This window comes from Oncorhynchus kisutch, linkage group LG9 (genome assembly GCF_002021735.2).
Source record: "Oncorhynchus kisutch isolate 150728-3 linkage group LG9, Okis_V2, whole genome shotgun sequence".
NCBI lineage: Eukaryota > Metazoa > Chordata > Actinopteri > Salmoniformes > Salmonidae > Oncorhynchus > Oncorhynchus kisutch.
The window spans coordinates 5,480,340-5,595,726 of NC_034182.2; the positions used below are offsets into that span (position 1 = coordinate 5,480,340).

The following is a 115,387-nucleotide window of genomic DNA, read 5'->3' on the forward strand; positions in this document are numbered from 1 at the left end:
CTGGTTTGTTTTCTACTGTGGCCTGAGCAATTAACTAATCAGGTACACCTGTAGTGTGACCTGCCATTCAAAACGTAGCTACTCAAAATTAGGGACAAATGAAATACTTAAACAATTAACTGCTTACAGTTGGGACTGATAATAAGCGCTGAGTAGGCTATGGAAGGATTTGAATGTTGATGAATACAAAACATACAAATACGCTTGCTCTGAAGAAATAACTTTCATACACATTCAAAAGAGTCCAATGCCTCTAGTGAAGAAGCCTCTCCTTCACAGATAGCCTACTTCAAACATGGCATCTTTCCATCTCACAGAGCTTCAGATGGACTGTATCACAATAATTAAGTAAAATAGAAATGATTATTATTAATTAACCCTTTATAACCATTTAGAAGGCCATATAAAATATATATATTTTATAGCCTACAAACATTTAAATATAATTGATCTACTATCAGCTCAAAATATGGCACTAAAGGGTATTGAACATGAATTGTTGAAATAACATTATGGTTCACTTTAAATCAACTTCCAATAGTAGAAAAAAAGGCCATATCTAGAACCAAAATAGTTCTTCAGCTGTCCCTATAGGAAACTATGAAGAACCCCGTTTGGTTCCAGGTAGAACCTTTCGGGGTTCCCAATAGACGCCAAGTAACCAGTAAATGTCTGGTGAACAAGATAAGGACACAAGTGCTGAAATCCCTACCCTTCCCATTAGTGACAATAGAAAGACAATGAGTGAAGCCTGAAGCCGAGGTTATATTAAGACACCAGTCTCAATGTCAACAGTGAAGAGGCAACTCTGGGATGTTGGCCTTCTAGGCAGGGTCCCTCTGTCCAGTGTCTGTTCTTTTACCCATCTTAACCTTTACTTTTTATTTGCCAGTCTGAGATATGGCTTTTTCTTTGCAACTCTGCCTAGAAGGCCAGCATCTCGGAGTGACCTCTTCACTGTTGACGTTGAGACTGGTGTTTTGCGGGTACTATTTAATGAAGCTGCCAGTTGAGGACTTGTGAGGTGTCGGTTTCTCACACTAGGCACTCTAATGTACTTGTCCTCTTGCTCAGTTGTGCACCGGAGCCTCCCACTCCTCTTTCTATTCTGGTTAGAGACAGTTTGTGCTGTTCTGTGAAGGGAGTAGTATGCAGCATTGTACGAGATCTTCAGTTTCTTGGCAAATTCTCACATGGTATAGCCTTAATTTCTCAGAACAAGAATAAACTGACGAGTTTCAGAGAAAGTCCTTTGTTTCTGGCCATTTTGAGCCTGTAATCGAACCCACAAATGCTGATGCTCCAGATACTCAACTAGTCTAAAGAAGGCTAGTTTTATTGCTTCTTTAATCAGAACAACAGTTTTCAGCTGTGCTAATATAATGGTTTTCCAAAGATCAATTAGCCTTTTAAAATGATAAACTTGGATTAGTTAACACAACGTGCCATTGGAACACAGGAGTGATTGTTGCTGATAATGGGCCTCTGTACGCCTATATAGATATTCCATTAAAAATCAGCCTTTTCCAGCTACAATAGTCATTTACCACATTAACTATGTCTGCACTGTATTTCTGATCAATTTGATGTTATTTTAATGGACAAAAAATGTGCTTTTCTTTCAAAAACAAGGACATTTCTATGTGACCCCAAACTTTTGAACGATAGTGTACGTTAAGTAGGTCAGGTGTTCCGATGTGTGTCTGGGTGTGGTTTGGTGGATTTCGTTCACTCGGGAATGTGTGTTGATTGATGATGTACATGCAGGTGTTTAAGTGTGTTTATTTGTTTTAGTGACTGGTTCAATGTGTGGGCAGGCATGGTTGAGCGGTTGTGGTTCACTCAGGAATGTGTGTGATGAATAAAGATGTGCAGGTGCGGTTGTTTATAATGCTTGTACAGTGTTCTGTACATCAGACTGTGTTTTTCCCCATGATCTTCTCCCTTCTTTGTGGTGTGTTTGGAGTTAAGGCATGTTGTGTGTGTGACTAAGACGATGTGCGTCTCCTTTTTTCCCACACCTAAATGGGCGGAGAAAAACATCAACACATTGGACAATGCCACTACCAGTATCGAATAACAATCTGTAGGAGATTCCAGTGAGAGGATGAATAAACAATGACTTTGCAGAAAAGAGTGGCTGAATCATCATGACTATGCAGAAAACAGCAAAAGAGGATTATTTCAAATGATTTATTTCTACTGGTATTATGAATACAAGTTTAAACTGGAACTATTTTTAATTTTTTTTTATTAAAGTGGTCGGTGGTGTAGCATGTGGATTTATAAGATTTTCACAAAAGATTTGATATTTCTGATTCACAGTTTGTCTCATCAGTCATCAGGGCAAAACGATATAGGCTATGGTATGAGACAGCCATTAAGAAAAAAGTACTTTGAAAATACTAAAAGATTATAGTCTACAAGATTTCAAAGCAATTCAAGATATATTGACTAGGCCTACATTGACCATGCAAGACACATTTATACAAACACACATTGGCATAATAACCAGATGTAACAAAGAGGTTGAGGGGTTTAGAGATTTCTTATGTTGTTAAAGGCTGATTTTTTTTTAGATAGACACAGGGTTCCAGCTATGGAGTATGAGATAACGTTTAAAATGTCTTCACTGAAAATACTGTCATAAGTTTAATATTTTTGAAAACTGGGAGGCTGAAACTGTAATGTGTTAAGAAGAGAGAAGTAGGAAATAAAAGAGGAGAAAATATTCTCCATCCAGTAAGGTGGTGATGGACCAGGCCTGGGTCTCACAGCTGAAGGGACAGTACTGGCCATTGGTCAGTTCAAGTAGACCCTTCCAAGACAATCTTGTAGGTGATAATATAAAATATTGATTACGTGACAATTACAATCAACCATATCAATTGAGTGAAACAATGGAAAAATGTAATGTACTTCTGACAAAAAAACAAACATTATTCCATTTAAACAATTGAGAACGTTATAGTATGTGCAGTCACTTACATTCTTTGGCTTGTGTCTTACCTCTCCAAGCAGATGTTAAGCCTCCTCTTCACTAGGTTAACAGTCTCGTCATAGATCTCCCATCTTACAGTGTGTTCTCTACCAGAATCTGCAGCGAAGTCTGTATATTGATTATCACTAAGTAGACATGTTATTGGTTTATCATGGTTGTGAACACACTGTAGGCTTAACATGACATTACGGTTGGTGCACCAGGCCAGAACTTACAGAATTTACAGGCCAGAACTTAGATTACCTTTCTCAAAACGGTATAATTTGTCATCTATTAAGAAAGTAGTCTCACCATTCTTTACATAGGCCTGATATCACAACAAATTAGTTTTTTTGATTGCTTGTTTCCGGAATAAGGGTTCACAGTTAACACTGCCCACTAAACTGAAAGTGTGTTTGCCAAAGCAACATATTTCTCTTGAAAAATGTATGTGTGGGGAGAGGGGGAAAAAAAAGTAGACACCCCCCATGTGAAACGGAAGTTACCCATAACATGGTTACCATGTTTTCATTATTTAAAATATTACTGTTCCAGACATGTTTCATGGGATGTTACAAGACCATTCATGTGTCCAGCTTTCTAAGGGTTTGGAGGACAATATGTTTCATTGGAACATTGGAAGAACATTCCTGTGTCAAAGAACATTTAAAACACAGGACATTCTCTCATGGTCCCCTGGAGCTTTTTGTCTAGTTCCTGGGACATCCCTGAAGACTGATGTTCACCTGATGGTCTCAAAGAACTGTTCTCCCAATTAAAACGTGTTTCATTACACACCATCCCCTGTTACTGTTGCTGAGCCCATCACCTGGTAGGTGAACCACTGATCCATTAAAGTGGCAATCCGTAGTTGCTACATACATTTTTGGACGTATACATTTATGATATGTACCCATTGATTCTTGAAGAATATAACTTATAAATGCCTCATTAACTTATTAGTTCAACTGTTGTACCCATGAGAACCCCCAAAATAAGCTTGTTTTATTTCAATGTTTGTAAACAAAGAAAATGTAAACAAACACTCTCTACCCTCAAAACACGGTCAAAACTATGATTTTGATATCATGGATGATCAGTCCTTGCTTCCATATCACTGTCTATGAATTTGGGAGAAGTTACATTCTCCAGCCCCATAACGCCGCTTTTTACTGGATCAGGGATGGGGCAATCACTTTGTTATTGTTTCTACTGCTGATTGCCACTTTAACAACTCTTTGCATGTTGCCATTGTTCAATACACCCACAAACAGTGCTTTCAACATACATATGACACACTTCGACGTACATGATTATGTTGTGCAAGTTCATATATACAGTCATTATTATTAAACATGTCCTCACCTGGGATTTGAACTCACAACCTCTTGGTTTACGGCATTATCATATTCCCGCTACGCCACCATGTATTTGCCAGTGATTGATTTCACATGCATTGCTACACTTTGAAGTAAATCTCAGCTCTGTTAAAAGTACACTCAAGAAAAACATATTGTATTTATCATAGTGATTCAGGAGCAACATTAAAATACAGTAATATGCCCCACAAACAGACAACTATACAGAAAATCCCCAAATTGCTGAAATAAGTCAATCAAATCAATGATGAGAGAATAGTTAGATTAACTGATAACTGACACCGGCATAGTGGCGTAGCAAGAACGTATTCCTGATACATCACATCCCACCTGAGCATGCAGAGGGTGGTAATGAGGGTGGTAGACGATGAGGATTTTGTATCAACCAAGCATAAGAGATGCCTAGATCTGGATAGACAGGAAGTTAGACTAGAGATTGGGAAGGATGTCTCAGTGGAGTTCTATGTAGACCAAATGGGGTCTCTGACTCATTAGCAGTCTCTAGGACTATGAGCCATTATGGAAGATATCTGTGCAAGTCCCTGTGTAGTTCATGGAAACAGGTTATAGCTCACAATGAGAGAGAGGGCAACATAAATCCACATACTCAGTATGGAAGAAGATGGAGTGTAGTGAAAGTAAGGGTTTCAGTTGATAACCTAGTGCCATTCCGGGAAGAAGATGTAAGGGCAGATGATAGCTCTATAGTCAGCCAGAATACAAGCAGAGCCCCTGACAAAGCAGATACTGACCGGGGAGTTGTCCAGAGCCAAGGGGCGGTGAGGATAGTACAGACGAAAGATCTTAAGGAAGAGATTGAGGTGGAAACTGGTTAACCTGTGGTTAGAATGGATTCAGTAAAGCCAGATCAGTAGCGAAAGAAGAATGTTAGGCCTGCGCCTCAGCCTCAGCATAACCATTCCCTTTCCATTTGATGGAATTGTTCACCTAGGGGAATGGCCTGTATGGTAAAGCTGTTCAAGAGGGCAGGGAGCTGAACAATGACAGTTGCATTGATCTGTGATATCTGTGTCCCCAGGTGCCGATTACATCCTGAAATTGCTGAAATAAGTCAATCACAGTTACAGGAGGATATTATTATTGTATGGCTCGCTACATCACACACGGATGGGACGTAGGGGAAGTAAGAACATAGAACAGAAGAGAAGAGTCGTTACTCTTACCCAGAGCCAGGTAGAAGAGAGAGGAGTAGTGCTCCGTCAGGATCTTTTGACAATAGAGTTTACATTGATAGTATTGGAGTTCCAAGGGGGTTACCTGATGAGTTCTGGATTGGAATCAAGCATCTTCTGGTGATAACAGTTGCAACTAGGTTGATGGGATGACAGGATAGAATAGTCTTGGAAATGTCACTGGCTAAAAGGGTGGGGGGTGTATGAGGTTCTGAGCAGAATGTTGTAATTTCATCCCCGATGACACGGCTCCGGATGGATCAGTGACCAAGGCCCTGGCTGGTTTATCCACCCTAGCTCACGAGCTGGCAGAACTCTGGGGTGGATACTTCTCTGACTATTTGGATTGACAGTGTGTTTGGGAAATTGAAAAATGTCATAATCATTGTGTTGTGGGCAACTTTCACCTGTATGAGTGTTTTGGTTCTGTGTGAATGTTGTTTGATCCCTGGTGTGAAAGGTTCTCATTTCCAGGACTCTGGAGAAATCAATGACACAACAGATGGTGAGATACAGACCGATTCCAAGCTCTGACCAGTGGAATGATGAATACATACCTCAGACCTAGTAGATGAATGAATCTGTATACTTCACATAGAGAAGCCTGTTTGATGAGACCATTTTGATGTTTGGAGATTCTAGGTTGTATCTTGTTTTGATGCTAGACTGTTTCTTTGATGAAGACGGAAATGAAAATCCTGATAAGAAGAGTTATGATTCTGATGTTGGCCTACAGCAGCCAGTGTAAATGCATGTATTGGTTTCTATTAGGTTGGATTTGGATAACAATAAATATTTGTAATAAAAATAGATGTGCTTTTTAATATTCTAATACAAATAGAGGTGTGATTGGATGTATAAGATTTAGTCATAGGGTGTTAGAATTTCTAAAATTCTTTATACAATAAATGTGTTTCTTTTAACCTTTGTATTCTGAGTATGACACCCTTGTGGTTGTCAAAAGGGTGAGTTTGAAAAGCATATATCAGTTGTTGATTTTTTTCTGTTTCTGTAAAAAAAAAAAAAAGAATAATAAACTTTATTATTTTCATGAAATGCTATTAACATATTACTATGTTGGGACCGCTGAAATAAAAGGATAATGAGTGACACCCTAGGGGGTGTCAAAAGGGGGACTCAAATTTAACAGTTTTATTCCGTTTTTAAATGAGCTGTTGTTCTCTTTTGAAATTAGGGTTTTAAGTTCCTAGGTGGCTGGTAGCCAATCTAGTACATAGTGGGATCGAATGGGGGACATGAAGGTACAGTGGGGCAAATAAAGTATTTAGTCAGCCACCAATTGTGTAAGTTCTCCCACTTAAAAAGATGAGGCCTGTAATTTTCATCATAGGTACACTTCAACTATGACAGACAACATTTTTTTTTTTATCCAGAAAATCATATTGTAGAATTTTTTATGAATTTATTTGCAAATTAGTGGAAAATAAGTATTTGGTCACCTACAAACAAGCAAGATTTCTGGCTCTCACAGACCTGTAACTTCTTCTTTAAGAGGCTCCTCTGTCCTCCACTCGTTACCTGTATTAATGGCACCTGTTTGAACTTGTTATCAGTATAAAAGACACCTGGCTCGCTACATCACACACGGATGGGACGTAGGGGAAGTAAGAACATAGAACAGAAGAGAAGAGTCGTTACTCTTACCCAGAGCCAGGTAGAAGAGAGAGGAGTAGTGCTCCGTCAGGATCTTTTGACAATAGAGTTTACATTGATAGTATTGGAGTTCCAAGGGGGTTACCTGATGAGTTCTGGATTGGAATCAAGCATCTTCTGGTGATAACAGTTGCAACTAGGTTGATGGGATGACAGGATAGAATAGTCTTGGAAATGTCACTGGCTAAAAGGGTGGGGGGTGTATGAGGTTCCGTATTTGCAAATTAGTGGAAAATAAGTATTTGGTCACCTACAAACAAGCAAGATTTCTGGCTCTCACAGACCTGTAACTTCTTCTTTAAGAGGCTCCTCTGTCCTCCACTCGTTACCTGTATTAATGGCACCTGTTTGAACTTGTTATCAGTATAAAAGACACCTGTCCACAACCTCAAACAGTCACACTCCAAACTCCCCTATGGCCAAGACCAAAGAGCTGTCAAAGGACACCAGAAACAAAATTGTAGACCTGCACCAGGCTGGGAAGACTGAATCTGCAATAGGTAAGCAGCTTGGTTTGAAGAAATCAACTGTGGGAGCAATTACTTGGAAATGGAAGACATACAAGACCACTGATAATCTCTCTCGATCTGGGGCTCCACGCAAGATCTCACCCCGTGGGGTCAAAGTGATCACAAGAACGGTGAGCAGAAATCCCAGAACCACACGGGGGGACCTAGTGAACGACCTGCAGAGAGCTGGGGCCAAAGTAACAAAGCCTACCATCAGTAACACACTACGCCGCCAGGGACTCAAATCCTGCAGTGCCAGACGTTTCCCCCTGCTTAAGCCAGTACATGTCCAGGCCCGTCTGAAGTTTGCTAGAGAGCATTTGGATGATCCAGAAGAAGATTGGGAGATCTTCAGATGGTCAGATGAAACCAAAATATAACTTTTTGGTAAAAACTCAACTCGTCGTTTTTGGAGGACAAAGCATGCTGAGTTGCATCCAAAGAACACCATACCTACTGTGAAGCATGGGGGTGGAAACATCATGCTTTGGGGCTGTGTTTCTGCAAAGTGACCAGGACGACTGATCCGTGTAAAGGAAAGAATGAATGGGGCCATGTATCGTGAGATTTTGAGTGAAAACCTCCTTCCATCAGCAAGGGCATTGAAGATTAAATTTGGCTGGGTCTTTCAGCATGACAATGATTCCAAACACACCGCCCGGGCAACGAAGGAGTGGCTTCGTAAGAAGCATTTCAAGGTCCTGGAGTGGCCTAGCCAGTCTCCAGATCTCAACCCCATAGAAAATCTTTGGAGGGAGTTGAAAGACCATGTTCCCCAGCAACAGCCCCAAAACATCACTGCTCTAGAGGAGATCTGCATGGAGGAATGGGCCAAAATACCAGCAAGTGTGTGGAAACCTTGTGAAGACTTACAGAAAACATTTGACCTCTGTTATATACCCTTTGTTGTTATTGACCAAATACTTATTTTCCACCATAATTTGCAAATAAATGCATTAAAAATCCTACAATATGATTTTCCTCATTTTGTCTGTCATAGTTGAAGTGTACCTATGATGAAAATTACAGGCCTCATCTTTTTAAGTGGGAGAACTTGCACAATTGGTGACTGACTAAATACTTTTTTTGCCCCACTGTATATTAAACTTTGTAGCTTTTATATGATTCATTGCTGAATTTTTATTCACACCCATAGGAGTGTGAAAAGGGGGATTGTGAGGTTTGGTTTTAAAAAGACAGTGTTTAAAGGCCCTACTCTAGGACTATAATTGAAGCATTATGTGTGGCTAATACATTGATAGACATTGTGCAGCATAGTGTGATTTGTAACTAATCTAGGGTGTCAACAGTTTCAGGGCCATGGGCCTTTAACGTGATGGAAAAATACAGAATAACACAAAAACAGGAGCTGTGCAATGGATGTAGCAACCAGGGTGTGGGGCCACCAGAGCTAATCTACTCAGTAGCAGTTCCGGACATCTGGAGCGCTGTGGGGCTGGGACCAGTCTGGGCGCCAACGATAGGCCAGTGAGTCTAAAACCACACCGAGTCTCTACTCTGACAGGCCAGCTCGGAAGCAGGAACTACTTCTGTCAGAGTATTAAAGAAGATACTGTTAGGGTGTTGGCCAGTTCTCTGTACTGCCCTGCGTGGTGTTACAGCGTACCCGTAATATACGAAAATTGCATTTGCCATTTATTGCTTAGCTAATATAACTACATAGTATACAATCAGTGACTCAGAAACTCATAACTTGTTCTGATAACAGATTCGAATTGACGCAACCCTAACAGTTCCTTCTGGCAAACTCCAAGTCGGCTGTCACGTGCCTTTTACTGAGGAGTGGCTTCCGTCTGGCCACTCTACCATAAAGACCAGATTTGTGGAGTGCTGCAGAGATGGTTGTCCTTCTGGAAGGTTCTCCCATCTCCACAGAGGAACTCTAGAGCTCTGTCAGAGAGACCATTGGGTTCTTGGTCACCTCCCTGACCATGGCCCTTCTCCCCGGACTGCTCAGTTTGGCCGGGTGGCCAGCTCTAGGAAGAGTCTTGGTGGTTACAAACTTCTTCCATTTAAGAATTATGGAGGCCACTGTGTTCTTGGGGACCTTCAATGCTGCAGACATTGTTTGTACCCTTCTCCAGATCTGTGCCTCAACACAATCCTGTCTCGGAGCTCTACGGATTCCTTCGACCTCATGGCTTGATTTCTGTTCTCGCATGCACAGACATGTCAACAGTGGGATACTATATAGACAGGTGTGTGCCTTTCCAAATCATATACAATCAAATGAATGTACCACAGGTGGACTCCAAACAAGTTGTAGAAACATCTCAAAGGTGATCTATGAAAACAGTGGGGTCTGGAAAGGGTCTGAATAATTATGTAAATAAGGTATTTATGATTCTATTTTGAATACATTTGTTAACATTTCTAAAAACCTGTTTTCACTTTGTCATAAAGGGGTATTGTGTGTAGTAGATTACTGAGGAGTAGTGTTTTAATCCATTTTAGAATAAGGCTGTAACGTAACAAAATGTGGGGGAAAAAATCAAGGGGTCTGAATACTTTCTGAAGGCACTGTGTGTGTTTGTTTATTCATTTTTACTCTGTTTTCTCCCAATTTTGTGGTATCTAATTGGTAGTTACAGTCTTGTCCCATTGTTTCAACTCCCGTAAGGACTCAGAAGAGGCTAAGGTCTAGAGCCACACTGCTTCTTGACACAATGCCCACTTAACCCGGAAGCCAGCCGCACCAATGTGTCAGAGGATACACAGGGCACCTGGCAACCATGTAAGCATGCACTGCACCTGGCCTGCCACAGGAGTCGCTAGTGCGCAATGGGACAAGGACTTCCCTGCAGGCCAAACCCTCCCCTAACCCGGACGACACTAGGCCAATTGCCACCCCATGGGTCTCTCAGTCGCGGGCGGCTGCGACAGAGCCTGGACTCAAACCCAGAATCTCTAGTAGCACAGCTAGCACTGTGATGCAAGGCAATGTATGTGGATGCGTTCGTTCTTCTATCCTTGTGGGGACCTAAAATCTCCCTAAGTCCCCACAAGGATAGTAAACCAAGGAAAATCCTTTCCTATGTCCCCATGAGGACAAAGGCTATTTTGAGTTTTGTCGTTAGGTTTAAGATTAGGGTTAGAATTAGGGTTAGTGTACTGCGTTAGTTGTTAGGTTTAGGGTTTGGGCTAGGGTTAAGGAAAATAGGATTTTGAATGTAAATACATTAGGTCTTCACGAGGATAGAAGAACAAAACGTGTGTGTGTGTAAGCATTTTAAGAAAGTTGAAGCTCATTTACAGCATTTCTACACAATTTTAGAACTCTCAAATGCTATTTGGAGAACAGAAAAAAGCAAGCAGAAATTAGCCCAACCATTATCACATTGGTTGCTGTAGCTTCATTCACCTCAGTCGATCTAAAAGCACATAGCCTATTAGCTATACAATCAGGGGTTGGAACCGGTTCAGGGAACAGAACACTGTAAAATAACAAACATTTTTAAGAAACATAAATGAAAATGAAAGTAGTCCATACTGTTCCGGAACAGAACCATTATTTTTAAAACATGGGAACCGGTTAATCATGTTCTTTTAGGTTCCTAGTCCCACAAAAAATGCAGCAAAGTGCATCTGCAAAGCCCTCACTCTGTCACTCAGAAATGTATTCCAGTATCTGCCTGCAAACTGAAAATCTTTGCCAAGTGTGTGCGTGTTTAGGCTACCTGCCCCTCCCCCCTCTGACGCATAGGCTACTGTACTGACGTTACCATAGGCTACTGTACTGACGTTACCATAGGCTACTGTACTGACGTTACCATAGGCTACTGTACTGACGTTACCATAGGCTACTGTACTGACGTTACCATAGGCTACTGTACTGACGTTACCATAGGCTACTATACTAGCGTTACCATAGGCTACTGTACTAGCGGTACCATAGGCTACTGTACTAGCGGTACCATAGGCTACTGTACTAGCGTTACCATAGGCTACTGTACTGACGTTACAAGCGTGGTTCAGAAGATAGGAGAGATTTTTAATTAGCTAGAGAAGAATGGATTCACTTTTTTCAATGCTAGTTAAGAATAATATAGGCCTAGTCATCACCTTTCAACTTGGATATGCTAACTCCAAAATCGTAAGATGTGTTTTTGAATTCTGGTGCCGCTTTTTCACACAAGTTTTTTTTTAGCTAGCAGCTAGCTCAAAGGACATTCAAAGTTCCTCCATAGAAGCCGCTCCTCCTAGTTATAATACTGTGGACCCAATTAAGATAATGCATGTCATAAGATGCCCAGCGCTTCAAGCCTCCTCCTCAACCCTCTCTCTCCACCCGTAAAATTTCAGTCGCATCTTGAGTCATAGGCTACACTCGTCTGTCCATCACATATGTAAATAACTTGCATGCCTGCTTTATCATCACTGATGGGTGAAGTAATTTAATGAGCTAAATGTAAATAATAATAATAATAATAATAAAAGGTTAAAAAAGGAACAGAAAGGAAAGATAAACCAATTTTTGTAAAAAATGTTCTTTATTTAACTAGGCCAGTGTGTTCAACTAGGGGTTGCTGGTAGGAACAGTGGTACGGAATGAAAAAATAATGGTTCTGTTCAGGAATAAATGATTAGCCGCTACATATTAACTCAGTACTGGGATTAAAAACTCTAATTTAATACACACAGATGGATCTGTTCGCAACAATTATTTTATTAACAAAAGGAACACCCATACGTTTGCTTTACATAACTTTTTGTTGTTGTTACTGTTTAGGAGCTAATTTCCTGAAATTCTACACATTTTGCCATGGGTTGGGGAGACATTTTTTGCAGTTTTAAAAGCTATTTTCCAGCAATTCTACATATGTTGACATGACTTATGCCATGTTAATATGATACCTGAATCAGAGTGACTAAGAAACTCAATGGGGGCCCCCCCGGAGGTCTGGGCCCCTGGGCACGTGCCCAGTGTTCCCGGACGGTAATTCGGCCATGATGACTACAAATTTAGATAACTGGCTAGACTAACTAGACCAATTTAACAAAACGTTTAACTGACATGGGCTAATTGAGTGCCTGTCAATGAGTAACATATAAGAAGAGGCAAATTGCTGATGCACAACCAAGTTTCAAAACTGCACCTTGTGTATTCTACCATTCTAACTCTCAACAGTAAACTACAGTCTGTAAGTTGTACTTCAAATTAGATAAAAATGTATCGGTCGAGTAAACAAATTTGCAGATGTTATCACAGGTGCAGCAAAATGCTTATATAATGCAAACATAATACCAAAAGTTTATAAAGAAATAAAAAAATATATAAGAAATATCAGAACGAGTAATATTAGTCGCCGGAATTTATATACAGTACCAGTCAAAAGTTTGGACACCTACAGATTCATGGGTTTTTCTTTATTTGTACTATTTTCTACATTGTAGAATAATAGCGAAAACATTAAAACTATGAAATAACACATTTGGAATCATGTAGTAACCAAAAAAAGTGTTAAATCAAAATATATTTTTTGATTGTTGATTCCTCAAGTAGCCACCCTTTGTTCAAAGCTGTCATGAAGGCAATCTTGACATTATCTCAACCAGCTTCACCTGGAATGCTTTTCCAACAGTCTTGAAGGAGTTCCCACACGCTGAGCACTTGTTGGCTGCTTTTCCTTCACTCTGCGGTCTAACTCATCCCAAACCATCTCAATTGGGTTTGAGGTTGGGTGATTGCGGAGGCCAAGTCATCTGATGCAGCACTCCACTTTCCTTCTTGGTCAAATAGCCCTTACACAGCCTGGAGATGTGTTGAGTAATTGTCCTGTTGAAAAACAAATGATAGTCCCAATAAGCATAAACCAGGTGGGATGGTGTATCGCTGCAGAATGCTGTGGTAGCCATGCTGGTTAAGTATGCATTAAATGCTAAATAAATCACTGACAGTATCACCAGCAAAGCACCCCTAAACCATCACACCTCCTCTGCCATTCTTTCTGGGTGGGAACTACACATGTGAGATCATCCGTTCACCTACTCCCCACAAAAGGACAGATTTCCACCTGACTAATGTCTATTTCTCATGTTTATTGGCTTCTTATTGGTGTCCTTTAGTAGTGGTTTCTTTGCAGCAATTCAACCATGAAGGCCTGATTCACGAGGTCTCCTCTGAAAAGTTGATGTTGAGATGTCTGTTACTTGAAAAAAATTTGGGGCTGCAATTTCAGAGGCTGGTAATTCTAATGAACTTATCCTCTGCAGCAGAGGTAACTCCTGTGGCGGTCATCATAGAGAGCTTGATGGTTTTTGTAACTGCACTTCAAGAAACTTTCAAAGTTCTTGAAATGTTCTGGATTGACTGACCATGTCTTAAAGTAATGATGGACTGTCGTTTCTCTTTGCTTATTTGAGCTGTTCTTTCCATAAAATGGACTAGGTCTTTTACCAAATAGGGCTATCTTCTGTATATCACCCCTACCTTGTCACAACACAACTGATTGGCTCAAATGCATTAAGGAAAGAAATTCCACAAATGGATTCCAGGTGACTACCTGGTGTTGGAGAGAATGCAGTGTGCAAAGTTGTCAAGGTAAAGGGTGGATACATTGAAGAATCTCAAATATAAAATATACTTTTTGATTTGTTTAACACTTTTTTGGTTACGACATGATTCCATACGTTATTTCATAGTTTTGATGTCTTCACTATTATTCTACAATGTAGTAAAAATAAACTCTTGAATGAGTAGGTGTCCAAATTTTTGACTGGTACTATATGTGTGTGTGTGTATATACATATATAATGTTTGGTATACTCAGTGTATGTATGGTGTGTAATGTGCATAGACAGTATATGAATAGAAACTGAGTGTACAGCAGTAGTTATATAGGATGAGCCATGACTTGTCACCCACAGGCCATGTGTATCATTTGTCTTAGAGTAGGCATGATGATTTACGACCCATTTAGATCATATTACATGGATGCACGGGCCACTCCTTCTTCAACACTTGATACATAGGGTACCTGGGACAATCTCAATAGGACAGTGTATTATTATTGAATTTTGAATTATTATTATTATTATTTTTTTTTACCCCTTTTCTCCCCAATTTCGTGGTATCCAATTGTTTAGTAGCTACTACCTTGTCTCATCGCCACAACTCCCGCTCGGGAGAGACGAAGGTTGAAAGTCATGCGTCCTCCGATACACAACCCAACCAAGCCACACTGCTTCTTAACACAGCGCGCATCCAACCCTGAAGCCAGCCGCACCAATGTGTCGGAGGAAACACCGTGCACCTGGCAACCTTGGTTAGCTCGCACTGCGCCCGGCCCACCGCAGGAGTTGCTGGTGCGCGATGAGACAAGGATTTCAAACCCCTAACCCGGACGACGCTAGGCCAATTGTGCGTCGCCCCACGGACCTCCCGGTCGCGGCCAGTAACGACAGAGCCTGGGCGCGAACCCGGGGTCTCTGGTGGCACAGCTGGCGCTGCAGTACAGCGCCCTTAACCACTGCGCCACCCGGGAGGCCAGGACAGTGTATTCTTACCTGAACAATATCACACTACCAGGGTGAGCTGTTCAAATTTAGTCTGCTTAACAAATTCACTGCGGCCCTTACCAGTGACATCAGCATGCTTCACAATCTTGCCATCATGTTGCTGGACAGTTCCAGTAGAAATAATGGTACTGGCAGTGCCTTTAAAAGGAATATAACTCATGTACAGTGGGGCAAAAAAGTATTTAGTCAGCCACCAATTGTGCATGTTCTCCCACTTAAAAAGATGAGGCCTGTAATTTTCATCATAGGTACACTTCCACTATGACAGTGAAAAAGAAAAAGAAAGAAAAAAAAAAATCCAGAAAATTACATTGTAGGATTTTTAATTAATTAATTTGCAAATTATGGTGGAAAATAATTATTTGGTCACCTACAAACAAGCAAGATTTCTGGCTCTCACAGACCTGTAACTTCTTCTTTAAGAGGCTCCTCTGTCCTCCACTCGTTACCTGTACTAATGGCACCTGTTTGAACTTGTTATCAGTATAAAAGACACCTGTCCACAACCTCAAACAGTCACACTCCAAACTCCCCTATGGCCAAGACCAAAGAGCTGTCAAAGGACACCAGAAACAAAATTGTAGACCTGCACCAGGCTGGGAAGACTGAATCTGCAATAGGTAAGCAGCTTGGTTTGAAGAAATCAACTGTGGGAGCAATTATTAGGAAATGGAAGACATACAAGACTACTGATAATCTTCCTCGATCTGGGGCTCCACGCAAGATCTCACCCCGTGGGGTCAAAATGATCACAAGAACGGTGAGCAAAAATCCCAGAACCACACAGGGGGACCTAGTGAATGACCTGCAGAGAGCTGGGACCAAAGTAACAATGCCTACCATCAGTAACACACTACGCCACCAGGGACTCAAATCCTGCAGTGCCAGACGTGTCCCCCTGCTTAAGCCAGTACATGTCCAGGCCCGTCTGAAGTTTGCTAGAGAGCATTTGGATGTTCCAGAAGAAGATTGGGAGAATGTCATATGGTCAGATGAAACCAAAATATAACTTTTTGGTAAAAACTCAACTCGTCGTGTTTGGAGGACAAAGAATGCTGAGTTGCATCCAAAGAACACCATACCTACTGTGAAGCATGGGGATGGAAACATCATGCTTTGGGGCTGTTTTTCTGCAAAGGGACCAGGACGACTGATCCGTGTAAAGGAAAGAATGAATGGGGCCATGTATCGTGAGATTGAGTGAAAACCTCCTTCCATCAGCAAGGGCATTGAAGATGAAACGTGGCTGGGTCTTTCAGCATGACAATGATCCCAAACACACCGCCCGGGCAATGAAGGAGTGGCTTCGTAAGAAGCATTTCAAGGTCCTGGAGTGGCCTAGCCAGTCTCCAGATCTCAACCCCATAGAAAATCTTTGGAGGGAGTTGAAAGTCCGTGTTGCCCAGCAACAGCCCCAAAACATCACTGCTCTAGAGGAGATCTACATGGAGGAATGGGCCAAAATACCAGCAACAGTGTGTGAAAACCTTGTTAAGACTTACAGAAAACATTTGACCTCTGTCATTGCCAACAAAGGGTATATAACAAAGTATTGAGATAAACTTTTGTTATTGACCAAATACTTATTTTCCACCATAATTTGCAAATAAATTCATAAAAAATCCTACAATGTGATTTTCAGGATTTTTTTCCCTCATTTTGTCTGTCATAGTTGAAGTGTACCTATGATGAACATTACAGGCCTATCTCATCTTTTTAAGTGGGAGAACTTGCACAATTGGTGGCTGACTAAATACTTTTTTGCCCCACTGTACATGTGTATAGACTGAAGTGACCCAAGCACAAAACATCAGGTCTAAGAACAGCCCTTAATTATCACACAATAAAACCTGGGTTCTCATGCCTTATAAACTAAAATTGCCCATTGTGTACAATCACATGCCAGGCATATAGAGACATGCCTGTAACCCTAGCTGGGAGGTAAAGTTGTAATTCTATGGTGCTGTTCTCATGTTACCTGGATGTGTTCTCTGATCTCTACAGTGTGCTTCGGCAGACTGTTGATGCCGTTCCTGTCTTTCTGGTTTAACACAGCGATCCGATCCTCTCCACAGTCCTGGCCTCCAGAACCACCACCTCTTTTTTAAAGATTTTGTACAAAAAATACAATTGTTATACTTGAGTAAAAGTAAAAGCTATACATCAAATTCCTCACATTATGCAAACACCACTTTTTTGTTGCTTTTTAAATGTACAAACAGGGGCACACTCCAACATTCACAAATACAGTGATTCTGCCAGATCAGAGGCAGTAGGGGTTACAAGGAGTTATATTGATAGGTTTGTGAATTGGACCATATCATTGTCATGGGTAACGTCGAGGAACATGGCATGGGCGATAGAGGGCACTAGACGTTCTTCAGCCCAGCCTCAGACGAGCCCATAGGCTCTCCACCAAACGTATGGACCAGCCTACCCTCCTCGTGACTGTCTCCTGCCCTCATGGCCTCTGAGGAACAGACAGACAAAGAGAGAGATTGTTATTGTAGCAACTAGATAAAACAGGCAAATGGTTATAGCCAATATGGTCATTAATAAGAAAACTCACTCGAGCTGAATTAATCTGTCAATTTATTCATAGTTCACTTCTAATATTACCACGAACAGTCCCTTTTAGTCAAGAGACAATCAATTGCAGATGTATTTAATTTCATGTGTATCAATATACCATGAACAAAGGCAATACCCAACTGTTGAAGCAAAACAGAAACAGTTAACACTTATTTTTCCATTTCTACCAGATTATGTAGCCTGGTCCCAGATCTGTATGTACTCTGGTCCACTCCAATGCTCAACTCATTTCCTAATTGTCAATGAGTTGGCTTGATTTCACAAATAGACTGGCAGTCAGGCTATAGATTACGTGCCATTTGTGCATTTCCCAGGCTCTTACCTCTGATGAGGGAGGTAATGGCCAGTCTAGTGACAAAGACATTGTCCAGCTCTTCGCTGCCTGTGAACAGCTCAGCCACCATATACAGGTCTGGCTTCACCTTGCGAGTTCTCTCCAGCATGTACTACATACAGCCACACCACACACACCAGGGCACACAATGCAACATAGGCAATTTTGGGGAGGGAGAAAGAGTGAGGTTGGAGATAGAGAAGAGGGCGAGAGATGGGAAGGGGAAAGTGAAGGGGTAGAGGCTTTGGCAGATCAGCTCTCCCTTCAGCAGCACAGCTTCAGGCTGTCTCCCCAGCAGATCAGCTCTCCCCTCAGCAGCACAGCTTCAGGCCGTCTCCCCAGCAGATCAGCTCTCCCCTCAGCAGCACAGCTTCAGGCTGTCTCCCCAGCAGATCAGCTCTCCCCTCAGCAGCACAGCTTCAGGCCGTCTCCCCAGCAGATCAGCTCTCCCCTCAGCAGCACAGCTTCAGGCTGTCTCCCCAGCAGATCAGCTCTCCCCTCAACAGAACAGCTTCAGGCTGTCTCCCCAGCAGATCAGCTCTCCCCTCAACAGAACAGCTTCAGGCTGTCTCCCCAGCAGATCAGCTCTCCCCTAAGCAGCACAGCTTCAGGCTGTCTCCCCAGCAGATCAGCTCTCCCCTAAGCAGCACAGCTTCAGGCTGTCTCCCCAGCAGATCAGCTCTCCCCAGCAGATCAGCTCTCCCCTAAGCAGCACAGCTTCAGGCTGTCTCCCCAGCAGATCAGCTCTCCCCAGCAGATCAGCTCTCCCCTCGGGTACAAGGTAGAGCCAGACAGGGATGAAACAGAAGAGTTAGAAATATCAATGATATCTAAAACAAACAAAAAAAGTGTCACATTTCTCAGGGAAAGGTCCATCTTTACCACCCCCTTTTGGTATAGACTGGATATGACAATTACAGGCCGAAACTAGACCAGTTACAACAGCAGTAGCAGCTGGCCTGGAACCTAATACTACTGAACTATCAGCTGACCTGTAACCTAATACTACTGAACTATCAGCTGACCTGGCTCTGCAAAGTTTGTCAGGCGGGTCATCTGACATCACCCAGCCGTTGTGGGGCAGGAAGTGTCTGTCTGGCTCATCAACTGCATTTCCTGGTCAAATGCCAAGTTGTCCTCTGGTGAAATATCTCCACACCACTGGATGTTTCCCGGTGATAGGTCCCAATTTAGGCTGGTGGTTCGCAAAGTGTTTATAAATTGCATTTCCCATGATGCAGTTCTAGAGCTCAACATTAAGTTCCTGAACCAGTTACAACACTCCAGGGCAGATGAGGGCGCATTACTGTAACAAGCACAGGAGTGACAAACATTTGTAGCTCCAACACTAGTGACAACACCCAGCTCAAGATTATTGGGATCATTTTATTCAAGGAATTCCCACTCCTCTAAAATGGGTCTAAAGCACCCTTCTCGGACATAAAGATCGAAATGGTCTTATAGAAGGTAGCATACAATAGAAGAACGGTGATTCAACATAGCAATCACTCTGTATGAGCGGGTCTATTGCAATAATGGAGTATCCTAAAACAGACATGATTTGTGGCCACAGATGGTTTGTTTACATTTCTACTGTTGAGGCTAGAGGGAGTCGACTTAGGCTTACAGCTCCATCTAGCAGTCGCGTCGGGGACAACAGTTGACAACTATAGCATTAGCTTAACCTTAACCCTTTTCCTAACCTGCTATGTTAATTCACCTAAACTGCTGTGTTAATATCCTAATCTGCTGTGGTGACAAATCACACCCCTAACCTCACAATCGTGTGAGTCGCAAACATTCAATGAAATACTTCACTCAGTATAGTCACTCTCACCAAGTCCAACTTTCAATCGTTGACATCCCAAGATTATATTCCCAATAGCCCTGGGGACGAGGTTAGATGGTTCCTCACCCTGAAAGTAATCTATGGGCCAGGAGAAACTAATCCATGGTTGACATGGGTCTAAATCACATCCCTATTATTACAGGTGAAACAAACTGACCTGAGGTGGTGGTGGATGTAGGCCTAGAGGAGCATGGTTGTTGGGCTCTCCCCGGCTGAGCTGGGTGTTTCCATTCAATGTGGGTTAAAATAAACGGAACATTTTATTGGGAAACATTGAATAAGTGGGCCTTGTTATTTCTAAAAACATGCACACTCGTTTGTCCTAAATAAAATACAGGTAGTTGACAGACAACATGGACATCTTTGAAGGTCCTCCACAGCTTTAGCCAGTTGTTGGAATTGGGGACTTCCATAACACAGCAGAGACGACCCAAGAAACCATTCTCGTAACATGTTTCTGCTGTGCAATGGAGGTATCACTGCAGAAAGAGGCCAAGACAGAAACTATTCAGAGAAGTGACAGGTTAGCATCCTTGAAGGGCTATAGTCACCTTCAAGTGTACAATTTAATGAATGACAAGAATAAAATAGCCAACACAAGGGCTTTACAATGTACAAGTTTATTTTTAATGAACTCTTCAGTGGTTGGTAGTCACAGCACAGCTCGCATGTATGAAGCCACACGCCTATTTTACAAGATGGGACATTTAAAAAAGGAAAAACGGCAATGTAAACCAAAAGAGGAGATGGCCAACAGTCCAACTACAGCAACCTTTTCTTTACTACAGTATCCTTAAAAAGGCCACTGAAATGCATCAAATGTGTTTGATGCATGGACTTTATTTGATGGTGGCTGACATCAAATACTCCTCACATGGCATTGACAGTGCATGTAGACATTGTAAAAAGGACTGGGTTAGCAATACCTAAGATCTTTTAGTGACAACACCTTGGCTAATACTACAGCTTAAAAAACTAACTGAAAAGAAAATGAACAGCACTCATCCAAAGATACTGAATACAATGTGTGAAATGTAGTGAAGCAATTATATTATTCGTATCTCACAATTACCGTGAACACTTAAAACTGGAAAGAAAAAGCACTGAACACTGCCAGCCATTCCCTTTAAGAGAGAGAGGCCCTATTGTAATCCAATGTCTTTAGACTATAAATGAAGAAAATAGTTAAAAACACACTTTTTTTGTCCTCTGGAGTTTGTATATTTTTAATAGTAACAGACGGGAACCATAAATGCATGCCATGTGCTGGTCTCAAACGATACATACAGGTATATACAGCATCACTCAGTACCTGCTAAAACGAAGTGAGAAATACAGAGTATAAACCAACGACTACACTACAACCTTAAAGAAAAGAGAGGGGGGGGGGGGGGGGGGTCGGTGAAAGGGGTGAGCGATGGAAAGATGGAGTGAAAATCCTACTAGTGATGGACTCATCATTAAAGCATTTTTATTAGAAATAAATGCATATTGCACATACAGTGAAAGCTTAAATTCCACCAAGTCCACCTGTTCTGTAAAGCGATAATTCCATTTACCTCTGAGGGAGACACACAAAGGTACAGAAATGGAAAGGGGGTGAGTGGCGTGGATAGAGGTGTGTGTGCTTTTGTGGTGTGTGTCGGGGTGGGGTTGCGTGTACTAAGATGGGGTACGACTGGGAAGTCTTCTGCTGTAGGCAGAGCCTCCAAAAACGGGGAGGACTTCTCTTGGGGGGGGGGGGGGGGGGGTCAGAAAGAACAGGACAACTACACATCGCACAACCCTTGTATGTAGGTCGAGGAACAAACAGGAAATGAAAACAAAAAGATCAAATAAAGGTTTGTGGCACGAATAAAATCAGGTGTGAAATAACTGTTCTTCTGTGACAGCTGAGAGATCGATACAAGTGTTTTATGTACAACTAAGGCTTATTGGTTAAATAGTTGAGGATCCCCGCCCACAAACGCTTTTACATGCCGTTCACAACCCTATCCTCTGCTAATGTAAACTCAGTGGTTCTATCTGGAGAGCAGCCACAGGTTGAAGTGGAGAATAACCTAATGGAGAGAGGGAGGACATGGAGGACGCTGTGGTGGTGGGAGAGGAGCGAGGCATAGAAGAGCTGAGAAGGAGTCTTGTTGCGGATGTCTCTTGCAATTAATACCTAAAAGTTGCAATTCCATTAGTCACTGCCATGGAGGAGTGGGCGGGCGCAGGAGGGCGGGAGGGGTTTGTTCTACTTGGAAAGCTTGCTAATGACTCGAATAAGAGCTCCGTTCTCATCCTTTAGTCTCTGGTTGTCTGATTTCAAGTCTGGTAGCGTCTGGAAGAGAACAAAAAAAGAGCGGGGGAAACAGGCTTAGAGACATGTCACCATAGAGACACGTTGAGGTTCAGTCAGCCCAGTTCCAGAAACTGTTAATTGCAGTGTGTGTCATCAGCATCTTTGACAAGCCAGTCTCAACCACTTTTTTCCCCATTGTCTTTATATTCTTTGCTGAGAATGGAGCAAGCACACCCCAGTCCAAAGTTTCTGCTAAATAGCCATGCAGAAACAGGAGAGGCGGCTCCACTGGCAGCCAGGAATACAACACATTCGTCAAATACACAGCATAAATCCTGGCAGCACAAAAGTGCACCTTTGTTTGAAGCACACAGGACAAAAAAAAAATGCATGAGCGACAACTCAAACTGTTGCAGCATCAAATAATGCCTCTGCAATCATTCAGTTTTTAATGTCTTTCTGAGGTAGACTTATCAAGTGTAAAGCTAACGCCATCTCGCAGTCAGTACCCACCCAATACCCATTTCTGCCCTGAACCAAATTTCCAAACTAACTGCTATATGAAAAATGGCATTACTACATCTCTGCCTTAATACAATGCCAGTAGTTATGTTATTCACCAACATAACTACACCACTGCCTGTCATCTTGGTCACAGTTTGAGTTTAGTCGGAAATAGAAACTTTGACTAGTCATCAGTGTGGTGCCAAAGTGTTGTGGATTAAGTGGGTAATATTACGAGAGAACTACAAAATACTACCCAGTTTGTTTGACAAATTAAAATATAACTAATCACAATGAGTCACAGATTTTCATTCCCAAATATAATTCCCTCAATATCAATTAAATCCATACTGGGCTAAGCAGATTCATGAAGCCATGCAGTCCAGCATTGCAACCATGGCGTATTGCCCAGTCCCTCTTGAAACACTTCAGCATTCACATAGGAAACAACTGAACATCCAGGGAGATCAATAGCAAAACGTAAAACTGTTCACCGCAAAACTATAAAGGCATTATATTACAGATGACAATCAACCAACCGGAGCTTCTTATGGCATGTAATGGAAATTGAAATCATGAGCAAGAGCCAAATTAATATGTCTAGGTCACTGGGAAATTAAATAAGACCAAGTGGAAACCTGCAGTATTGGGGTGACCCAGTCTCAAAGCTGGGTTGACGTCATCTATAAAGACTCAATTGAAATGGGGGTGGGACTGGAGAAAGACACTGAGGGGAAAGGAAATGTGTCCGTCCTCCATAAAAAAATATGTCCGCCATTTGACGCTAAAAGGAAGCCATGTCATGCAAAGCCAGAAACCAGCCGAACGAAACAGCGGGACTCCCTGATAAAGACTTCAAGACTGCACACTGGGGGGAAAATAACAAAATGGGGCACTCTCCTTTACAGTATATCAAATTATCTAGTAAAATCAATTGAATAAAGACCTAATCATGTAGTCCAATATTTATACTTCAGGTGCTGCACTAACAATAAAGTAGTACATTTGCTTATATGAAAATTAACACCCGATTTGATACCTTACCTGACTGAAAATATCATTTAACTATACTGAGAACAATAGGTACTGCAAATGGAAAGTGCCCAGTCAAAACACACTCCCCAATATGAAAACCAGAGAGGACAGGGGAGGTAGGGGGGAGGAGATAACCTTGTAGTTGGGCGGCTGGGGACCTGCCTGTCTATGGGTGAGGTCGGAGCACGAATGGAGTATGAGAAGGGAGGGTGAGGGGGTGAGGAGGAGCGGTTGGGCAGGGCTACAGGTCCACGGAGGGGGGCAGCTGGCTGCAGGCTGACTGGGAGAGCTTGACCACCACGCGGGCCAGGGCCCTGTTCTCTGCCTGCAGCCGCTCCTTGACCTGACGCAGGGCCTGAACCTGCTTTACCTCTGGGAGGTTCTGCAGGAAAACCACAACACAGGGAGAGAGGGGTAGAGCGAGAGAGAAGGTAGAGCGAGAGAGGAGGGAGAGCGAGAGAGTTAAACAAGCAGAGGGCAGAGCAAAGGGGGAGATGGGAGAGTACCAGAAGGGAGAGAAAGAATGGAAGACAAGGGGGGCCAATACAAATTATAGAAAGGATAAGAAGAGGGGCAAAGAAGACAAAACAGAAAAAGGAGATTGTTAGGAAAATGGGACAGAGTTTGGAACTGGAGGAATGACAAGTGCTTTCCAAGCAGGCTGGCATGTAGGAGAGACGACAATCTACAGTAGCAGAGTAGACTAGAGAGAGAGGAAGACCGATATAGTCGCTGGGCTGCCTATGTCCTAGAAATAGTCACTACATTATGGCAGTGCTGGGAAGAAGGAAAACACTTGTTTATTTTGTTGCCCTGTTTCTGAGAACATCCAATCTCCTTAGTTAGAAGAGTTACGTCAACATAGAGCATCCCAAAAAGTGGCAATACTGAACACGCGCACACACAGAATTCAGACCACAGAATTCACACCACAGAATTCACACCACAGATAGGATACACTGGGGGCTCAAATCAAACACTGGGGAGTGTACAGTGACAAAAGCACTATGCTGACTGTCAGTTAGGATTGTTACATTATACATCTACAATGCTATAATTCACAGCACCAGAGAGTTTATCAAATGGGACATTGAATTGCCTCCGGCCCTCCTCACATTGGTCCACACTAGTGGTCCAGCTAAAGTATACAGTATGTTTAACATTGGAATATTGACTGCTGTTCCTGATCTTAAAGGGGCAATATGCAATTATGTCACTCAAAACCTTCTGGTGCCCTACACAAAAAAAAGGACCTTACACCCAACAACATACATCGAGGGCCCAGTCACATAAGACAGTACCTTGAGTTCCTCCTCCATCTCAGAGATCTTCCTTTCTAGAGCTCTTCTTTCCTGCAGGGAGGGGGACAAACAGACGTTAACCCCGGGTTTACAGAAGAGGGAGACGAGCATAGAAAACACCACAAAAGACAACCACCGCATACAGGCTCCCACAAACTGCTTCAGTTATGTTACCTCACACCTCGGCTCCGCAGCTCGGCTGTTACAGCCTCGAGTGACTCTGGCTCTGATAGCAGTGTTCATTTCATCAACAATATTTTTCCTGACTAAAACTATGACGATAACGAGACGAGATTCCATGGGGGGGATAACTAGCACCAATTACTTTCATTTTTGTCAACGAAAATGTGACACTAATGGACATTTAATTTGGCATGACATGCGGACCACGGCGCTAAAGCCGCAACTTTCGACAGTCAAGTGTCACCTGGCTTCGCATCAGTTCAAAAGATTGACGAGTGACTGAAGTGACGGCCTGGAGCTGTGTGGGAGAGCTGGGCAGATCAACGCAAATCAGCTGCAGACCACGGAACATGAAGGATGCCAATTCTGCCAATGAGAGGACTGCATGAAATATTCTGAAGCATACATGTTTAGGATTGGACATGTTTGTAGAATTGACATCTTTCAGTTGCACGGTCTGATTGAGCTGATCCACCCAACTCTCCTCCCACAGCTACCCAGGCCACTTCAATCACAAGTCAATCTTTTGAACCGATGCGAAGCCAGGTGCCAGGACACTTTACTGTTCTAGTTGAGCTTAGTTACAAGTCATGTTTACTCACTTTCATGTTGGCTATTTTTGCTTTGATCACATCAGAACCTCCATTTTCCCCTTTGCGTTATTATTCATCTGTGTTGCCGCTCACGCACAGCGATGCACGAATGCAAGTGGTTCCTTTTTTCCTATGGGACAAACGAATGCTATTTGTTGAATATTAGGAGTATGGTAATACTTCTGACATTTATGGAAAGCTTAAATTCTCCCCTTTTCAAGAAACCACTTACTTACCCCCCTTTACGGTTATGATGGGGAGAAAATCAGTCGTAAATTTAACCTGTAGCAAAGGCTTTATAGCCTATATGGTTAATTGTGCCTGGCATTAGTTACAATCTGCCACAATTAATGTCAGAGGTAGCCGACATTCATTATTTGATAGAAGAAAATGCACCGACTTGTGGCTAAAATGTGACTAAGCCTAAAAAAGGTATTTTATGACTAAAACAAAGCCGAAATCTAAATTGACACTGTCTGATAGTAAAACCTAGCTGCAGTTATATCCAATAAAGTGACTGTGGAGATGAGGTGTGAACATCAGATAACAGATGCAGGTTGAGGAGCTTCATGAAGAGAGAGAGAGGCGAGAGGAAAGTGGGTGAGGTGCACTCGCATGATTGTGAAGCATCAAAAAGACCTAACATGTCTAGGTGCTGCATGTCCCATCTTCTCCTGATGTGGTCTAAACATGACACGTTCATGAAATGACTCATGGGTAATGTCAGCCATACTGGTGGGGCCAATATAGCTGAAATAAAAGCAGTTGGCTTCGCTTACAAAGGCAGACCCAAGCTGTGAAGGTTGAGGAATGCAGACTTTAGGGAACGCCAGGGGAACGAGATCAAGGGACGGTCATCTAAAATCCGGTGACAACATGGACTTGAATAAGCAAACTAAAGCAATAGATTAGGGTATGAGTAAATCATTCATGGAAGATGTTGAGATCAGGATAAACTTTTTTTCTTGGCCACCATGCGAACTGCATGTGCCTGTTGTCGTTAAGGTGATGTTTCTATTGGGTCAATTTCACACCATATGTATTGAATTCAAAATAAAATAAATCATGAACATGAAAAATAGTTGAGAATGTAAACATGTTTGAGGACGGGTGAAATAGATTTTGAAATCAAAAACCAAACAAATAATATATAATTGTAAACAAAAATACATTAAAAGCAAAACCCCAAAACTTGTAAGCAAATCATTTTAAAGCGAGAGCAAAACTTAATGACAAAGTCATTTAAAAATATATTTTCAAACGAATACAAAAAGTTTTTGGTTAAACTTTCCCAGCAACCAATCGTATTGAATAGATTTTGCCTACGGTCTTGCCTGCATGTCCTACCCTTTGGTTACGCTACTCGTATCTTTGCTTTCAATGTCTGTTTCTTTGCTTTCACAGCCAGTCTTTTCGAATGCAAGTTAGGCATTATTTTTCCGTGAAAGGCAGGGTTTAGGGAGGCGTAGAGAAGTCTCCATTGGTCCACTAGATTTGTAGATATTAGAAGCATGTCTAATACATTTAATGGCAAACCATCTGTCAGACAAAGTTCAGCACAGGCGTTGGCAAATTGTTCTCCATACACCTGCGCCGAACGTTGTGCAACAGGTAATTCATATGTTTACCTAAGTAGTTAGATAAAATATGTTTTGCTCTCGCTCTAATTGTATTTATTTTTTTACAAGTTTCGGGGTTTTGCTTTTGATGTATTATTTGTGTTTACAATTCTACAGCCGTGGCCAAAAGTTGAAAATGACACAAATATTAATTTTCACAAAGTCTGCTGCCTCAGTTTGTATGATAGAAATTTGCATATACTCCAGAATGTCAGATGAATTATTTAGAGTGATCAGATGAATTGCAATTAATTGCAAAGTCCCTTTTTGCCATGCAAATGAACCCCCCAAAAACATTTCCACTGCATTTCAGCCCTGCCACAAAAGGACCAGCTGACATCATGTAAGTGATTCTCGTTAACACAGGTGTGAGTGTTGACGAGGACAAGGCTGGAGATCACTCCGTCATGCTGATTGAGGTCGAATAACAGACAGGAAGCTTCAAAAGGAGGGTGGTGCTAGGAATCAGTTCTTCCTCTGTCAATCATGATTACCTTTTTGCTTTGCACAAAAAGGGCTTCACAGGCAAGGATATTGCTGCCAGTAAGATTGCACCTAAACTATTTATCGGATAATCAAGAACTTCAAGGAGAGCGGTTCAATTGTTGTGAAGGCTTCAGGGCGCCCAAGAAAGTCCAGCGAGCACCAGGACCATACCCAAAGTTGATTCACCTGCAGGATCGGGGCACCACCAGTACAGAGCTTGCTCAGGAATGGCAGCAGGCAGGTGTGAGTGCGTCTGCACGCACAGTGAGGCAAAGACTTTGAGGATGTCCTGGTGTCAAGAATGGCAGCAAAGAAGCCATGAAAAACATCAGGGACAGACTGATATTCTGCAAAAGGTACAGGGATTGGACTGCTGAGGACTGGGGTAAAGTCATTTTCTCTGATGAATCCCCTTTACGATTGTTTGGGGCATCTGGAAAAAAAGCTTGTCCGGAGAAGACAAGGTGAGCGCTACCATCAGTCCTGTGTTATGCCAACAGTAAAGCATCCTGAGACCATTCATGGGTGGGGTTGCTTATCGGCCAAGGGAGTGGGCTCACTCACAATTTTGCCTAACACAGCCATGAATAAAGAATGGTACCAACACATCCTCCGAGAGCAACTTCTCCCAACCATTCAGGAACAGTTTGGTGACGAACAATGCCTTTTCCAGCATGATGGAGCATGCTAGCCATAAGGCAAAAGTGATAACTAAGTGGCTCGGGGAACAAAACATCGATATTTTGGGTCCATGGCCAGGAAACTCCCCAGACCTTAATCCCATTGAGAACTTGTGGTGAATCCTCAAGGGTGGACAAACAAAACCCCACAAATTCTGACAAACTCCAAGCATTGATTATGCAAGAATGGGCTGCCATCAGTCAGGATGTGGCCCAGAAGTTAATTGACAACATGCCAGGGCGGATTGCAGAGGTCTTGAAAAAGGGTCAACACTGCAAATATTGACTCTTTGCATCAACTTCATGTAATTGTCAATAAAAGCCTTTGACACATATAAAATGCTTGTAATTATACTTCAGTATTCCATAGTAACTGACAAATATCTGAAGACAATGAAGCAGCAAACTGAGTAAATTAATGTGTCATTCTCAAAACTTTGACACGACTGTATATATTTTGCCTTCAAATGTTTAGATTTTTGATTTCAAAATCCATTATTTCACCCATCCTCCAAAATATGTTTACATTCTCAACTTTATTTTCCATGTTCATGTTTTATTTTTATTTGATTTCAATACATATGGCGTGAAATTGACCCCATACATTTGTGTCAGTCGTTAAGGTGAGTGAACACTTTCCAAAAAGAATGGCAAAAAGCACATGCGTAAGATAACACATTTCCATTGAAACAATCCATCATGTATACTCGCTATCACACACACTCGTCAAAAAGAACCACCATGAAGAAAACGTGACCACACACTGGCTAAAAATGTTCAAAAACACGTGAGAGAAGGTAGGTAGCTCGTGCTTGGGTGGGGTTGCACGCCCCCCAGCCAAATATACGGGCATGGTGAGCCAGCCAGCAGGAGAGGCAGTAGACTGGAGAAAGTAGTCAGGTTTATAAGACCATACCACCCAGCTGAAATTGGGGCCTGCTTGTAACCTTCAGACATAAACCAGTTGGCATTGATTACCACGCTGTTAACCACTACCAATTCAGTTCAAACCAATAATCATTTTTATTTGTAAGTGCCTTTCATTCATACAACTCATTTTTGTAAGTTAATCATTTTACCAAACAAATGAATGAAGTTAAACACATAAAACACTTAATAAATCAGTACCCTTTTCTCCATCTCAAGCTGCGACCGGTCAGCAAAGCGCTCCTGCCTCTGTAATACAAGCAACGTTGATAACCCACAGTTAGCGTGGAAGTCCTATTTATTCACAATGAGTGATCCTAATGGTACATGCTAATTTCCCAACTGTACAGCGCAGCCTGGCCACAGTGCCTCACCTGTGTGGCCTTCTCCAGCTGTAGCTTCAAGTCATTCAGCTGCAGGTCTGTGTCACGTAACTGGGACTTCAGCTTCTCATTCTCAGCTAGGATCTGCTCATAAAGCTGAGAGAGGGAAAAACAGTCTGAAAATTAAAATGTGACTATTTCTATGGTGTTGTCATTGAGTCTGGTGTGATTTTAACTAAGGTAGAAGGTGAGTGTCTGGGAGCTCCAGTACCTTCTTGTAGTCAGTGCTATCGTCTCGGTCCAGCCTGCTTGAGAATGACCTGCGACCCTCGCCACGGCTACCCAGGTGGTCATAGCGGTCAGAAGAGGAAGTGCTGCTCTCATTCCTGAACAGAATAAAAACATGGACACTTAGCTCTACAGCATCTTATTGACCATGTCTAATATTTACATAGCCATATACCAGTTTGTCAACGATTTATTTGGTCCAAAGTTGCACAAGCCCTCCAAGTGAAGGGTAAATAGACAGGAATGATGCATTCCCAAATGGCACCCTATTCTCTACATAGGGCTCTGGTCAAAATTAGTACACTACAGGTGCCCTATGGGCCCTGGTCAAAAGTTGTGCACTATATAGGGAATAGTGTGCCATTTGGATAGACCTGAAGAATATACTGAATTTGGCACGTACCTGGACAGTCGGTCGCTCTGTGAAAAGAAAAACAGCAGTGATTTAATGTCTTTACCCGATGTTAATACAAGCAAATCCACATGACCGATTCAAAGCAGTTTTCCTGTTGTCTAGACGAGCGCAGTATGTGGAATGTAGATGATCAATTAGAGTGCATTTGAGGGTTTTGTTGTTCTGCTGGGGAATGTTTGGAGCATCACAATGAAAACAGGATCTTTAAGGTGCATTCTATTCTCCGAGCACGTCTTTTTGTAAATACTAAATTAGATATACTGCTAGGTTATTCATTTCCTTGGCTTCAAAAGGTCTGCCTCATTGATTTGCAAAGAGTTGACAAAGCTAGATGTTGGATGAATTAGTGTCAAGCCCCTCTCCCTTCTCATAGTACCTGACCCCTCTGCACTGCAACAGCCCCCCCCACACACATATTCCTGAATGGCTGCCAAGCCTGCCAGTGCCTTAAGGGCCTGCCCCTGATCCCAGCCTCTTCTAGCTCCCGCAGTGTTTCTCAGAGCAGGCGGGATGTGGGTCAGAGGGCCAAGCCTACAACAGTGTTCAAATTGCTGTTGGTTTCCTGAAGCTGAAGGAGCCCGATCTCCAGGGAAAACCCTTGTGTGTCAGGATATCTTTAAGACCTTAGCTACAGAGATTAAAATGGTGAGGGGGAAGAAAGCTATAATTCAACCTGTTGTACATGTCAGTTGTCAGAAAAATATACTGCTTAACAGTATAGTAGTAACCTACTTCCCTCAGGTTGTGATACATTTTGAAGATCTTGACCAATTCAAATCTCCCTCAAGTCAAGAAAAAAAAAGTGCTTCTCTTCACACTGCAAGTAATTGATAAATGCAGGGACATTCTTCAATAACTCTAGTTGTCCTTGACTTTCACCACAAGGCCAGCTATGTTTACCACCTAAAATCAAGTGGGCAGAACTGGAGGGGTGAAACTAATTACATATCACAATATTATATTGATACTTTGACTGCAAGTATCGATTTGTACTGAATGCACGTCTAATTTGCACATCTCCATCTGGCTTTCGGGGGGGGGGGGGGGGGGCACCTGTTTCCCCCCAATTGTAAAGATTTCATTTATTTTTTAATTGCAGTGTTTTAAAAATCCTATATCGTTGCTTTAAATCAATGTACGGGCGAGCACGCTCACTCTCCATCAATTCCATTCCAATTGCATCCAAACTAGACAATCCCGTTCAAGATTGAAGAGAGCTTATGCATAATAAGCTTCTAATTAATTGCCTCCGTCTCTTGTACAGTATGCACACACCTGTACTCCGCTTGCTGGCCTCTAAAAAGGCACCTTAGCTCTTGGAGTCCCATGCAGGAAAAGCTAGACTAGAATACCTTGCTGGACATTTTTTTTGCATTTCTTACACCAATAGACTATTTGAAGAGAGCAAACTAGAGTTGTGTGTTCGAATGTTAAACGCAACAGCCAATAGAACGCACAGGTAGTTTGAAAGAGCGATTGCGTGACGGCGCTAGACTATAGTCGTCATTTATTCAGACCCATTAACCATTCAATCCTCATGGAGAAGTGAACACCTACATCTCATTCTAGTCTTACATTATTCAAGTATGTCATTAGAATGATGGACAACACAACTTATTTAATTTAACTGTTGAAAGCGAGGAAGGAATGGAGCAACACTAGAGAGAGAAAGGTTGGCTAATAACAGGAAATATCTTAAAATGTAAATCAAATTTGCTAGCCTTTACTTGTAACTTTGCAGGCTGCATGTGCTGCACCTGCTTTATCATGGTTAGAACAAGGGGTGTAATTCCAGTCCACACAATGCAGTTCACACTCAAGACTACTGCCACTTGTTTCATTTACTTATCCATAGATGTAGCTATGCGCTTTATGTTTTTCTGCCGTGCATAATGTGCAGTAGCTTATATATCATATAGCCTATGTATTGGATAACATCCCAATCATTTGGCCTTCGACGCATTGCCATTTATGTAGGGCTCATAATATGTATTCAATCAGGCGCAGGTTGCATCAGGCTTGAATTTTCAAACAAAGCTCTAATCAAATCCAGACATAGGCCTATTTATATGCTTTCTAAATGCTTTTGAATAACACTTCCGGTTTTGATGGGAAGTACCGGGTTACACAGGAGAAAAGGGATTTATTCTCAGGATGGAACATTTGTAAAATACCAGGAAACTATTCAACCCTAATTGCCAGGTAACGTTAGTTGACCGTACCTGCACCAAAACTCCTGTATTGTTCAGCCTATAGCTTGTTCTCCATCTTCTTAAATAGTGAGCCAATGTGTTATTTTCAGCCCTTTTATTTCCATGACCGATCAAAAGTCACTTTCACATGCGCTCTCGTCTCTCTGTAGCAGACATGTAGTGATCAATAGTTTAAACGTCAAATCGCAATACACATCGTGTATCGGCCCCTAAGTATCCTAACATTGTATCGTGAGGTCCCTGGCAATTCCAAGCCCAGGGAGAAACCCAAATCAACTCTGGCAGGAGGGAGCAGCTCTTCCTGAATGCTTTCCTATTCATGCAGAGATAATAGACCATTTCCTATTTGGTGTTCTGTTAAGGCCCCGCCCCAACGTGCAGCCTTCAACAACAAAGAGATATGCTGGCTTTCTGGCTGGTTGCTCCGTCCACCAGCCCTCCTCCTCCCACTGTGTGCGTCTGATCTGCAGCCAAGCGCCTGGCCACATCACTGTCCGCTCCGCAGCACTGCATAGGACACACCCCTTCCAAAACAGGAAGACTTAGCCAGGGAGACTCCATCTTATTCAACCTTTATTTGACAGGGAAGTCATAAGACTAGGGTCTCTTACAGAGGAGCTCTGCATAAATACAAACAGATACAATGTACAACATAACAAAAAGAGATATTAAAACAGATATATCAAGAGGTCACTGATCATTGACCAAGGAGGACGAGGAGATCTCATTTCAGAGAGCTCTGGAAGTTGTTCCACATGAAGGTCGCAAAAAAATTTAATTTACCCAACTGTGGAGACCGAAGCGGCCTCCAGTAGTATTCAAGCCTGAGACTGGGTTTGGACATTTGTAAGTCTAAATTGAATTGATGATACAATAGAGATAGGAAGTTTCTTCATGAGTCCTTTGTAGATAAACAAAATGCCACTCTTTTTACATACAAACAGGCCTGACCCATTTTTTGTTAGTCATACCGACCTTCTCATCTCCCTCCCAAAAGGTACAACAGGAACTCCGTTGGGGGTTCTTTAGCTATGATTACAGGGTGGATGTCGTGTCCACTAAAATTAAGTCATCGCGGATTGCAGAATGCTGGACATTTTTCAATGCATGTGAAAAAAATAAACTTAAATTGTCAATATCTAGTTAAAAAAAAGTAACTAGCCCAGAACGTTTGAATTCCTTCCATTTTCTCCTCCTATCGCAGAATAGTTTTCATAATAGTGAAAACTGCCTGTACGTTCAACATGAACAAGACCATTTCCTTTGTGTGGTGGCTTGTTTTGGAACTTACTGAACTATGGCGGAGAGCGCTTTGCGTTTGAGGTCACCTTAGCGACAGGACAATCACAGGAAAGGAGGAACCATGATATCCAAAGTAAGCAGAAGAGGGAGTCTTTACAGTACCAAAGCTAGCCATAATAGGCCAAATAAAGGAAAAGCAGAGGCACTTGCTTGGCCGTGACTATAGACAAAAGAGTGAAAGAGCAAAAAAAGTTGATTGGGGTGGTTGAACTTCATCAAAAAAATGGCCACTCACTTAAAGTGTTTAATCAAAACAGTCTATCCTTTAGTTTGGGTCTCAGGCTGGACCACAGAGTTGCGGTAAAGAGGTCAATGGAACTCAATCAAAACAATGTAAATGCCATGGAAACGAGTGGAATATCCTCAATGCCCCCCAGCAAAAACAGCCTATAGGCTATTGTTTATTACGGATATTTCACAATATGTTGAGGTATAAATCTGAGCATAACGCTTGTATGGATGTCAAACCCAATACATGTCATAGTCACCAATCAATGGGGTTCGTGATATACACCCACTGACACTTTAATGTGGACATGCCTTTCAGTTAAAAACGACTGCCTTCCATAACAATCTCTGTATGCTAGCTATGATATCTCATACAAACTTGAGTTAGCATTTAGCACTTCTTCAAAACATGAAAAGGGGACAACTTTAAAACGTTATGCAGTGAAAACAGCCCAAAATATCCAAATCAGACTTTAGTAACCACCTTGAGCCCGTTTCAAATTAATAATACAAAAATGACAGATTTGACATACATCCACTTAGTTCGATCAGATTTGTTGAATTTGCGCAAATGAGGGCGTCACAGCATCCTGCGTTCTAATGACCTCATTACTGCATCTATTGTGGGTTTATTTCTACACGGTTGTCTGGACTAAGGTTACCTGAGGTTCACCCTTGATGCTGCCTTCCTCGGAGTCCGCCGACTGGTCTGGGTCATTGTCATCACTCTGGAATGCAAGGAGGGACAGGAGGTCAGGAGCAGCACCGGGACAGTTATTCTCAGAATAAACCCAAAGTCTGGCTGAAAAACCCCAATCAGCTACATCCAGATGTTTCATGGAGGTGCACTTCAGTGTAGTACCTCGAGAGTAGTTGTACTGCTAAATCTATAAAATGGTTTTTCACCTCAAACTGACATGTATCCTTATTACCTTAAAAAGGTGGGTCAAGTGGGCTCTGTTCATTACACTTGAGGCATGTCCACATAAAAAAAAAGTGTCCGTGTGTGTGTGTGTCACAAACCCCATCTTGGGTCCAGAAAGACACCCCGGTGGAGCGTCTCTTCTCACGGGGCCGCCGGCGATCACGTATGGAGCGGGGCTGGGACTTATCCTCTCCCTCCTTCTCCTCCTCCTGCTGCTTCTTGTCGGATTCTGTCAATTACAGAGAGACCGAGTGAGCAATATGCACTGGACCTAGTACATTTGGGGTCAATTCCAATTCTTCAGGTTTACATTGTCAAATCAAAATGTAATTTTGGAAATGCATTTGACTTTAATGAGGAGCCTAACTGGTGACAAACTATTAGTCACCCAATAAATGAGCATGTCCTTCATCAAGTGTTCATTAGTCAGTGTGTGCCGACATCAAAGTTTCATTCCATCAAAGCGTAGTTCGGTAAAACTTAAGTTATATCTTTGGTTTGCACCTCCCAAGTGGCGCAGCAGTCTAAGGCACAGAATCGCAGTGCTGAGGCGCTACTACAGCCTCGGGTTCGATCCCAGGCTGTGTCACTGCCGGACGTGACCGGGAGACCCATGGGGCGAGGCAGCCGTCTGGGATTTCCTTGTCTCATCGTGTTCTAGCGACTACTTGCTGACTGCAAGCTGACTCGGTCATCAGTTGGACGGTGTTTCCTCCGACACATTGGTGCGGCTGGCTTCCGGGTTAAGCGAGCAGAGAGTCAAGAAGCAGTGTGGCTTGGCAGGGTCATGTTTCATTTAAGGCAACCCAGTCCTTTTCCTGCCTGGGTGGAATTCAGGTTAACCAGTCTGTGCTCACATGGCTATTAGATACAGTGCCTTCAGAAAGTATTCATACCCCTTGACTTGTTCTACATTTTGTTGTGTTACAGCCTGAATTCAAAATTGATTAAATTGATCATTTGTTTACCCATCTACACAAAATATCCCATAATGACAAAGTGAAAAGATGTTTTTAGATTTATTGAAAATGTAATACAGAAATCTAATTTACATAAGCATTCCCGAGTCAATTCTTTGCAGAAACACCTTGGCAGCGATGCCTGGATCAGCTTTGCATCTCTGGATTTTCTCCCATTCTTCCTTGCAGATTTTCTTAAGCTCTTAAATTAGATGGTGAGTGGCAGTGAACAGCAATCTTCAAGTCTTTCCACAGATTAAGTACTTATACATTCTTGTTCTGAAGCCATTTCAGCATTGTTTTGGCTGTATGCTTGGGGTCATTCTGCTGTTGGAATGTAAATCTTCACCCTCAGTCTAAGATCCTTTGCGCTCTCAAGCAGGTTCTCATCAAGAAATTGCCTGCATGTCTCCATTCATTGGTCCCTCTATCCTTACCAGTCTCCCAAGTCCCTGCTGCTGAAAAGCATTCCCATAGCATGCTGCTGCCACCACGCTTCACGGTTGTGATGGTATTATACGGGTGATGAGCTGTGCCTGGTTATCTCCAGACATAGCCCTTTGTATTCAGGCCAAAGGCTTACATTTTTGTCTCAGACCACAATCTATTGCCTTACGCTTTTAAGTTTTTCACGTGCCTTTTTGTAAACTCCGGGCATGCTGTCATATGCCTTTTTCTCAGGAGTGGCCTCAGGCTCTTCTGGGCTTTGTGGGAGAGTGGCCAGACTATTGTCCTTCTGGCAGGTTCTCCCATCTCAGCCAAGGAACTATGTCGTTCTGTCAGTGGTCAATGGCTTCTTGGTCACCTCCCCAACCTAGGTCCTTCTTGATCTGTTGCTTAGTTTGGTCGGCTGGCCAGCTCTAGGCAGAGTTCCATGTTTTTATTTTTTTTAATTGCCCAATGGAGACCACTGTGCGCTCGGAAACTTAAACTCTAGAAATTGTTTTAAACCCTTCCCCAGATACATGCCTCATCACAATTATCTTGGAGCACTACCGACAGTTCCTTGGACTTCATGGTATAGTTTCTGCTCTGACATTTATTTGACTTAACCTTTATTTAACTAAGCAAGTCAGTTATGAACACATTCTTATTTACAATGACAGCCCACATGCACTGTGGGACCTTATAGAGAGGTGTTTCTTAAAAATAAAAAAAATCCAAACAATTGAATTTGCCACAGGTGGACTCCAATCAATCTGTAGTGACATCAAGGATGATCAAAGGAAATTACATGCAACTGAGCACTATTTGGAGTGTCATAGCAAAGGGATGTGAATACTTATATACACACACACTGAACAGAAAATATAAAAGGAACATGTAAAGTGTTGGCCCCATGTTTCATGAGCGGAAATAAGATCCCAGAAATGTCCATACCCACAAAAAGCTTACTTCTCTAAAATGTTGGTGCACAGATTTGTTACCATCCCTGTTAGTGAGCATTCATTTGCAAAGATAATCCATCTACCTGACAGGTGTGTCATATCAAGAAGCTGATTAAACAGCATGAACATTACACAGGTGCACCTTGTGCTGGGGACAATAAAAACACTAAATTGTGTTGTCACACAACACCAGAGATTTCTAAAGTTGGAGTTTGCAATTGGCATGCTGACTGCAGGAATAACCACCAGAGCGGTTGCCAGAGAAATACATTTTTATTTCTCTACAATATGCCACCTCCAACGTCATGTTAGAGAATTTGGCAGTACCCCCAACTGGTCTCACAAGCGCAGACAACGTAACCACACCAGCCCACCCAGAACTTCCAGCTTCTTCAACTGCGAGATCATCTGAGACCAGCCTCCCAGATAGAAATACTCAGGTTTCATCAGCTGTCTATAATAAAGCCCTTTTGTGGGGAAAAACTCATTCTGATTGGCTGGGCCTGGCTTCCAAGTGGGTGGGCCTATGCCCTCCCAGGCCCACACGTGTGCACCGCTGCCCAGTCATGTGAAATCCATAGATTAGGGCCTAATGAATTTATTTCAATTGACTGATTTCCTTATATGAACTGTAACTCAGTAAAATCATTGTAATTGTTGCATGTTGTGTTCATATTTTTGTTCAGTATAAATGAGATCTGTATTTCATCTTCAATAAATTGCAAAAATCTCTAATCTGTTTTGAATTCAGGCTGTAACAACAAAATGTAGAATAAAGTCAAGAATTAATACTTTCTGAAGACACTGTATATCTAATTATGTTGCATACTCCAGCCATACCTCAATATATTCTACATCAGTAGAACTCAAGCTTCTTTTTTTCAACGGATAAGTCTGATAAATATCTCAGTGTAATATTTGTGTGCATGTGCATCTATCTACTCAGTCACAATCAATACACTGCTGATAGTGTCCAGAAAGCTTAGTTTGGTATGAGAGTACATAGATTTATCATACTGATACACCAAATGGCAGCAATATGTGAGGTTTAATACAATCCATAGCATTTAGAGATCTGCACCCGTAGCTATGCTCTAATGGCTGACCTTTCTCAGTGTCCCTGGAGGAGCGGCTGTAGGAAGAGGTGATGCCCGTCAGGCTGTTGGGCCTGTTGAGGGAGCTGGAGGAGGAAGTGATGCTGGTCAGGCTGTTGGGCCTGTTGAGGGAGCTGGAGGTGGTGGAGGACAGGGTGGAGGCCGTGCTCAGGGTGGAGGTGGTCGAGGTGGTGGAGGGACGGTAGCGCTGGTAAGTCTGGAGAAAGGAGAAAGAACAGGAAGTCCAGAATGGTTATAGTCTTCTGATCAAATAACAAGGGCTTGAGGAAAACTGCCAAAAAATGTACCAAATTTATTTAGAAACCTCAAAAGTGATTGTCAGTTTACACATCAACAGTAAACTCATGTTGCATTTCCAGATGGATAATAGAGCATCGTAAATAACTCTTGGGGAACCCATGACATACCTCTTCGAAGCTGCGGTACCTCGACCGGTAGTCGTCCTCCTTGGTCTCACCAGTCTCCTTCTCCTCTTGCTTCTCCTTGTCTTGTTTCTCCTTCTCTTCCTTCTCCTCCTCCCGGGTCCGTGTGGGGCGGCTCCTGCCAATGGTCTTCTCTGCCTCTTGGAGGTCAGTCAGAGTCACACCCTGAGAGGAAACGGAGAGAATTTAGTGAATCTCTGCCGAAAGGGGTTACAGGAGCAAATGTTTGTTATTTGGCCATTTTGATTTCCTCATGGAGAGAAAAACTACAAAATGGCAGTAATCTGCATTTTGGAAGATGAAACTGTACAACTAATTCCAGGCATTCTCTTACTGCACTGTGAACATTGTGGTTATGGAAAGTAGACAATTTACTTGGGCATTTTAAGCTGAACCATATTTAGTTATTTCAGAAAGTATTCGTGACAGCGTGGAAAAGGACCAGCCCAGTTTCCTACAGCTTGTAAACAATCTCATTAAAACTCGCCACGCTTAGGAATGTGTGCCACTTTACACAATGTTTATGTTTCCGCAATAAAAACAAACTGGCAAAAACTTTTTTTTTTTTTAAACCATCAGTTCAGCTATATTAGCCCAAGCCACATTATGGCAGAATACTTGATAACATGTAAATTACTTTTTCTTATTACAAAAGTCCAATAAGAAGTGACTCGGTTGACACTGCATTTATCGAAGTATTTGGTTGGCCATTTAGGGCCAGTTCAGAAGCAGAGTTAGGACAGATGTCTTCACTAACTTGGGTAGACCGTCTGGACTGTCTAGCCTGTCTGGAGCGGGCTTTCCTCTGGGACTCCGACTCTTCATCCCTAACAGGCGTGAGGTACGATCTGCAACACAAACAAGGACAGGCGTGAGGTACAATCTGCAACACAAACAAGCTAAAGCCACACGTATGGATGATGGACGTTGTAGTTATGAGATTGACAACTGTTAAGGTAAATAGCCTAATCTAAAATGGCAAATCTAACAGTGTTTTCTCTGCTCACTTCCATATTTGTATTGTACTATCAGCTGTGGAGATATTTATTCTCCTTTCACCTTTAATTTAGCGTCAGTCACAAAATATTGCAAATACTGAGGGAACAACAAGACAGGTAATTGTAATGCTTTCTTTGAAGAGGGAATGTGTTCCTTCACCGCATTCAAAAATATGAACACAATCACTCGTGAGCCTTGTCTAGGCCTTGAGAAACGCCATATTCCTTATAAGGAGAACTTTCTGAAGCAGTCAGGGTTCTAGAACCCTCCCAGAACAGGTGGCTTCTTTCAGCAGCAGTGACTTCACAGGAAGACGTGCTCTTAACCCCATTCATTTTAACAGACTCCCACTCCTCCTCCAGTGTGTACACATTGTAGGAGATCACACCCAATTCTCAAGTAGAGGCAATGCAATCTCAAACGGCACAGGATCCTGCAAGCTTCAAGATATTCCGCTTTCTGAGACGGCAGTTATTACATTGTTTCTAGTTGCATAAACAAGTGAAGAAACATGAGCTGTGTGTAAAATAATACACGGTGTGTATCAGTGACATCCTTGTTTTTCCCCCGTGGGTGCACGTGTGGGCTTCCATTTCAGTGGGTGTGTGTGCAGGGGGTGCGCGTACGTGCGCGTGTCGGACCTGCGTCTCTCCCTGCCGTCAGAGCCAATGATCGTGCCAGTAGTGGACGTGGTGGTAGAACCAGTGTTAATCGTAGGGATGACTGCTGCAGACTCCTTCTCCCGCTCCTTTTCCCTCTCCGCACTCTCCTCTGCCCAGTACCTGATCCACACAATTGTACACAGGACTTCAAAATATGACTAACATTTTTTACATTCATGTGTGTAGGGTCCTCCCAGGATTTTAACACCTGTAACTGCCATTCCCAGCAATCTAGATAAAAATGGCCTTATATGATCAAATAAAAAGTACTTATTTTACATAGTGGTGCAGTGCTCCGCTTACATTATTTGGGGGAGATCCCTGTGTGTCACATGCATGTGTTACGTGTGTGCGTACCTGCTGGTGAGGCTGGAGGATCCGGTGCGGGTGGAGGAGCCCAGGCTGGAGAGCAGGCTGCGGTCACGGTGGCCGGTGGGCGAGGTAACAGACGAGGTGGTGGTGGTGGTGCTAGTGGAGGAAGAGGTGGTCGAACCCAGGTCCTCGTGCCTCCTGCCAAAGGAACCACTGTGGATATCAGTGGAACAACAGTCAGAGAAGGAACGAGAGAACAGGAAAGAGGGAAGGAGAGTGAAAGAGGCTGGAGAGGACCCATTACCCATGCCAGGAATGACACGTTACAATCCAATACAGTTAACACTGTGGCCTTTGAAGATGAATTCCTCTCCCATTAGCCGTTACCCAGTATTCCAAAATGGGGTTGATTCTCTTTAGTTAATAGGAGGGTCAAGAGAACACCACTCACAAAACACATGGAACTACACAACACTTATGCAGTCGAGACCAACAGACAGGTGACAGACGAGGTGGATAGAGGTTCTTGTTCAGTGGGGGCTGGTGGTATACCTGCGGTAAATGCTGTAAGACTGGTAGTGGGAGGTGGGCGACTGCCAGGGTTTAGTGTTACAGGTGATAGGGTCCAAGCTGGAGGCAGACGAGGACTTGGCTGGCACGTCCCGCGTGCTGCCGCTCCGCCCTAGCGTTAGCGTGTGGGACGTGCTGGCAGTGTGTGGGGGTGGGGGGAGCGAAGATAGGCATGTTAGCAAGGGGGCACACCACACACATTTATAGAACACACACACACACACACACAACATATAAAAACTAAGCTCTGATACACTTGGTCCATGTCTTGGTTTCTTGAGCCATAGTGATTATGTTGTTTTGGAACCTTGCAGGCTGTAAGAGCGTGACAATGGCAGATTGTAATGTAGAACCTGGTGTGTAGTATAGAGAAACTAAAGGCACAGAAACCTGACAGGACTAGTACAGTCATGCAGGAGACTGTGGCGTTTGTGACAGAGGCATTGGACTGACTTGCACAGCTTTTCTCAGTAGATGTTTGCATGTACATGCACTGCTTTCAAATGGGACATTAGCATTGAGAAAAACTACTAAGAGTGAACTAAACGTTATTAGTAAGTCCAGAACTGGTACTGAATGAATGGATGCGCTGATCTGGTGTAGTGAGTCAGTCACGTTGAGGACCCTGAGGGGTAGCATATAGTGAAGCGTGGCAAACCTGCGCTGATAGCTGGGTGTTGTTCGATTGGTGGAAGCGCTTCCTTCACTGTTCTTCAGCTCATCGTCCCAGCGTCTCCTGGTGTAGGAGCCGCTACGTACCAGACTAGCAGCAGAGTCCCTGGGATTGGAACCACACACACTACAATAGCACCCAGGGATCCACAATATACAGGCAAGGACCAGCAGCCATGTGCTACAACAAGTAAACACTGGATAAATCCTAAAATGTGTCTAAAATGTAAAATCAGTAATGACTAACAAAGTATCAATGACCGATATATGTAACATATTTGAGATATTGTCATGATGCTGGTCAAATGTGAACCGTGAGAATATTATTTTCCAGTAACTAATTCCTACACGTCATAGAAATATGTATGAGCCCACTTTCTAAATCTGTAGATTTTTCATTGTAAACTGAAGTACTCAGAGGCAGCAGAGCAGCTACATAAAGACAACATGCAGTGCTGCTTTGGGCCTGTAACACACAACAGTGAACAGCAGGTGGTGCTCCTGTCTATGCACTTTTCCCTTCGGAGGGACCACGCTGGCACTTCACCTGTTCTCCTTCTCGTCAATGTCTGATGTACTGGCCAGTCTCCTGGGGATGGTGGGGGCAACGTAGGCAAGTCTGGTTCCTTTGTCTTTTTCCTGCACATGAAACATCAGGAGCTCAAGCAAATGGCTCAAAACACAAACTACATCTACTAACATTCTTCACACATTGTCCCCTGGCCAACAAACCAGCCTCTGACGGTGGATTTCAACTTCACGCAAATCTGGAACGGTGATATGTCCATCAACTTCATCTTAATATACACACACTTCAATGTGTTCAAAGCAGCTGGACATATAACATGAGTTGAAACAGATGTCATCAAATATCAGCACTATTGACTAGGCTAGACAGGGACACATTGTTATAGTAGGGGCACTGAGTGGGTCCTATAGGGACATACAGTAAGTATATGATATCGGGTCAGCACTAATGACAAGCTCAGATAGGGACACATTATGACGGCACTGATGCCTGGGTGAGACAGCGTGGTGTTAAGTTAGCTACTGACCTTCTCTTTGTCCTTGTTGTCCAGGGAGGAGGAGAGGCGGGGGCTGGAGGCCGAGCGCATCACCCCGGCCGTGTCCTTCTCCTTCTGGGCCTCCTTAGTGGCCGTGATCTCCGCCAGCGCCCCGTAGCTGCCAGTCTTCCTCAGACCCAGGCGCCACGACGCCGGGGACTCGTCCGATTTCTTAGTCTTGTCATCCTCCTGTTTATCTTTAGGGGAGACCTCTTTAGGAGAGACCTTACCGGCAGGGGACACCTGCTGGGCCACCTGGGGGAGAGAGAGGAGAGGTGTTAGTGGTTAGCCGTTAGCAAAGACACGGTAATAAGGGGGGTTTAAACAGAGCGCAGACGAAGGCAGCAGTCCGGGGTTTAGTTTTCTGGGGTGAAGAAGACAGAGCAGTCCACAGAGGTTAATCAAAAGGTCAAAAAGCAAAGGAGTTTGTGTGGAATGAATCTGCAGAGGCTACGGTCTGATCTATGGCAGCACTTGATAACGTGTCATGGATTGACAACAAATTTAAGGGGGATGTTTGAGTAGGGGCGCATGGGGGGGGGGGTCTGGAGACATGCTCGAGACAACAAGTGACTTGCACCCCTAGAAATAATTTAACCACATCTAGGTCGACTGCTCCCTTGAAAAAGAGACCTTGGTCTCAATGGGACTCCCTGCTAAAATAAAGGTAAAATAAATAAACGCTGGTACTAGACTTGACTGAGGGACAGAGTACCGACTCCTTAATCTTAGCAGCAGTGGCAGGCCTAGAATCAGACACTAAAGAGACTAAACACTGTTCACTGAAACTCCAGTTAGTGATTAAGTCCTCACACAAGCCTTGGGAACATGGTTACACTGCACACATAATGGCTACAGAAACATCAAATAGACCACACTAGTTGGAGCACATGAGCCACAGACACAGAGAAAGCATTATAGGACAGTGTGTTTGAAGACCCATGCAGAAAATAATTGTTTTGGCGGGGGGGGGGGGGGGGGGGTCACTATGTTAGCAAGAGTGTTGACTGGATGGGCTATTGAAGTCAGGTGATTAGGCAAGTTGTCATTTGGTGCGGCGGTAACAAGGGCAGGGTAACTAATAACTCTGGAACACACCAATGCCTCACCATGGGTTTTTTGGGCACAAGAGAAATGCCAGTTTTGCGCAAGCCTTGACGCCACAATGCAGGACAGCTTGGCTCCGCCACAGGCATGAGGGCAGTAATATAATCAGACTAAAGCCAATCAAGACAAGAGCCATGATGAGAGAGGGGCGGACAGAGAGAAAGAGACAAATGGAGTGGGAGAGAAACAGAGTAGAGAGAGAGAGAAGCAGCAAAGATAGACAGTTCCTAGCACAGAGAGACAGAGATATATTTTAAGGCCTGACCACACCAAACAATGTCTGACAAGGGGGTCAATCGTTTCTATTGGTTGAGTGAGTGACAGCTCTCGCAGGACACAAGAGGCATTTTGAAAAGAAGACAATGCTAGTCTCAAAGCGGACATTGTTAATTGTTTTGGTCACTCTCGTTAGACAGAAGACATTGTGTTGTGTGTGCGCTAGGCATTAAAGCAGGAGGGGAATAAGAGCATTTCTACAACAGAGATAACAGGAAATATGGATAACTGGGATAGTGCTGGGTATATTTCATAGTGTGGACTTCAGCTTGAATGCAGAGTCCTCCACAAAGAAAATGCAATCAGATGGGAAGATATATCCAACGGGAGAAATTTCCTTGGGCACATAACATCAACTTGAAGGGAAAACGTGACCATTTCAAAAAATATTGGACTTCAACAAAATGTAAAAACAGAAGTAGTATAGACCAGGTACTTTGTAGCAGGTATTTTTCTAGTTTAATGATACTGTGCCAGTGGTGTTGACATTTAAAGTAAGAGTAGTTTGTAGTATCATTAGGATAATGTTGCGCAAGTCCATTGCCTCAGTTCTTATGAGGGAATAAAGCACAAGTGCCCTCTAAAGAATAACAGGCCAGCACTGAGAGACAGTATATGGACGGAGGTCACTGAGTACATTGTCAGCTCCAATGCCACATCTGCACTGCAGAGGGCAGCAGACAAAGGGAAACTGGGGTCATTTTTGAAAGAAAATCCCATCCTCATGGTGTCTTGTAATAATCAACACTGCTAAAATATTTGACTGATGACCTTACCTGTGTCTTCCCAGGGGTCAACAGTGTGCCATTAACAATGTCGAGCAAAGCTACCCACCCCCATGTACAACCATTGCTATGCCCTCAGACAACCCATCAAACAAGCAAAGCGTTAATACAGGATTCAGATTGAATCGTACTACACCGGCTCTGACGCTCGTCGGATGTGGCAGGGCTTGAAAACTATTACGGACTACAAAGGGAAAGGTTTGAAGGTTGGTCATGGCTCACATCAACAGCATCCTCCCAGACACCCTAGACCCACTCCAATTTGCATACCGCCCCAACAGATGACGTAATCTCAATCACACTCCACACCACCCTTCCTCACCTGGACAAAAGAAACACCTATGTGAGAATGCTGTTCATCGACTACAGCTCAGCATTCAACACCATAGTGCCCACGAAGCTCATCACTAAGCTAAGGACCCTGGGACTAAACACCTCCCTCTGCAACTGGATCCTGGACTTCCTGACGGGCCACCCCCAGGTGATAGGAGTAGGCAACAACACATCTGCTACACTGATCCTTAACAATGGGGCCCCACAGGGGTACTTAGTACCCTCCTGTATTCCCTGTTCACCCACGACTCCATGGCAAAACACAACTCCAACACTTTCATTAAGTTTCCTGACGATACAAGTGGTAGGCCTGATCACCGACAACGATGAGACAGCCTATAGGGAGGTCAGAGAACTGACAGTGTGGTGCCAGAACTACAACCTCTCCGTCAATGTGTGCAAGACAAAGCAGCTGATCATGGACCACAGGAAAATAAGGGCCAAACAGGCCCCCATTAACATTGCCTTAACATGCTATAGTGTAGCGGGTCGAGAGTTTCAAGTTCCTTGGTGTCCACATCACCAACAAACTATCATGGTCCAAACATACCAAGACAGTCATAAAGAGGGCATGACAAAACCTTTTCCCCTCAGGAGACTGAAAAGATTTGGCATGGGTCCTCAGATCCATGCCAGTTCAAAAGTTCAGCGGCACCATGGAGCATCCTGCCTGGTATGGAAACTGCTCAGCATCTGACCATAAGGCGTAACAGAGGGTCGTAAAAACAGCCCTGTACATCACTGGGGCCAAGCTTCCTGCCATTCAGGACCTATATAATAAGCGGTGCCAGAAACTCCAGTCACCCAAGTTATAAACTGTTCTGCTACCGCACGGCAAGCGGTACCGGAAGGCAAAGTCTAGGACCAAAAGGCTCCTCAACAGCTTCTACCCCCAAGCCATTAGAATGCTGAACAATTCATAGAAATTGTAAAGTCTACACGTGTCACGGTAAAGTCTACACGTGTCACGGTAAAGTCTACACGTGTCACGGTAAAGTCTACACGTGTCACGGTAAAGTCTACACGTGTCACGGTAAAGTCTACACGTGTCACGGTAAAGTCTACACGTGTCACGGTAAAGTCTACACGTGTCACGGTAAAGTCTACACGTGTCACGGTAAAGTCTACACGTGTCACGGTAAAGTCTACACGTGTCACGGTAAAGTCTACACGTGTCACGGTAAAGTCTACACGTGTCACGGTAAAGTCTACACGTGTCACGGTAAAGTCTACACGTGTCACGGTAAAGTCTACACGTGTCACGGTAAAGTCTACACGTGTCACGGTAAAGTCTACACGTGTCACGGTAAAGTCTACACGTGTCACGGTAAAGTCTACACGTGTCACGGTAAAGTCTACACGTGTCGTGGTAAAGTCTACACGTGTCGTGGTAAAGTCTACACGTGTCGCGGTAAAGTCTACACGTGTCGCGGTAAAGTCTACACGTGTCGTGGTAAAGTCTACACGTGTCGTGGTAAAGTCTACACGTGTCGTATTCGGCGCATATGGCAAATAAAGTTTGATTTGAAGACCAGAGCTCCTGTTCTTCAACTAATCGTAACTCACGCCCCCTGGGCCTCTGACATTTGTTTCGGTTCACAGTATACCGCAGGAGGCTACAACACCTACCCAAGTGTTGTACTCTTCATGTGACCGGCAACAAATCCCAGGTAACCCCCTTTATGTAAACCCTGTGTAACTTGAGCCAAGCGTGAGTTTGTGTTAAAGCTTTAACTAAACAAACATCAAATTATATTGATCTGTATACCGGTGAGGCATTGCGCTGGCTCTTTTCAGGGCCTCGCGTAAACTGAGCTCAGGTGTAGCTATGTATCCCGGTTTACAGGTTACATCTTAACGCATCAGCAGTTAAACCTTCCTTTTAGGTTCTATAATTAACAAACTTCTGGGACACGGAACCACTTGGTCAGTCATGTGACTCCAGAAAGAGTTCTTCAGTAGAGGGAGCTGTAAAGGCGTGATAAACTCTCTGCAGAAGAGGCTGACGATGACTAGTGGAGGACTTCAGTGGACCTATCCACCAGGCCGTACCTTCTTGACAGGCGAGGTGAGAGTCACCTGGTTAGTGGGGCTGGTTGGGGAGGTGGACACCGTAACGCTGGTCGGCGTTGGCACCACAGCAGTGCCGTTACTGTTGCTCACAGGGACAGGCGTCTTGCTCTTGTCTGGAGGGGAGGAAGAGAGGGGCTAGTATGAGTTACTGATGCATAAAAACTGGTTTATACTTCATCTAACCACATGCCTGTAGACCATTAAAATGCATCAAGCGTTTCTTGGCAAAAATATTATAATAAAAACGATACTCAGGAAGACTGTCGTCTGCAGAACGTCATTGCAACTGTTGTTTGTAAGATATGGTCTGATTAGCTGTCTTTTAGACATAGCTTTTTAGTACTAAAATCATTTTTAAATGGATGGGTTTGTTGGTGTTAAAATAGAGCAGGTATGCTTTTTTGACCATATTTTGTTGATGTAATGCAGACTGTCATTTTTGTGTTTATACTTTTTCATAAAGATGCACGACCATAGGTGATGTCACAGACAAGTGTTTATGATGTCATTGCAACAAGTATGTACAGACACGGTTCCAAAGAGTACATCTACGACACACTATAACATTTACAAATCAGTTCAAGTAATGTAGACAGTCTAAGGTCTTCTTCAGAAATCAGGTCAAGGTTTAGAAACACCCTGCCTGACATTGTACCATTACAGTAGGTTGAACGTACCGGCTTCAGTCTCAGACTCCGAGTCTTCCTCCTCTTCCTCCTCGCTGGAGCAGCTGGACTCCTGGTCCTTCTTGCCCTCCTCTTCCTCGTCCACCTTCTCCGGTTCCAGGGTATCGATGCGCGGGGCGGGCTTCTCGGGCTCCAAGAGGAGGGTCTCTTTGCTGGAACACACAATGTTTGGTACTTTCAGTCTGCATGGATTCCTTATTATTAAACTACAAAAGATATGTGCACCATTTCAGAGCAACACCCATAACCTCCATATTATCAGGGTGCCTCAATTACTTAGAGATACTTTCAATGTACTGAATAATTAAGTTCATGTTTTAACTATATATACACACCGGTACAGAGTCAATGTGCAGTGGGCACCGGTTAGTCGAGGTAATATGTACAAGTAGGTAGAATTATTAACGTGACTATGCATAGATAACAGAGTGAAGCATCAGAGAGGCGGTGGGCGACCTACCCTGCTGTTAATTCATAAAAGACAATCCATTACATGACTAATTCACTGAGTGACTACCTAATGTCCACCCCATTTCCCCCCCAACCAGGACATTTACCTCTTAATGGATTTTAGATTTTGATTGTTGTCCCCAGTGGTCGTCGTCTCTATCAAGGGAGACTTCTTAACATCCTTCTTTTCACTATTGAGCTGCAACGGGAGAAAAACATGAAATGATTGAAGGCAGTAAGCACCCTAACGCTATAAATGTAAAATATATATATTTTTTTAAATTTTAGACAAAGTCTGATTTGATCAAGGGCCTCTGCTACGCTTACACCTGCAAGGCATATACCAGTGACTCAGTTTCACTTTTGAAAGCTTTAATAGCAGGTTATGCAGTTCATCCAGGCTCAAATGAAAGCACTTATGTGAGCATTAGCCACACTGGCTTACCAGATTCTGCTTCTTCTGTAACTCCTCTAAGTAGCCAAGGACATCTTCATCTGCAACATCAAAAGCAGTCTGACCCTGAGGAGGAAGCACACAATTCTCAGAACTAGTGTTATGAGAAGAGCACATATGTGCAGTACAGAACATGCTCCATATTCAACTGAACCTTAGAGGGTATGGATAGAGGATGGAGACTCCGTAGAAGTACTACCCACCACTTTATTGATAAGGTCCATGTCACACAGGTTCTCCACCAGTATCTTGCAGGCCTCCTCTTTGCCCCAATGTGAAGCAGCGTGGAGCGGGGTCCAGCCGTCAAAGTCTTTAATATTTACATCATACCCTGCTTGGATTAAAAGCCTGGGGGGGGGACAAAAATAGTGTTTATGAGATTTAGCTAATCTTGTTCTTTTGGATTTGGTGCTGCAACCTAATCTTATCAGTCGTTGCCAGTGTCCAGGCTTTTGTTACTGTGCCAGCATTATGGCTGCATTTCGTATTAGTTCGGCAAAAACAGAACACAAAGACACAAATAAAACAAAAAGTATTCCGTCAACTATTTGCATAAGTGCAAATACATTCGTGCAAAAGGTTTAAGAACCCTATTTCAGTCAATAAACGTCTTGCAGGACAGGAAAAATGTTGACCTCTGAGTATCTGGTCCTCAACATGGTAGATGTTAGTGTTAGCCAACTATGGCAGTGGAGTGTGTGGGAGACTTCGTTGGCTGCATTCCCAGGAGCAGATGGACAGGGTGCTGCAGTCCCTCCCTTAGGCAGTCTGTCTGTACTGACAGTCCAGAGATTGGCTCTTGATAACCACTGACACAGTAATGAAGTAAACTCCCACAAGGGACATGGCTATAAGCAGAATCCACTTAACAAATATTTAACGACAACATGTAAGTGGAAATCTCTTTTAAATCAGCATAAATAAAAAGGTGTTAAGTCTATAATATAAAAGGAATCCAACGATGGGCTATAGCTTGTTAGAGGTAAAGGCGAGGTAAGGAGTCTGGACTTACTTTAAAACCTCAGCGTATCCCTTGGCGGCGGCCACGTGGAGTGCAGTCCCCCCGGACTTGGCGTGTCGGACGTCGTTGATAGTTCCGCTGTTGAGCCACTGCCGGGCGTCCCTCAGCATGATCCGCTCCTCTTCCTTCCTGGCCGCCTCGATGTCCACGCCTGGTGAGGGCGAAGTGTAACGGTGACCACTGTTAGTCTGGCCTCAGTGGATTAACTGCTACTTAAGAGGCATGTCCCTATAAACACTGGAGATTATCTAGGCTACAAAAGAGCAGTAGAAGGCAGAAACTGTTAGGAAATAAATGCTGCCCGTCTGCCATTCAACCCCAGGGAACTAACATCACAATATTACAGAAGCGATTCAAAGACAAAAATGGAACCCTGAAATTAGCTGAAAATGTCCACATCACATACTCATGCTTGCCACACATGGCCTTAAGTGAATGAGTTGAAGGCTCACTCAAATGGGGAACTACAGTCCAGAGTTTCATTTGAAACTAACAATGGATGAAAAGTCAATGAGTCTGATACCCTTTACACAGCAGAAATCTGACCTGGAATATTACAACACAACAGGCTAAATGTGCTATGAGCTATGGACATTTGACATACAAAGTATGGCGAGGTGTCAAAATCCAAGCAGTGTAGGCATGTAGTTTTAAGCAAATAATCCACTTGTGGTTGAGCAAAGTGAGTGGGAGCAAAGCTAGCACTCTTTTCCATAGACTAGAGGCCTCTGACCTCTGACAAATTGCTTATTTCAATATTTTGTCCATGTTATCACTGCTCTGGGACTGATAGCAAACACAGTAAGTTTTCCATGTGGGTCAGTAAGTCTAAGGTATGGGCCGGCATTATACAGGATACAGGCTGTTGCAGGAACAGGCGTGTACCGTCTTGCCGACACTCGACTGGAACCTGAGACGGCTGAAATTTGGAGCAACTGGTGAAGGCGTGTCTGACTACTCAGCTGTGAGTTGATATGCTCATTGTTTATGTAGTTGAACACTAAGTGCTCTGGGGTGGAAGCCAACAACACTTCAGCTGATCCTATAGGTTTTGGGCTTCTCGTATGATGTACAATCATCCCTCAGCTCCTGGAAAAACGGCTGGACTTTCTTTTTCTATCCATTCACGAAATTACTTTTTCGTAAGTAAAGCAGCATTAAAAAAATTAAAAAATTGACTAAGATCGAACATAAGGTCCAGGAATAGTTGATTTTATTCAAAAACAGATTGACATTAGTTAAATCAGCGCTGGTTCAGTGCCTTGTTAACACTACCTGTCATTGTTGATGAGATTACAGAGTTGAAGTGTGACTAATTAAAAAGGACAAAAGAAGATTCCAACTGTCTGACAGTGTGTTAGGCTGGATGGACCGGGAGCAGTTTACTCCAGCCAGAGGTTCTGGCCTGGCGCCAGCGGAGGAGAACAAGGGACGTAGATCTGTCAGCTAGGGGACCTTGGCAAATATTCCTGCACAAATTCACTGACAGAACGCCGCTTGTCTGCATGCTGCGTTTCAATCGTGGGAAGAAATTAAGACTCGGAAAATGGTCTGAAACCGACTCCTGGCTGCCCAAGAACCAATCCTGCTGCACAGTCCATCTAGTTTGGTTTTACTTTCATATTGTGCATTAAGAGTTAATGGTTATGACAAAAATACTTCTAGCTAAACTATAAGCCTTTGCATTGAGTTTCCCCATCCCTTTCATCAACGACACCTTGGGTCACTAGGACATCTGGCTGCATGGAATAAACAAGCTCCATTTGAAAGGGGGGTGGGCGTGGCTCCACGAGTCAAATCCCTGACTCACTGCACAAATGAATGGTCCAATAAAACAGATTTTTCCAATACAGAATTGAATCAATGGGTTCAGGCTGGTCTTGGGGGCAGACGGCACCATGGCTGCAGTGTTCTGCAATGCTTTGCCCTTTAGTCCAGTCCATGTGATGCCATTACAGTGTAATACACAATGCCCTGCTGTCATAATGGATCTCAATTAGTCCTTTATTCTGCTGGGCTGCCGCGCATGCAGCCTGTGGAACGGGTGGACTGTGGTACAAAAGGTGAGATGTCCACAACCTCAGATGCATGTTTTACAAATGCACCAGCAAGGCAGGGGAACTCTATTAGTCAAGGCATTATCAAAATTACTATCCCTGCAGTAATTGTCCTGTATAAATATTTATTGCATCTGTTACAATAGGGCCCATCGCTTACTAGAGAGCAGGGAATTTAAGGAGTAGCCTGTACTGGTTCTATAAAAAGGCAGGGAGACTAATAGATCCTAAGTAGGACCACAAAACAGCAGCCTGGTGGAGGAACTGGACACATTCAAAGCTGCTTTTTCAAGAGAAAATTGCACCTTCTACCGGGACGCTGAGAAAAGAGAGAAAAGCCAGTAGACCAGAAAACTGACTGGATGAGGACTGAATCACTCTCCCCCCCCCCCCCCTCTCAAAGCTAGGCCTACATATGGTCTGGTAAAGCAAAAACGGAAAATATCCCAAAGAATCTGACCTGGCGCAAACATGAGAATCCTCTGAGGAAATTCGCCTGGACCTCTGAGGATGAGATAACACAGGACTAAATTCAGTGGAGGGAAAACCTGCTGACTAGCCAAAACTAAATTACCCCAAGACATTGATCAGAGAGAGCCCTTATGGGCAGTTATAGAGGTAGTGGGTGGGGGCCTAGTCACCTAATGTCTGGGAGGCAGAGGGGATCTGAAGGTGGAGCCAGCTGTGCGGGAATGGTGGTGGCTCCTTAACGAGTTTAACCCCATGATTAAAAAGGTCTCTCTTTAGAGAGGAGACCATGAGACGGGAAGAGAAAAACCACATTAAGCATAGAGGGAGCTGCACAACACTGTTACATAACTGTACCTTACTGAACACGGAGAACGGAGAGCTGCTCTAGCCATTGTGGTAAGGTCAAGATCAATGCGCATGAATTCATTCCCTACGTGGGGTTACATCTAACAGCCTGAGCATTCCACTCATGCTGCAACTCCGCTGCAAACTAATTGCCAGTGTAACTGCCCATCGACCCCAAAAAATGTGGCATCACTGATCAGATACAGCCAGGAGGGAGAAACACTTTGCATATTAAAAAGGCCCGGTAGTCTGATGTCTGTCATATGACTGATGGTAAATGCTGTAGAGGTCGACCGATTATGATTTTTCAACGCCGATGCCGATTGGAGGACCAAAAAAAAGCCAATAAAGATTAAAATCGACCGATTTGTATTTATTTGTAATAATGACTATTACAACAATACTGAATGAACACTTATTTTAACTTAATATAATACATCAATAAAAATCAATTTAGCCTCAAATAAATTAACATGTTCAATTTGTTTTAAATAATGCAAAAACAAAGTGTTGGAGAAGAAAGTAAAAGTGCAATATGTGCCATGTAAGAAAGCTAACGTTTAAGTTCCTTGCTCAGAACATATGAAAGCTGGTGGTTCCATTTAACATGAGACTTCAATATTCCAAGGTAAGAAGTTTTAGGTTGTAGTTATTATAGGAAGTATAGGACTTTCTCTCTATACCATTTATATTTCATTAACTTTTGACTATTGGATGTTCTTATAGGCACTTTAGTATTGCCAGTGTAACAGTACAGCTTCCATCCCTCTCCTCACTCCTACCTGGGCTCAAATCAGGAACACATTGACAGCCACCCTCATAGCAGCATTACCCATGCAGAGCAAGGGGAACAAGCACACCAAGTCTCAGAGCGAATGACGTTTGAAACGCTATTAGCGCGCACCCAGCTAACTAGCTAGCCATTTCACATCGGTTACACCAGCCTAATCTCGGGAGATGATGGGCTTGAAGTCAAAAAGCTGCTGGCAAACGCACAAAAGTGCTGTTTGAATGAATGCTTACGAGCATGCTGGTGCCAACCACCACTCAGTCAGGCTGCTCAAATCATAGTCTTAGTTATAACATGATAACACACAGAAATACAAGCTTTAGGTCATTAATATGGTTGAATCCGGAAACTCTCGAAAACAAGACATTTATTCTTTCAGTGAAATACGGAACCGTTCCATATTTTGTCTAACGGGTGGCATCCATAAGTTTCAATATTGCTGTTACATTGCACAACCTTCAATGTTATGTCATAATTACGTAACATTCGGGCAAATTAGGCGGCCCAAACTGTTGCATATACACTGACTCTGCGTGCAATGAACGCAAGAGAAATGACAATTTCGCCTGGTTAATATTGGCTGCTAACCTGGGTTTCTTTTAGCTAAATATGCAGGTTTAAAAATATATACTTCTGTGTATTGATTTTAAGAAAGGCATTGATGTTTATGGTTAGGTACACATTGGCACAACAATACGCACCGCATCGATTATATGCAACGCAGGACACGCTAGATAACTTCACATGGTTGATATTACTAGTTTATCTTATAAAAAAATCAATCATAATCACTCCTTTAATGCTAGCTAGCAACTTACCTTGGCTGCATTCGCATAACATGCAGGCTCCTCGTGGAGTGCAAAGAGAGGCAGGTGGTTTGAGCGTTGGACTAGTTAACTGTAAGGTTGCAAGATTGAATCCCTGAGCTGACATTGTAAAAATCTGTCCTTCTGCCCCTGAACAAGGCAGTTAACCCACCGTTCCTAGGCAGTCATTGAAAATAAGAATGCGTTCTTAACTGACTTGCCTAGTTAAATGAAGGTGTATACATACACTTTAAAAAAATATATATATATATATAAATAAATAAATAGGCTTCCAAAAACCAGATTTCCGATTGTTATAACTTGAAATCGGCCCTAATTAATCGGCCATTCCGATTAATCGGTCAACCTCCAAAATGCAGTGGTGTGCAACATTGTGATGCTGCAGGCAGGAGTTTGTGTGTCTGTCTTGGGAACTGGCCTACTGACGCCCCGCTTCAAAGCCGCAGACTGCGTATCCATCAAGCCCGGAAAACGAAAGCTGCAGTCGGCCGTGAGATGTGCGGGGCTCCTGTGGGATAAGCCGCCGCCTCCGTTATATAATACTCTTAAGTAGCGTAGCATGCTAACAAACAGCAGGAGAGGTCATAACTGCTGAATGAATTCTGCACATTCAGCCCTTAGGACTGGAGTGTTAAAAGGATAGGGCTATGACCACCTCAGCCAAGCCCTGCTCCAGGTCCCTCCACCTCATACCCAGACTTGGATCATGTTACTGGGTCTAGTCTGGTTCTACTTAAGGCTGGGCTGTATAGCATATTTTACTACATGCCATTATTGCAGAATGAACCAGTTTGGGTTTGTACTTTACCTACTAGGCTATTTGAATGTGATATGCTGTGTGTAACGTCCATTTTTATAGTTTATACGCTACTTGAGTCATCCCCCTCATCTCTCTCCATGCCACTTTCCACACAGACCTAGCCCAGCCCACTGTCACTCAAGGAGCACTTTGTTGTTGCTTGACCATGAGACACATAGCCAGAGTGAATTTACGAACGCGCCCTATCAACTCCGATGTGCCAAAGTTCAGAATAACTGATTAACTTACGAACGCTCAATAACCGTTGAATATGTCTGGCATCAGTAAACAACGGAAAAAAACGTAATTAAATTGTTCGTCACCAACACTCTGGGTAACATGAAAACAGCTTAACCAGCTCTACTAGGACAAGTAAAAAGGTTGACTGAGGTGTTCTCATTCATGTCTGGAATTAACTAGCAAGCTAACTAACTTTAGCCAGTTAGCTTAGGCACTTGACTGCCATTGTGATGTCAGAACGCTCAGATCAACCCTACTCCTCAGCCAGAGCATCCAGTGTGTGCTCGAAACGCTCTGAATTTACGAACGCCCAGAGCGCGCTGAGCACTCTGGCACTCAAGTTCATTTACGAACACACCCTTAAAGTTAAGTCTGCATGGTCAATGCAGCACATGCAACAATGTTGACGAAAACAATGTTTCTACTTTGCCTTTTAATATAAATGCACAAGCGTTCAATAATTTGTTTGTGTTTCTTACATCTGCAAACAGCTAGTTTGTCTTTTCACATTTCAGCTAAAATCATGTTTACCGCTAATGCTAATCACTAGTTAGCTAGCTTGCTAATAAAATGTACTGGGTCAGAGCAAACATAGCTAGTTAATACAGCCTGGTGTAGGCCTAAATCACCCTGTTTGTGCAACAGTATGTTCTAAATCAGAGGCATAGGCGAAGCATGAATAATGGCGACATGAAGAAACATTTAATGTAGCCAAAGATTATAGGGTACCCTAGGAAATGCTGACCATCACTTTGGTTCCTACCCTGTCAACTCTACTCATTGTCATGTCAAACACACTTCAAAATGCCCACTATTATTTATATTTTAACTATAGAATTAGAATAATTATTCTATTTCCATGATTCCAACAGTTTACCGAAGTGTGATGTAAATCGCAAGTCAAATCGCAGTTGCAACATTTGTTTACAAAAATAAGGCCTAGTTTTTTGCCCATATCGTGCAGCCCTTGTGGCAGTGGGGAAATGCTCAAATGAGAGCAGAAATTGGTGAAAGTGTAGGATTTCTTTTTTAGGTTGAAGAACAGTATAAAACAGAATGGAGAAAGACCCATTGAAATCACTTAGAATGTATGTGTTGCCACTGTAGGGTCACACACTACCCATAAAGCAAAAGTAGAACTTTAATTCAAAAACGACATCAGCGTAAAAAAAAATGACAGTGATGTGATATTTTGGCATATCGCCCTGCCCTAGTTCTACTCGTCTACACCTCAGGGGAGGAGCAACCTAAGCAGACAAGGGTGCAAATAACAGAGGGGGTGTCTGACAAGCTAAGCTGCTACCTAACTTCTGATTATGGCTGGTGGCTAGCATGGCTAACAAAGTAAACAGTGCAAAGGTGTCCAGCCACACTTAGTGGATTTGAAGAGAGCTGCATTTGGAATGGCTACTAGGTGCAGGAGAGCGACACAATCTGCCGATAACGTAGCGGCATCATGAGCAGAGGAATGGTTCATCCCCGGGGCCATTAGCATGTCTGAACAAGGCCTCCCACCGGAGGGGACGGGTAAACGTCATCATATCAAGAACACACGGTCAAAAATAGAAAAACCCTTCCATCCAGTTTAGAATCATCACAAAGAGAAACCCAGAGTTTAAGTGGATCGCATTCATCTCCATTATGTAACTTCTCCGAGGCAAAGCGTTGCAGCTGCTGGGACTGGGTGTCACTTTATTTCATAAATACTTTGACACAGTACACACATGTTATACCTGGACATCGTGTACGTAAACATGGTATTGGGTGAAGTAGTGAAGGGGGAGTTAGACCAGTGAGCTTGTTGGCCGTGGAGGCTGCAGTGCTATTGAACCAAGCTGAGTGCACGCCACTGGAGGCCTGCCAAGACCTGCCTGATATGAACGAAGGCCACAGCGGCCTAGATGCATGTGCCACGATCCATTTCACACACACCAACTCTCCTCCCTTAACTGTCTATTTGGTGAGGCAGTGCATAACTGCCTAGTCTATAGCAAACACAATGATGCTAGCAAAGTAGCAGCAACTCGGGTCATTAAAAAGTAATCTATTTTGAAAACATAATGAAAAACATTCCCATTGTCGTTTTAGGAACTTCCCTTCCAATTACAGATGTGAAAAGCCCCATTAATGATATGCTTGGTGGACAATGTTTGACTGGCAATGGTTCAAATGAAAGCAGAAGTGAAAGTTGTTGACTAGCAGGTCAGTGTGGGGCAGACAGTGAGTCAGTGCTGCGGTCCGTCAGTACCTTGTCGGTTGATCTCATTCTTCAGGAGCTCCTCCATGGCCTCCTCCTCAGCGATGTCCAGTGGTGTCTCCCCCTCACTGTTCACCACCCCCACACTGGCTCCCTGGCCAATCAGATACCTGCACAAACACACACACTTACTTAGGACAGGTAAGTAGTAGTCCAAATAGTATTAGTAACATTCAGTAGTAGTAAATTAAACTCTTCACTGACTCAATATGTATGGATCAAGTTTCTTATTTAACCCAGGTGAATACAGGTTCAATCAAAATGCCTAGGAAATCATATCCATCTCATTCTATGTATTCCAATGTATTAGGCCTATATAAAGCTACTGCTTTAGGCCTATGAAAAGTTTGAAAACTAAAATGGCACAAATTCTAGCAAGACACATTTATGAGGATTGGAAAATAGATGCATTTACCAATTACCATAACGGTGGATAATGTGTTCCCTTCACCTGCAGGGAAACAGTCGAGTGAATATATTATGAAAACCTATACGTCATAACCGGGGATTCAGTTAGGAAAATGTGGTGCCGGACATTTGACCGGCAGAGTTTAAATTTAGCGGACGGTGCTCAAAATGACAGAAATCCCAAGTAGATTATGGTAATTAATATTAACAGAACATACAAGACGAGGACCAACAATGTGTGGTCTTTCTTACCGAATTCTGATTCACACTTCAAATAATAATCCACATTTACTTTCTCAGCCAACAAGACGAGTGACGAACAGCAAAATCACAAACCTTTGACAATCTACTATCCCCCATAGTAGAAAAAAAAGATTCTACTGGTCAGCTTGTCGAGAAAGAAATAGCTTATTTCAAACAGACTGGGATGATAGATCACACCTTCATACAACCAAAAGGTCTAGGCTACATTTTTTTTTATTACGTTAAAAAGCAAAGCGAGATGCATCAGAACGTTTCGCTTAAAAATGTTGATAAACTTATTTCCTCACATTATAAAGCACAGCAACACCCACAACGCATTGGGCTATAAGCAAATGTTCGTTCCGTAATACAATTATCGTGAAAACACCATTGTCAAAAGCGCACCGCACATGCTAGCGGTTTAAAGCTAATAGGGCTATCTGACAAAAAAAAAAAAAAAAGGCTGTCCGAAATGTTAAGTGTACTTTTCCCCTAGTGTTTTAATAAAATCAACTATATGCACTGATCTTGTCTGATGTGTTAAGCTTGATTAAATAATTAAGACAAATGACTAGAGGGAGTCGGACCAGTCGAGTTGTTTGTGCCGAGCCTGGCTCGTCCTCCCTGCTGCAACGACCACCACAGAACATCAGTGTGTATCGTGCTGCAACCATATACATTTTCAGTAGCACATCTTAGTCTGATGGACTGTGCAATCCAAGGCTTCCACAATGGATCAGTCAACTCAGACAGGTGCAAATCAGATGTGTCTTGTACACCATTATTTATTTATTATTATCAACTGCTCGACTAAAATCTGTCGACCAACAGCCTATCGACCAGTCAACTAAATGGGGTCAGCCCTAAATGTGACAAATGAAAATATCAGTTAAACATTTAGAAAGAGGGGAGAGTTAATATGCAACAACTAGCATAGGTTGCTAATATGACTAGGACTGTTCCTTTGGCCACTAGAATAATTGCCTCCACAGATATGGTCTGCGTTTGGCTAGGCTACTTTGAAGTAAAATGGTCATGTTTCAAACAATTAAGTATGTTCTTAACATGCATACTGCCTCCAGATCATTGCAAAGTGGTGTGACACGCTGTTGCCTATGCATTTGCTGTTTGAGATGCTGTAGCAGCAGATCTTGCACTGTCTGACAGATTTTCCATCAGTCTTTAGGCTTCATGTCCATCAATGAAGGCTAAAAAGCATTATTTCGCAATATTATTCATCGGCTTATTCATTTATTTACTTGCATTTTAAAATTGTCCGAAAGCCAGCTATTACCGACCAATGGAAACCCTGGTCACAACCCACTGGTAGCAGAAATCCCAGACCTTGGGGAAGGCTAGGCACATATCCCCTCCACTGACCTAACCACCTGCGTTTAATGCTGTACTCCTCCACCCAATGGTCTTCATGCTGCATCCCTCCGCTGACCTAACCACCTAAGGGAGGAAGGTGTAAATCTAGATACTGGAGAGTTTGCTGCACTGAAAGTAAAGGGGCTGAATAATTTTGCACGCCCAATTTTTCAGTTTTTGATTTGTTAAAAAAGTTTGAAATATCCAATAAATGTCGTTCCACTTCATGATTGTGTCCCACTTGTTGTTGATTCTTCACAAAAAAAATACAGTTTTATATCTTTATGTTTGAAGCCTGAAATGTGGCAAAAGGTCGCAAAGTTCAAGGGGGCCGAATACTTTCGCAAGGCACTGTATCTTGATATCAAGTTACACCCATTGGTGCTTGGCCGTTTTTCTCGTTCGGGATAACAGTGGTTCACATTGACGGGGCTGAAGTGGAGCATAATTATGACATAACATTGAAGGTTGTACAATGTAACAAGAATATTTAGACTTAGGGATGCCACCCGTTAGATAAAATACCGAACAGTTCCGTATTTCACTGAAATAAACGTTTTGTTTTCGAAATTATAGTTTCCGGATTCGACCATATTAAATGACCAAAGGCTCGTATTTGTGTGTTATGTTATAATTAAGTCTATTATTTGATAGAGCAGTCTGACTGAGCGGTGGTAGGTAGCAGCAGGCTGGTAAGCATTTATTCAAACAGCACTTGTGCATTTTGCCAGCAGCTCTTCGAAAGCACAGCGCTGTTTATGACTTCAAGCATATCAGCCTAATGGCTGGTGTAACCGATGTGAAATGGCTAGCTAGTTAGCGGGGTGCGCACTAATAGCGTTTCAAACATCACTCGCTCTGAGACTAGGTGTGGTTGTTCCCCTTGCTCTGCATGGGTAACGCTGCTTCGAGGGTGGCTGTTGTCAATGTGTTCCTGGTTCGAGCCCAGGTAGGGGCGAGAAGGACAGAAACTATACTGTTACACTGGCAATACTAAAGTGCCTATAAGAACATCCAATAGTCAAAGGTTAATGAAATACAAATGGTAGAGAGAGAGAAATAGCCCTATAAATACTATATTAACTACAACCTAAAACCCCTTACCTTGGAATATTGAAGTCTCATGTGAAAAGGAACTTTCATATGTTCTCATGTTCTGAGCAAGGACCTCAAACGTTAGCACATATTGCACTTTTACTTCTCCAACACTTTGTTTTTGCATTATTTAAACCAAATTTAACATGTTTATTTGAGGCCAAATGTATTTTTATTGATGTATTATATTAAGTTAAGTGTTCATTCAGTATCGTTGTAATTGTCATTATTACAAATAAATAAGGCTTTTTTTGGTCCTCCAATAAAATCGCTATTAGCGTTGAAAAATCAGTCAGTCGACCTCTAATCCACATCACCAACGAACTATCATTGTCCAAACACATCAAAACAGTCGTGAAGAGGGCACGACAAGACAATCAGGAGACTGAAAAGTTTTTGGCATGGGTCCGCAGATCATCCTAATAGGTTGCATCACTGCCTGGTATGGCAACCTCTCGGCATCTGAACGTAAGGCGCTACAGAGGGTAGTGCGTACGGCCCAGTACATCACTGGGGCCACGCTTCCTGCCAGCCAGGACATGTACACTAGGCGGTGTCAGAGGAAGGCCCCAAAAATATTGTCAAAGACTCCAGTCACCCAAGTCATAGACTGTTCTCTCTGCTACCACACGGCAAGTGGTACCGGAGCACCAAGTCTAGGTCCAAAAGGCTTCTGAAAAGCGTCTACCCTACCGCCAAGGCATAAGACTGCTGAACAATTAATCAAATGGCCACCTGGACCATTTACATTACATTGAACAGTTCAAATGAGCAAAATGAAACGACAGTCCATTACTTTAACCTCTACGGGATCAGCAGAGGGACAATAAGTTACTCCCCACTGTATGAAAATTATTTAACTGAACATTTGACAGCTTTAACTTATTTTTAATAACTAATTTGTCATAGGGGTGAGAGGGAAGTGTAAAGGACATCTACAAGGCAGCTCTTGGAACAACCAATTACAACAACCAATTGCAGCTGATGAAACACCATAAAAGGCTAAATATCAGTCAATTAATAACCTTGGTAGCATAGGATACTTTTACTCTAACTTGGGCAGCAGGACTGCACAGGGTGTGATAACGCTCATGCCAGGCTCCTGTAATATAATACAGAGAAGTAAAACAGGTCACAGCACAATGAGTGCAAGTGAGCTCCTTCAGCTCTCAGCCTGTTTAAAATGTCTACTGATAATGTCTACTGATAATATCTCCCTCCTTGCTGGCCCGGTTTCTGTCCCTTTTAAAAATCCTTCTTACCTCAAAAAGACAATGAAAGGAAAGACTGGAAGCAACTGGAGTAATGACCGATGCCGGTGGTTACCCCCCGATTTCTCTATATTGATTACATCACAAGGAACTTGTGCGAGGTTGTTGGGGCCATCTGATAGGCGGTTGCCCCCATCAACATGTAATCATGCACCTTGGAGAAACAGACCATTGAAAAAACTGTGACCCCTGAAATGTAGGCAGGTCTGAATGAATTGATTAGCATTACATTTCAGTCTAAGATAATTGAACAGAAAGCATTAATTGATGACCAAAATGATCTATACAGGATGGGGTAATGGAGGTTCCCCAAACGTAAAGGCATTCGCACATTTACGTGTTCAACCAGCCATAAGCCTCAGGGAATAGCCTTGTAACATTTGGCGATGCAAAATAAATACTAAATAAAAAATAACCATTGATTCTTGATGTGCCTGTGAGTCATTGCCTCCATTCTAAAAAAAAAAACTGGTTTGCTCAAGGTGAATTACCTGGCTAGCCATACACGTCACTGTGGCCAAACTGACGTTTCTTATCCACAGTGAATGTATACTATCATGTATGTAGCAATCAGAGCAGCAGTCATCAGGCAATGTGAAAGGGCTGGTACATAATAGAGTTATCCCAATGCAGTAATGTGTGTGGAGGGGTAAGAGACCAGCCATTGCCCTAGAGGTCCATAACAGCCTCCAGCTGGACCCTCGCCACGTCAGCCATGACATCTCTCTGGCCCAGCAGCTGTACTTACTCTGCTATGTCCATGTATCCACAGGAGGCTGCGGCGTGGAGGGGGATCCAGCCCTCATTGTCGGGCTGGTTGATGGCAGCCCCATGTTCCACCAGGAACGTCACCATGTCCACGTTGTCATCTATGCATGCCTGAAGGAGGGCAGGAGAGAGAAATAGTAAGTGCGTTAGAAAAGTCTAACATTTATCACTAAGATACTTCAGCGCAACGACCCCCGAAAGGAGAAAGCTTGTGATTTTTCAGAGACATGCAGGTAGGCTTATGTTCGTGTGTGATACCTTCCTCGGAGTGTCAGGAACCAGCTAGCAGCACCTGTGTGTGTGTACACCCGGTTGACCCCGCTGACAGGTAGTGGTGTCAGTAGGAGCTGGCTCACGTCCCGTTTTAAAAAGAGGAGCCTCATTTCTCCAGAAAATAATTGGGGAATGTTGGCAGGGGGTAACATGGCCAAAATGCCAGGACATAGCCGAGGTGTTTGGAATACCTCAGTGCGTACTATTGCTGTTGGAATGGGGGAAATTGGGTGTTCTCTGGCAGCTCATATGCAAGTTTGTTGAATTTTCACTCCCTCTGTTGGGCTGTCCCATTCATCGGCTGTACCTATGGATTTATGTGCCGCTCTAGACAGCATGACCGATACGTCACTCCAGTCAAATGTGGTTAGACAGAAAAGACCATTGAGTTACCCAAAACACACTCGCCATTATACCCTGGACTCCATAGTGTTTAGTCCCCAAGAATAGGCTAATCCGTTGCATTCTAGGAACAAGAAACCGGTAAGTCAGAAATTCAAAAGGAGCTTTCTTTTCCTTCACATACACATACACATGCCAGGACTTGAGCGAGGCAAAAAGCACAAACCTGAGAAGGGAAAACATTAGACCTAAGCAACGACACTACAAAATGGCTGTAAAGACTAATCTGCTAATTTTAGGTTGCATCCAAAGACAAACCATAACAGCACAATAAATGACATGTGGGAGTGAGCCAGCAAGTGTGCATATACTAGCTGGGGCGTTCCCTGCCTAGAGGCAAAAGGGATGACAAGGGCCAACTATCTGTAGTAGAGACACAGAAAGGAGAGTGAGAGCGCTGTAGGGAGTTCAGACTGTTCAGAGGAATAGGGGCTGCTGGGCTAACTCCAGAGCGACCTCAGTGACGACCTAGGGGTTAAAATGTCACTCGCTTCAAACCCGGCCAGATAACAAGGCGACTGTCAAAGAAACAAAGCCAGGCTGGGCAAAACATTGTACACAGAAATGACAGGATTAAAACTGGACAAAATTAGTTAAACAACCTTTCACTTCTGATGGCAACAGTTTCAGATCTCAGTAAGTGGATATCACCCGAAAGGCCCCCCCTACTCGCATTTCGACTGAATGAGTACTACTGCTAAACGGTACTCTGGGATCCCTTTTCGGACCCAGGACTTGGAGTTGAAATCCCTGCTTTGCATTCCATAACCTTGATCCCTTGATAACTTTCCGACCTTAAAGCTTCCCCCTTCCTAAAAGCTGCCTGTAATGTTTCGCACTCTCTCCTCAGGTGTGACGGCAAAAGCATTGAGGGGAAGAAAATATAAATATTTCTTTTTTTAACACACCGGACTCACGTTTGCGTCACACAGCTATCTGGCTGGAATCCTTGTCCAAATATGGTCGGTTTACAGCATTGTACATGGCCAGATCTGGAGAAGAGTCTGCGTGGGGGGTGTGTATCACTATCTTCATGGGTACCGGAAATCATCAAGTCTCCCTCATGGGGACATTTCCCACGTGGCCGTAGGATAGAAGCTGTTCAGGCAGCTGCTTAGAAGAGTGTGTACAGGTGCGTTTCCACCTTTCACTCACTGGCTGGGCGCACCACTGAGCGCAATCCACGCAGCTGCTCACAACCACACTCTGGCTGAGTGACAAGATGACGTTATGTCCGTCTGTCAAGAGTTCAGTCACCCCTCTGTCAAATTCCCTTAGAATCACACACATTGTAGTCATTCTTGATAAGAGAGAGTATCTGCTAAATGCTGAAACCAAAATAATGTAGCTAAATGTAGATGGTATACAAACAGCTAGACCGGTGTTCTGCACCGTCTGAAGACTCATACCTGCAGGTGACTGATAGGCATTTAAGGTAGTAACGATTCAGTTGATTTGTGTACAACTCTTCACCATTTCCCCCTCTGTCGTGTCTCTCTGACTGCTCCCATACCCCTTAAGGAGAACTCACTGCCGGTTCCTGCTGCACCCCTACAGGAGGTCCAGCCCACCGGCTGCAGGAGCCCAACAATGTAATCCCTTAATGGCTGTAATTGTTTGTAGCCGACAGGTGCCAGAGTTACTGCCAACATCGCAGGAATGAGTAGCATGGCAGCCAGGGGGACAGGACGAGGGGGACAGCCAGGGGGACAGGACGAAGGGGACAGGACGAGGAGGACAGAAAATAAAAAAAGATGGTGAGTGTCATCCTTTGGCAGAGCTGTGGGGAAACTGGCAGAACGGTCTGCACCACTGTCACTGCTCAGAGACAGAGTGGGGCAGCCAGGCATCGCTCAGTGGCCTGCGAGAGACACCCACTGACGCAGGACGGACACTACCACTGTTTAAAGTGTGTGTGTGGGGGGGGGGCATTCCTTGACCAATAGAGGAGCTGCTGAGAAATGCAACGGGAGCAATAGCGGGAATGGGTTGAACCAGCTTTTTACTGACGGGGGATTTCAGCAGCGTTTCGGTGGTTAAAGCCGAACAAGACAGACAAAGCCATCTCTATTTGATGGCTAAACACACTATGGGGAGAGAGAGGGAGCTAATCTGACTATTAATGTAGGTAATAACAGGAGACATTGTGAGTAAAGCCCACCTCACACCCAGCTGACCGACAGGCCTGTTCTGCACACAAAGACAATACTAGCCTTTTCAGCAGTGATGTCAAGATTGACATTTGTCAATAAAACTCGTGAACGCACCGGTTTTGTCAAATTGTTTTACATTGTGAGGCTAACTATAAGGGATGGATCACCCCTAGCCCTGAAACCAGGGCTGCCTCCCTCCCCACGCCGTCACCGCAGATGAGAACTCCAAAGTCAGGGCAAGGCCTGGCAAGCAGTACGCGCAGGGAAAAATGGCATCCCATCTCAGCAAACTGCACCTTGGCACGTCCCCCCTCCGGCCCAGGTGAAAATCCTCCCACACACGAGAGAGAGAGAGAGAAAGGGTGGGGGAGAGAGAAAGGGTGGGGGAGAGAGAAAGGGTGGGGGAGAGAGAAAGGGTGGGACACACACAAACCCCCCCCCCCTCCCTCCATAGCAGGTGCTTTAGCCAACAGGCAAGATGGCCTTTCTGGGAATGCCCTTCTCTAATGGAGAAAGAGATGGGTTCTGGGAAGTAAACACTGACAGAGCATTAGTATATAAATCAATGACTCACAGTAGGACAGGATTCCCCACTTCATTGGTCAATAGAGTTAAAGATGCACTATGGAGAAATCACTCTGCCATTTCCTGGTTGCTAACATTCTACTAGTTCCCCTAATTTCAGTTTGTGACAAAACAAGCTAGTGTAGAGAATCATTGTACCATCTAAACCGCTGTGAAATAGATTTTCCATAACCCCCATATTGTATTTCCAGCTGTTTGAAGCATAGAAATAGCACAAAGAACAGATCTACTGCTTCTTAGACTTACATTCAAATGAGAATGGCAGATCTATAACCTACATTTCTGTGAATTTGGTCAGTTTGCCCAAAGGTTACATACATATTGCAGGTTTAAATGTACGTGCCTCTCCCTCTGAAAACAGCCTGTTTATCCATTAAAATGGTTCAACCATGGAGAATAGTAAAGTAGTCGTCATCTCATGACGTCCAGCACTGGGTCAGGTAATGATGCACTTTCTGCGTTACTGAACAACTAGCAAGTGATCCTGGCGGTTTATGTTTAAATAAGTAAATCAAGATGTAATCCTTAACAGTTGCAATATTTTTGGCATTTCTATAGGATATACAGCTCTAACCTTCTTATGAATCTCTACATTTGAATAAAAAGTTAAAGGCAGCTACTGGAATAGTTTATAATAGTGGATCAACTCTTACCAGGTCTGCTTGTGATTAGAGAAACTCTGTGGGAATTTACCTCAGTGCAGGCTAGTTAAACCTCAATCTCAGTGCTGCTAAGTGACAGAACACTTCGTGTTTAAAGTTCCCGCCAGTGAAAATAAGATGCTAACACTACAACACTGGACTGTTGTAACCGATGCTCTTTTCAAACACTGAAAAGTACTCCTAAATCAAACCTGCGCATGTTTATTGGGTGTGTGTGTGTGTGTGTGTGTACATGCAATTACCCATTCCCTTCAGTGGAGCATCAGCCGGCATGTGCCAGGAAGTGACTGTGGCTATGAGTGCACACTTCACAAAAGAGCACCGAGGGTGGGAGGTAGAGTCTTTCTCCTGTAGTCTGAGAGCAGAGCCTAAGCACCCCAGTGAAACCTTGCCCATAGAAAACACTGGGTTCACACTGTAAACCACAATGTTAGCACAGCCAAATGCCTCCACATCATGGTCCTGCTAGCTAGCAGTCCATGTGCTGACAGCAGGAAATCAAATCAGCGGGCATCTGTCCTAGCCTTGTCAATCGTGGTTTAAATGGAGAAAAGTTGGAAGTGAAGAGGGAATCAACAGGTAGAATGTGTAAGATACACATGACAGAACCAACCTCGTCTGCTGGAAGAGACGCTTGGAAGTAGCCTCCATGCTGACTGTGTTCACAAGCTCAGGCTACAATGAGCGACTGGCCCCCAGCAGTAGAGACTTTCTCCAACCGCAAGGCAATGAAGCAGTGCCCTTTGCGCCTCACACATTCTCTTCAATTTAGGGCACCCATATGGGGCTGATTACAGGGCACTATCTATAGATTAACTTAAATCAACCCACCACGAGCAGCAGGGATAAATATGGAAACATTATGAGCAGAAAGAATAGGGTCCACATGCACCAGCCTAATGCAAAAAAAGAGAGGATTTAAAGGGCCCTGGCTAGCGGGCGGAGACTGGCAAAGCCCTTCTCAGAGAACAACAAATGCGCCAATGACGTCCTCCCCGCCCCAAGAGAGCCTGGGCCATTGCCATAGCAACCAAGCCCAAAAGAGGACGAGAGTGCAGTCTTGTCGGGCATTTGTAAGAAACATAAATAAAGAGAGAAAATAGTTCATTTAAAGCACACTGGGGTTGCTCAGAGAGCCCCCAAGGCAGCGCACGGAGCAGACCTCGCAAGTACAAGATCAAAAGCTAATCTTGAGAACAGGAGGAGAGAAGCGTTCCTTCTCTTTTTGGACGTTCCAAGTTTTTGGTCACCCCACCGCTGTTCTCATGACTGGTTATGGTCAAAGGATAGAAACACCATTCTCTGTTGCTTAGACCTCTCAGCAAGGTACCAGTGCTCACCTCCAGAAACAGAGTATATTAATGGACAGGTTGAAAGCATAGGTCACCATTAACCATAATAGGTTAGCGTTAAATGGATACAACAAACAGAATGGTGACAGCCTACATTAAGAGAACTCAAACTTCAGGGTGGTTATCCTTGTAGCCATTTCTGTGGAAGAACCCACAACCCCCCCCCCCCCCCTCCTCAAAAAAATACAACTTCTTGCTAATGGCGTGTGTCATCCATATAGCCAGACGTTGCATTAGTCAGAAGACTTTGCTGTATGAACACAATCCATTTTAGATACACTTTTACAGTCAAAAAAGCCACCTGATTCAAATGTGAATAGCCATTATGCGTCAACCAAGAGTATTTACCCAAAAAGATCATGCATGTACACAAAGTATCCAAGCCCGTGTATACAGGTTCTCCAATCTATTATACAATGGAGTCACACAATATAAAAACCTGTCATACAACATAATGAACCTGACAGCTTCCAAACCCCATCTCCCACCCATAGTGCAGTGCAGAAAAAGGACAGAGGGCTTTTTCCATACTTTAAAAGGCACTGTACTTCCTACTGATACAGTTGGGGGTCATTGTGCAGAGCGCTCCATGCTAACTTTAGCAGCACTCCACATCAAGGAGAAGACACTTGAGGACCCCCCGCCCCCCATTTCCTCTGGCAGGGCCCTCCGATGGGCAACTAAAAGAAATGGCCTACTCCAAACCTACTCTGGAACAAGAAATCCACACGACCAGTAGGTCTAGACTACATTTTTTTTTTACAAAAATTAAATGTTGAAGCAACGAGTCTGATGCAACAGATCTGAACGTTTAGATTCAAAATGTTGATGAACTTATTTCTTTACATTATAGGCATAGCAATGTACACAATTCGGTAGGCTGTGCAAATGTTCATTCCATATTGCAATTAGTTGGAAAACACTTGTGAAAAGGGCACTGCACATGCGAGCGGATTCATGTGACAGATGAAAGTATCCGTTAGGTTAATTTGAAGCAAGTTGCCTCATATGTATTAAAACATTCAGTTTTAAAACAATTTACTATGGGTTTTCATAATGCATATGGCCACCAGCTCACTGCAAAGTGGTGTGTGACGTTCTGATGAAGCGATCAAAAGAACTGGGAAATATGAAACCTGACTTCCGACTTCAGTGCATTCAAGACAACGGGGTGGGGGGGGGGGGGGGGGGCCTCTTTCTAGCACTCAGACTTTCCCATCTGAAGATCACTGACATGATTTGACCATGATTTGACCTAAGTTCAAGTTGTCTTGAAAGCCCAAAATATGCTGCTGGTCTGACAGATTTTCCACTCAAAGGCTCTGTATGCTGAACGCATGTGATAATTCCACTAAATAATGCTAAATTAACCTACAGACCGATAAGCATGACCAGTCAAAAGATATTTACATAGACTGGTATTTCCATCAATGAATAGGCTAAAAGTGATTCGTTTGCAGTGGGACTACTTCGCAGACAATTGGCCGGCAAAATTGTATTTAACGTCGTCTTTCAGTTATTTTCAATCAAATCGGACAATGGCCGGCTATTCCCAGCTAACGGAAACCCTGGTCTCAAACCCACCAAGCAGACGGGCCTCCAGCAGGTCATTCCAACTGCTAGTAGCCATGGCTAGGACCCTGGGTAATTCCCAACAACATGACTTGTACCAGTGTGGCTCAGTTGGTAGAGCATTGCACTTGCAACACTAGTGCTGTGGGTTCACCAGTACAAAATTTATGCACTCACAACTTCAAGTCACTATGGACAAGAGCATCTGCTAAATGACTATAAAGCAAATGTAACATTACCAGGATCATATCTGGGCCCTAGCTGTAGGTTATATAGTGGGCTCCTGATCAGGAAACATCCAGGGCCCTAGGTAATGGTGTTCAAATATGGCACAGCCAGTGCTGGTTTTAGAAACTTTTGTTTTAGCACAGGAACCAGCTCAGAACAGATGACAATCATAAACAAAAACACTGTGTGCCATGAGTGGAGAACAGTGTGGTCACTGAGCAGCTGTTTAAACCCATAATGACTGAGCGAGGCCTGAGTCACTCTCCAGTGGGATCAAAGCACCAGCACAGCCACCAAGTACTTGGAGCTCTTTGAAAACATGAATTCATCAAATCTAAATGACAGCATTATTGGTCACAATATCAACACCATAAAAAAAGTATTACGGTTGTATTTTTTTCTGTAACAACTAGCACCATTCTATCATTTTGTCAACCATCTGCTCATGTGTTTCAGATAAGCATCACTGGCCTTTAGAGAAAACAAAACTGGTAATCGAGAGCCGAGAGAGAGGAACATTTGAGTAGCTGTCAGAAAAAGCAAAACATCCATGGGCCTGGCTTTAAAATATCACATGTACAACGCAAATATGCCTGCTGGCTTTTTGAGTCAGCAAATTAAAGGATTAACAGGAGATAAGGCATCCACAGTGGAGCTTGTTTTCTTTTTGGAAAATACCCATTTATTCCCTTATAAAGCAATAGTATGGAGACAAAGGTTCTCCTGGAGACCAACACGGGCCCCTTTCTCTCCCTCGCAACTTTGCTTCCTTTCCGCAGCCACCTAGCATAGCTGCAGCCAAGCCACAGTCTAGCATAGCAGTGGAGAACTTCCCAGATAAGTAATACTCCGGGGCTCAGGGCTTCAAGGAGTGACGCTCTGGCCACACCTACTGGGCTATGTCACCGGCTCAGAGGCACGCAGCCACTTCCACAAAAGGAATTTGTTCTTACCGCCTGTGTGTGTAAATGAAAAAGAGGGCACAAGTGAGCGAATGTGAGGGGTTTAAAAGCACAAAGCTACTGCAGAGGCCAGGGGAAGGGTTGGGGGGGGGGAGAGCACTGCGGGGCGGCCAGCTGGGTTCCTCCACTAGATGAGCCCTGTTGGGAGCCGTAACCTGGCTACACAGAACTCTGCCTCCACTGCTGCTGAGAACGACCATATATGGCTCTGGGATTCCCATGGAAAAAGGCCAGGATTGAAGCAGAGGGGGAAAAAGTCCAGGGAGATTGTAACTATACATTTCAGCTTACGCTCTGCAGCCAAAACAATAGCCCTGCTTGAGAGGCAAGTTTGTTTCCATGAGCTGTTACTGTCAGTGGTCCAAGGAGAGAGGGGGCATGAGGGGACAACGAGGTCAGACGGCCACAGTAACACGAGTGTGTGTGTAGCACAATCTCCCTTAATACCGTGCATTATGCGGGTTAACCTACAGCCATGAGCAGAAAATTCTGATGAGGACTGTTGTTCATGTCATTCTCCAGGCAAGCACTGCCTGAACTCCAGAGGTTAAAGGGACAGTGTGTATGCTTGTGTCTGCCCGCCAGGCATTCAAACAATCCATAGCCATTACGGTTGAAAAATATGGATTACCTCCATAGCCTTTGGAATAAAGGCTCCAGCCGTTGTCCCCTGCACAGTGCCACCGTCAACACCGCCACACATGATCTGAACTCAATGTCTCACATAAGAATGTGCACATTATATTGTCTTTCTTAGGCCTAGCTCACACATTATCTCTTTCGTTCCTGATATTACCAAAAGGCTACTCTTGGGAAGAAACAAGTCAAGACACAAATAAGCATCAGAGTGTGATTTCCTTAAAGAGCTAAGCCACACAGTACTCGATGAGGAAACGGTTTACACAATTAGGAGGGTTGTCTTGGCTTGCCAATGTAAGAGGGGCATATAGTGCAGACTGGGCTTTCAAGTAGGAGAGGAGCTGGGTGTGTTCTGTGATGGTGGGGCGAATGCTGGGAAATGGGGGGTGGGGGGGTTAGTAGATGAAGTAGGAGTTAGTAGATGAAGCCGTGCTCACTTGTGGAGCCTTGACGAGGAAATGAGAAAAATAAACAAATACTTCCTGTTCCTCTGCCTGAAAAGTCTCTCCAACACCCCCATCCCCCACTACATCCTATTCCCCTCATTTAGGAAGAGGATAAACATTCCTGTCAGTCCTCCTGCCCTCAAAACAGACAACGACAGCAGGGCACACCTTTAATTAGCCAATGAAAATCCACATGAGGAGTCCTGAGCAGAGACAAAAGCTCTGGTGGAGACTAGGGCGTTGGGATTTCCGAAGGAACACCTAATCTCCTTGAGCCTCAGAAAAAGGCTCACATGAATCTCAAGTGTGGTCCGAGGACACTAAATTGAACCAAAATTACTGGTACACCAAGAGTTATAGTTATTTTGTAAATGTATGCTAAACGGCTCATTGCTCGTGAAAGAAAGAGTTCACTTATTTGGGTTGAAAAGGTTATACTTCTTGATTGACGTTGCTGTGCTACCAACTGTAGCCTCCTTTCTCCAGACAGGCACATGTACAGTAGGGCAGTGTGCTTAATTCTGGTTCATTTAATTATTAATTTGGAAGGCTGACATCTGGAATAGGAGCTCAATTAGACTTAACGACCAGACAATATTCACAATCTACAAAATGTCAATCAAGTCTACAATTTTAGGAAATGAACAGTGAAAAATATGCAAATGGTGAAAGACGCAAAATGTCCACAGATTTTTTTTTTAAAGGCACAAGGGTGAAAATAAAAGTACATTTACCTTCTAGTATATTCCTGCTCTGAATAGTTTCCTACTCTGGTCTGTTCAGCTGTGTTAATGGCACCACTAAATTACTGTACCTGGAGATCCTAAATAAATCAGTGGTTTTGAATGATGTCCAATGCCTGCAGCCATCAAAACTCACAAGCCAAACACAGACACCCAGCTCGATTCACTGACACGGCTTCTACTCTGCAGTCAAATACACAACACACACACACCACAGACTATAATTAAAAGGCCCCTGTCTGCACAACAGCACGCAGCAGTTTCACTGACAAAGTCACAAGGCTGGTGGTGGCTCAGTACAAAACTAGATCCCTCACAAGCTGACGGGAAGAGGCAGACTGGTTAGCCTGTACGAAGGTTGCTAAAGACTTGTGTACTGACTGTTGTGTACTGGGTTGACTATAAGAAAGGCAAGTAGCCCACTTTGAAACCACATAGGGGTGTGATACCCATCATGTCTAGTAGGCGGTTGGTCCTTCACTCATACTCTAGGGTGGTCTAGGCCTACATCTTATGGTCCTTCACCTAGGCTGAAATTCGGGGCTTTACCTCAGGGATCGCGTTCGAGTTCAGATGTCTGCATTTTCCAAATACAGACCAACCTGATTTAAAACAATTTCACTTGCGTTTTGTTGCTTACGATAAATATTTCTAATGTTTATCATAGAAAGAACGTAGCCAGTTACAATTCCTAACGATTTTCTTGAAGTTAATCTTGCATTTTTCCAGAGAAAGTATCTACAAAGAGTGCTGTCTGCTGATTGATGAGAATTCATAAACAGGCATTTGAGTGGAGAAGTGCAACTGAAGCACTAAATTAGTCTGATGCCAAGCTGAAATTACAATAAGCATTTTAGATATGTGTTTACCAAATGCAGCAAATGCATTTCATATACGTTCTTTTTTGCATGAAAACGCAGAATTCTGTTTTAAATGCGACACCTGTACCTGTCAGTAGTTTCTGGTACACCAATTTCACTGGCTGGAAAGATGAGGCCATTGAAAGAATAACTTCTCCCTCCTAGGACAACAACAAAACAGACTGGGCTTAATTGTCCTCCTTGCTGCACAAGACAGAGGAACTCAGTCCTCAGCTTCCAGGTGTTTTCGGTTCAAACACCTTATAAACCCACACTCAGTGAGGCATATGACTGCTGGAATGCAAAGAACCCTGGGATGGTTTGAAGACCAAACTAGAGCAGAGGAGACTATCACAGGGTGAATAAAAACAGACAAGCTGCTGAAGTCATCCCACTACAATTTTGCAGCAGCTCAATACTATGCTAAAGCCCAAGTGTGACCGGAGATGTGGGGCAGCGGGGGAGGAGAGAAAGAGAGCTCTTGCCAGCTTCTCATCCCAGTTTACCTTACACAGATGTCGTCAACGGGTCTATGTGCCGGGACTATTTCTCAGAGACCAGAGGAGCCCTGACGACATAGTGAGAGATCTATAGCTTCTCGCTCGCGTAAGAAATAGTTTGCATGTATAGGAATGCACAGTGACATCAAATGTACTTGAGGGAGAGGGTAGTACACAGGTGTGGATGAATGGCAGCTTGTAGTTTCAAAAATGAAATTGATAGCAGAGTCACCAGTTGTATTCTCGTTTTGATCATGGCCGATATCCGCGGAGCACCTAGCCTATCGGTTGCTAGTGTGTGACAGGTCAAGTCCATCTCCACAGGCTTCTTGGCTGTCATGTCTGTCTGAGCACATACGTGGCAAAAGAAGGTTGAGTTTACACCGCTGCTGAGGAATTCTATCTACAACCCCAGGTGAACCAGTTTCAACCTGCGGTGACGCTTGTCTTAAATACTTCAGACAGTTCCAACCACTAGAGCACTTTCATAATTAAAGCATCAAGAAATTGGGTATCAATACATCAAGAAAATGTGAGTGTTCATGCGTTTCTTTTTTACATGTTTTAGTTGAGGTAACATTGGAAAAACTACCCACGAAAATCTGGAGTTGAACAGGCATGGAAGTTGTCTGCTTTCCAATGTAAGGAAGCCATGCCGACGTGTCATGATCAGAAGACTACCTGACGTGTTGTGAAGCAGTCGAGAGCAACGACACAAGGACTTCCTGCACTTGATTATAGGTTGCGGAAACACTTCAATGAAAACTTAAGACGGAGCCCGCCTGACAGAGCAAGACCTACCAATTATAAACAGGTAGAATGTGCAAGTTCTGTGAGCTTTTCCAATATTACAGTTGTTACAGGCTAGAGGCCAGTGACGGTTATGATGATGATGATTCAGAGGCAACGTTGAATCAACATTGGGTTGGGTGACCTGCAACGCTTGAATTATAATAATGCACTTGTGTCCATAAAAACTGACAAGCAATCGACTGCTACGGTTATGAATACATCCAACTGTATTAGCCAATAACCTTTCTACAAGACAGACTGAACGTATAGACAGTAACACAAGTCAGATTGCCTTAATAATTACATACTATAAATAGCGGAGGAACTTTCTAATGATTCTATGTGCATTATTAAAACGCATGAATCGCTGCCTTTGGGCAGGTAAATTAGAAAGGCAAAACTTAAAGATACAAAGGGGGTGGTTGAAATATTTCTCTTATAGATTTCTATAATGCCTTTCTACCAGAGGTACTTCAAGAGCTTTACATAGTAACGGCTAAACTCCCCTCAACCACCAATGAAATGTGAATCTTAAAAAGCCCCCCCAAAAATGACCAAATATTTCATGTCTGTTGACAGGGCCCAACACCAGAGGCAGCCGTTTCAGACCATTCCGCGGAATGGTTTCAAAGGAAGTGGGGCATTTCACTTTAAGAGTCCCCTCCTCCAAAAACCAAACAGTGCCATGTTCACGCTGCCCCTCCATACCCAGTCCACTGCCAAACAGGCCCCCTCCAACTTTGGTTAAGGGCTAGGAATAGACACCCTCGATGAGCAACCCGGCTCAGAGTGACATTGTTTGAGTGACATCTACAGGAAAAGGTATCAAGTAGAGAATGATGTCTAAAACAATGCAAATGCAGTTTCTTTATCTTCTGGGCCTTGGTATGGGGAAAAGAACTGACTGAAAGTATTCCGTTTTGTGTTCCTTTGATTATCTTACGAGGTGAGCAACGACAAATGTCCCTAGTAATGAGAGGAACATGGTGCTCTCGTCATCAAAAGTCACAACTCGTTTCAACCCAAATCAACTTAATCTAGCCCTAATTGGGCAGCGCTTTCAGGTCCTGACACACACCAACACTCACTACAGATCAGGTGATCCGTGGTAACCCAAAACGCTCTCCCCTTCCCTCCAGGGTAAGTGAGTTTACAGCCTTAAGAATATATTATTATTTTTTAAAGACAGAGTGCCGCATGACTGGTGAAAGAAATGTTCCAGAACATAATATTTCAGCTATAGGATCTGGGTGAAGACTACACTTTACAAGGCCAGACCTTCAGAATATATCAGGTCAACAAGTACATTTTCCAAATTGAATCAAGAGATTGAATTCAAGCAACAACAAAAATCTCAACACCTCTGCCACAGCTGAGAATCTCAAAGGTTGGGGCTGGAACAATTATGTAATGTGTTAATGTAACTGGTGCTGCTTTGGATGGAACTGCAGTGAGGGCCCCATGCACTGCTGTCTGCATAGGTTCCATTTCAAGATTCATGCAATCCATGTGATTCTAAACTGCTGCTGGCTACTCTGCTCAGTCAGTGGTTATGTAACTCTGTATGTACACAAATCGGCAGACAAGCCACTTGACATGAGATGTTGCCATGGTTACATTGTTAGAGTTCACACACTGATAGTGAGGGCGTGGAACTAAACTGTTGCTAAGGTTAAAAAAAAATGTTTTTTTTAAAGGTTTACAAAAAGCTAACCATTTGCATTTTATCGAGCCTAACCCAATGATGTCATAAAACCTTCACCACAACTTACAAAAAGCTACTTTGATGAGCCAGTGAAAATTTTATTTCTATACAATACCTGTACCAGCTAGACTATATATACTAAGTACATTAACAATGATGGACAACATGGATGACTCAAGAAAGGCCAGATATGGGTGAATACGCCTGTTGTTTCACAGTGCAGGCCCTGCCTTGATTGGGCACAGTAGGTGGCAGTCAGCTGGGTCCTGGCATTGCCTGGGGAGAGGCTGGCAGGCCAGAAAGAGGGTAAGACTGTGTGTGAAGGGGGGGGGGGGGGGGGGGGGGGGGTGACAGCTGAGGAATGCTTGCTCTGCTTTCCCTTTGCCATGGTTTCCACCGACTGTCATGTGAGGAATGCACGGGCCAGGAGGACAGGGACGGAATGCTACCTATCCAGCACATATCTACAAACATCTCTCTCCAGTCCTGCCCCCTCATTCACAACTCCCTGTACCTCTTCACCCCTCACCTCCGGGGTGCTGTGAACTGTGTGGAAAGCGTTACAATTCTGGTTTTTACAGTAGCACCATTATAAGTCTTTCCCTCCCACATTTACTCAGTGGTCCTAGAGGGCTGCAGGGTGTGCGGGCTTGTGCCCCAGCAGTAAAGATGTCAGCATGCTTCAGTTCGGCTGGTGCCTCGTCAAACTCTTGTGCTTGCATACTACTCCCTTAAAGACCTTCGCTTGATATTTTTTTATTTATGCAATATTACCATTTGTCCAGGAAGACACCATAGCCAAAGTCAGAATTAATCTAAGATAACTCAAGAAATCTGTCATAAAATGGCTGTTTTTGCCAAGGTGATCTTAGTTGCTCAGTTTTACATCTAAGATGTTTGATTCAATATTTCTCAACGGGGGGAAAAAAAGGGCATTAAAAAAAACAAGTCTCCCATTCAATGACAGACTTTATTGAAGAACTATTATTGACCAATCACCAATGAAGTGGTGTAGACTTCGGCTTCAACTTGCCTCCAGAAAAAAATGCAAGTGTGCCCAACCAGCCCAAACTGTTGGGATAATATATGCACAAACTCTTTCGAACTGGAAGCCTTAACACTCCCGATTCAGATTAACAACGAATCAAATCAGTCAAATAGGCCTAGTCTTTTGTGAAAGGCTGGGACAAATGTCCTCCAGGTCCATAGTTAAGAACAGTGGTGGTCAGTCACAACAAAGGTGAACATCAGAGGCCATTGTTCAGTGACTCGTAGGTGATTTCTGTTTCACATAGACAAACCCTTTCAAGTCAGACGGTCCACATGAACTCCAATGCATGCCAAGCCTCCAGTACAAAGCTAAGCAGTCCAGTGTGGCAATGACTCACCCAAACTTAGAATAATCTCCTCAAACCAAGCTATACTGAGAAGAACTGGTGCAGGGGGTATTTATAACCTGGCACTCAGAAGTGGCAGGAGGGCAGTGCAGTCACTGCACCCAAGGAGGAGTGAGTGACCCTCTGTGTAAAAACAGAGCATTGTTACAACCAAAGCTAGAGGTCACTGCCTTGCCACCAGGAAGGGAATGGTTCAGGGCATGTCATCAGCACCCGACATCCCCCATAAACAATTGTTGCAGATAAAATAACAGATCTACAGCTGCAACTGAAAGGAGACTTGCCTACACTGCCTGGCTGGTCAGTGGTCACTCAGGTACCTGCGTGGTAGCAGCATTAGTCATGTTAAAGCCACCGTAGTCTCACTACCACAAGCCAATTATTACAGTAGTGATGAACCGTGGCACCATGTTTGACTCTATAAATAAAAAGGCTAGTCAAACCGCAGGCAGATGACTACTAATCCTTACTAGACTGTTTGGTTTAGTTCCATTCAAGACCAGGACTAGGGTGCATTACCACTACTGGCCTCCTGCTAATAGGAGGAGAGTCCATCCCACTTTGGGAGAGTCATTAACCATTCATTCTGACAACTTTGATTCTCTAAGCCAACTGGCCCTACTCCTTGAAGGCAGAGATTCCCAACATGGATAATGGTTAGCAAAGCCATCAGGGACAATTAACGTGGCAACCCAGACTGAGCCACATTAGATGGGGGTTAGCAAAAAGTCACTATTCAAATAGTATCAAGATATTTTTAACAGCAAATATGTTTATACCCTTTTTTTTTTTTACTCTGCGTTGTTGGGAAAGTTGTAGTCAGTGCATGTGTCCAATAACATTTGATTTGTCAGATATACGGAAATCTGAAGCGCATGTCTTTTTTTGTAGTTACGTTTTTAACTTGAGCACTGCTGCATGAGGGAGCTGTGGAGGTGCCGGTGAGATTGTAATGAGCAGACTAAGGCAGATAGTGACGCTACTTGTCTACAGCCGAGACTACCGAGCTTGTAGAAGCCACAATGTTATTTATCATCACATAACAGTGCCAATCTTGACTGGAGTATAACTAACTACTATAACCAACTATAGCTAGCTGGGCTAATTGAGGCCACATTCTGCACTCACTATCCATTGAGCCACGTTGATTGGGCAATGCTACCAGTGGCTTTTAATGGGGAGAACGTCATAAAAACTACAATGAAAGGTTTGTTTTTATTAAATGTATAATTTGAAATGTCATGGTATATTCTTGCATGTAACATGGATATTTTAAATTTAGAAAATGCTTTCAGTGTTAAAATAGGCCTATACATTTTTGGATGCTGAACGTCAGATACTAACGTCCGTTCAGATATTCAAATAACCGTGCACATCCCTAAACAAAATCTGTTGGTTTGAGCAAACCAACATCAGCCAGACCTTCCTGAAATCCTAGGATTAGCAAGCTAAACGCCAATCCCTATATCGCCTTCAACTCTTTTCCAAGATCCTGAAGCCAGGGATCACATGCTGGAACACAAACAAAGCTGCTCCAAGTCTCTCCAGACATGGTTAGGTCTCAAGCACTGCGTCGCAAATGCTTTCCTCACCTCTGCTTGTCCCTGGAGTGGACTCCGGTCCCAAAAAAAGACTATATTTTCACCCAGTGAGCCTGCGCAGTGCAGGAGGCTGACTAATTCCAGTTGAAAGGAAGACAAACTCAGTCACCCTAAAGAAAGGCTGATTAAGACAGTCTCCAACTAGTAGTGCATATCTAATGTCAGATAAAGATACCTAATTTGTGTGAATCCCCCCTCCCCCCCCAAAAAAATCAACTAGTGATACAGCAGCATCTATTCTAGAGACAAGGCACCACTTCTACACCCTGAGATCGGCCTTCGGGGATATAGCCTTGCCCGGCAATAACAGTTTATAAAAGGTGCACACATCACACTACTTAAGAGAAAAGGCAGGTGATGCATCACTTAGCAAAACAGGACATCTGGGTGATGAGATTATTGTAGATGTAAGGTGCAAGGCAGTTTGAGCATGCAAGACTTCAATAAACAATGTTTCATTCCAGCATAACTAAAATGCATTTGGTGAGACAGGCAGGCCTACACCTTCCCAATTTTGCATTTACACCTGTGTGAAAAACTTTGATGAACAGTTAACATGTTATTTTCTGGCTACAATGACAAAACAATAGCATGACTTAAAATGCTTATGTGCAATATCCATTTGAAGAACAAAAAACTTAACTGAATTAGATGTTTTGGTTGTCAGTATTCAAGGTAACAGGCTGGTGCTCCACCTGCCATAACATAAGCTAAAGTGTTGACTAATAACATTAACAGCCCAAAAACCTAGGATTGGCTTCTTTTACACAGCTGAAAGCGACAGGTATTGACATGTAAACCTCACACCTCCCAGAGAGAATGTGTCAGCTGTTATCCGACTGCAGAACAGTCTACTGTGCAGCAAAACACGTCAGTAATGCAACATCGCAATCCGAACACATCGGCAAGATATAGGCTAGCTAGTCAAATCCAAAGTGGAACAACCTTTATAAAAATTAGCATAGGATTCTAATTCTGAGCATTTACTTAGTGTTATGCTAAGAATGTTAGTATACTTTTCAAATGGCCTAGCTATCATAACTACTTTGAAACACCACAAGTTGATGTTTACCAATCCATGCAGATAGCTTATAATACAATTGCAAATTGCAATTACAAAATGTGGGTATGAATTGTAACGTTATCTGCTACAATAGTATAATCGATTATAGGAGTGATGTTAGCTACAGAATGTCAAAAGACGTAGCTCCTGAGGCTAAGGTTTGCTAGTAACACGTTAGTGTATGATCTTTAGCAAGCCTAAGAGTTACATATGCTGTTAACCACAGATAATATTTCTTGAACATATAAGTATCATGACTGTAGCTAGTTACAGTAGTCTTTCTGCCCTTCAGCCTAGAGACTGCGGCATAGCTACTGTAGCTAAACATATAGTCAAATATTGTTGCATGTTATAGCTTCGACGTGATCCAAGCTGACATCTGATTCCTTTAATTTGAATGGTGCTTTACTGCCGATCGACTGCAGTCAAGCTATGCTTGGTAACGAGCAGTGCCACTGGACAGCTAAACGTTCTTTCCACCATTTGCACTGGTTAGCTAACGTTAGCTAACGTTAGCTAACCAACTTGTAGCAAGCTAGCTAGCCATCAGCTAACAAACAAGTACATTTTCTGTACTTCCTATTAACTTCAATATAAAGCACAATTGGCAGCAGTTAACTTCGCCAACGACTAACAATTGAGTATTTGTTAAACAAACCAACAATAGAGTTAAGCTATATTTCATAGCTTACACAGGTTAGCATGAGCAGGGAGACATATCAGTTCCAAGAATGGTTTGCCTAGCTAGCTACAGTGTAACTGGCTGACGTTAACTAGCTATGCTAACAGCACCACCCAAGTGGCTGGTTAGATGTTAGCAAGCCAGTCAACGGCATTCTTCCCGACTATTGGATGTTTGAATCAGTTGCTGATAAACAAAGACCAAATAGCTAACTATCCATAAGTTCAACATTACCTAACCTACGAATACATTTAACATACCTAGCTAGCTCAAACGGGATAGCTACCAATCAGGTATTTTGAGTTTAACCACCCCTTCGCTTCTGATCCAATTCAATCAACAGCCCAACAAATGAAATGGCCCTGTCTCGTCTAAAAAAAGACGGGCGTGCTAGGTAAACAGACTGAGCTACAGCAGGAATTACTCCATTACTGTGGCAGGAGGTAACGTTAGCTACGATCTTTGGCAAGACATATGGTTGTCGTGCTCTTGTATGGGAAGTTTCTCGGCTTATAGCTGTAAAAGACAAACCTGGTGGAGGGCAGTCAGACCGTCTACATTGGCGTAGTTGATGTCAGCACCCCGGTCAATCATTCGGAGCACCTCCTCGGTATCGCCGCTTGAGCAGGCAGCCAAAAACACGGCGCCATCGTCGAACTTCACCTTCGTCTTCTTCTTTTTCAGAATAGGAGGCTCGATGTCTGTCTCCGACCCTAACCACCGTTTCAACTGTTCGTTCCTTTTTTGCTTGGCGTCCGCCATCTTCATCCCCTCCCGTCTCGGGCTTCTTATCTTTCTCGGAGAGAGGATATACTTTATAGTGCCACTATCCCACAGCGCACTGGGCGTGGGAAGGGGGGCCGAGAGAGCGTCTGGATTGTTTTCCATAAGCTCGCGAGACAAAGCAACGTCACCTCAGGATCTGCAGTGTAACGTCATCATCAGCAGATGAAAGGAAAATTAGGTTTTACATTCCTTGACAGAGTTAGAGCGTTATCATTTATTATGATAAATAAGAACACTGAGACCAGCATAATGTCGATGTTATTAATTGTGAGTTCTATCAGGACTGCTTCCAGCTTTTTTTCAAGGGTTTTTATGATGACTGGTCAAACCAAGTCGAAACAGTTGAGAAAATATGTATTTTATTTCTTAGACCGGAGATAGGCAATTGATAAACATAGCTCTTTCATTCTTTTTTTCAACTGTTAATTAATAACATTCAAAGAACATCATCCCTGTCCATATGAAATTACCAGAGGAAGACAATAAAAATTAAAGGACATTGGCAATAGAAATAGCAAGGGGGTTTATGTTTTATCAACAGTGGTAAAATGGTGTAAAAGGACACAATCCCCAAAAGCAGAACTTGAAATCGATGTTGCAGAACCAATATCAGCCGACAGGCAGGCCACATACTGTACAACACAGGCCAGTTAAATGCATGTCTCATCGAAATGATTTTCGGTGCCTTTTATTCATCAAGGATGAGGTGCTATTACATTGTTTTTATATTTAGAGTTATTCGTGAGGCCCTAAAAAACTCAAAATCACATCACCAGTGATTAAAGTGCCAGATCAAATTACATCCCAAATCATTTTCAACTGGGCCTTTAAATGTAATGTGACCATGGTCACTTAATCAGACTTTCAATTTTCAAAATCTTGTTTCCAAAACTACCACTAGTTGAACAAATATGTCTCTATTTTCTACTTAAATGTCTCTGTGGTAGTTTCACTGTAGTAGCAGGATATTAGTATGTTTACTTAGTGTGTGCCCATCTGTGTCAGCTGTGCCACTCCTTCAGAGGAGTTATTATGGAGAGGGAGACTATTGTCCATGAAACATTAGCTGGCCAGTCCATGGAGATAATTACATTAGATATGAGAGAGACAAGTATAATTATTTTTCCATGAGTACTTTGAAGCACTTTGGGTCAATAGGAAAATGTTTAGTGACCAGTGTGCAACAACAACTTATCTAAAGGAAACTAATGACTTCCTCCTTGGCCTCAAATTGGATTGGAAACCCAAGGGTGTAAGCCATGGTATGGACTGCTTTGTCTCTCAGTAGTGTTTGTGTGTGTGTTTTGTCGGGGGGGAAATACCTTTACAAGAGAAATCCACTTAATTTTTTGTGTCTGATGGTTATATCAGGTATAAACCAGTGGAGGCTGCTGAGGGGTTAATGGAATGACATGTGATGTATTTAATACCATTCCACTGATTGCACACTAGCCATTACCACGAGCATGTCCTCACCAATTAAGGTGTCATGAAACTCCTGTGGTATAAACAGATGGTGATTCTCACCATTGCCACAAAATTGCTGAAGCAAAGTATGTTTAGGGCCCTCGAAGCACCTTGCAGAGCAAATGTGGCTCTGATAAGACAAACATAACTGTCTCAAGTGGCTGTGGATAAGCTTTGTGGCAGGACTCAAACACAAATATTCAATCTGCATTTTTTTGCCCGTTCTTTTGCCCCTCCAACATGTCATCTATAAGGACATGCGTGGCTAATTACTGTAGACATAACAGGAGGCTGTTGAAGGAGACAGCTCATAACAATGGCTGGAATGGAGTGAATGGAATGGTATCAAACACATGGAAACTATGTGTGGAAACCATGTGTTTGATACCATTCCATGTATTCCTTTCCAGCCATTACTATGAGCCCATCCTCCCCATTTAAGATGCCACCAGCCACCTGTGGTAGACATAGTCTGTGTATTTGTGTCCCATTTGTGTTCCTTTTCATAACAGAGACACAATGCACACCAAATAGCAATATAAAGCACCTTTACCACAAACCAGTACCTGCAATGATTTGATGGGAGCACTTGAAGTGAAAGGAATGTCTAGTGGACTCAGCCTCTGGGGTGGTCTAGACTTAGCCCTGACTGAATGCAAGGTGGACCGGCGAAGAGTGGTTTTTATTTTGGCACCACCGAGCGTTATTATTGGCAGACGCCCATGTGTACGCCGCAGGGGTGTGGTTTTGCTTCCTTGTATGCTGGTTGTGGAGTTGTTTCTAGAGGCCAGTTCCTAGGCAGTCGTCATGGAGCATGCCACAACACTATTTAAATGGAAGTGCCGTTTACTGTCATGTTCATAATGATAGTGTTTATGGGTTTGAGTACAATAATTGTTGGCCTAATTGTCCTGCTAATTCTGGTGGGAACGGCTCCTGGATCTCAAAATAGTTTATTTCCTACATGAAATCTAGAACATCCCTGTGTATAAAACAAGTGGGGATAATAGTGATACAGATACATGTATCTGAAGTTAGTTGCCCATTATAAGCTGCTTTAGTCCATCTTCTGTAACGCTGCTTGACACAATGCTTCATTTGTGAATGGAACCCTCTAGTATCTGTCAGCAGTACCAGAAATGTTGTTGTGCGATTAACCGCCTGACTTTGGACAATCTGAGAAAATCTGACAACCTGAGCCAAAAAGCCATCCAAGCAAAGAAATGATCCAAAACATTTACACAGCTCCACCCACATGAGTTAAAACTCAAGACAGACCGACCACTGTGAGGACAGAGGGGGTGACAAGAGAGAGAGAGAGATCTCCTCTGCAGATCCAATTGGCTGCCAGTTCTTTTCCCAACCCTGGTCCCTCCATCAGACACAGTGGACGTCCAGCGAGGACCAGTGCTGGAAAAAGTACACAATTGTCATACCTGAGTAAAAGTATAGATACCTTAATAGAAAGTTACTCAAGTAAAAGTTAAAGTCACACAGTAAAATACTACTTGAGTAAAAGTATAAAAGTTTTTGGTTTTAAATATACTTAAGTATCAAAAGTAAATGTAATTACTAAAATATACTAGTATCAAAAATAGAAGTTAAAGTATAAATGATTTCAAATTCCTTATAATTTATTAAGCCGACGGCACCATTTTCTTGTTTTTAAAATGTACAGATAGCCAGGGGGACACTCCAACACTCAGACATTATTGACAGAAGATACATTTGTGTTTAGTGAGTTTGCCAGACCATAGGCAGTAGGGATGACCACGTCTTCTCTTGATAAGTTGGTGATTTTCCCGATTTTCCTGTCCTGCTAAGCATTCAAAATGTAATGAGTACTTTGGTTTGTCTGTGAAAATGTATGGAGTAAAAAATAGAAAAATGTCTTTAGGAATGTAGTGAAATAAAAGTAAAAGTTGTCAAAAATATAAATAGTGAAGTAAAGTACAGATACCCTCCCAAAACTACTTAAGTAGTACTTTAAAGTATTTTTACTTAAGTACACAGTCGAGGACAGACTTTTTTATTTTATTTTTGTTTGTTTTTTAAATTGAATATTAAAACATACAATCTACTTGCAGTGAAGCCGCTCAACAATTACATTGCATTCAATCATCTAACAGACTCCATCCAGAGCGACCCACAGAAGCAACCACCAGGCCACCAGCCTGCCAAGACCCCCACCCCCCTCGCCACAGTTCCCCGAGAGCTGCCCCTCAACCAGCCGAGACCCCCCCCCCCTCCGTTGAAAAAAAGAACAATAATTCCATGCCTGTTTGAAAAAGAGATACTTTGAAAAAGGTTTAATTTTCAATTAATTGAAAATGAGACATGGCAATCTGCACAAAGGCAAAAAGGCAACTTTTTAACAATGGAAAAGCTTTTCTTTTTTTTCTTCTTTTTTCTCTTTGAGGGTGGATCAGCTTAATATTGCGGACAGAATGTTGCTTCCAATGTAATTGTCGGCATCATTTCCAATCCCCCATATTTTTGGGGTAAATATATATATCTATCTATACACGCATGCATATATACACACATATATACACATACATACCTACATAGACATACATACTTTTTAAAAGAATATACCTTTATTATTATTCCCGCAAACCCTTCCACCGATCCCCCAATTGGAGTAAACTAATAAACACTTCTGCTTCTACCTTCAATCCATACATCTTATACACACTCTACACATACTCTACAGATACAGTCTACTTTACAATAGTTCTCTCTTGTTTGTTCTTAGTCCTTCCTCTATTTCTGATGTCCATCCAGTTTGATTTCTATTTGTAACTATGCTATTTCACAAAAGCTCCGAACCTATATACATTCTACAGATCCCGTATGCCCTACATTGTTTATCTTGTTACTAGTCCCCACCCTTCAGCTCCACTCAACCCCTCCCATCTGTCTCTCAACATCATCCATTTCGGATTTCTACTTGCCATATATTTTTCAACTGTGCTGTGATGCTACACAAAATAATTGAACCTTCCTATTCTTATAGCTTCTACAGATTGTAAATTAAAAATTAACATTTTTGTTAAAATGATTATTATATTTTTGATTGATTGAGTATGGCTTTTCAAATCAGCCAGTATTGCTATCTGTAGTGTTATTTCTAGGCAAATGCTGCAATTCTTCAGCCATTCCTGGACCTGTGACCAAAAATGAGCTACATATGGACAGTACCAAAATAAATTATCTAATGACTCTGCCTCCTCATAGCAGAATCTGCAGAGCTGGGAAGATTGTATCCCCCATATATATAACATTCTATTAGTTGCAAGAATTTTGTATAGTAATTTATATTGAAAAATTCGAAGTTTTGAATCCGGCGTTGTTTTGCGTATCAATTCATAAACCATGTGCCATGGAATGGGTACATCGAAAATCTCTTCCCAACTATTTTGCAATTTATATGGCACAGCTGTCAGTTTTTTGGTCCTTAAATGAAATTGGTATATGTTTTTATTTATCACAATTTTCTTTAACAATTTATGTTCTTTAATACAGGGCTGAAATACAAGTTCCTTACTTTTTTCCCCTTCTACTTGCCTCTTCCATTTTTGTGGTAATGCTGCAATTAATTGGTTGTAATTTTGGGTAGAGCAGACATTTCCATATGTCTGTGTTAGCTGCATGTGTGACATAACTCCCCCAGTCCTATTTATGATATCATTCACTAAATGTATACTTTTTAAAAAACATTTATTCGATAAATACAGTTTTTTTAATCAATTAGTATATTTGAATTTAACCACAATATATGTTGTACTATTTGTTCCGTCCTTTCAGGTGGATTAAACTGAAATTGCAACCAACTTTCTAAGGCTTGTTTAAAAAATAAAGATATTTTGCAGATTATTTACTTTTCAAACAACCGAAAGTGAGCAGGTGTAATCTGAATAAAGGGGAAAAGGCCCTTCCTGAATATAGGATGACACATTCGTACCAATTGACTAGAGAACCAGTTTGGATTTAAGTATAACTGTTGTACGACTGATGCCTTTAGTGAGAGGTCGAATGCTTTAATATTTAATCATTTCTGCCCACCGAATTCATATTCATTATATAAATAGGCCCTTTTAATTTTATCTGGTTTGCCGTTCCAAATAAAATGGAACATTTTTTGTTCATATCATTTAAAAAGCAGGTCACAAGGTGTAGGCAAAACCATAAGCAAATAGGTAAACTGTGATGTGACTAAAGAGTTAATCAGGGTGATTTTTCCACAAATAGACAGGTATTTTCCTTTCCATGGTAGCAAGATCTTATCTATTTTTGCTAACTTTCTAGAAAAATGTATTGGAGTGAGATCATTTCTTTCCTTTGGGATTTGTATACCGAGTATGTCTACATCTCCGTCAGACCATTTAATTGGTAAACTACATGGTAATGTAAAATGTGCATTTTTTAGTGATCCATACGTAATATGGTACATTTATCATAATTTGGTATTAATCCAGAGAGGATAGCAAAAGTATCTAGATCCTCTAAGAGGCCGTGGAGAGACTCCAATTGTGGTTTTAAAAGAAAACATGAATCATCAGCGTACAATGACACCTTCGTTTTTAGGCCACGGATTTCTGATCCCTTAATATTATTGTTTGATCTAATCTTAGCAGCTAACATTTCGATGGCAATAATAAATATATATGCCGATAGTGGACAACCTTGTTTTACTCCTCTAGATAGTTTAAAACTTTCTGAGATGTAGCCATTATTTACTATTTTACACCTAGGGTTACTATACATAACCTTGACCCATTTTATAAAAGATTCCCCAAAATTGAAATATTCTAGGCATTTATATATAAACTCCAGTTGTACTTTATCAAAAGACTTAATATCTGACAATACTTTTAAAATTCTATGTGCCAAGCATTTTGCTAGGATTTTTGCATCACAGCACTGAAGTGTAAGAGGTCTCCAATTTTTTAAACGGACTGGATCTTTATATATACCACTTAGGTCCTGTTTCCGTAATAATGATATCAGACCTTCTTGTTGAGTGTCTGATAATCTACCATTTATATAGGAGTGGTTAAAACATGCTAATAATGGTCCTTTGAGTATACCAAAAAAAGTTTTGTATACTTCCACTGGTATGCCATCCAGCCCTGGAGTTTTCCCAGATATTAATTTGACATTTTTTAACAATGGATAAGCTTTTCTTAGTAATCTACTGGAGAACCATTTAGGGCTCAAGTAAAACTTTTGTATAAGTGAAGCTTTTAGAGAGAGGTTACTGCTTTTATATTTAATAATCTCAACCCACCCAGTTCATTTCATTATATAGATAGGCACGCTTTATCTTGTCTGGTTTAGCATTCCAGAGAAATCAAAATATTTCTTGCTCATATGATTAAAAAAATGAATCATCAGGAGAAAGCAGCGTCATAAGTAAGTGAGTAAATTGAGATATGACTAAGGAGTTAATCAGTGCAATTTATTTACAAGTATTTACATCTCCATGGTTGCAGGATCTTGTCTATTTTTACTAGTTTTCTAGCGAAATTCATTGTGGAAAGACAATTTATATATTTTGTGATGTGAATATCAAGTATGTCTTGTCTACTTCACTGTCAGTCCATTTTATAGGTAAACTGCAGGGTAATGTAAAAGTTTTATTTTTTAAAGATCCAATATGTAATTTTGTACACATAATTAGGTTTGAGTCCAGAAAAGTTATCTAGATCTTCAATGAGACAATGCAGGGATCTAGCTAGCGGACTTGATATAAAACGTAAGTTATCGGCATACATGGATACCTTTGTTTTTAAGCCTTGGATTTCAAATCCTCTAACATTGTTATTTAATCGGATTTTAAAACGAATAGATATGGTGCCAGTGGACAACCTTGTTTTACTCCTCTTGACAATTCAAAACTCTCTCAGAGGCAGCTGCTATTGAAGTGTAAGATGCCTCCAGTTTTTTAGATAGATTCGATATTTATATTTGCCATCTGTGTCTTTTATAATAATAATGAGGACAGACTTACCAGTAATTGATTTCTGCAGACTCGGCACATGAATCAGCTTCCTGGCAGGACCGACGCTGAGGCGTGGAGGATCTCTAGGCCAGGAGAAACGGTGGGAGGCCAAGATACACAGTGAAGGATCAGGCCCAGTTCGTCTTGATTTACTGGCCACCCCTCGAACCAAAGTCTACGGTGCAAACCGCCATCAGGAGATCCTGGAAGGAGGTCTTTTGTGTTTAGTCACAAGGGAGGTGGAGCATGCCAAACGTCTGTGGTGTCAGGATGATGGCTAAAATAGTTTTATGTGCTGATATCAGGAGAGCTAGTAGTGGAAAGTGATGCGTAAGCTGCTGCTGGGCAGGGCAAGGAACAGACCTCCCAGTGATGTGATAGACAGTGTGAGTGAGCTCAAGGTACGTGTGTTGGACGGCGTTGATATCTGTAGTGTTTGTATTGGAACACTGACAATCTGTCAGCGTCTGCGTATTGTTCTTCTCAATGTGTTCGTGGTGGTGCTCAACTCAATGAAATCATCCTACCGAATAAACACACACAAGAAAATGTGTCAAATGTGTGTTAAAATCACCTTCAAAAGTTCCTGCTTCTGCTTTCAAACATAGATTGTCAAGCCAATAGTGGAGAAATTGTATATTAACCTTAAAGCAGGGCCCCTCTCCTACCTAAACACCTTACCGTCATCAGTTTATGCTTACTATACATAACATACAGCACCATACTGTATGTGAGACTGAACAGCTACACCTTTCCCACGGGTTAGATTATAAAGAACCAACCATTCATTATGTAAGGATGATGTCACGTCAAACACAGTAAATCCATTTGCTTGTTTTAAAATTTGCAGGGATCATTGGTAGGTTGAGGGGAATATAGAAGACAAAGTCTGCGATGCAGGCAGAGCCAAGCATGGCAGTGAATTGTCTCTCTCCACGAGGCAGGTACCACCAAGAAACCATCTGTGGATGAAATGCAGTGCCAAGCTCTGTCTATCTTACAGCCAAGGCCTTCTGAGACATCAGGGTGCTAATTTGTTACAGGCTTCTGATTGGACGCCTCAGCAGAGAAACAGTAGATCAAACGGCCCCCAAGGTGAATTAAAATCCACTCGCCACCGCCCCTCCTTCTGGCCTATACTTCCCAACCTGCCAGGTCCTGTCTGTAGTCAGTCGCCACAACCACCAAAACCCCTCTGCTTGTCTAACAGTGGTCATTTGCTCCCTGGGGCAACCAAGTGATCCATCATCCAACCACATCAGTTATATGACTGTGTGCGCTCTGTTTGGCTTTTCCCATGTGGACTAACCTGCCTCTTGAAGGTATAGTAAATGTTTAGGTGTCTGTTCCTTACACATTAAACAGTTGTGTTTACCACAATACTCACGTGGGCCATTAGTGGCTGCCTCATCTGCATGCAGGCCAGTCCAGTCATCATGTGTCACCGGGAGGGAAGGTAATCCAGACGAACTCTGTCCCTCATTACCTTTCACTTTGATGCCAGAGAACTGTTTGCTGTTGTTCCTGTTCCTCGCAGAGATCAAACAAAAGTTTGGGAGGGAGACAAATTAGGTGTATCAATACCACAAACCACCAACACTCTCTTTTTGGCATTGTCCATTGACAGCGACTGAGGCTTAATAAAAACAAATCATAAAGACTTATCCCAGGGGCTTGTTGTGTGTGTGTGCTGTTGTGTGATCTCATGTCAGAACGGTTATACCTATGACTAATTCCTCAGGGGAAGCTGGTGTTTACTATTGTAATTTAGTCAGACAGCTGACTGAGTCCCAGGGTGGAGGACTATACAATATAGTCCTGTTGTGAGTGGGATGATTGATTGCTATTGCCTATGGTTGTGAGTGGGAGTGAAACTGTTAATATATTGGACAGGGTTAAATGATCAGATATTTCACTGAAGATGAAATACAGTTTAGTTAGAATCCTTCCAATAAATAACTGACTACCATTGACAGTAAAACGGTCGCTTCAGGCATATTCACTAACTACAGTAACATGTCCCTGAAGGTAACTGAGGCAGCAGCCACTCAGAGCTGGGTGACTCGTGAGTGTTGACGAGTGAGCACCATCTGAGTGAAGCCAGACACCCACTTCCTGTCGCCCACTGCCTGCTGCCGCGGGGAAGTTGGCGCCTGTGACATACACTCAACTCCTCCCAGAGCAGAAACCCCAGACTGCAGTGCTATCATCACACTGATAGAAATAGTCCTGCTTTGATGTTATCTGCGATGCAAAAGGCTATGGCAAGAAATGTATAGATAGTGCCGGCTCAGACCTTAGCCTCTTCAATTTAGTCACTGTCAGATTTTAAAGCTCTCCTCCAGCCCCTGGTATCAGGTGAGAGTTAGCAGGTCTGCAGACAGTGTCACTCCCGGCCTGCTGTTTTGCAATGGGCAAAGTACATATCATCACATATGCACAGCATGACGTTTAAATAGGCAGCAGGGGCTATGCAACCCTTCCTATACATCTGTGCTCATCCACGCCTGTCATTGACAAATAGGTCTACGCCTCTATATATTCAAGGTATGATACGTGTGGAACTTTGAACCACCATGAGTTGAGCTGAGTTGGCCGAGGCAGTGTGGTTAGATTTTGTCAGACCCTCCTCATTGAGTAGAGTAATAGTAGCAAGCTGATCTCCGCAGCAGCCAGTCACATGCTGTGAAGTCTGTTGATGTTGTTGTGTGTATGTGTGTGGGCGTGGGTGTGTGCATATCTGTGCACATGTTTGTATAATTTCTATAGAAATCAGTTGAGCAGTTCCCCCAAGTAAATGAATAAAATGACTGCATGCTCAAACAGCCTGTCAGGTCTTGTTGGCAGGAATGGTATTTAAGACTGGTTTTAGGTTTGTCATTGTGGGTGACACACTTCATGCTTCTGTGAGAAAAGCTTCTCAAGTGTTGAAGTGAAGTTCATTGCCCATGTCAGATGTTGATGAGTCCAATCAATTTGAGGTTCACAGAAGACCCAAAACAATCAACAACCTAATTATGGTAACACATCTTCTCTAAATAGATAGCAGAAAGGCAATAGAGGAAAGAACAAGCTGTGGCTAAACTCTCAGTGCACGGTATAATTGTGGCGCCCAGCAAACAGCAGCATAGCAGAGACACTGAGGCAGAGAGACTCAGGGATTTGACTCTTGCAGCCAGGGGTCAGAGGTCAGACAGATCTGTGATGGAGCTGCCCCCCCCCCCCCTCCTCCTCGCAGCTGTCCCAGGGCCCCCTCTTTCACTATGCTGCTCTGAGCCTCCTTATGGGGGGTGTCTGGAAAAGCTTTTCTCTGTAGTCTCAGGGAGCTTGTCACTTTGAATTCACGCTCTTAGGATATTTACACCACTGAGCATGTGGCTTCTTCGACTTAAGGAGCAGTATTGCTCCATTGTGAGTGGGCAGGCAGTTCTTTGCGAATACCAGCCAGTCTGTCAAATGCATGCCACCTGGCAAATCTTGCTGGTGCGCCCCTGTGTTCAACACGTGATATATCTCAGCGAGAGCGTACCTCGCCAAAATCCCCCCCAGAGGAGGAGTGATTATGAGCTGATCTTCTCATGGACAACAGCTGAGCTCCTGCCTCAGCAAGATACAGGGCAGGCCCCTCACTTAGCAGCTCTTACTACTATAGCATCACTCCATTCTCTCTACTAGTCTAAAGGCTTCACATACACAGATACTGTAGTCCATCAAAGGAACGTTCAACTATTAAGATATCCCACAGTGTGGGGTTATACTTCCTATGGTATGGCTATGGTTTACTGTAATGAATGGATGTATACTATGCACATTACTCTACTGGTGCAGGGATACATGTCTCTTTAAGGCAAAGTAGTGATAGCCTAATAAGACACGGCTATTGGACTGACCTTGTTTCATATCAAGAGTCTAATAATAGTATGAATCTGGAGCTGTGCAGCAACCGGTACTGGGTTAGAGCTAAAAGCTCAAATGAGTCACTCCGACAGAGCAAACCATGGAAAAGACGCCTGCATATCCATCGTTTATTGTCATAAAAGGTTAACAACATACACGCCATTGGTGAGGTAGTGCATTAAGGTGATGGAGTGTGTTTTGTCTCTCTACCAAACAGCTGACCTGTCCACTCCTATGGGCTCCTAATTATTACCATGGCAACGTTGGCACTGGCAGATTCATCAAGGGCCCAGTGGATGAGAGGCACTCTCAGTTGTCTACTCTCCATTTGTGTCTATTGGCTTATCGGCAACGGGAGGATTTGTTGTTCTTTATTTTTCTTGTCACTTCCTCATTGTCTGTCTGTCTGACTGTCTCTAATTTCCTCAATTTCTCCATGACAGTAGACATATCAGTGGTTAACATTAATGAGTGGCTGATAATGGAGAATATATCAGAAAGCCTCTTGACTTCAAAGAGTCAAATATATCTCTGGGACAAAGCCACTGTGGCTTTCCCCTTTAGAGTTACTATTGGTTATATCTCCTATCCAGACTGTTTCCATTTAGCCTACCTTCATGACAACCATGTGATGAAAAGGGCAACCACGTGATCGATCACTCAACCTGAGGGTCTTCAACCCTCAGTTGGAACTGAACCCCAACCTTTTGATGATCAGTGGATGGGAGCCCAGTGGAGACATCTCTCTCTCAGGGTTCAAAGTTCACCAGACCAGCCCATTTGTCATGGACAGAACTTCAAGGCAGTCAAATCCGCATGCAGACAGGTTCACGTTTCAATTAACAGGTGTCATATATCTTGTTTCCCATCGGTCTCATATCTCCCATGACCCCAGAGTTCCAGAGCAAAACAACTAGTTACAGGAAATTAGTATTATCCATCCACAATATTGTAGCCAGTGTTAGTTGACAAACTACAGAGCGAATAAGAGCCCAGTTCAAAAATGAGGTAGACATAATCCTCCTTAAACCTAGTCCGCCATCGTTGCCACTGTGGAGAGTTGGCACATGTATAGTGAGAGACCTTCCATTTTACACAGCAAGCCCTGGAGCAGCAGTTTTGAGTGTCTGCAAGATGAAGCAAACAGAACAGACCTTCCAACCAGAGTTATAAATAGAGCTGTGTTCTTCTGCTTACTTAGATTCAGCTCTTCTCCCCCTCTTTACAGTGGAGACACTCATTATTAGCATTTATGTTGTAGCTCTCCTCTCACCAGAATCAGAAGACCAGTGGAGGAGGTGAGAATCATGCTCCTAAGTTGAATCAAAATGATTATTTTAGCCTACAATACAGTTGGTTTATCAGTTAACAGAGGTGACCTGAAGTATACAATATACACACGTAGAAGGAGATGGCATTGGCATTAACATAGCAGGATTAATGCATTACAGTATTATCATCAAATGCAATAATAATTCAATGAGAGTGATTCTGCTTCAGTGAGATGAGGGAGTGGTGTCACAGGTGTGAATATGAATATTCAGCATCCAGGGAAGCTTTGCTGAGACCTGCATTTCTAACAGGAGTAGAATTACTCAGCTGTGTTGACTTATCACAGACAGACGTTCTCTCATTAAACAAGTGAAATAGCTCATCAAGCTCGTTGTAATCCTATTCCAAACACAGCCAGTGTCCCTCTCTCGCCTTGCCCTTCATGACCAGACAACTGTGTCGTACGTCTGCCCTCTGACTGACTCCGAGGCCAGTCTACACCCCACAGTAACCGTTTCAGCAGAGCTGCTAATGGCCAATGATTTTGACCATGGAACTAGACTATGGTGGTTATGTCACCGAGCGGCAAGCTACCACTATGGCTTTCTGGGATGCGCTTTAAATTTAGAGTAACAAATTAGGTCAAGGTCGACTGAATGTCCAAAGTCAAAATAACAGCCTCCCTGGTCCCACTGCAGCCCACCATCTCCATCCTAGGCCCAGAGATAGATAGATAGATAGATAGATAGATAGATAGATAGATAGATAGATAGATAGATAGATAGATAGATAGATAGATAGATAGATAGATAGATAGATAGATAGATAGATAGATAGATAGATAGATAGATAGATAGATAGATAGATAGATAGATAGATAGATAGATAGATAGATAGATAGATAGATAGATAGATAGATAGATAGATAGATAGATAGATAGATAGATAGATAGATAGATAGATAGATAGATAGATAGATAGATAGATAGATAGATAGATAGATAGATAGATAGATAGATAGATAGATAGATAGATAGATAGATAGATAGATAGATAGATAGATAGATAGATAGATAGATAGATAGATAGATAGATAGATAGATAGATAGATAGATAGATAGATAGATAGATAGATAGATAGATAGATAGATAGATAGATAGATAGATAGATGGCTGCCAATATACAATCTGTTGAGGTAAAATGGAAAATGTATAGCGTATTTTACAGGTATACATTACAAAGTGTTGAGTTGTATAGTGTAGAATACAACAAGCCAGTCTGAATGGGTATTCTCACCTGCTACATGATGATAAGGTAATGTCAGTGTTATATCTGAAATATTGGGCCGGACGGCGAGGTGTGCAGTGTCAGAGAAGACAAGCCAACGACTGGTGCTGTTCATCACGTGGAAATTGACAACAGCCCCGTGACAAGTCCTGATCCGTGCTCATGCATTACATGTACCAAAGACTGTCTAATATATTGACAAGATAGTCAAGTGACCGCTCTAACAATGGTAATACATGTCCTCAAAGATGGAAGGCAGGCGGGAGGAAGCGAGATTATGTGGGACCATTCTAGCCCATAAGAAGGCAGATACTTAGGTGGAAGACAGGCGATAGAGATAGAAAGATGACTCATCTTTATATCTGTGCCATTATAGCATCTGTGACAGCATGGGCAACGCCTTTGAGGCAATCTCCATTTTAACATAGTCCATTTTCTTTTTCTTAATTGGCTGATAACTCCCAACTCATAGGAATCCCACCCGGTTGAGTACTTTAAAATGGTGGAAGCTCTCAATGGCAATGTCCATGCTAAAACAGGTTACTACCATGATGAGTCCTTTATCTATCTCTATGACAACAGGCACAGCTTCGATATAAAGTTGCCGAAGTGCCACGTGCGCTCACTTACATCAGTGCATTCGTAACAACCAAACTATTACGAATCTTCTATTCAATAAAATAAACCTCACATAGCAAATAAGCTATTCGACAGTCTCTCATTGACCCCCATGCTAAAATTCCTCACGTTGTGGGATTATTTTCGTGGACAGATTTTGGGCAGAGTAAAATCTCTCGCTTCACCTCTTCCTCTCTGCCTGGACTAAGGGTGTGGTGGAGGATGAAGGGTGGAGGATAATATAAGGTATGTTTGTGTGTATGTGTCGGAGAGGGAGAGGTGACATGCAGCTTGTAGAGCCAGTCACTGTGTACCTCCCAGACACCCCTGGGGGTTCCTCATGTCAGAGCTTCCCTAAATCAGACTTAGTCAAACACATTTACCTGTCACCCCAGATCAACTCACCCTGCAAGGTTCGATGCCTCTCTCCACACACACACACACACACACACACACACACACACACACACACACACACACACACACACACACACACACACACACACACACACACACACACACACATCTCTCATGGCATGCTGTTTTCAGGATGTAATCATTACATAATGGACTTGTTATCTATTCAATATAGGGGTACAATAATATGATATATCTACCGATGGAGAAAGTGACAACTAAACTAAAGCAGGGAAGTAATTATCATCCAATTCATATGACATGGAAATCATCCAGCCCATTAATGCTTATTTTCTGGTTACAGTTTTACATATGAATTTCATGCATCACCTCCAGGGAACTGAATATCAGCTGACTCCAATCGAGGTCCACGCTATCCTGGAGATGGACTTCAACATTTTCATTGGAAAAGACACAGCAAAAGGAACCATTTTCAGGTTCTCAGCTCTGAAAATTGTTCCAATCCCCACACCACATTATCCTCCGATCAACTCCACATTTGGAAATCGCTCAAGGAAATGTCCTTGGAACTGTGACCAGCCTGCATGGAAGCCATCAACAAATGCAGTTTAACGGACATGTAAATACAAACAGACTTGACATGGAAACAGGCGGGAGGTGCAACCTAAGACAAACAAACTGATTTATTTTCAAGCCTGTGACATCATAATAACAACCTCCAGCAGTGGGGCCGGTGTCTAAAAATAGGGAAGACGTCAAAGCACTGGTACATATATGTCCATAAAGTGTGCAGCACATTCCTCAGATAACAGCAGATGGCTCACAGATTTGGGCGTTGCGGCGAGAGGACGAACAGCCCACACACGCTTCAAACAACGCATCGCAGGCCCTTTGGTGCGGCGGTTCACCGCGGAGAAAGCAAAGAGTGGAGACGGGGCTCCCAAATTGTCCTGTGTGGAGGCAAACAGGGGTTTAAGAGGGACACTGGGTTCGGCCATGCTGTAGCATTGTGTACATGAAGCAGTCCTTGACCCCTATCAGTGAGGTCCTGGTGGAAATTTGGACTCCCTGAAACTGAAGAAGGCATCCGCTACTGAACATGCTCTGTGTTTTTTAATTAGTCGTTAGGGTCAAGATGTAGCTAAAGAGCCTTCCTGGTAACTGCATGAGAATTTCATAGCATGGAAATGATCAATTGATACATCTTGCTGATATTTGTATTGTAGGCCTAGAGGAACACATAAATGGTAGTTTCGTAGAAGGGGAACCAGCTATGGTTCCCATATATTTATTGGCGCACTCCATGATCTTGTTTTTCTTTCCATCTTCAGTGGCCCCAAGACTGAACCACGCACATTAACAGGGGTGTCACACAGATTAATTAATGACGCCCTTCTCCAGAGGCTTCAGCAGACTGTAAATGGTCCGGAACACTTGAGAACCCTGCCTCGGCGCATCGTGTTGTCAACCATGGTCATGTCACATTCCATCAAAGTGGACAGTCCTCTTCCTCTCTCTTCTTCACTCTCTCCTTTAAACAAGCCCTATCATGGAGAACCACGTAACTTTGACTGTGAGGAAAAGGAGGAGGAAATTAGATTGCATTGCTGGAACTAACAGTTTTTATACTGTTCAGGAATTTATTCTACTTTTCCAATATCTAAAAGAGACAAATATAATCATTGCCCCATTGAATGACTACACATACTGCAGAAATCTGTTCAATAAACCCATGGCCTCTGTGTGCACCAGTCAGAATCTGATGGACATTAGGCCTCTGAAGTCATTGATGTTGTGTGTGTATCTGATGTGCACGACGAGTTTCACAAAGCCACAAAGCCTGCTGCTAGGCTTCTCTCCTCTTTAAGAAGGAAAGAAAAAAAATGAAAAGAAGAGAGTCCACGACGACATCATTCATCCTGGCCTTTTAAGGAGTGCTCCTGTGGAGGCCTTGTGAGCGCTGTGCTGGCCCACTTTCCCAGCTGCAGCAGCACACAGTTTCCCAGCCCCGTCCTCTCTTCTCCTGGGGAGCCAGGAGCACAGACACGGACTGTACTGAGACACAGACACACACAGTGACGATACAAAGACATGCTGTATGGTCACACAGAGGCACTCTGCTTATGTCAGGGGTGTACAACCCCAGTCCTAAAGGGCCTCAGTCCTGCTGGAGTTCTTTTTGGTTTGGGAACTATATCATTGATGATGTCATTGATTAGCTATGGTGAGGACAGAAAATGGCATACAATAACAGAAACACTCAAAGACCCCAAATAAATTAACATAGACCAAAATGTATTTCCATGCATCTATTCAATCAAAATGCATCTTATTCAATAATTGATTTATAATGGTGGTCCATTATATAACTGAGGTAGAGCAATAACACTACCGCTATCACTGTATGATTCAGTCTGGCAAGCTGGTGTTCATCAGCAAGGCCATGTTCAGAGGGTGGTGGTGGGGGAAAGAACCTCCATGGTTCTGGCAGCAGTATTCATCATTGTATTTCCTCCCAGGCCCAGCAGATGTTGTCCAGGCTGCAGCCACTGTCTCAGAGCCCATCAGATAGAAAGCAACGGACTGGAGAGGGACTGTGCTGTGGTGGCCCTCCCTGCCCTGAACCGAGCGCTGCTGATGTCAGCCAGACCCTGCATGGCCCCCACTCACCATCCACACTCTGCCTCTTGCATGAACCCGTACCAGAACCACAAAAGGAGGACAAAGGAGTGGGAGGGAGAGAGAGAGAGAGCGAGGGAGAGAGAGAGTGTGGGAGAAGTGTATGTGTGAATGTTTGACAGAGAGAGAGAGAGAGAGAGAGAGAGAGAGAGAGAGAGAGAGAGAGAGAGAGAGAGTGTGAATGTGACAGAGAGACAGTGAGGGAATGACTACTGTGTTGGCAAGTTTAGTTACTTTCCCATCATGCTTTGCTCTATTGCCAGGTCAACTACATGTTCTCAATGTTTCAAGTATGCTTTAGACAGAACCTTTGAATGATCCAGCCACTCTATAAACAATAACCCACTCTAAAATACATAATGACGCTTTACGAGTAAGTGGGATAAAGAAATGTAGTTTATGTGAACAGAACACATTGGATATCACCTTAATGCCATGGCCGTTACATCTCGCTAGCTTTTAACTCAATATTACAGACCCTGTTGTTATCTCATATTCCAGTGATAATGCCTTGCATTACACCTGGGAAGAAAACATTTCAATTTGCTCAACAATGAAAATGTACACATTGCAAAATATTATGCATATTATGCATTTAACTGACAAAATGGTATTATAACTGCAAAAATCACTGCAGCTGGAGACTCATATCTCCCTCACTAACTTTAAGCACCAGCTGTCAGAGCAGCTCACAGATCACTGCACCTGTACATAGCCCATCTGTAAATAGCCCATTCAACTACCTCATCACCATACTGTTATTTATTTGTTTTATTTTGCTCCTTTGCACCCCAGTATCTCTACTTCCACACTCATCTTCTGCACATCTATCACTCCAGTGTTTTTATTTTGCCACTATGGCCTATTTATTGCCTTACCTCCCTTATCCTACCTCATTTGCACACTCTGTATATAGACTTTTCCTACTGTATTATTGACTGTATGTTTGTTTATTCCACGTGTAACTGTGTTGTTGTTTGTGTCGCACTGCTTTGCTTTATCTTGTCCAGGTCGCAGTTGTAAATCAGAACTTGTTCTCAACTGGCCTACCTGGTTAAATAAAGGTGACATTTAAAAAAAAAAAAATATTTTGTATGGGGTATGGTGGCCATTGTCTCAACTTACCCCAAGGCAAACATTTTGACTATATTAGCCCACAGAGCTACAAGGATGTACTTTCATGCTAGGTTTAGGACCTCATATTGAAGCATATAGAGACTTCAACTGATGTATAGAACAATCTTCAAAGTATCTACTTTGGTTTAAATACAAGCATCATGAAACTTGATGAAGCTTGCCACTTTTTCCTTGTGGTTCCTTCCTTCACAGACACCATGTAATGATGACTTCCTAAATATTTGGTCAAATTATTCATTTTGTGTATGGTTTCCTAGAAACAAGTGTGTCTCAACTTGGCTATTTGGCTCAACTTACCCCACTCTCCCCTACGTGCCTTTTCTCAAACATCTAGATGTTGACAAATGGCAGTTAAACATTACTCTGTTAAATAACCATAACATCCTCTAAGATTTTGGTTTTGGATGCAATTTCCCCAAATTAGAAAGCTAAAAAGCCCATCCGATTCACAGGCAATGAACGACAGTGGTGACATTAACCACGCATATGCACACATACACACTCTCACTCTGCTGAAAAAGCAGTGTGTGAAAGCAGTGTGTATGAGTCTCTGTCTCTTCCTGGAACCTAATGCTGTGTCTAATGATGAGCATCAGGTCCTGTGTACAGGCCAGGGGACAATGCCTCCCACCCCAGTGGGCTAGAGGACAGCTGCCTGCAAGGCCCGCCACTATGCAGCCGATGCCTGCTAAAATAGCCAAATTAATGGAAGAGGCTCAAGTCCAAACGAGGGTTTAATACCAGGACACATTTTAACGGCCTGAGCTGTCACATGCAGCAGCAGACATCAATATTTACCGCTGCCATGGCACAACGGTAAGAGGTGGAGATGGAGTGGCTGCCATTTTGGTGGCCCTCCAGGGTACCTTTACGCTGTGGTAAAGGCTGAGGAAATCTCCCCTTCAACAGCCCAATGCTATGCACCCCTGGGGCTGGTGCATCTAAGAAAGAGGCTGGAGGTGGCCAAACATACTGTAAATAACTGTCACTCAGAGATGTGTTAGTCCCTGGGATGTAGTGTAACATGTGATAGCCTATCAGCATGTACACAACTGACACTGAGAAGCTCAAGCAATGTTTCTATGGACAAGCAGGACAAGTGTTTAGATTATGTAGCAATATGATTCCACTTAAAAAATGTGGATGCATACAGTAGCCTATAAGTAGACTACTATTATGTCACATTGACAGACCTGTGGTGATGTCATTTTGAATATTGAATTGCTCCCCGTGTGTTTATGCTAAAGACTTACTCTCGTTGTGGCTGCAGCTCAATACCTTCTTTCCACCGATATGGAGTTTGAGCCTATTCCATAACGTGGGTTTGTGAAAGCGGTCTTTATCTATACATGTGAGAATCCAGACAAGAAACCCATCACGAAATCATGTGCAAAACCCGAACCGTTTGAGTCACAAACAAATGTCACCACCATCGAAAAATGACAACATCCAAAAGCTTTACATCTGAACTCTCTGTCACGGACATCCTCATTTCGAAGGGATCTTCTCACAGAACAAGTTGTCCAGACCGAACGATTGGATCAACAAAATAATATGTCAGGGTGGCCTGGTCATGTTGCTGATACATCAACTGTAATTTTCCTCTTTTGTCTGACTAATCACAGCCTAACTTTGGATGGCCTGTCCTTACGCAGTGGATCAAGTCATTATGATGAAACTGGGAAAATTGATGCATGTGACTTCTTTAAAGAGCAGGATGTAGGGTGAAGAGTGGGAATGACAGGGCCTATTCATGGACCCACAGACAGAGATATTAAAGGTAAGACCTGTGGCTCTAATCGTTATTTCCCTTGGCAGACAGGCAGGCAGGCGCTGTATTCACTGCCCTCGCTGCGACGTCGCTTTTCTTCTTCATAAGCAGGCCCTGAAGAGTGATTCCCTGTCTCCATGGCAACCGCACTACTGTATTCCTCACAAAACTCCAAAGCATCCCTCTCGCCCCCTCACCACCCACCCCCAGGGCTTGGCAGCCCTCTCTCTCCCTCTGCTCAGGGAAACTTCAATTGCCAGCAACACTTTTTCTACCTCGCCTCAACCTATTATGGTCAAATGAGAGTATAACATCGACCCGAAAAGCCCACTCCTTTGCTGTAAATCTGCGAGCCATTGTCTCATACTCGTGGTGCTGTGACAAGATAAGGTCACGGAGTCGCGCCTCCAGGTGATGTGTTTCCATAAGGCTGTAGAGAGGGAATGCACATATATGGTATTGTCTTTATTTAATGCCTGTTCCCTGGCTTTACTGGGTGACTGGCTACAGACTCTTCTCTCCCAGAGTCCTGCACAGTACAGTAGAGACTCAGCTAACTATTTTAGCAATGCAGGTTTTAGTTAACCAACTCCAACACTCTTTACGTATGAAAAATGCCATTCTTTAACCTGTTATGAAGCAGTGCTGAGGTGATTGTGCAGGCCCCCGGTACCCTACAAATGCTGTGCTTGAAATACCATACCCAAAGCAGTAATCTGAGAGCATTGAACTTGAGATCACGGAGTGGCCTGGACAATGTAAGGAGAACTTGACAGTTGTGAACACAAAGGGATTGTGTGCTTTAGCGGGTCGCTGAGTGAAGCAGGAAATCGAGGACGATTCTGTGGCCCTAACATGTTTCCTATGCAGACAGCAAGGGGGGCCCCAGAAACCCTCAACATGACCACACAGGTCTATCTGTCCTGCTTGATGTCCAGCCTGGGTCCTCTCCTCACACAGCATTTCCTCTGTCTGACACTGGGGTGTAGACATTGGCACGCTCACATGGCGTTCCGGCACGCTCACATTAACTTCCGGCGCCGACAGAGATGGCCGCCTCGCTTCGCGTTCCTAGGAAACTATGCAGTTTTTTGTTTTTTTACGTGTTATTTCTTACATTAGTACCCCAGGTCATCTTAGGTTTCATTACATACAGTCGAGAAGAACTACTGAATATAAGATCAGCGTCAACTCACCATCAGTACGACCAAGAATATGTTTTTCGCGACGCGGATCCTGTGTTCTGCCTTACAAACAGTACAACGGAGCGGATCCTATGCAGCGACCCAAAAAAACGACTCCGAAAGAGAGGGAAACGAGGCGGTCTTCTGGTCAGACTCCGGAGACGGGCACACCGTGCACCACTCCCTAGCATTCTTCTTGCCAATGTCCAGTCTCTTGACAACAAGGTTGATGAAATCCAAGCAAGGGTAGCATTCCAGAGGGACATCAGAGACTGTAACGTTCTTTGCTTCACGGAAACGTGGCTCACTGGAGAGACGCTATCCGAAGTGGTGCAACCAACGGGTTTCTCCACGCATCGCGCGGACAGAAACAAACATCTTTCTGGTAAGAAGAGGGGTGGGGGCGTATGCCTTATGGCCAACGTGACATGGTGTGATGAAAGAAACATACAGGAACTCAAATCCTTCTGTTCACCTGATTTAGAATTCCTCACAATCAAATGTAGACCGCATTATCTACCAAGACAATTCTCTTCGATTATAATCACAGCCGTATATATCCCCCCCCAAGCAGACACATCGATGGCTCTGAACGAACTTTATTTAACTCTCTGCAAACTGGAAACGATTTATCCGGAGGCTGCATTCATTGTAGCTGGGGATTTTAACAAGGCTAATCTGAAAACAAGACTCCCTAAATTTTATCAGCATATCGATTGCGCAACCAGGGGTGGAAAGACCTTGGATCATTGTTACTCTAACTTCCGCGACGCATATAAGGCCCTGCCCCGCCCCCCTTTCGGAAAAGCTGACCACGACTCCATTTTGTTGATCCCTGCCTACAGACAGAAACTAAAACAAGAGGCTCCCACGCTGAGGTCTGTCCAACGCTGGTCCGACCAAGCTGACTCCACACTCCAAGACTGCTTCCATCACGTGGACTGGGAGATGTTTCGTATTGCGTCAGATAACAACATTGACGAATACGCTGATTCGGTGTGCGAGTTCATTAGAACGTGCGTTGAAGATGTCGTTCCCATAGCAACGATTAAAACATTCCCTAACCAGAAACCGTGGATTGATGGCAGCATTCGTGTGAAACTGAAAGCGCGAACCACTGCTTTTAATCAGGGCAAGGTGTCTGGTAACATGACCGAATACAAACAGTGCAGCTATTACCTCCGCAAGGCTATCAAACAAGCTAAGCGCCAGTACAGAGACAAAGTAGAATCTCAATTCAACGGCTCAGACACAAGAAGCATGTGGCAGGGTCTACAGTCAATCACGGACTACAGGAAGAAATCCAGCCCAGTCACGGACCAGGATGTCTTGCTCCCAGGCAGACTAAATCACTTTTTTGCCCGCTTTGAGGACAATACTGTGCCACTGACACGGCCTGCAACGAAAACATGCGGTCTCTCCTTCACTGCAGCCGAGGTGAGTAAGACATTTAAACGTGTTAACCCTCGCAAGGCTGCAGGCCCAGACGGCATCCCCAGCCGCGCCCTCAGAGCATGCGCAGACCAGCTGGCCGGTGTGTTTACGGACATATTCAATCAATCCCTATACCAGTCTGCTGTTCCCACATGCTTCAAGAGGGCCACCATTGTTCCTGTTCCCAAGAAAGCTAAGGTAACTGAGCTAAACGACTACCGCCCCGTAGCACTCACATCCGTCATCATGAAGTGCTTTGAGAGACTAGTCAAGGACCATATCACCTCCACCCTACCTGACACCCTAGACCCACTCCAATTTGCTTACCGCCCAAATAGGTCCACAGACGATGCAATCTCAACCACACTGCACACTGCCCTAACCCATCTGGACAAGAGGAATACCTATGTGAGAATGCTGTTCATCGACTACAGCTTGGCATTCAACACCATAGTACCCTCCAAGCTCGTCATCAAGCTCGAGACCCTGGGTCTCGACCCCGCCCTGTGCAACTGGGTACTGGACTTCCTGACGGGCCGCCCCCAGGTGGTGAGGGTAGGCAACAACATCTCCTCCCCGCTGATCCTCAACACTGGGGCACCACAAGGGTGCGTTCTGAGCCCCCTCCTGTACTCCCTGTTTACCCACGACTGCGTGGCCACGCACGCCTCCAACTCAATCATCAAGTTTGCGGATGACACAACAGTGGTAGGCTTGATTACCAACAACGACGAGATGGCCTACAGGGAGGAGGTGAGGGCCCTCGGAGTGTGGTGTCAGGAAAATAACCTCACACTCAACGTCAACAAAACTAAGGAGATGATTGTGGACTTCAGGAAACAGCAGAGGGAACACCCCCCTATCCACATCGATGGAACAGTAGTGGAGAGGGTAGCAAGTTTTAAGTTCCTTGGCATACACATCACAGACAAACTGAATTGGTCCACTCACACAGACAGCATCGTGAAGAAGGTGAAGAAATTCGGCTTGTCACCAAAAGCACTCACAAACTTCTACAGATGCACAATCGAGAGCATCCTGGCGGGCTGTATCACCGCCTGGTATGGCAACTGCACCGCCCTCAACCGTAAGGCTCTCCAGAGGGTAGTGAGGTCTGCACAACGCATCACCGGGGGAAAACTACCTGCCCTCCAGGACACCTACACCACCCGATGCTACAGGAAGGCCATAAAGATCATCAAGGACATCAACCACCCGAGCCACTGCCTGTTCACCCCGCTGTCATCCAGAAGGCGAGGTCAGTACAGGTGCATCAAAGCTGGGACCGAGAGACTGAAAAACAGCTTCTATCTCAAGGCCATCAGACTGTTAAACAGCCCCCACTAACATTGAGTGGCTGCTGCCAACACACTGTCAATGACACTGACTCAACTCCAGCCACTTTAATAATGGGAATTGATGGGAAATGATGTAAATATATCACTAGCCACTTTAAACAATGCTACCTTATATAATGTTACTTACCCTACATTATTCATCTCATATGCATACGTATATACTGTACTCTATATCATCGACTGCATCCTTATGTAATACATGTATCACTAGCCACTTTAACTATGCCACTTTGTTTACATACTCATCTCATATGTTATACTGTACTCGATATCATCTACTGTATCTTGCCTATGCTGCTCTGTACCATCACTCATTCATATATCCTTATGTACATATTCTTTATTCCCTTACACTGTGTATAAGACAGTAGTTTTTTGGGAATTGTTAGTTAGATTACTTGTTCGTTATTACTGCATTGTCGGAACTAGAAGCACAAGCATTTCGCTACACTCGCATTAACATCTGCTAACCATGTGTATGTGACAAATAAAATTTGATTTGATTTGATTTGATTTGATTTGATTTGAACACCCCTCCGAGTTATCTGTAGGCTGATTACTCTATGGGTTTGTCACGCATGAACCATGGCTGCAGCCCTGATGGAAAGAGCACAGTGAGCCGCAGTGAGTGGGGCTTCTGAATCACACCTACCCGCTTAAGACATCTCACACACCGCATACAGTGTTGACTGTGAAGCTGAGTCCATCACATAATGACCCAGAAGTCAAACACATACTGTACGTCCTCATTCACTTTAACTGTCACTCTAAAACACAGAGGGCCTCTTTTCATTCCTCTCATCCAACTCCAACCCACTGCATGAGAATAGCAGGCCCCTGGATTTAAAAGTGGACCGTATCCCAACTCAGAGAAGAAAAAAAACACTGTTTCAAAATGTCTGCATATGGGCCCCCTTGCCCTGTATGCCTGAATGGGAGGGCGGTGGTGGTGCTATGATTAGACTGGAGACTGGCGAGGGCATTGGCTGGCATGCCCGGCACAGCTATGCCAACCCTACAGGAAATGTACCCATCGAAATGTGTTGAACATTTATTTATCTAAGCAAACACAAACAAATATGGTTTGAAATGCATTTTTAGTTTGCATGTTTTTCACCACATATATTTAAAATATATTAACACATTGGAATGGCAAATGTAATTTATTCATCTTGTGTAAAACTTTCAGTAGTGTAGCCAAAGCCAGGTTGAAGAGGACCTGAAGTGCAGGTCAGTCTAGGAGAAGTGAGGGGAACATCAGAGACCATCACTACACATCTACACTGCACTGGGTCATTGGAGCGGGGAAGTGGGACTTCTCCCTGACAATAAAAGAAGCCAGGTGCCTGTTCACCCACGCCCGGCATTGTAAACACCACTCTCCCTGCATGACTCATGCCACTGTATACAGATTCCCAAGATGCTATTTATCTTCAGCCCTCTCCTGCCCCGGGTATGGCCTGACCGCTTCCCTCCTTTAAGGGTAAGAGTATGACAAGACGCAGACTCTACTTTCCTCTCTTCTCTCTGGTTCCAGACAGACAGAGTTGTCATTCATATAGGCTGTTCCACTGCTCTGTGTATTGTAACCTTCCATTCTGCCTCGTCATGTGCTCTGTTCTAATGCATTCTAATGCATAATGCATGTGGTAAACAAAGTGCCCAGGCCAAAAGTCACTGCGTTTACACGGGCAGCCCATTTCTGGTATCTTTTTCCACTAATTGGTCATTTGACCAATCATATCAGATATTTTTTTCAGAGCTGATGTGTTTGGTCAAAAGATCAATTATTGGGGTTTGTATTTATTTATTGGGCTGCCTGTGTAAACGCAGGCTGTGAGTCTTCACACAATAAATGCTTCTGGTGTCAGTAGCAGAAAACACAGATGAACAAATCCTATAAAACCACTCTGACTGTTTATTTCCATTGACATGATGCTCTGTCAACTACAATGCCACGATAAATCATGGGAAAGCAAACAACCACAGACTCAACCAATACACTGCAGGTCGGACGGTCGGATGCTTGATGTCAAAGAGGCTCCCCACTTCCTCTATCCCATGTGAACAGCAGGCCCATTCCCATCAGACCCCAGGCCCAAAGCTCCTCGGCACCACTGAGTCATGTGGCTCTTTGTAGTCAGCACTGATGTCATGATGTGGCCATTTCTGGGTATAGACCATAGCTTCCCACTCTGTCCAACACCCAGGTTCTGTTATCTCAGGTCGTAAATTCCTGGAGGAGACTCTCTCCCCCTGACCATACAGAGAGAGAGACACAGAGAGAACAAAGGATTTCACATGATGAACTCCTAAATGGAAATTTGAAACAAAATGTCCACTTGTGAGAAGGTGGGAATGTTCCATGGACACTTAAGGGACGGGTATGACGAGTGTGTTTCATTTGGTGACCTCAGAGAGGACAGGAAACACATAACTATATCTCTGAATGTGTACATTCTCAATTATGAAGTTTGCATATAATTCTTGTATAAAATTAATGAGTAAAGATGAAACTATTTGTGAAATGATGTATGGTGATGTTAAACCTTTAATGTGAGAGAATTGTATTCCCTTCAAATTTGAACTAAGTCATTGGCCTACCCCCGTGAGCACAGACATATTCTGGCGTCATAGAAACACCTTTTCTATTGTTACGAATAAAACCCCCTCCTGAGGAAATCCTCTTCAGACCACGTGTAACTCGGTGGACACTGAGGGGGCACAGGTTTGAGTTTATACCAAGCAAACCCACAGCGTGAGCTGTGATTGCGAATAGTTATTGAATTCCTAACCATACCACGTGGAGCATTGGCTACACGGCTGGAAATGGTTCAACTCTGAGACTATCAATCCCTAAAGAATAAGAGCAAATCTAAGATACTAATTACTGGTCTGCAGCTAGAAATTATATAAACCTGGGATTGTGAATACCAACCACCACCAAAACATCTATTCTATGAGAACATTTCTGAATGGTACTCTGAAGTATACATTCTAACCACAAAATACTTTGATCTTCAGGGAAGCAGAGAGAGAGAGACTCAGGTGAACTCTCCAACAGACAAACTGACAATTCTAACAGAGGTCACGATGACACACTGGGCGTAAATATGTATTGATTGCAATTATTCCTGAATGAGTGAGCGTTCATGTGCAAAGGATTATCATTTTAATTCATATAATTATCAACTGTGTTGTGATTCCTTTTGTCTTTCCCACCTGTTCTCAGTCCACACCCACTTCCCTTTGTCCATCAAGCCATCATATCGGCTTAGCCCAATAGGGAACCTCCACTTTCATTTCCTTGTAACCATATCTACTGTTTGCTTATTTAGTTAATTTGTAAATAAATGATTAAGCCAATTGGTGTATGGATGATTCATAGTAAAGGCCGGGTTCGTGTAGATAACCAACAATTTACGATGTTTGGAATGAGACTGACGTGAGGTAAATAATTAATTCATAGGAAGACTAATTGATCGGATATTAAAATATCTGAAGAGTTATATTTGGAAACGTATAACTTTGTAATCTGAAGATTTTCCTTGGTGCCCCAACTTCCTAGTTAATTACATTTACATTATTAGTTTAATCACGTAATAATAATTACAGAGAATTGATTTGATAAAATAATAGTCTTCACTTTTAATGATGCCAAAGACACGACATTGACCTTCAGGCCAAATTCAGCTGCTTGCAACAGCTGCTTGGGAAAACATCACTTTGTGTAACTGCACTGTGTTTGCGATTTAGAGGTGTTTTTCTCTCATTATAAAAGTGCGATTTTAGAACGTCAAAGGTTGAATGTGCTAATTGGTTGATAATTTTCCTCTTTGTCAATTGTCAGTCTGAACGTTGACGTCGCTGTTTAATTGCCTTTATATTCCACCTGAGGATGCTGTTGAGCAGAGCTTTAGAGCAGTGGATGAGTTGAACCATTCTATAGTTTGAGACTTGACGTTACCAGTGCATTTGAAAGATAGACACCGATACGACCATGGTTAAAAAACTATTTACACTGTTCCATAACCCAAGCAAGTTGTCTTTCTCTTTGCTTATTTTGACTTGTGCGTCAACGTTTAGTGTGCCTCATCTGGATTGCTCAGAATTGACAGGATGCCCTGTATCAGATCAACAAGGTATGTGCGTCAACATCCCAAATAAATAGATGTTGTGGCTGTTTTTCATTACACACATTAACATCTCTGTTCAATGACTAATAGTAATTTCCTTATGCAACATTATTCCTTCAGGTTCTCTTTCTGGGCTTTTCTCACTGCTACTAGGCAGCAGTGTGTGTTTATATGTATGTGTGTGTGGGGGGGGGGGCTACCTAGTTGGTAAAGGGCTACCTCCTAATTCTATGAAAATAGAGTATTTAAAAAGTGCTTAAGACATAATCTAGTGGCCAGGCAAAGGGAGATGTATAATAATGTATCTCAACGAAGCATTGATGCAGGACGTTGGATAATACGGACTCCCTTCACACGCCTCTGTCTGGGACGCACGACTGCCTTTCATCAACTCAGTTTTGGAAGCAGCTAATTTCCTTTGGTCTCTGTGGAGTTCTGACCTGATTTCTCCCACAATGAATTGGACTGCTCTCTTTGCACTGTCATCAAATGGGTTATGGGGAACTAAGGACAGACACACAGAAAGAATAAACATTACAGTAGGCTAATACAATGTCTGCACAATGTTGAAACTTGACGCGTACGTATAGAAGACCGCAGCAGTACATTCCAGTCATAGACACACTTTCTGTCTATGATGACCACTCTTCCATAGTCCAAATTGAAACTTAATTGCCACAAACCTTGCATGCCCTCCTGTAACTAGAGCAATAACAAAAAATGTAGCTCAACATGCACATGGAAAAATCAGCAATTGCCTGAAAATGAATAATTTTTTCAAATAGGAAAATGTAATGCATCCCATAGAAGAGAACATTTTAGAGGGCATTTTGTGAGAATGAGATTAACCCTAAAAACAGCAATGCACACTACCGTTCATAAGTTTGGGGACACTTACAAATGTCCATGTTTTTGAAAGAAAAGCAAATTTTTTTGGTCCATTAAAATAACATCAAATAGATCAGAAATACAGTGTAGACATTGTTAAAGTTGTAAATGACAATTGTAGTGGGAAACGGCAGATTTTTTGGGGAATATCTACATAGGCGTACAGAGGCCCATTATTAGCAACCATCACTCCTGTGTTCCAAAGGCACGTTGTATTAGTTAATCCAAGTTTATAATTTTAAAGGGCTAATTGATCATTAGAAAACCCTTTTGCAATTATGCTAGCACAGCTGAAAACTATGATTCTGATTAAAGAAGCAATAAAACTGGCCTTCTTTAGACTAGTTGAGTATCTGGAGCATCAGCATTTGTGTGATTCGATTACAGGCTCAAAATGGCCAGAAACAAAGACCTTTCTTCTGAAACTCGTCAGTCTATTCTTGTTTCTGAGAAACGAGAAACGAAATTGCCAAGAAACTGAAGATCTCGTACAACGCTGTGTACTACTCCCTTCACAGAACAGCACAAACTGGCCCTAACCAGAATAGAAAGAGGAGTGGGAGGCCCCGGTGAACAACTGAACAAGAGGACAAGTACATTAGAGTGTCTAGTTTGAGAAATAGATGCCTCAAGTCCTCAACTGGCAGCTTCATTAAATAGTACCCGCAAAACACCAGTCTCAACGTCAACAGTGAAGAGGCGACTCCGGGATGCTGGCTTTCTCGGCAGAGTTCCTCTGTCCAGTGTTTGTGTTCTTTCGCCCATCTTAATCTTTTTTGTTTGTTGTTATTGACCAGTCTGAGATATGGCTTTTTCTTTGCAACTCTGCCACCAGATAACTAAGGACCCCATGGAAGCAAAACAAATATCAAGACAGTCCACCTGTTGGTTCTGGCATGAGCAACCGATCGTGTCTGTATTGTAGCTCAAAGACTTGCTTGACTTTTAAAGGGATAGTTTGGGATTGTTGCATTTAAGCCCTTTTTTCTACTTACCCAGAGTTAGAGGAACTCATGGATACAACGTCTGTGTGCAGTTTGAAGGACATTAAAAGTACATTCGTTTCTGGAGCCATTGCTAACTAGCGTTAGCGCAATTACTGAAAGTCTACAGGGAGCAGGACGCACGCTACCTTCAACTTTTAAAAGGGTTTAGTTGCCAAAATCTTGAATTATCCCTTTAACCCACGTTAGTAAAAACGATGGCTCAACAGTTTGTGTTATCTACACTACAATCTTTAACTTATCTTTAGCATATTTCCCAGATGGGACATAGTACTCCATGTCATACTCATCATCCAATGTCCTTGTCTGCGCCTCCACCCACTCCTCATGGATGTTTCTGTAGGCCTCTGGAAAGTCTGTACCAAATGCCATGGTTCAAAGAATGATCCTCATAACAGGATGCATTGTTTCCTTAATGACTTGAAGAAACCAGCCTTTTACTTTGGGATCCATAACTGCATGTTTGGGCATTTTCTGGTCTGTAAAGAAAAGGCAGATGGAAGTCAGTGGTTATCGTTTTAGATAGGTACGGTATAGCTATTTTCATTGTAACAACTCCACAATAAAGCATTTTGATTTAAGTTGTGATTTATTTTAGCTAGGATTGCTTTGCTCTGATTTGTTTTTGAGTGAGTTCAAACCTCTGGTGATTTACATTCAAATAAAATAAAACAATGCTTTTGCTCAAAATAGACTCAAGAACAAATCATCTATAGAAGTTTTGATTGAGTTAAAAACGTATTTTAAATCTTACCATAACATTTGATGACTATAATGAATGTAACTAAACTCCCCAAAATAACAAGGGGGATCATCAATGTTGAAAGTACAAGTTTGATAACTAAAATACAGTCGTTGCATATGTATGAAGCTCCTTTGTTCTGGCAGGCCTAAATTAGTTCAGGAGTAAAATTTGGCTTAACAAATCACATAGGTTAAATGGAATCCCTGTATGAAAAAATAAAAATGGACATGTTTTTAAAAAATGTCTTACCCTTCTTCCTCAGTCTCCCATGCATACAATATCTGTAAGGTCCCTCAGGCAAGCGTTGAATTTCAAGCACAAATTCAACTTCAAAGACTAAGGAGCTTTTTGAAAGCCTCATAAAGGGCAGTGATTGTAGATGGGTAACAATATCAAATCAGACATTGAATATCTCTTTAAGCATGGTCAGGTTCATAATTATGCTGTTGATTATGTATTAAACCACCCAGAAACATCAAAAGGTACAGTCATCCTTCTGAACTGAGCTGCAGGACAGAAAGGAAAGTGCTCAGGGATGTTCCCATGAGGCCATTGGTGATTATAAAACAGAGTTTCATGTCTGTGATGGGATACAACTGAGGATGGATCAACAACATTGTAGTGACTACAATAATGACCCAGGTGAGTGAAAAGAAGAATAAAATACAGAGTAAAAATATTCCAAAACATTCATATTTTATGCAACGGGGCACTAAAGTAATACTGCAAAAAAACATGGCAAAGGAATACACTTTTTGGCCTAAATGCAAAGCCTTGTGTTTGGGGAAAATCCAACAATATATCACTGAGTAACTGCCTCCTTATTTTCAAGCATGGTGATGGTATTTTCAAGCATGGTGATGGTATCTTCAAGCACGGTGATGGTATTTTCAAGCACAGTGATGGTATTTTCAAGCACAGTGATGGTATTTTCAAGCACAGTGATGGTATTTTCAAGCACGGTGATGGTATTTTCAAGCACGGTGATGGTATTTTCAAGCATGGTGATGGTATCTTCAAGCATGGTGATGGTATCTACACTGTATTTGCTTACCAAAAAGACAGTAAATGTT

At 43.0% G+C, this 115,387-nt stretch overlaps 1 protein-coding gene and 1 long non-coding RNA gene across 16 annotated transcripts; both read right to left on the reverse strand.

Annotated features, from left to right (window-relative positions):
- Positions 1–12,402: 12,402 nt before the first annotated feature.
- On the reverse strand, positions 12,403–19,607 carry LOC116375254 (uncharacterized). Its single transcript, XR_004210967.1, has 3 exons — positions 18,189–19,607; positions 17,253–17,744; positions 12,403–13,532 (listed from the first exon to the last, which is right to left on the reverse strand). It is a non-coding gene; the product is annotated as an uncharacterized LOC116375254 (long non-coding RNA).
- A 1,046-nt stretch (positions 19,608–20,653) lies between these two features.
- Positions 20,654–83,127, reverse strand: LOC109896632 (protein phosphatase 1 regulatory subunit 12A). Of its 15 annotated transcripts, none has more exons than XM_031831619.1 (28): positions 82,797–83,125; positions 63,629–63,759; positions 58,484–58,602; positions 50,698–50,857; positions 49,889–50,033; positions 49,677–49,751; positions 49,339–49,430; positions 48,773–48,933; positions 48,075–48,208; positions 44,631–44,738; positions 43,513–43,776; positions 43,005–43,096; positions 42,444–42,563; positions 41,768–41,920; positions 41,261–41,428; positions 40,868–41,023; positions 40,000–40,090; positions 39,228–39,407; positions 38,812–39,016; positions 35,457–35,587; positions 35,096–35,161; positions 30,679–30,695; positions 30,259–30,373; positions 30,039–30,143; positions 29,866–29,913; positions 29,654–29,684; positions 25,177–25,227; positions 20,654–22,375 (listed from the first exon to the last, which is right to left on the reverse strand). In XM_031831619.1, the coding sequence occupies exons 1-27, from the start codon at positions 83,031–83,033 to the stop codon at positions 25,196–25,198; spliced, it is 3,336 nt and encodes a 1,111-aa protein (XP_031687479.1). In that variant the 5' UTR covers positions 83,034–83,125; the 3' UTR covers positions 20,654–22,375; positions 25,177–25,195. The 15 variants fall into 15 exon arrangements, with proteins under 15 accessions (XP_031687479.1, XP_031687477.1, XP_031687486.1 ...); XM_031831614.1 differs by lacking the exon at positions 29,654–29,684 and adding an exon at positions 24,011–24,257 and having other exon boundaries at positions 22,268–22,375; positions 82,797–83,126; XM_031831616.1 differs by lacking the exon at positions 29,654–29,684 and adding an exon at positions 24,038–24,257 and having other exon boundaries at positions 22,271–22,375; positions 41,261–41,413; positions 82,797–83,126.
- Positions 83,128–115,387: the final 32,260 nt, after the last annotated feature.

Excerpts from the sequence above, each read along its gene's own strand:
- LOC109896632 (XM_031831614.1), bottom strand. The coding sequence starts at position 83,033 with ATGAAGATGGCGGACGCCAAGCAAAAAAGGAACGAACAGTTGAAACGG. Across the intron at positions 50,858-58,483 it reads GAATGAGATCAACCGACAAG|GCGTGGACATCGAGGCGGCC; the intron begins GTACTGACGGAC and ends CGCCCTCACCAG. Across the intron at positions 50,034-50,697 it reads GGATACGCTGAGGTTTTAAA|GCTTTTAATCCAAGCAGGGT; the intron begins GTAAGTCCAGAC and ends TCCCCCCCCCAG.